Source organism: Staurois parvus, unplaced genomic scaffold (genome assembly GCF_062004578.1).
Source record: "Staurois parvus isolate SC_StPar_1 unplaced genomic scaffold, SC_StPar_1.0 ptg000669l, whole genome shotgun sequence".
In the NCBI taxonomy this organism is placed as follows: Eukaryota; Metazoa; Chordata; class Amphibia; order Anura; family Ranidae; genus Staurois; species Staurois parvus.
The window spans coordinates 451,931-575,214 of record NW_028318465.1 but is presented as its reverse complement, the minus strand read 5'-3'; the positions used below and the strand labels follow the sequence as shown (position 1 = coordinate 575,214).

Genomic DNA, 123,284 nt, shown 5'->3' with positions numbered 1-123,284 from the left:
AGATAATAGGAAAGGACTACAAACTGAACCTACAGTTGATAAGAGAATAGGAAAGGACTACAAACTGAACCTACAGGTAATAAGCTAATAGGAAGGGACTACAAACTGAACCTACAGGTAATAAGATAATAGGAAGGGACTACCAACTGAACCTACAGTTAATAAGAGAATAGGAAGGGACTACAAACTGAACCTACAGTTGATAAGAGAACAGGAAAGGACTACAAACTGAACCTACAGGTAATAAGAGAATAGTAAGGGACTACAAACTGAACCTACAGTTGATAAGAGAATAGGAAGGGACTACAAACTGAACCCACAGGTAATAAGATAATAGGAAGGGACTGTAAATTGAACCCACGGGTAATAATAGGAAGGGACTATAAATTGAACCTACAGGTAATAAGATAATAGGAAGGGAATACAAATTGAACCTACAGGTAAAAGGATAATAGGAAAGGACTACAAATTGAACCTACAGGTAATAAGATAATAGGAAGGGACTACAAATTGAACCTACAGTTAATAGGAGAATAGGAAGGGACTACAAACTGAACCCACAGGTAATAAGATAATAGGAAGGGACTACAAACTGAACCCACAGGTAATAAGAGAATAGGAAGGGACTACAAATGGAACCTACAGTTAATAAGATAATAGGAAGGGACTACAAATGGAACCTATAGGTAATAAGATAAACTGGATAGAAAGTTTATTGTTATTCTACTTTTAGGCTAGGTTCACACCTATGAGGGTTGCAGCTGATGCATTTTCCTGGTGCTTTTTGCGGTGTAGTTTGTTTTTCACACGCACTTTTGATGCTCTTTTAATACGTTTTTGGGATGTGTTAATGTTACTAAGGGGAGGTGTCTGTTGTCATGCACGATAACTCACCAAAAACGCATGTACATTCAGGTTTTCATGCATTTCCATTGAAATCTATGGAACCAAAAACACACTGCAAAATGCATAGGTGAGAACGTAGCTTAATACAAACCCAACAGCAGGCTTCAGTATATCTGAAGCCAAAGCATCCCCCATCAGGATCTTATTGCTGTCTGTGTCCCTGTTAGGGAGATCCACTTTGTTCTGGCGACTGCTGTCGCTGGGACTGACAGGAAGAAACCACAATTCTGAGTTCCCAACAAATGCGGAATAGGGGGAAATATATCAATAGAGATACTTGTTCCCCATTGATATATTTCCTCTCTAAGAAGACATTTCCCTCACTCTGGAGAGACTCTCTCTCACTTCTTTTTGTGTCTACATAATAGTAAGAGATCAATTCATCCAGCGAATAGACCCCTTACTGCAGAGTGAGTCGTCCAAACTGCATATACATGCGCAAATAAACCAACTGCTGTGAGAATGTGACAAAATCAAATTCTTCTTAGGGTATTTTCTCTTCTGGTCAAATGATCTTAGGCTATTATTTCAGGCTATTTTCTTTTGTGCCAAAATGTATTTAACCCTTGCCACCCAGCATTCGTACATAAACGTCCAGAAGGGCAAGTGATATCAGGATCATGGCTACAACTGCTGATGATGAAGTGATCCAGGCGGCTCTACAGCATACGTAAATGGTGAATGCACCACATGTGAGGTATTGCCATGATGGCCAGAGCGTCAGAAATAATTATTTTGCAATAGCTCATGCTTAACTCTAAACTGATCACCTATAAAGCCTTTTAAACGTCTCCTATGGACAATTTTAGGTACCATAGTTTGTCACCATTTCTTAGACATGCGCAACTTTAAATCTTGACATGTTTCATATCTTTTTACTTGACACATCATGTTTTATATTTTACAGAAAAAAATGGGTATTATATTGTGTTTGTGTGCTGGAAAATCCAAGATAGAGTAGTTTTTTGCATTCGATAAATGACTGAGCAATTATTGTGCAACAAACAAAATTGCAAAAGACACCATTTTATTTTCCGGGGCCTCTGTTCTCAGAAAATATAAAATGTTTAGGGATTCCAAGTAATTTTCCAACAAAAAATGCTGGTTTTATTATACTGTGTGTATATACTGTAAAACAAAAAAACAAAAACATTATATGAAAAATTAAAAATTTGCTCTAGATAGCAAGCCAGTTAAACTATTATTTTAGGCTAGCTTTGGTTGATTATACTTATGTTATTCTTTTACACCATTTTCTTTTTTGGTCGACTGTATTTAAACTATTGTTTTTGGCAGTTTCACACTCAATTTCACACTCAGTGTGAAATGTCCTTAGGTGCAATCAAAGATGGTCAATGCAAAGGTGAACAAACACCATGATGGTCAAATATATCTGGTAAGCCTCCCTTGAGCACTAAGTGGGGTGACACGTGTTGCACCTGAATGTGTTTGATCACATTTGCATTGACCATTTTTGATTGCACCTAAGGACATTTCACACTGAGTGGGGTGATAAAGGCTACACCTGGATATCCAAAATTATCCCAGCGATCTAAGATCCTTATCACATTCAAAGACTTTTCACTATGTTCTCTTGCACTGGGACTCAATCATTTATATCATAGTGTTTTCTTTGCTCTTTTCTTTTTTTGACTCATATTTATATAATCATTACTCACATTATGAGAGCTGCACTTTTTTATATCTATTTGCTTTGTATTCTTTGTATCCAAATATAGTGCTGCAGCTTTAGTTCATTTGAACCAGCACAGATTCTGATGCTATTTCATAGGTGTGAACCCAGCCTAACCCTTTGGCTTCAATATTTGAGTCACTGACTCAGAACAAATATGCAAATCAGATTTCCCTATCTCTATATATTACTGGGTCAGTGACTCAAAGTAAGATCTTTTTTTAACCTTTCACATGCAGCAAAATCCACTCTGATCACCAGGGGATCTGCGCACAGATCCCCTGCTGATCAGATCCAAACAAAATAGATGTCACATCTGTGCCTGTTTCTGCCTGGTGCACACAGGTGGAACCCTGTCAGCTCCAAGGGCAACCAGGTGTAGACTGATTCTGCTGCTTGTTTAAATCAGGCTACCTCTGTCCTGGTCCATAAAAACAGAAAAGGATGCAGTCCTTTTTAGTTTTTATTCCCCAGACCTGGATGGACCCAAAGGAAGGCGGGAGTAAATGCACACAAGTCCATTTACATCAGCCTGTCCATAAGGCTCCATGGACCTTCTGATCAGATCTGTGTGAAAAACAGACAGGTAGACCTGATTGGAATGCCTGTGTGAAATAGATCCTGGGGTACTAAACTATATTACTGCTGGAAGACAGAACCAGGCACTTTACAGTGGAAGCTGTCCCATGTGCCTGCCAAGCCAGGCGAGTGTCTTGATATCTATGGTTCTATGTATCTATGATGTTTCTATTTTCTGAGTGGGTAACAGTTTATGCTGTGTTACTTTGCTTGAGTGGGCACTGTTTTTGCTATTGCACACTATACATATGCCACAATTCTATTCCTAAAATAATACTGTAGGTTACCCTTATTTCCCAAGCATTGTTTAGAACTCTATAGAAAACTGTTAGGACCATTTCTGGTGCAATGTACTATGTACTTAGGCCTGGTATGCACCTATGTGTTTGTTAGTGCTTTTTGTGTTTTGCAGACATGATTTCCTATAGGGCATGTTCACATTTATGCGTTTTTCACCAGGAGCATTTTTGGAAAGGGTCAGGGACTTTTTTTCTTTTTAACAGTTGTGTTTATTGAAGATGTACAGTGGTACAGACAAACAGAGGTACATAAAATCTAATCAATCAAGTGGTCAGTATACGACAAAGTATACAGCAAACACACATAACCTAAAGCCGAAGAGTCCTACAATTAGCATCCTGGTCAGATTCTGTGTTCTACCCAAGACATGACCCGTGCAATTTGCTTTGAAAAATTTTATAAAGATACCCCTTAGAATCCGTAAAATAAAACAGTACTTTAAACTGCAACAAAAGTGTTGTCTTTATTATCTTTCAAATAAGAAAAACACTCTGTGCTATGATGAACTCACCAGAGCCAACAGGCTAGATATACTGGTCAAAAAGCGCTTTCATATGACATCACATTGTTTCATCTTCCTGACTGTCCACACCATTCACACTTACAATGGGAAAACAAATCTCCACACTGTGGAATACTGATAAAATGCTTTCATTTTTAAACACCAAAGCAACAAGTGGAAAACATTGCACTCAATCTTTCTGGTGGTATCACTCACACTAGTTTATGAAGTATGTACAGTCAGGTCCATAAATATTGGGACATCGACACAATTCTAACATTTTTGGCTCTATACACCACCACAATGGATTTGAAATGAAACGAACAAGATGTGCTTTAACTGCAGACTGTCAGCTTTAATTTGAGGGTATTTACATCCAAATCAGGTGAACGGTGTAGGAATTACAACAGTTTGCATATGTGCCTCCCACTTATTAAGGGACCAAAAGTAATGGGACAATTGGCTTCTCAGCTGTTCCATGGCCTGGTGTGTGTTATTTCCTCATTATCCCAATTACAATAAGCAGATAAAAGGTCCAGAGTTCATTTCAAGTGTGCTATTTGCATTTGGAATCTGTTGCTGTCAACTCTCAAGATGAGATCCAAAGAGCTGTCACTATCAAGCCATCATTAGGCTGAAAAAACAAAACAAACCCATCAGAGAGATAGCAAAAACATTAGGCGTGGCCAAAACAACTGTTTGGAACATTCTTAAAAAGAAGGAATGCACCGGTGAGCTCAGCAACACCAAAAGACCCGGAAGACCACGGAAAACAACTGTGGTGGATGAGCGAAGAATTCTTTCCCTGGTGAAGAAAACACCCTTCACAACAGTTGGCCAGATCAAGAACACTCTCCAGGAGGTAGGTGTATGTGTGTCAAAGTCAATAATCAAGAGAAGACTTCACCAGAGTGAATACAGAAGGTTCACTACAAGATGTAAACCATTGGTGAGCCTCAAAAACAGGAAGGCCAGATTAGAGTTTGCCAAACGACATCTAAAAAAGCCTTCACAGTTCTGGAACAACATCCTATGGACAGTTGAGACCAAGATCAACTTGTACCAGAGTGATGGGAAGAGAAGAGTATGGAGAAGGAAAGGAACTGCTCATGATCCTAAGCATACCACCTCATCAGTGAAGCATGGTGGTGGTAGTGTCATGGCGTGGGCATGTATGGCTGCCAATGGAACTGGTTCTCTTGTATTTATTGATGATGTGACTGCTGACAAAAGCAGCAGGATGAATTCTGAAGTGTTTCGGGCAATATTATCTGCTCATATTCAGCCAAATGCTTCAGAACTCATTGGACGCCGCTTCACAGTGCAGATGGACAATGACCCAAAGCATACTGCAAAAGCAACCAAAGAGTTTTTTAAGGGAAAGAAGTGGAATGTTATGCAATGGCCAAGTCAATCACCTGACCTGAATCCGATTGAGCATGCATTTCACTTGAGCATGCATTTCACTTGCTGAAGACAAAACTGAAGGGAAAATGCCCCAAGAACAAGCAGGAACTGAAGACAGTTGCAGTAGAGGCCTGGCAGAGCATCACCAGGGATGAAACCCAGCGTCTGGTGATGTCTATGCGTTCCAGACTTCAGGCTGTAATTGACTGCAAAGGATTTGCAACCAAGTATTAAAAAGTGAAAGTTTGATTTATGATTATTATTCTGTCCCATTACTTTTGGTTCCTTAATAAGTGGGAGGCACATATGCAAACTGTTGTAATTCCTACACTGTTCACCTGATTTGGATGTAAATACCCTCAAATTAAAGCTGACCCTCTGCAGTTAAAGCACATCTTGTTTGTTTCATTTCAAATCCATCGTGATGGTGTATAGAGCCAAAAATGTTAGAATTGTGTCGATGTCCCAATATTTATGGACCTGACTGTATATGTTAGAAATTCTCCTGCATCCCTCACTCACCAGCTGTGATGTTATTCAGTCACAGCACTTCTTCCCAGCATTTGATGATTTCCTTTGGTATGTACTCAGGTTTCTGTTCCCAATATGTTTCATCATTCTCGATTTCTTGAAAAAGTCTGGAGTGACGAAACGTGTTGGGAAGAAGAGCCTGAGCATAAACTATGTGCTATGGAGAAGCTCTGTGACCAGGGATACAACATGATGGGAGAGAAAATTTCCCTAAGAGAGAGAATCGACAGCTGTACTCTGAACAGGTGTCCTCATTGGAAGATTTCCCATTAATTTTGGGTCTGGGGACTACTCTAAAATTTTGGATTTCCCCTTTTTTTCTTCTCGAGGAAAATGGTCACAGTACAAGTAGAGGGTCAGTCAATCTCCCAATGGGGACACAGAGAGCAATAAAAAGAGTCTAAAATTTCTACACTCTACCCAAAATGTAAAAAAATAATGTACCCAAAAATACACTTTAAATGCTAATCTCTAGGCAAATATAATAGACACAAATGATTGAATTAACTAATACATCCTTAATCTTTTTTTTTTTTAATATGACCAGTGTAATTACCTCAATATAACTTATAACTGTAATGCTCTATACAGCAGCCCTTTGAAATGGAAGAAGTGAGAATGCTTAGGAGCTAAACAGATGTGCTGCATGCAAATGTGTTGACAAACGACATGCTGACAGGAGCAGAGGAAACTGAGCAGAGAGATGACCTTTTCAATCTGTAGCTGATCTTTCAGCTTCCAGTTAGAAGGCTGGGGGTGGAGAGAGAACACCATTATATTTCTGTTCAAAAAATATGGACAGTGCCACAAAAATTAAGCTAAACACTACTGTGAAAAATAAGCTGCCAACCTAACCTTGAAAAGTGTATATATCAGTAAAAAAAACAGGTTTGCGCTCATATTAACAACCCAATTATAAATATATCCACAATATATAATCATATTAATAGCAAAAAATAATGAATAGTGTCCAAATAAATTGTGAAAAAAATATATATGTGCAAAAAAAAAAGGCCAAACACCAATAAAGACGATCTTTTTCTTTGTGTCATAACCGATTTTCACCAGATAAATTAGATGAACTCACCAGAGCAATATGCTGATCAAGTTATAAATCAGCATAAGCACTTTGTGCTCTGGGAGCAATACCCTGCAGGAGAATAATCAGCAATATGGAGTAATTCCATATGGCCACCGCCTCTTCATAGGCTCAGAATGGTACTCAGAAATTAAGAGAGGAAAAGCTCATAGTGCAGTATTGTTAAAAACAAATATTTTATTTAAAATAAATCATTGCACTCACAATAATCGGTGTTTAAGCTGACACCAGCACAAAACAACGCTCTCAGTATAAAACAAACCCAGCCTTCTCCGGCATCCACGGACACTGTCAGCTATAACGATACTGCATTATGAGCTTTTCCTCTCTTAATTTCTGAGTACCATTTTGAGCCTATGAAGAGGCGGGGGCCATACGGAATTACTCCATATTGCTGATTATTCTCCTGCAGAGTATTGCTCCCAGAGCACAAAGCACTTCTGCTGATTTATAACTTGATCAGCATATTGCTCTGGTGAGTTCATCTAATTTATCTGGTGGTGGATTATTTGCACGGTGAATTTGGTTTGACACAGAGAAAATTATTTTGAGATTGAAAATCGGTTATGACACAAAGAAAAAGATCGTTTTTCTTGCTGTTTGGACTTTTTGCACAAATATATTTTTTTCACAATTTATTTGGACACTATTAATTATTTTTTGCTATTAATATGATTATATATTGTGGATATATTTATAATTAGGTTGTTAATATGAGCGCAAACCTGTTTTTTTAACATTATATTCCTTAGCTGCAAATGGAGTTTTCTACCTGTTTATGCTGGAACTAGACTCAGAACGGATTGGACTGGAACACAAAGCCTTTGGCAGATTAAACAGTTCCGTAAATATATATTTCGTCTGAGTATTAAGTGTTTGTTTGCCAGTGGATACTTCTGATATTCTTGCTTCTGCTTAATTGGTTCCCCCAAAATAAACATATCTGCTGTTGTTTACATTTTGTAAATACATTAAAGTTAGACATAAAGAATGACATAGTAGCATATTTGCATTGCTGTAACATATGAAGATAGAAGTCGCAATATCACAGTTCACCTTTAGGTGGTGGTGATGCACTGAGAAACCAAAGCAAAACCAAGGCGTACCTCTGGACCAATGTAACTATGTAAATAAATGCCAGATTATTATTATTATTATTATACAGGATTTATATAGAGACAACAGTTTGCGCAGCACTTTACAAAATAAAGGCAGACATTACAGTTACAATACAATTTGGTACAAGAGGAATCAGAGGGCCCTGCTCATTAAAGCTTACAATCTAAGACCATATCTGGAATTCTTTAAAGGATAAGTTCACCTTTTAGCAAAAACAAATAAATGCACATTTTTTTGCAGGTTAAAAAAATGTGCATTTATTATTTTTTGTTTCCAAAGCTTCTAAAGCATTGCACCAGTGATCAGTAGACCGCTAGTGCCATGCAGGTCTCCTCCAGACCTGTCACTGAATCTGTGTGCTTGTACATCCAGGAAGACTCAATGAATGACCAAGGCACTCCACAGCACCATGGTAGTTCACTGAGAAATACAAGCTGACAGCAGCAAAGGATGTCAGGACTTGTAGTTAATTCATTCACAGAACAGTGTAAATGAGTGACGCGGCCAGGCGGGTATTTTTAAAAAATTGTGACAACTAGCGGGAGGAGATGATACCTTGCTAGCTGTCACAATGGGGATCGGGAGGAAAGCGGGGGCTGGTCTGTTCGTAACGCGCTACAAGTTACACCCCTATTTAGGGGTTCACCCCTCTTCAGTGACATTTTACAAAAGGTGAACTTATCCTGTGGGGCTATATAGTACAAGTGCCTGCTCTGCATTCAGTGTGTGCAGCTTGAGCATAATTTAAGAATTACATTGGTGCCTTTGGAGAATGAAAATAACGAAAGCATCTATATCTGGTGAAGGGGCATATTACAATGCAATTGATTTTTGTAGAGGATAAAATTATGTTGGTAGCCAACAATATAATGCTGCTGCTTTATGCAGCATACACAGCAGCCTTTCTATAGCTGGCAGCTAAAACATAATAATAATAATTATTATTATTATACAGGATTTATATAGCGCCAACAGTTTGCTCAGCGCTTTACAATATAACGGAGACAATACAGCAACGATACAGTTCAATACAAGAGGTTTGGGAGGATTGGCCATAATAACATAATAAATATTTATTATGGCCAATCAAATGAATTAATGCCGAAGTGCTTGATGTGCCTAGCATCTACACATGTCAAGGGCTTTTCCTGTCAATACACTGCTGCTCCTGGATGCACCGGCAGTGGTTTTTATTACATGTATCAATCAGGAGGTTGTTCTACTATAATGTTGCCGATAGCAAAAACAGCACTTAGGAGAGATGGGCATACACCCTGTGTGCATGAGGTCTTATGTGCAATCAGGATTCAGATCTGTTTCAAATGTTGTGGTACAACAACAAAAAAAAAAAAAGAAAGAAAAAGATACACACTGTGCTCTCTGCATTTTAAAGCAGTGTATGTTTATAAAAATAAGAGTACGGGATGGCTTTTTTTTTTTTTTTCCAAAATCATACTTACCTAGGTCAGTGGTGGGCAACCTTTTTTTTCAACTGAGCCAAATCTCGCCAAAACCATGATTGAAATTTATTTTGAGAGCCACATTTTTAAAACTGAAAATACATCCCCCATAGTAATTCATCCCCCATATAGTAATTCACCCCCCATAGTGTAATTCATCCCCCATAGTAATTCATCCCCCATATAGTAATTCATCCCCCATCGTAATTCATCCCCCATATAGTAATTCATCCTCCATATAGTAATTCATCCCCCATAGTAATTCATCCCCCATATAGTAATTCATCTCCCATAGTAATTCATCCCCCATATAGTAATTCATCCCCCATAGCAATTCATCCCCCGTATAGTATTTCATCCCTCATATAGTATTTCATCCCTCATATAGTATTTCATCCCCCATATAGTAATTCATCCCTCATATAGTATTTCATCCCTCATATAGTATTTCATCCCTCATATAGTATTTCATCCCCCCATATAGTATTTCATCCCCCCATATAGTATTTCATCCCTCATATAGTAATTCATCCCTCATATAGTATTTCATCCCTCATATAGTATTTCATCCCCCTATATAGTATTTCATCCCTCATATAGTATTTCATCCCTCATATAGTAATTCATCCCTCATATAGTATTTCATCCCTCATATAGTAATTCATCCCTCATATAGTATTTCATCCCTCATATAGTATTTCATCCCTCATATAGTAATTCATCCCTCATATAGTATTTCATCCCTCATATAGTATTTCATCCCCCCATATAGTAATTCATTCCTCATATAGTAATTCATCCCCCATATAGTAATTCATCCCTCATATAGTAATTCATCCCTCATATAGTATTTCATCCCCCCATATAGTATTTCATCCCCCCATATAGTATTTCATCCCCCCATATAGTATTTCATCCCCCATATAGTAATTCATCCCTCATAAAGTAATTCATCCCTCATAAAGTAATTCATCCCTCATATAGTATTTCATCCCCCCATATAGTATTTCATCCCTCATATAGTAATTCATCCCTCATATAGTATTTCATCCCTCATATAGTATTTCATCCCCCCATATAGTAATTCATCCCTCATAAAGTAATTCATCCCTCATATAGTATTTCATCCCCCACAGTACTATCCCCCCCCCCTTCTAGTAAGCCAAGTCCCCCGTGTCAATTCACTTACCTTTTGCGTTCCTCTCGCTGTCTTCCCGCGCCGTTCGGGTCTTCAGGGCGGACTGTGAGAGGAGCCTAGCTCCCCTCCCCTCACGTTCGGCACGCTGCCCCGCCTACACACATCCTGACAGCCACATCCGCGGGCCGGATTAAAAGGTCCGCGCGGACTTTTGGGGCTGCCAACCGAGAGGAGGCAGGGGAGCGGCCGACCGAGAGGAGGGAGGGGAGCAGGCGCCCGGCACACAGAAGAGCCGCATTAGAGTGGGTAAAGAGCCGCATGTGGCTCGCGAGCCGCGGCTTGCCGACCACTGACCTAGGTGAATGAAGCATCGGTCCGACGCTGCATCTGTCACCCTCCAACTCTAAGTGTGACAACTCCGTGATCACATGACCACTGATCACTGTGTTCTCACTGCTGCTGCCTGCTCTGTCCTCCAAACCCCCACGCTAACTGTTTTGGCTAGGGAACAGGAAGCGAAGACAAACCTCCCCAATGGGACAGAGATTGCAACTGATAGGGGTTATAACCCTCCCTTATTCTATCCAAATTGGAAAAGAAAATGTTTTGCCTATAGTTCTACTTTAACCACCTTCCGCCCGCCCTATAGTACAATGATGGGCGCAAGGTGGTTCTCTTGTTCTGATAGGATGTCATATGACGCCTACCATTCTCACTGCGCATGCGCGGCTCAGGGAGCACGCAGCGCGGCGCTGTGTCCCTCGGACAGCGGATCAAGGAAAGAGCCAAAGATGTCGGTTTGGTCATGTGATCAGCTGTGTCCAATTACAGCTGATCACATGTAAACACGGAAATGTCGGTTATCGGCATTTCTCTCCTCTCGAGCTGTCACGCTGACAGCTTGAGAGGAGAAGAGAGCCGGTAAATGGCTTTCCACGGAGGGGACATGTACCCTGATCATCAGGGCACTGATGATCAGTGTGGCCCCAGAAGTGCCACCTGTCAGTGCCCATCAGTGCCACGTGCCAGTGCATACCAGTGCACATCAATGCCACATAGTGCCCATCTGAGCTGCCTTTCAATGTCACCCATCAGTGCCAGTCAGTGCCACCTATCAATGCCAATCAGTGCCACCTATCAGTGCTGCCAATCAGTGCCGGTCAGTGTCGCCTATCAGTGCGCATCAGTGCCAGTCAGTGCCACCTATCAGTGCCATATATCAGCGTCATGTATCAATGTTGCCTTTCAGTGTCCATCAGTGATGCCTGTCAATGCCCATCAGTGCAACCTACAAGTGCCTCCTCATCAGTGTCCATCAGTGCCACCCTTTCAGTGTCCATCAGTGCAGCCTATCAGTGCCCATCAGTGCAGCCTCATTAGTGCACATCAGTGAAGGAGAAAAATAACTTATTTACAAAATTGTATAACAAAAACTAAGAAAAAACTTTTTTTTTCAAAATTTTCTGTGGTTTTTGGTTTAAGAAAAAATAAAAATCCCAGAGGTGATTAAATACCACCAAAAGAAAGCTCTATCTGTCTCAAAAAAATGATAAAAAGTTCATATGGGTACAGTGTTGCATGACCGCGCAATTGGCATTCAAAATGTGACAGCGCTGAAAGCTGGAAATTGGCCTGGGCAGGAAGGGGGTATAAGTGCCCTGTAGGCTAGTGGTTAATACCCCGGTCACATCAGGTGCAACTTGGCATGAGATTTGCATGCTATGCGACTAGAAAATCGCATGCCAAGTCGCACCCTATGGTCCTCAATTAGAGCGGTCATATCAGTGCGGTTCCGATCTCTAAAGTAGCACATGCACTACTTTTGGTGCGATTTGCATAGACATCTGTGTCAGATGTCTTGGAAATCACACCTAAAATTGGCATCTCACCCCACTTTGAAATCATGCGACTTCACTGTAAGTCGCACAATTTCAAAGTTGGGCTTGATGTGACTGTGGTGTAAGGGCCAGTTAACACTATAGAAATGCAGTCCAGATGTGTTCTGGATGCATGTTTTTGGCACGTTCTGGTGCATTTTGGATGCATTCCAGTTAATTTTTTCCCATCTTTTTGTTCAATTTTAATAGGGACATGTGCATTCAGGTGCGTTTTTGATGTGTTTTAGTACAGATATGTGCAGGAAAAATGCAGCATGTTCTACTTTTTTTTTTCTGCATCTGGAACGCACTGGAACTGCAAGCACTGATGTGAACTATGACATTGACAACTGTATAACCTACGTTCTGTGCATTTTGGATGCAGAAAGAAAACACACTGAAACGCATGTAGTGTGAACGGGCCCTAAGACAAGACGGATTTTCTTTAAAGTGGTAGTAAAGTGCGTTCTTTGACTTTTACCTGCAGGTAAGCTTACCTGTATGTAAAATGAATATCTCCTAAACGTGCACCTTTTTAGTAAATATTCCAGAGAGGAGCAGCCGCAGACATCACTGGCGCATGCGCTCTGAAGGAACGGCATACCCATGCCATTCCTTCAGAGCTGTGTGCTGTGCCCAGGGCTCCCGCGTGATTGCACAGGAGTGACGTCATTGCGGCTCAGCCAGTCAGATGGCCGGAGCCCTTGAACCCGGAAGGAAGACCGGGTGAAGATGGAAGCGGTGACAGCGAGCCGCTGGAGGGATTTGTTTTAAGGTAGGTACTTCATATTGTGCTGCGATGTTTTTTTATAGACTTTACTATCTCTTTAATACATATGCAAAGCCAAAATGTTTTGTTTCATATAAAGCAGGAGAGGGTTAGAAAACCAGTCAGATTTTATTGCGGTCTGTGTCCCCTTAGTGGAAATGTGCTCTCTCTATTAGAGGAATTTACTACAACTGGAGCTGACAGAATCTGGAGCAGCTGTGCATACCAGTCAGCTTCTATTTTTGGTTTGTCCAGTAAAACTTTAACCGCTTCCCGACCACCCTACAGCAGAAGTACTGCTACAGGGCGGCAGGGCTGCTCAAAATCATATATTTATATGTGATTTTGTATTTCCGGGTAGGGGGCGCATGCACCTCCCTACCAGTACTGCCATTGGCGGCCTCAGCTGTCGATCACCGGGTCTTGGCCAGAGATTGCCCGGCAGCACCTGGAGATCGCTGAGGAACAGTGACAGAGGAGAGGTCTGTGTGTAAACAATAGAGATCTCTCCCCTGTCAGTGCCAGCACGCTGCTTTGTATTGCTCTGCATAGCAGAGCAATACAAAGCAGCCTGCTTACACAGTAAAGCACACACAGACAAAATAGTAAAACAGCACACAGTTAACCCTTTGATTACCCCAGATGTTAATCCCTTCCTGCTCAGTGTCATTAATACAGTGTCAGTGCTTTTTATTAGCACTGATCACTGTATTATTGTCAGTAGGATGTCAGTGGCAGTTAGTCAGTTCAACCCCCAGTGTCAGAATGCCCTCCGCAGTCCCGCTACAAAGTCGCTGATCGCCGCCATTACTAGTATATATGTATAATAAAAAAATAAAAAAAATTCCAGTATCTATAGTGCCATTTGTAGACACTATAACTTTCACATAAACTAATTAAATTTACATGGATTAGGATTTTTTTTTTTTTAGCAAAGACATGTAGCAGAATACATTTTGCCTTGAATTTATGATTATTTTTTAAATTTTTATATTGGATATAATTTATAGCAAAAAGTAAAAAATATTGTTTTGGTTTTTTTTCAAAATTGTCAGTCTCTTCTTGTTTATAGCACAAAAAATAAAAACCGCAGAAGTGATCAAATACCACTTAAAGAAAGCTCCATTTATGGGGAAAAAGGACATAAATTTCATTTGGGTGCAGTGTTACAAGACTGCCTAATTGTCAATTTAAGTAACGCAGCGCCATATTGCAAAAAATTGCCTGGTCAGGAAGGGGGGGGGGGGGGTGTAAATCCTCTGGAGGGCAAGTGATTAAAAATGAAGAATAGAAGCTGAATAGAAGCCATACACAGTTGCTCCAGGTTCTGGCTGTTCCAGTCTTAGTACAATCTTTCCGGTGTCTCTCTCGACCTGTCCTAGTGACTTCTATCACCGAGACAAAATTTTGAATTGTCAGAACAGGAAGAGTGAAATTTTCCATTGGGGACCCTTGTTCTTGTGACAACTGTCTAAGACTTTTCCCTTACTTTAGGGATATTTCCAATCACTTCCTGTGGGGTGTGCAGTACAGGAAGTCAGGGGCAATCTCTCTAAGGGAAGTGTACAATCCAAAGGCACACGTTCCTGCGTTAAACATGGCTGTGTGTATAAGTGGGTGCTGTAGCGACTGTCGGCTGGAACCAAACAAAATCAGCAAGGGAGAATGTCACCAGCACACTGAGGATCACCAATATGGGTCCAAAGGTTTCAATGAACGATCACATAGTTACAGCAAAGCAACGTTTTGGAGTCTCGCAGGACCCCTTCATCAGGCATGTGATAACTATGTGATCGTTCATTAAAACCTTTGGACCCATATTGGTGATCCTTGGTGTGCTGGTGACATTTTTTATTGCTAACCTCTCTAAGGGGACACAGACAAAGTTTCTGCCTGTAGATATACTTGAATTCAGGTAATTACAAACATGAATTCATCACCATACAATTTCTATAGAATTAAGATAAATTGAATCAAAATACATATATTCAATAAATACTATTTGCCTTTTTACTCTTTACATCTATCAGCGAAATAAAACAATTTTTTTTTTATTATGCAAGATGCGCTTTTGATTTTGTGAACATAAAGTTCCAAAAAAGTTTTCATCTTGAAATGTTTACAAAGGCAGGGAGAGAGGAAATTAAAGTGGTGGTTAGTAAATGAGAGCACTACATCTACATTGAGGACATGCAGCCACAAGACGATAAACCTTCACCTTCCAGGTCTAGTCCTGTAGACATGACTCCTTTTGTCTGAGATGCACAGCCAGCTTCTGCAAACTTTCTCCCTCAGCAGCAGCACACCGCATGAGATCGTGCTCGGGGAACCTCAGGCGCCCCCTGCCGGCAACAAAGAAAATAGCTTCGTAGGTGGCCATCTTAACTAAGGGCATCTTTAATTCATGCGATCGACGGAGAAACACATAAAACATCAAAAGAGAACGGCAGCAAAATAGGTTCAGGAAAAAATATATTTCTGACAGAATATGCTGTGTTTCGTGCGCTGGATTAAAATTTCCTATTTTCTTTGACCGTGTCAAAAATGCCTGCAAAGGGTTCTGGGGCCAAATCACGTGATCAGCTCCAGCTCTCTCCGAGGGCACTCATCCGCGGAGACAAAGAACACTCCCAGCGGAGGCATTTCCCTTTTTTTCAACTGCAACTTTATTAACAAACAGGCGAACAAACGCACAAAGGAAATTTCCGAGACTTCCTTATCGGAGCGGTTTACTCAAAAGAGCAGCCCTCCCGTGTCTCCTGTGCTGCTGGTTTGTGGCGGCTTCCTCAGCTGGACAGGCCTTGTCGGCGGTTCTCGCTTATTATTTTCCCTCGCGGACTCCCTCACTCACGGCTGTCGTAAAGGCCGTCTTCAGGGTAGCCAGCGGGCGGCAAGCGATAGAGGTGAGTCTGCGCGCCAACAAGCCGGCGTGCTGAGAAGGGAGAAGGGGATAATAATGGAATGGAGGAGAGAGGGGATGGGGAGTTGTAGTGTGGAGAGACCCCAGTACTCTGCCTCCTCCTCAGTGTCACAGGACCTGTCCCTGCCGCCTTCACACTTTGCTACTGCTGGCAACTCTTCATGTCATGGCCGGACACGGTCCTAGACAAGTTCAGTGTGTTTAGAGGGTTAGTTCACCTTCACCAAAAGCTGCCTATGTAGATAAGGGACGCCTAGAAATAGAAACAGGGCAGCTCGGACTAAAGTTGAGTAATGCACTTGCTATAGGTGTAGGCCATTTATGTACCTCCTGAAGCCTGACTGGAAGACTTAGAGGGTGTTGCTAAGACAAACCTAGCTGTTCCTGTCCCCATCACAGAGGGAGCTCTTTCACTGTTTCAGTGCCAGTTCACATATGTGTGGTTTGAATGGCATCCGATCTGCATGACATGAGAAATGACATTGCTTCCTATGGTGCCTGTCCACATATGTCTGGTGTGCTGGCAGTGCGGATCGAAAAAGAGTCCTGTCCAATTTCTGAGCTGTCCGGTTCAGGTGTGGATTACAGGCTATTGACTTATATGGGAACTGTCTCTAAACCGCACATGTCATCAGTTGTGAACGCATTAAAATCCTGAACCTGAGCTAATCCTGTCCTGAACCACTGAACAAACTACTGTGTCAGATGTGAAACCTGAGCTTCAATCCGCATCGCACATGTATTAGTCCGCACTCAAACTTCACTTACTCTCTCTCCCCTGTGCAGTAGCTCTGAACTCAGGCTGCATTCACACTTGAGCATTTTGTAGCTTGAAGCTCCAAAACTGCTCAGACAGAAAAAAAAAAAAATCGTTCCCTATGGTGCCTGTTGGCGTGATCAGGTGTGAACAGTCAGCATAGAGAATAATTGACTTTTTTTAAGTTTGCGCTTTTTTCGAGCTTCAAGCTACAAAGCACTCAAGTGTGAATGCAGCCTCAGTGTTTGAGGGCTCACTCTTGTGAAGGTGAGATGTAACAGCTAGCTTCTCTTAGCAACATCCTCAGAGTTTCCAGTCAGGCTTCAGGAGGTACATATATAGCCTACACCTACGGGAAGGGCTTTAGTCACAGTGGCACAATATGTTTTTATCTACAGACACCCCTTATCTGCATTTTTGGGTGTAGGTGAAGTAACTCTTTAAGTACATTACACTTTTTGAGGCACTGTCTCATGGCTTCTCACATGGAAGAAAAATATTTCAAATATATTTTTTAAAAATATTCTTCTCAAATATACTGACATATATTTGAAATGCTACAATTTTGGCCATATTCAATATACATATATAGAATGTTGAAATGTTTATTACAAAATGTATGAAAAAATATTTTTAAACATACATTTCAAATATACTGTATTTTCTTTAAAAATGTTTTAAAAAATATATATTTTTAAGTATGTTCAGATTTTTTTTAACCTATAAAAGTCATTTTTACATATATTTGTAAATACATTCCAAAAATGTGTATTTTTAAAGACATACAGTATATTTGTGTGTGTGTGTATATGTGTATGTGTATATATGTGTGTGTGTGTATATATATATATATATATATATATATATATATATATATATTACGCCTACCAAAATTGTAGCATTTCAAATATGTCAATCTATTTGGGAAGAATATTTTTAAAAATATATTTTTCTTCCATATGGGTTAGCAAGGGAGCTGAGTAGGGTAGTTTTCCCAGCTATTACATGCAGACTGTGAGGTTGGCTGGGACAGGTCCTGTCACATTGTGGAGGAGGCCAAAAACTGTCTATGCAGGAAAGGGGTGTCTAGATAAAAACATATTGACCAAAGTTGAAAAATACCCTTTCTTTAGGTGTAGACTATATATGTACTGAAGCCTGACTGGAAAATTCCTAGGATGTTGCTAAGAGCAGCCTAGCTGTTACTGTTGACCTTCACCATCACATGAGTGAGAAACACTGAAACACTGAGTTCAGAGCTACTGAGAGGAGAGAGAGCACATGTGAGGAGGTTTGAACCAGAGAAATGACTCGCTCTTGTCATGGTGACAGTAACAGCTTGTCTTAGCAACCGCCCTGGGAGTTTTCTAGTCAGGCTTCAGGAAGTACTTAAGTGGTCTACACCTATGCAAGGGAAATATTCAACCTTTTATAGTAAAGGTGATCTGTGCCTGTAATGCTGGTCCAGTGTGCTGCAAAACCTCTGATTTTCTGTAGGTAGAGTACGCACATACCATATCTGGCAGTGCTCGCTGTTTTTATTGGGAGAATGTGGAGTGGTGCACATGTAGCCAAAACATGTTTAGTTTTGGTGTAACTACATGTCTATAAACAAGCCCTTTTAGTTAGTGGTAGTAAACCGCGTTTAAAAAAAACAAAATGGTTCCCCCACAGGATAATTTCTTAATGTGCTAGTATGCAGTGTATAACAGACTTATCTGTGAAACCCTTCTTCAGTAGCATGCTGTCACCGCTGACAAGGATTCCATCTTCACCCAGTCTTCCTTCTGGGTTTGTGGGTTTGGGCCGCTTGAATGGCTGAGCCGTGATGAAGTCACTCCTGCGCATGCTCGTGGAGTCACGGCTGTGGCACAGCTCTCCTATCCATCCATTGAGAGCACAGTGTGCATGTATCGGTGATGTCACTGTCGGCTTCACATGTAATTATCTCCTAAACGGTGCACATTTAGGAGATATTTACTGTACCTTCAGGTAAGCCTTCTTATAGGCTTACCTGTAGGTACAAAACAACAAATTGAGTTTGCTCCCACTTTAAAGGGCTAGTTCTCTTTTACCAAAAAACTGCCCACGCAGATAAAGGGTGTCTGTAGATAAAAACACTAGTTTTGATCAAAGTTGGATAATACCCTTGTTAAAGGTGTAGGCCGTTTATGTGCCTTTCAAAGACCAACAGAAAAACTCCCAGAGCTGGCATCATCCTGTCTGGGCTTGTTGCTAGGACACTGCTAAGTCCCTCCCAGCTATCACTGCTTATCCTCGCCATCACAGGAGTGAGCTCTCAAATTCTCACACGTGTGATCCACTGTCTCTTCTGGTGCAGCGCAAAGCTACTGCGACAGGGAAATGGAGCACATGCAAGGCACTTTGAATTGGCTGGGAGTGTCTTAGTAATGTCCTAGCAACAAGGTAGGACATGGAGACGCCATCTCTGAGAGATTTTCAGCCAGGCTTTGGGAGGTACATAAATGGCCCACAGCCATTGTAAGAGCATTACTTAAAGCTATATTAAAGGGTAATTATCTACTTTTGTATTCATAAAAAAAAGTTACTTCACTTTCTCTTGCACAGTGCAGTCAATTACCTCCTCTTCTGGAGTTCTTTTTTTCTTACAAGGGCCCCCTCAACAAGCCCAAGGCTGGGGGGGGGGCACCCATGAGGCCAAGCTTCCAAGCCAGGCTGTGTGTGTCCATAGACATACAGAGCACAGTTTGGCCATGCCCACCACTCCCTGACAGGTTTTGATTGACAACTTTGAGAGGGATTAGGGCAGCTGCTGTATGCCTAGCTGCGCATGTACATACATACATGCATGCATGGGGATCACTGTGAGCTGACAGGTAAGTGTATTTTATTGCAGAAGAGACATTGTATGTCTCTTCTGCGGTAAAAAGCCTGCCTGTTGCCAGTATGTAACAGCAGAACTTTAGTTTCACTTAAAGGTAAAAGAAATGGTGTGTTTTTTTTTTTTTTTTTTTGTTTTGTTTTTTTTCTGCTTTAGAACCACTTTAACTTTAGTCAAAGCTGCACAGTTTTTTTTTTTATCTACATGTACCCCACACCTACACAGGCATTGTTTTGCTATGGGTGAACTATGTCTTTACTGATGAATTCCGGGTATGAATCTTACAGTATAGTTACAATGGTCCAAGCTTGGAGCAATATAAGTATGTGCCATTCCTGGCCCATCCCAATGGAAGGTGACATCACTGTAGTATTTTCCCCTACTACTGTGATCTCTACTACTTTTGTTTTCTGTATGTGGCGGCATACTAACCATTCATAGAATGCCTTGGTTTTTTTTTTTTAATCAATGCCAGGGATTTTCTGGATGAGGTTGAGATTGTGACATCAGCTCCCTGCCTCTCCACCGCATCCAGTCAGATAATGTCTTGCATTCACTGAGACAAAAGAAAAGTGTTATTTGAATTGCACCCATAGCAGTTGGGCAACCCTCTGCTGTTACAGTGCATTGGCTCAACCACTCAGCATGAGTCCAAAAGACTGTGCAATGTAGCAGTAGTGGCTTCTACAGTAACTCTTACTTTCAACGGGGATCAGCCAGGTATGGCACATACATACTTGCTTTGGTCCAAGCTGGAGAAATATAACTGCTATAAAATTCATACTTAAACATCAGCTGTATTTAAAGGTTTTTTTTTTGTTGTTGTTTGCCTTAATGACACACACACACACTTTAATTAGGTGTTCTTGCATGGCAAGACCACTTACTGTTATCTCACATATATATTCTTATTATTATAGCCAAATTTACCACCCTAACTCCTCCCACAGTTTTTACACTACATAGACAGTAATATACAGAAACGTGCGGATTGTTCCTGATTGGTGTGCTATTACTTTGTGGAATGAATGGCGGAATGTTCAAAACTAGAGTGGGAGCTGACCAAAGCTAGAGTGTGAGCTGAAAAATCAGGACATGATTTCTAAACTGCCATCACTCCCTCATTTTCAAGCCCACCTACACAAATCTTATATCAAAACGTTCAGCTATCCCTACTGCCACTAAAAATGTCCACGGCTAAGCCATAGAGTTGAAATGCATTTCTCACTCTATCAAGCTTGCCATATGCACTTTTTAAATTTTGATCAATTAGTTCATTAGTGTAATGTTTACTATCGTTACTCCAAACACTCCACACGGTTACTCTGCCCACTCCATAAAGTTACTCTGCCCAGTCCAACCTTTTCACAGTTACTCCAGCCACTCCAACCACACAACAGGTACTCAAGCCACTCCACCCAGTTACTCCACCCACTCCAGTTGTAGACTACTGGTGGAGGCAAGAACACTTCACACAATTTCCCCAGAAATTGTAGCTTTTCTAGTTTACATTGTCCCTTCTATTTCTGTATGTGGATGATGATTAAAAAAAAAGCCAGTCTTTGGAATAATTAGTATAAATAAAATCAAACTGTTTTAAATTGGCATACAAATATATATTTGATATCAAATCTTTGTTTTGTGGAAATAACATGGTGTGGGTGGATTTCTGCTTTCACAGACTGTCACGCCCCGCTGGCCTAAGAATATGAGGGAACCGATTCCTCCATTAATCTAAATGTAATATCTCACCCCTATTTTGTTTAGCTGGTTAGTGGGCATGGAGGAGGAGGATGGGAATGGCTGTCATTTACCACTGTGTATACAGGCACATGTGTGACTCTATAGTCACATGGGCTGCTCAGATAGGGAGGAAATGCTCAGCATAGAAACTCACTGGAAACTGAGCATGTACAGAGTTGCCTTTACTACAGCAAAATCCCCAGCTGAATTGGGGACATGAACAGAAGGTGGAGATACACAGTAGCAGGATCAACCAGATTTTTTGCGGAATACAGAAAATGAATGTCATAGTGACTGAGTATGAACAGCATGTAATACAACTTTTATTGATAGTTTTCTGGTGTGTGTGTGTAGAGAAACTTTAAAGCATTAAGGTAAACCACCCTGCATGCAGCTCCCCCTAAATACGTACCTGAAACTGTTCTCGATACAGCGATGTGCAGAGGCTCTCTCTCCCTCCTCCCCTCATTGGCTCAGAGACAGCAGTGGGTGCCATTGTTCTTTCTGTTAAACGGTCCTGCTGGAAAACCAACTTTTGATCAGTGAATGCAGCCAGTGGCCTGAAGTTCTAATCTGTGTATTCTGACAACAGGGGTGTACTGCTGTCAGAATACAAAGACAAAGCAGGAAGGATTTTCCCATCCATGTCTATGTGTGAATGGGGAAATTGGTAGTTTTTTTTTTTGTTCGGCTGGCTGAATGAAAAAAAAACTCAACTATGTATGACCAGCTTAACACAAATTGCTTTAATAATTGTTTGTTTATTTTTTGGAAATATTGTGTGAGATAAGACAGTTCATCAAAGTAAAATATGGAATGTGAGGTAAATACTGCAAAATAAAAAAGCATTAAATAGATAATTAACCACTTTCCCTTCACCCTTTTAGCAGTCTTAAATCAGGCAGTGAGAAAGCAAACACAGGGAAGAAGAACACAGCTATGCCTAACAGGAGAAAGTGATCCATTGTGTGTCCTTGCAGATTTGAGAAGAGGATCCATCACTTCCTCTTGTACCATCACCATCTAGTGTACACCAATCACATATCTAGGCACACAGTTAACCCTTTGATCACCTTAGATGGTAACCTCTTCCCAACCAGTGTCATTAGTACAGTGATCAGTGTATATTTTTAGCACTGATCACTGTTAGTGTCACTGGTTCCCACAAAGTGTCGGTTAGTGTAAAAATGTCCGTTGCAATATCGCAGTCTCGCCATAAGTTGCTGATTGCTGCAATCACTAGTAAAAAATTCCATTATATGTCCAATAGTTTATAGACACTATAACTTTTGCGCAAACTAATCAATATACGCTTGTTGGGATTTTTTTTTTTTTACCAAAAATATGTAGCAGAATACATTTTGGACTAAATTTATGAAGACATTTGATTTTTAATTTATGTATGTGTGTTTTTTATAGTAGAAAAAAAAAACCTGTTTTTTTTTTTTAAATTGACAGTCCTTTTTTTTTTTTTTTTTTTTTTTTTTTCTAACACAGAAAGTAGAAACTGCAGAGGTGATCAAATACCAAAAGAGAGCGCTATTTATGAGGGGAAAAAAGGATACAAATTACATTTTGGTACAGTGTTGCATGACCGCACAATTGTCAAAGTAATGCAGAAACTTTTCGCATAAAAAAATGTCCTGGTCAGGAAGTGGGTTAAATCTTCCGGAGGGCAAGTGTTAGTCAATTTATGAAAAAAAAATCCTTGGTTCTTTTCACACAGGGTGGACTCTGATTTCATTAGCGGGGAATCTGTCTGCGGAGCGGACTGATTTCACATCCGTGTCTGCTCAGTCTTTGCAGAATGTACACAGACAGAGCCTGCTCTGTTCTATAGGCAGCCAGGAGTAAACAGACTCCACTGTATGTTTACATCAGACTGCCTGCAATCCACTGAGCTGGAGAAAAGCAGCCTTACATTTATTTATTCCGTGGTACTGGCAGTTAACAATTTAGGAGTGTATAAAATAACAATGAGGGGAACTTTGCACTGGCCACTAAATTTCAGTGTGGAAATGTTCTACCTTGCGCTCAGGAATGTAAATATGTCCCAGTTCACACCAAATGCAACATTGAAATCATGCTTCTTCACTTGCAGTAGTGCGATTTTTATATGTGGCTTGCCTGACTTGTGTGTGAAGTCAAAAATAGTACAGGAACCGATTTGAATGCTTCCATTGCCGACAATAGGGTTCATGTGATTTAGGAACGGTCCAATTGCATGACCAGTCGCACCGGTGTGAACCGGGGCGAAATTGTAAGGGAGATTCTGTGAATAAAGTCACAATAGGATTTTTTTTTTTTATAATTTTGGTACATTTCGGTGTGCGTTCATTTATAGCATTATCATACTCTTGTGCTGCGTTGGCCTGTATTAAAAAAAAAAAAAAAATACAGCAAAATTTAAGTGCTAAATATTGGAACACATACATATTTAATGGATTTGCTAAATAACGCATGTTTTTGTATGAATAGGTTACTTTTGAGATAAATACCACATGGATTGTTTTAATGCAAACTTTCATGCGCTGTTTATCTGTTCGTGAATTAAGCCCACAGCCCCATACACATTTAGTTATGGATAATGTTGTGTATCCCATTATCTGCCGGCAGCTGCTTCTGCTACAGATCTTATGTGCCTCCTCACAGCCTCATCAGCTATCTTCCAGTGCTGTAAAATGTATCTGTGGCCTCGTCTTCATAGAAAAGTAGCACCACTTGTCCACCCCCTTCTGCTCTCTGCCATTCATAGAATTCATCTTTTCTACACTCCCACAATGCATCAAAGTTTGTGAGTAGGAGGTGGAGATCCTGTCATTCAACTGCTCCTCCCTTCACAGAAGGTGATGCATTATGGGAGAATAATAAAAAGTTCTGTAAATGGAGGTGAGAGTGGAAAGAAACAGGCTGTGTAACCTTTCTGTGTCTGCAGTTTTATTTCACAGAGCTGGTAGATGGCAAATGAGGACAATATCCGGCAGCTGTGAAGAGGCACAGAGTGGGGCAACATTTTGTAGCAGAAGCAGACACCTGTAGGTAACGGGATACACATCATTAAATCTAATATGTATGGTGCTCTATCCCCAAAAAAGATTCATACTAAAATTGTTTTTACACTGTGTGCACAATTAGGCAATTGAGTGTTTTGACCAAACCATAACTTTTAGGGTGTGGCCTAAGGAATTCAACACCCTGCATATATATTAGGCAGCTTCTTTTCCTCAGTAATGAGCCAAAAAAAGACATTTAACTGACTCTGAAAAGTCAAAAATTGTAAAGTCTTTCAGAGGGATGTAGCACTCTTGAAATTGCTAAGATATTGGGGCATGATCACAGAACCATCAAACATTTTGTTGTAAATAGCAGGGTCGCAAGAAATCTGTTGAGAAAGAAAAACAACCGCAAATTAACGGCCAAATATTTGAGAAGAATCAACCCTGGAGTTACCAGAAACCCATTATCCTCCAGTGCTGTCATATTCCAGAACTGCAACCTACGTGGAGTGCACAGAAGTACGAGGTGTTCAGTGCTCAGAGACATGGCCAAGGCAAAGAGCACTGAAACCTGACTACCACTGACTGGGCCAAGAAATATCTGAAGACAGATTTTGCAAAGGTTTTATATACTGATGAGAGGAGAGTGACGCTTGACAGACCAGATGGATGGATGGACTGTGGCTGGATGAGTAACGGGCACAGAGCTGCACTTTGGCTCAGACATCAGCTAAGTGGAGATTGGGTCTTGGTATGGGCTGGTATTATTAAAGATGAGCCAGTTGGACCTTTCTGGGGTGAAAATGAACTCAGAATCCACTCCCAAACCTCTTGCCAGTTTTTAGAAGACGCTTTCTTCAAGCAGTGGTATAAGAAAGTCTGCATCTTACAAGTAGACTATGATATATATGCAGGACCATACTCCATCATATTCATCGAAGTACTCCACTGCGTGGCTAGGCAGTACAGGCCCTAAAGATGAAAGAAAGATATGGCCCCCTTCCTCACCTGACCTAAACCCTATTGAGAACATGTGGACCCGTCTTATTGAGAACATGTGGACCCGTCTTAAATAAGAGATTTTTGGTAAAGGAAAACAGTACACCTCTCTGAACAGTGCCTGGGAGGCTGTGATTGCTGCTGCACGAAAAGTTGATCTTCAACAGATGAAGAAACTTAGGGCTCATGTACACAGGGCGTTTGGAAAACTCTTCTGAATGATGGAAACTGCTAGAAAACGTAGGTCAAAAAATGTCAGTTTAACTACCTTTGCATAGCGCGTTTAGCCACGTTTATGCACGTTTGCGTTTTAGAAGCGTTTTTAAAAGATAATCTCAGGAGACCTTCCCAAATGCCCAGAATGCACTGAAAAATTAGTAAATTCAGTAAAAAAAGGCTACTAAAATGCCGCATGAGTTATTATATCAAGTCATGCTGTATTTTTGTAGTGAAAAGCATGCATTAATGTTTCAGTTGTCAGCAGGATTCCCACTGACAGCTGAATGTAAAAGAGAGAATTGCCGGCAATTAAAAAATAATAAACCGGCGTGGGGTCCCCCCTCCCATCCATACCAAGCCTTTCGAGTCTGGTATGCATCTTAAGGGGAAGCCCCACGCCAAAATTAAAAAAAAAAAAAAAAAAATGGCATGGGGTCACCCCCAAAGTCCATACGCCCCCCCCCCGGAACTATACCAGGCCACATGCCCTCAACATGGGGGGGTGCCAAAAGCAATTTGTCCCCTGTTGATGGGGACATGGGCCTCTTCTGGTTGTGGGGTCTACAGGCGGGGGGCTTATCGGAATCTGAAAGCCCCCAGATCCCCCCCCCCCTCCACGTGAATGAGTATGGGGTACATGGTAACGCTACCCATTCATGAAAAAGACAGGAGTCATTCTTTGACACCCGTGTGACATGGAGTCAAGGTGCTTTGGGGGCGTTGAGGGCATGTGGCCTGGTATGGTTCAAGGGTTTTCCTGACCTGCTGGGTTGCATACTCGGATAAGGCTCTGGTATGGTTTTTGGGGTGGTTTTTTTTTTTTTTTGCGTGGAGCTTTCCCTCAAAATCCATACCAGACCCAAAGGGCTTGGTATGGGAGGGAGGGGGGACCCTATGCGGGTTTTTTTTTTAAATTATTTTTTAATTGCCGGCAGTTCTTTCTTTTCATTCAGCTGTCAGTGGGAATCCCGCTGACGGCTGAAACATGATGCATGCTTTTCGCTACTAAAATTCTACATGAATTAATAATCAAAAAACGCTTCTAAATGCAAACTCTTATAAACGCAGTTAGGCAAGTTTACAAGCGTTTGCCGTTTTGAAACGCTGATAAAATTTACTCCTGAACGCAAGTTTGGTGTGTTCCGAAAAACAACTGTAAACTCAACTGCCTGTAAATGACATAGTGTACATGGGCACATAGGAAAACATTAGAGTTCAGGGGCTGCTGAAAAATTGCAGAAAAGCTCCTGAACGTCAGTTTATCAGCTGCAGTGTACATATAGCCTTAGACTCCATGAATGGAAGGTTTATGACTGTTGAAAAGATTGTGGCTATATTGATAAAATTACATATATATATGTGTACCTCGGTTAATGTAATTTTCGGTTTACGAATGAAAATCCATTGAAAATAATGCCTCGTTTAACAATTTATTTCGCAATATGAAGTGTATTCCGATGCAGTTTTTTTTTTTTTCTTCACTATAGCTCACATAATTAGCTGTCGCTTTCCCTGGAGTTAAAGGAAACTTTTTTTTTTTTTTTTTTTAAGAAACAAAGGAAATATTGTTTCTTTTAACTTGGGGAAATAAACTAACCGGAAACTTTCTTTCTTTTAGCTGGGGGGAAAGTGACAGCTGAATCTCTGAGCTATAGTGAAGAAATACTATACTATACGATACTGTCCTGTTCTAGTTTTCATCTATGTCTAAGCATAGACATTCCCACTTTCTGTCTATTTGATATATATGGCATTGAAATAATGTCTAGCTGTACATGCTGGGGGGAGGGGCAGCGTGGCACCATTTTACACCTTAATAGGTATGGGTGTAACCTGGTAAGATGAGTGGAGTTGGCCCAGAAGTTCCATACTTGTTTTTTTTTTTTTTTTTTTAAAGAATCTTTATTGGGTTTTCAATTCTACAAAACCTGAGCAGGTTAAATATTCCAAGGATGTATCTTAACAACATAGCATCTTTAGTAGTTGTACTGACATAATAACCAACACAGGCAATAGTAATAGATTTGTATAGATAATCTAAACAAAGAAATTCACCAAGTATGTGATATCTCTGAAGAGTTTTCAGAATAGGAAGAAGTCAGTTGTTTGCAGCAGTATCATCAGGAAAATCTGAGCAGAGATTCTGAAAAAAAAAAAAAAACTGTTTAGAAAAAGAGAAAAAGGAGAGGGGTGTTGTGAGTTAGAGATGTAGAAGGATGCGTAAAGGTATGCGACAATGTACCCTGAGGTATATAGGTGATAGCAGGTTGTGGCGTAATGGCTATGTGCCGAAGAACTGAGACTATGATGAGTGTCATGTATACGGGTCGAAAGGTACTGTAGGGAGAAGAAAAAAAACGTATGTGAAAGAAGATTGAAAAAGAGAGAGAAGACAAGTTAAAGGGAGCAATAGAGAGAAAAAGTGTGGGAGAGAGCTTAGACTGAAGAATGACAAAAGAAAAGAGAAGGGGAGATGAAGTAGGAGCGGGCTGGAGGGGTCCTTCCCAGAAGACATTGTATATGTTTAGTAGTAAGATGAAGGGTGAATTAAGGAGCTAGGGGGATGGCAGAAGAAGGCAATATGGGGTGGAGGGTACTGCAGGTGTTGTAAGGCCTCACTTGGTTGGGGATGTGAAAGGACGAAGTGTTGAGGTTAGAAGGGGATTGAAGTATATAGGAAACGGTGGAGAGAATAGTTGGATAGAAGTTTAGCTTGGCTGACTAGGAGTGGTAAGAGAGTAGTAACAACATAATGAGCCTAGTATGCCTATGATACATAATCATAACAAGACAGGATGGAGCAATATAGAATATCCAGACTACTGGATCGTGTTTCCAGGTTGAGTCACAAAGAAGTAGATGCTGCTCTGGAGTCGGAAAGGATTGTTGAATATAAAGTCTCCATTTTCGAATATATTTCTCCCCTCCTATGCTGCTGAAGTTCCATGCTTTAATTTACTGATCTCCTGAGAACAACCCATACTTTCACAAATGTTTGTAGACACAGTCTACATGCCTAGGTGCTTGGTTTTATACACCTGTGGCCATGAAAGTGATTGCAACACCTGAATCCAATGATTTGGAGAGGTGTCCCAATACTTTTGGCAATATAGTGTGTGTGTGTGTGTGTGTGTATGTAATGTTTTGTTTTTTCTTCAAAGGAGCATGCAGAGCATTGGTAGAATCTACAGGCGCCTGCAGACTCTCAGCATGTTGTTTACCTGTACCTTGTATGGGCAGGCAGTTACCAGAGAGCAGGAAGAATCAATGAAGTACCAGAGTGCTCACCAGTGCCCTTGCAGTTCAATGAGAACTACAAGCCATCAGCCACAGCGGCTGACTGTACTTGTAGGCATTCATTCACAGGAAACTGTGAAATGGTTTTTCAGATAGTGACAGTGCAGGGAGAGGATGGGGAGGCTGTCACAGGGAGGAGGGAGAAGCTACATATGCTGGAAGGTGCACTTTTCCTTTATCCACTTGCCTACAGGGCTTTTATACCCCCTTCCTGCCCAGGTCAATTTTCAGCTTTCAGTGCTGTCGCACTTTGAATGAAAATTGTGCGGTCATGCAACATTGTACTCATATGAAATTTTAATCATTTTTTGGAGACCGGTTTCTTTTGGTGGTATTTAATCACCTCCTGGGTTTTTTTTTTTTTGCTAGACAAACCAAAAACTGAAAATTTTGAAGAAAAAAAAAAAGTTTTACTTTTAACCTTCTGTTATAAAATTTTGTAAATAAGTGATTTTTCTCTGTCACTGATGTGCGCTACATCAGTGATGGGCACTGATAGGCGGCACTGATGACCATTGACAGGCATCACTGATGGATACTGAAAGGCAGCACTCATATATGGCACTAATAGGCAGCACTGGCGGGCACTGATAGGTGGCACTGAAAGGCAGCTCAGATGGGCACTGGTATGTGGCATTGATGGGCACTGACAGGTGGCACTGATGGGGCTAACCTGATCATCAGTGCCTTGATGATCAGTGTACATGTCTCCTCTCCTCACAAGCTGTCAGCGTGATAACTCGTGAGGAGAGGAATGCCGATAACTGGCATTTCCTTATTTACATGCGATCAGCTGTGATTGGAAGGACGTCATATGACGTCCTCCCGGAATGAGAGAATCTCCTTGCGCCCGTCATTTCCTTATATGGTGGGCGGCGGTTAAAGGAGAAGTACAGCCAAAGTTCTTTTGGCTGCTGTTCTCCTGTGGATCACAGGAGAAAAGTGTATGCACTCCTGTGACCCATATTCAGTTGACAGTAGGCTGAAGTCACTTAGCCGGTCCAGACTGAGGAAAGATCCAGCCACTTCCTCCCCCTCCAGAGCCCAGCTTTCTAGTGAGCGTGGGGAAGGGGGGTGGCCCTAGGAGAGAGTGGTGACTGGCAGTCACTGAGAGAACTCGGCTGTCATTTAATTGCCGCGTTATCACACTTGCAGCTGGCGGACAGATCCAGCATCACACCGATGCTGCAGCCACCCAGGAAAGTATAACTGGCTAAAAAAAACAAACCACTACTTCTCTTTTAAAGTGACCCTAAACTATGGTTTAAAAAAGTAAATATTTGTAACCAGGGTGGATTTGATTTAAATCAAACTGATTTAAATCACGATTTAAATCACTAGTCAGTAAGGCTTGATTTAAATGATAGTTTTCTACATAAAGTCGAATTCTTGCTGGTATAACTTTAATATGCAAGTAGATGAAGATTTTTTAGAATAACATCTTTTCATATTAGTTTTTTTATCCCCAGTTTCATAGGTTAATCATTCATATTTGGACAACTTTTCTGTTGTACTTAGGAAGGAGAAAAATAATCATTACCTTAATAATAACAATTTAAATAGATTTATTCAACTGAAACAATAACATTCCAGCATATGTGATTTGCTTAAACATCCATGTTTGGTAACTAATTTGGCTAAACAAAATATATATTTTAAGAAACTTAGACTGTCAGCCCCTCCTTCCTCCTCGCACTTTGTTTCACTTTCTTCTTGTGCAGATCTATTCCACTCCAAACAATCAGAAAAATATTGTTTCTATTCTATTCACTGAACTTCTTGAAATTTAGCACTGAAGGGGTTGATTCTGTTTTTTCATAGGTTTGTAGAAGTTAGGATTAAGGTCTTTCTTAACTCTGTTCATGTTATAACATTTTTGCTGTGAAGAAGAGGCATGTGATCTCTGCTGAGTCAAATTCAGTTTTGAGAACTGCAAAAGTAAACCAAGCATCTGTGATAATATTTTGTAGGCAGAGAAACTGCCCAATAATCTTACATAAACCTCTGGAAGAGCATGACATTGTGAATGGATTAATGGAATTTATTTACCAAAAAAATTAAACATATACAGCCTTATTCTACATAATTAAAAAACTAATCTTTATTTCATGATGGAATAACCTTTGGATGGTAATATATTTTCCTCAAAAAGCATTTTATTTAAAAAAAAAAATCTGATTTAAATAAAAAAAATCCGATTTTAAATCAAAAAAATCTGATTTTTTTTTTTTTTTTTTTTTTTATCATTGATTTTTATCCACCCTGTTTGTAACTCAGAAAAGTTCCTTCTATTGTTGTTCTTTGCCTCCTCCAAATTTCCAAATTCATTTTTTTTTTTTTTTTTTACTTGCTCTGATCTAACTTTCTGTTACGAGGCTAGTTTTGTTTTTGGTGGTCCCGTTGTATAAAGGAACATAGCCACCCTCTCTTGTACTCTCCTGAGAGGGACTATAGACAAGGTGCATAGAGCAGTGCACATGACCACAGCTAATGTAGACTGCTTGTTCCAAACAAATGAAAGTTAGGGGGGAAAATGATAGGTTCTGGTGCTCAGGGGGGACATTAACAAGGAGGCAGTAAAACAAAGAGAATTTCATGAAAAGTTGATTAAAGGTCCATTAACCTCCCTGGCGGTATTCCCGAGTGTAACTCGGGGTAAAGTTTCAGTACCAAAAGCGGTAACCCCGAGTTACGCTCGGGCTTACCATGCGGCGTTGCTCAGAGATTCCCTGCCCTTCGCTCCCACGATGCGTCCCCTGCAGCGTCCCCGGCCATCTCCTCCAGCCGATGCCGGCTTCCGTGTTCCGGTCCCTGCGAGCGTCAGGACGTACGGGATGTACGGGGGACAGAACCGGCGGGAAATTAAAAAATTTTTAGAAACTGTCATTTTCTAATAAAGAAATTTGACATAGTAAAACATTACTGTATCAAACCATTTCACATACATTTTGTCCTGTGCCCTGCCTGCATTTATACTGTTCTTTCTGCCTGGAAACTGAGAAAAGTCCATGGCGCCCAAAAAGTGTCCCTTTAGGTCAAAAGCGGTTTTAGACCAGCTAGAGAATAGCGATAGTAAATCAGAAACACTTGCAGAATTGAGTGATAATGATTTGTGGGGAAATTCGTCATCAGACACTGAAAACTATTTTGCGACTTTGCTCAGCGATGTGCGAACTTGGCGCTATATTTCAAATTTCAGTGTTTTTGGTTTGATTATATTGAATTAAATTTATTATAATTTTATGATTATTTATTAAATTATAATTTATGATTTTCTGTTTCAAGTTTTATCCTACCCAGGATGTTTACTAGACTCTTGTTCAGACAGATTTCAGTGAGTTATTCCTAAAAAATTACAGGCCTACAATAAAAAAAATACATATTTCCATGCAAAAAAATGTACTGCTTTCAGCACAGAAATATGGACATAATCAGACCGCTAGGGAGGTTTAGTAGATACGCATGACTTATTTTTAAAGTGTAAGGGTATTGTTCAGTGTCACGTTAATGATTTTTTTGGAAACAACTATTTGTATTGTCTTTATTTTCCCGTTTTTTGATTGTGTGGTGTTTTTTTTTTTTTCCTTCATTTGCAGACAATAGAAATTTACATTGAGATCCCAGGGATGACCTAGAACTTAAAATGGGTAAGTGATAGTTAATACTTTACACTCATGTAAATACTGTTTTTAAAGCAATGCGTGTTAATGCTCGACAGCACACATTAATGCAACACCAGAGAATAGACCAGTCTAAATGGGCACAGTAGTCTGTTACTGTGTTGCAGGTGTGGTTCCATTAAAAATTAGGACAACACAAAATATGAAGATATGAATATTTTATGTGTGTTGAGGTAACACAATTCGATACCACATAGCACTGCAACTGGAAAGTGTAGCTTTGTCCTAAAGGGGTGCTCAACCCATGGCCTTCAGAGCCCTCTGATGTGGCCTGCGACCTCAAACCAGGGAAGCAAATGCCCAGGCTTGGCAACTCATTGATCACGATCTGGGCTTTGTAGCACCAACTTCTGTCGCGGGCGGAGTGATACCAAGTGCACTTTGCCTGGGACCTTTTTTGCTGCCAGCTGAGTGATGCCACCAGAAGCTGGAAGAGGAAACAAAAGTCAGTGTATTAAACACATACACTGTGCTTTTGCAGTGGGCATATTAGCACCTATAAAAGGGTTAACAACTGTTAGGCTGCGTTCACACTGATCTGCTGGTGCAGTGCATGTGTGGCTTTCCTGTGGGTTGGCTGCACTGAGCTATAGTCTTCTATTATATCCTGTGGGTTCCTCCTGATTGCAGATTTGGTGCGCTTTCAGAAAGTTCACCACACCTGCAAGATTTAATAGAATTCTCTGGCGAAGCACAGCTAACCCGCAGGTGCACTGCACCCACAGTGAGGGTAAACCTCATCGCAGCAGTGTGAAAACAGCCTTCTAGGTGTCTCAGGACGGTAAGGGCTCATTTACCTTTAAAAACCCCATAGTTGATGTGTTTTTACCACACACCCCCAATAATGGTGTAGCATCCGGGGTTGCAGTGGTGACCCCACCACATGCTCCAGGGGCCTGTGTGGCCCTGCTATCATATGTTTTATGCTTGGAGAGGAGGGGCGGCGGGGACAGCATATACAAGAACCGATCCTCTCCAATTTCCTCTTGCAACTACTGAAAGCTGGCTTCTCCTCTCCCTCCCGCTGGCATTCAGTGTCTGCAGGAGGAAAATGTTCATTATGCCATTCAAAATGAAATTCTGAATCATTTCATTTCATTGTGGCCCATGAACAGTTACCAATCACTTAACAGGCCCTTGTTCTTCAAAAGGTTGCGTACCCTTCCCTAAATGTCACACTGCCAGCTTATCTGAAGCTCTGTCCTATCTGGTCACTGCTCTGAGGTAAAGCAACATGAGTGAATGTGGAGTGTCAATGTGAACACCACTTCTGAACATATTTGCCTGGTTTTTATCCATTTTCAATATCTTCCTTTTTAGCACTGAAGTTTTGATGTGTGTGTACGCTGATCAGGAGCTTTTGACTTCACTCTTGACTTGTTCCAGGCCAGTTATATTAGTACATAAGTAATAAAACCAAAAACAAGCAACTTGTATTTCTAGAAAGTCAGCTATGCCATGTCGTTTTTTGGCTATTGGAATCTCCTAACCGCTTGACCTCCTCCCTATAGCAGATTTACTGCTACAGGGTGGATGTGATTTTGAATGTCCGCCGTAGGGGGCGGCTGCCGGAGTGCTGCTTCTGCTGTGATTGGACACAGCAGAAGCCAATCAACAGGTGCTGGCCAATGGATGAGTGCTGGCACCCGTTGATCGCCAAGGACACTTACAAAACACATCTGCCTATGTAAACAAGGCAGAGCTGTGTTCTGTCAGCAGATATCTGCTAGATTTTCTGTTCCTGCAGGGAATAAAATCTAGCAGATTTCCATAGTAAAAAGACCTAACACAGTACACAAAAACACTGGTAAGCACACAGTTAACACTTTGATTGTCCTTGATGTTTAAATCTGTCTCCCGCCAGCTCTAAGTGTGAGAACGCAGTGATCACATGATTGTTGTGTTCTCACAGCTGCTCTGAGCATAGAGCGGTGACTGCCAGTCACTGCCATCTGCTCTGATTTCCACACCCCCCCCCCCTCTTTCTGCTGGAGCGCTGGTCTGTGGAGAGGGAGGGAGCAGCTGGCTTGGGCTCTCAGCGGCTTGCTCAGAGGTTGAGCCAGGTGCTGCTGCAGACTCGAGTGATCCCTGACTCTAAAGGCGGGAACTTTCCCCAGCCTGGACCGGTTGAGTGACGTCAGCTATCCGCTGAAAACCGGTCGCAGGAGTGCAGAATGAACTGCACTCCTGTGATCCACAGAAGTACAGCCAAAAGAGCTTTGACTGTATGTATCCTTTTAACTCCTCCCCAGCCAGTGTCAATACAGTGACAGTGTGTATATTTTTAGCACTGTTTACTGTATTCATGTAACTGGTTCCCACAAAGTGTCAGTGTCAGACTGTCTGCTGCAATATTGCAGTCCCACTATAAGCTGCTGCCTGCTGCCATTACTAGTATAAAAGAAAAAAAATTCCAGTATATATACCATAGTTTGTAGACTATAAATTTTGCGCAAACCAATCAGCATAAGCTTATTGGGATTTTTTTTTTTTTTTTACAAAATAGCAGAATATAATTGGACATTTTATGAAGACATTTAGATTGTTAACATTTTTATTGAATGTATTTTATAGCAAAAAATATTGTTTTTCTTATTGACAAAATGTCAGTCTTTTTCCATTTGCAGTGCAAAAAAATAAAAAAAAACCAATGGCAATCAAATACCACTAAAATAAAGCTCTGTGGGAAATACTGTTCCAAAATTTGGGATTTTCTTTTACCTTCACTTTTGATGATAATGGACAATTGGAGAGGGTGAATCTCCCTAATGGGAGCACAAATGGCAATAAAACTTGACAGGTGTTCTAATCCCTCTCCACTCTTTGCAAAACTGGAAAAAAGTCTTTAGTGTCACGGTTTCCATTAAGCTAGAAAGTCTGTTCTCATCTATATATCTGTTTTCAAATGTTTCGGGGTCTGGGAGGATGCTGGCCAGCTCATTCAAACTCCATTAACCATAAGCTGTCAAACAGCTGGTGGCCCGCTATTAACCAAGTTATTGGGTTGTACTTTATTTTGTAGCTTGGGCTCCATTCACACTTGGGCGTTTTTGAATTGCGAATCGTTTTGAGTGACAAGCTTTGCATGAAGCGCACTGCTGTGATTTCAGCACGATTTTGAAGAACTGCACTGCGTTTTAGGTGCCATTTAAAATGAATGAATCTGAAATTTGGGTAGTGCGATTTGTCATTTTAGCAGAGCATTTTGAAATCTTGAAAAGAATTGCCCAAGCCTCTGTTCACACCAATGCGATTTTGACGGTTCAAAATCTCATAAGTCACACCCTGTTTGAGCCTATGGAAATGTTCAAATCTGTGCTACTTCAACTTGCACCAATTTTGAAAACTATTTTTGCCCATTTTATGTGCGACTTGCATTGACATCTGTGCATGAAGTTGCAGAGGCATCGGCTAGCCGCACATGAAATTGAACTGACCAGCGGATTTGAAATTGTGATTTCAAAGCCGCATTTGGTGTGAAACAGGACTTAGTTGTTCTGTTAGTTGGATTAGGTAGTGCACAGTGATGATGATATCAATTCCTTTTAGTGGTGTAAGGGAGCAGAACTTCTGTCAGGTTTTTTTTCTGCATCCCTACTAGGGGGATTTTACTTTTTTTGTTCTGGTGACAGGTAGGCTTTTTATGACAGAAGGGACTCTATGGGGTGATTTATAGCTTACGCGTGATTGTGTGCTGGAACAAGTAACTTTCATGTGCATTTGTGGGATTTATGTCATCCCAGCCAATCAAAATCATTGATGACTCCGAACTTAGAAGAAGACTAGACCGAGATGGAAGTGCCGCCAACAGATCAACAAGGGGGTAGTGCACATAGTTGTATACATAGATAATTTAGTATTCAATGAAGTACATATCATCCAAGGCACATGCAATTACTCCAAGATTAGCTGTATCTAAATGTGCATTATGGCAAAAGCTCCTGGAGGGCTGAAGAATTTTAAGCAGGTTAATTCCATAATATCTCTTCCCTACTCCAAAATGGAGAAAACAAACAATATGGGCACTTGATCTGCTTTAAGTATCAATAAAATGAGTTTTGTTCAAAGGTATGCCATCTTTATAGTTTTGGGTTGTTTTAAAAATAAATAAATAAATGTTTTTCTGATTTCGTTGTAGATGAAGAAATGAAAGAAATGATCTGGGAGAGTGAACATAACTCGGAGTGTAAAGCACATTTTAAAGACTCCACACATGATTCTTTCTCTTCATACAACTATGAGGTTTGAACACTTCAGTTTCTTTCCAATATGTATATGAGACCAACCTATTGCATAGTACTTGACAGAATACTTAAATGTATTCCCCCAAATACCTGTCCCCCTGAGGTTCTCACATTCTAGTGTCATTACCACAGGTGAGATTTAAACCCAGGGATTATAGTTGCAAGCTAGAAGCGCTTCCATTTTGGCAACTAAGGTCAGATTTACACATATGGATTTCCTTTGAGATCGATAGAAGTATAAGACAATAGGTCAATGAAAATAGTTTTTAAAGCATAGTATTATGTACCTTGACCTACAGTGCAAAATGGCTTGCATTGGATTATGTTTAACACGCGCTTCCATTAAGAAGGCATGTGTCTGAAAATGGTCAAGTGTGAGGGCAATTTAAATACCTGTGTTTTACTAGTCAGTTTTTATCTTCCTTTCCCAAGTATAATAACATGTTATTAACTCCTGTAATATTGGTAAATCTTATTTTAAAATATCTCCTTTTAAAGTGTTATTAAACCCAGGACCCTGCATTCACTATATCTGGTCTCCCACAATACACAGAACATGGAAATGCAATTATGTTAGTAAATATAAATTGCTAAATACCTTTTTTTTCTCATCAGCAGTATATAGCAGTCCTGTGTTCTATCGGTGTTCGGCCGAGCACTCAATAAAGCTTGTAGGAGTGGTTTTCATTCTCAGGCCTATGAGGCTGCATGACCACTGACCCGCTGTCTGGACAGTGCTGATTGGCCCTGTGCTGATAACATACATCCTCCCAAAAAAAACCTCTGCACATGCTCATTTTGGTGTGTATTGCTAGAGTGCCTCCTAGGGCTCTGTACTATCAGTAGATGGATTGGGGACAGTAGAAGGGGAGGAACAGAGAAGACAGAATCAAACGGCTTTTTTACACAATGCAGAGCATTAACCCCTTAGGTTCCACAGTGAGTATAACAAGCATGCTTTACTGCATATACAGACTGATTTTAATGTTGTGGGTTTAGTAACACTTTAAAGTGTTACTAAACCCAGGACCCTGCATTCACTATATCTGATCTTCCACAGTACACACAACATGGATATGCAATGATTTTAGTAAATATAAACTGCTACCGTATTTTTCGCCATATAAGACGCACCTGCCCATAAGACGCACCTAGGTTTTAGAGGCAGAAAACAGGAAAAAAAAATTCTGAACTAATGGACTGCAGACATAGTACAGTGGATGACCAGAGACTGCGGACAGCACAGGGATGACCAGAGACTGCGGACAGCACAGGGATGACCAGAGACTGCGGACAGTACAGATGACTGCTGACCTTTGGGGAGGTGGGGAGCTGGTACCTGAATTTGACAGGTACCCGATCTTACCTGTTCCTCGATCCAGCCGCACGCTGTCTTCCCGGCTTCTGTAATGGCGCTCGACATGACAGCCGGGTGCCCAGTGCGCATGAGCGAGAAGCACTTGCGCCTTGTGATTGTTCCGGCGGCTTCTGGGATCTGTCATGTGTCCCAGGTACCGCCTTACCATTCACAAAGCGCACCGCTTCTCGCGCATGCGCACTGGGCACCCGGCTGTCATGCCCAGTGCCCACACTACAGAAGCCGGGAAGACAGCACGCCGCTGGATAGAGGAACAGGTAAGGTCCCGCTGCAGAGCTGAGCGACCGGCCCGGTATTCTGACACGGCCGCGGTGGAAATACCGGACCGGCCGCTCCATATTCGCCTTATAAGACGCACTGACATTTCCCCCCCAGTTTTGGGGAAGAAAAAGTGCGTCTTATACGGCGAAAAATACGGTAAATACCTTTTTTTTTTCATCAGCTGTTAGAGAAGTCTTGTGACTTCAGCAGAGCACTGGTTGAAGCTTGTAGGAGTGGTTTACTTTCTCCTCTAGGAGGATGCAAAACCGCTGTCATCTGTCTGGACTGTGCTGATTGGCCCTGTGCTGATCACATGCACTTTCCCAAGGAAGAAAAAAAAAAAACTTCTCTAGCAATACACACCAAACTGAGCATGTGCATGCGACTACGGGTTCGGTCTGTCTTATCAGGTGGACATTTGAACAAGAGGTGGGCAGAGAAGACAGGTCCAAACAGCCTTTTTACACAATGCAGAGGATTAACCCCTTAGGTTCCTCAGTGAGTATAACAAGCATGCTTTATTGCATATACAGACTGATTTTACTGTTGTGGGTTTAGTTACACTTTAATATAATTAACCATTTTGCGTGCTCCATAGCAATTAACAGTTTCGTTACCAAGATGCCCTCACGATTGTATCCCTGTTTTAATATCAAACCTAAGTGTATAATCAGAAATGTCTTTTTTTTTCCCCAGACTATTCTTGTTAATAAGACCAACATAATAGCATAGATATCTCGAATTGAAAACATAATGGCATACGCACAATACAAGATATTTGTGTTAAAAACAACATAACAGTTTTTTAATTCCTTATGAAAGCATTTAACCTCCTCCCTTCTGAAAAAGCAACCTATACACACATCAGTCGTTGCCTATCGCAACATCCAGTAAAAAGAATATATATACCCAAAGTATCTTTACAGTTCTATAGCTCCGCTACTCCTAAATCAGGTGGTATAACCCTATTCTATAACCGTCTACAATGTAAATCAGAATTTAATGAGACTACTCCCTTTAATCAAGTGGGGAACAAAAACTTAGAGACTGAAATCTCTAATGAGCAGTGGGAATGTTTTTTCAGCTACTAGATATGTTAACCTTTGGGAGCTAATGCACAAAATTTCCACAAGCTGGTATCTAACTCCTTACCAAATGGCCAAATTCTCAGAACAACATAGTCCTCAATGCTGGAGAAACTGCGGTCAGATTGGTACTCTATTACATATATTATGGACATGTAAAAATAGAAGCTGTTGGTGTAAAGTTTTCCACATAATATTGGAAATGACTGGGCTATTAAAACAACCAGATCCTACCCTAGCCATTTTGAATATAAATATAGATACATATCCAATCCATTATTGACTCTTAGTGACACATATTCTTCTTCTAGCATTAAGACTTACCATTACTAGACACTGGAAAAAAGACTTGGTCCCTTCTGTAAAAAGTCATTGGGCTAGTCTAGACCCCTTCATCTATGAAAAATCTTTCTTACCTAAACCATAGAATTACTAAATTTGACAAAGCTCGGAAACCCTGGTCCGACTGGTTCAGAACTGTAACCTAAGATATTATGTTTAACCTTTTTTTGCATACTCTAAAATGATTATTTCATGGAACTAGCAGAACTGTTAGGAATTATTTAATATTCCTTTTTTCTCTTAAACATTACCGCAACACCTATACTGTGATATTGTATAACTGTTCACTGTCCTATTTTTGTTTTTTGTGTTGCTGTAACTATATTTGTAAAACCAAATAAAAATATATTATGGGAGGGAAAAAAAAGGCCAACATGAAAACATGTTTAGTTTATTTTAAAGACTTCTTTTCTTTTTCAGTACACTCCTATGCATCCTAGGCGATTTGAAAGACCTATTTTTAAGTCTCTTCATAAACACATCTTCCACTCTGGTAAAATACTTTCTTTTTATTTCATGGTGTTGACATGCTATGCTAGTACTGTATTTGAGGTCTTCTTTAACAAAGCTGTCTTTCATATATTTCTAAAAATCTGACCGCGTTACATTATATTAATCGTGACCTTGAGGCAAGTCGGGACTTTGTACAGCCTGTATTTAGCAAAGTATTGTTACCTTCTTCTTTTTTTTTTTTTTTTTTTTTAGATATCTTTTATGTCAGGCTCACTTTAAAGGATAAGTTCACCTTTTGGACAAAAATAATTGCACATTTTTTTGCAGGTAAAAAAGCTTGTAAAGTATTACACCAGCGATCAGTAGATTGCTGATGCCATGCAGTTCTCCTGCACACCTGTCAGGATATTTGCTTGCTGTACGGGATGTACAAGCAAGTACATATACTGACTGGAAGCTTCAGTGAACTACCATGGCGCTCCAGAGTGCTGTGTAAGATAATTCAAAACTACAAGTTGACAGCCGCTAAGACTTGTAGGCATTCATAGAACACTGTGAATGAGTGACACGGCCATGTGGTCGCACTGTTTTCAAATCTGACCAATCGTACAAGGTGTAGTTTCCATGTACTATCTGTCAGAGGTGGGGGGGGGGGGGCAGCCACAGCTGCAGCTATGGGAACATATATAATGAATACAATTCTATTTGGTCTTTGGAGGTTGTTGGTACCTTTTTGGTGTACAGTGGCTCAATTTTAGCGCTCACTTTTATGCTTGTTTATTATTGGCTATGGGAACATGTTACTTGTTCCATAGGTGAACTTAAAGGATAAGTTCACATGTGCCTGTCCATTGTAATGAACTATCCTTTAATAGGAAACCCAGTGATTAAAGTCACATGTAGAATTTTAACTAACGTAATCTAACACCTATTTGTTTTATGCACCCTTAGAAACATTAAAAGCAGAGAAGAAGGCGATGTCTATTAACAATACAACATCGGCTCCATCTGTTGATTTCCTTAGAGCCAAACAAAATGGCAATGGACATTCTTCTATTTTTCCAACACCGTTTGTGTTCTCTCAGAAGCAAAGACCAGCAAAGACTGCCCATGAAGAAACACGAACATTAAGGTATGGGTTATCCCACACTTTATTTGCAATTCAGAAATACCTGGAGAATAATTCTTGGGATTTTATAGCCGATGAGGTTTATTCTATACATGTCTAGGTACTATATATATATATATATATATATATATATATATATATATATATATATATATATATATATATATATAAATAAATTATGTATGTGATGTACCTTATCTTAAATGAAAACTGTCATGAGAGGAATACAGGGACCTTCACTGATTTTGTTCTGATGTTGCTATTATATTTGTTACTCTTCTTCTTAGTCTCTGGGGTCTATTTATAAAAATGTCACAAATACTGACCATGCTGTGTCTAATATGTTTATTATTGCCTAATTGTCTTTTAAAATGCTTATGTTTATGATCATCAGCTTCTTCTAGTGGCCATATTGCAGTAGTTTAGAATACGTAAAATATCGCATTCTGACCACTAGATGGCGCTTACGATCAGACAATAAGCATAGTACATTGTGCAATTGTTTGAGATGGCATTGCAAAGGCTTCAGGCATTTGCACAGCAATTTTGAATACCGTATTTGCCGGCGTATAAGACGACTTTTCAACCCCTGAAAATCTTCTGAAAAGTCGGGGGTCGTCTCGTACGCCGGTATACGGCGAGCCGGTGTATCAGGGCGGCACTTTTTCCAGGGGCGGTGTCCTCCAACGGACACTAAGTACAGGGGTGGGCAGAGGGGCTGCTGTACCTTACCTGGCTCCGGTCCCGGTCCCACGATGATCCGGTCCAGGAAGCGCGGCTGCTCCTTCTTTCAGTTCGGTCGCTCGGCTCCGCCTCCTTACCGGTGATTGGGCGCCAGCGCACACAGGCGACCAATCACCGGCGCGGAGGCAGAGCCGAACGGCCCCGTGAAAATCAAGCTGCCGAACTGAAAGAAGGAGCAGCCGCTCCTCTCCCCCACTGACACTAACGATGGGGCACTATTCCTCCTCCACACTGACACCAACGATGGGGCACTATTCCTCCTCCACACTGACACCAACGATGGGGCACTATTCCTCCCCCACTGACGCCAACGATGGGGCACTATTCCTCCCCCACTGACGCCAACGATGGGGCACTATTCCTCCCCCACTGACGCCAACGATGGGGCACTATTCCTCCCCCACTGACGCCAACGATGGGGCACTATTCCTCCCCCACTGACGCCAACGATGGGGCACTATTCCTCCCCCACTGACGCCAATGATGGGGCACTATTCCTCCCCCACTGACGCCAATGATGGGGCACTATTCCTCCCCCACTGACGCCAATGATGGGGCGCTATTCCTCCCCCACTGACGCCAATGATGGGGCGCTATTCCTCCCCCACTGACGCCAATGATGGGGCGCTATTCCTCCCCCACTGACGCCAATGATGGGGCGCTATTCCTCCCCCACTGACGCCAATGATGGGGCGCTATTCCTCCCCCACTGACGCCAATGATGGGGCGCTATTCCTCCCCCACTGACGCCAATGATGGGGCGCTATTCCTCCCCCACTGACGCCAATGATGGGGCGCTATTCCTCCCCCACTGACGCCAATGATGGGGCGCTATTCCTCCCCCACTGACGCCAATGATGGGGCGCTATTCCTCCCCCACTGACGCCAATGATGGGGCGCTATTCCTCCCCCACTGACGCCAATGATGGGGCGCTATTCCTCCCCCACTGACGCCAATGATGGGGCGCTATTCCTCCCCCACTGACGCCAATGATGGGGCGCTATTCCTCCCCCACTGACGCCAATGATGGGGCGCTATTCCTCCCCCACTGACGCCAATGATGGGGCGCTATTCCTCCCCCACTGACGCCAATGATGGGGCGCTATTCCTCCCCCACTGACGCCAATGATGGGGCGCTATTCCTCCCCCACTGACGCCAATGATGGGGCGCTATTCCTCCCCCACTGACGCCAATGATGGGGCGCTATTCCTCCCCCACTGACGCCAATGATGGGGCGCTATTCCTCCCCCACTGACGCCAATGATGGGGCGCTATTCCTCCCCCACTGACGCCAATGATGGGGCGCTATTCCTCCCCCACTGACGCCAATGATGGGGCGCTATTCCTCCCCCACTGACGCCAATGATGGGGCGCTATTCCTCCCCCACTGACGCCAATGATGGGGCGCTATTCCTCCCCCACTGACGCCAATGATGGGGCGCTATTCCTCCCCCACTGACGCCAATGATGGGGCGCTATTCCTCCCCCACTGACGCCAATGATGGGGCGCTATTCCTCCCCCACTGACGCCAATGATGGGGCGCTATTCCTCCCCCACTGACGCCAATGATGGGGCGCTATTCCTCCCCCACTGACGCCAATGATGGGGCGCTATTCCTCCCCCACTGACGCCAATGATGGGGCGCTATTCCTCCCCCACTGACGCCAATGATGGGGCGCTATTCCTCCCCCACTGACGCCAATGATGGGGCGCTATTCCTCCCCCACTGACGCCAATGATGGGGCGCTATTCCTCCCCCACTGACGCCAATGATGGGGCGCTATTCCTCCCCCACTGACGCCAATGATGGGGCGCTATTCCTCCCCCACTGACGCCAATGATGGGGCGCTATTCCTCCCCCACTGACGCCAATGATGGGGCGCTATTCCTCCCCCACTGACGCCAATGATGGGGCGCTATTCCTCCCCCACTGACGCCAATGATGGGGCGCTATTCCTCCCCCACTGACGCCAATGATGGGGCGCTATTCCTCCCCCACTGACGCCAATGATGGGGCGCTATTCCTCCCCCACTGACGCCAATGATGGGGCGCTATTCCTCCCCCACTGACACTAATGATGGGGCACTATTCCTCACACACTGACACTACTGATGGGGCACCATTAGTGTCAGTGGGAGGAGTAGTGCCCCATCATTGGAATACCATACTGAAATACCATACCATATTGAAATCAAATCTGATGTTTTTTTCATTTTTATTTGGTGTGCGTTGGAAGGGGGGTAGTCTTATACGGCGAGTATAGCTCAAACCCTATATTTTAACAGGAAAAGTAGGGGGTCGTCTTATACGCCCAGTCGTCTTATACGCCGGCAAATACGGTATTTAAATTGTTTCACATCATTTCAGTCAGTTTTAGCCCCTTCCTGCCTAAGAGTAAAACAAATGTTAATGGCTAAGCACAATTTTGCGACTGTGATTTGTGTTAGTAAAACCGTACTTATCACAACTACTTTTTGTGAATCTAGGTTTTTTTTCAGGACAAATTGGCCTTTGGTTTGGTCGTAAATGGTAATGGATAACTCCTGATTATTTATTTTTTGCATATTCAAACGAAACCCCGTGGCCCAAAATAGTAAAAAAAATGTGTTTTATATATTTTTATATATATATATATATATATAATATATTTTGAATGTTTGCCCACTCACAAAGAAATGATCAGCCTAAAAATCGAATGGTATGTGTATTGCAACACTGAGAGACAGGATAGCAACAAAAAATTCAAAAGAAATGCATGTCTAACAAATTTATGCACTGATTTGCATGTTCATGAGGGATTTTACGAACACATGTCAAAGTTGTAATTGTTTACTATCATATTCACTGCTTTAGAAATATGTGCCTATGCATTAATTTATCTGCTGCCACCCAGGGTGTAAGTATACAATTTGTAAACCGATTTTATTTATTTTTTGTTGTGCAGTGGAGCCACAAATTCAGTTGCTGGAAACACAAATCACCCTTTTGGCTCAGCTTTTGAGAAGTCCTTTCCTATTAAGAATGCTACATGTTCAAACCCGTGGAATGCAGCTAGTCGTCGGAGCCCAAAGAAGATGCAAAGACGACAACTTAGTACAGTAGAAGAAGTAAGTTTCTAGTTTCTAGTAAGTTTCTAGTCTTGTGTGCATAGCAACCTCTGTTTTGTGTAATCCTGTATTATGACCATGGGTTGTTTATCATGTATTTAGACGATAGGATTATGCTGCCACCTTCAGGCGGTTGGACACTGGCAAAAAAAAGACAGGAAACTCTTAGACATAATGCCTTCTAGCTAGGCTAGAAGTTTTTTTGTTGCCCATTTAAATGGTGGTCATGTCTGTGCAGTCTTCTGTATGTCAAAATAGCTAGTTTCTCAATGGTTCCAACTGGGATTAGCAGATTTTCTGGATTCACTGCCATACAGGTCCAGGGCAATGATCCATAACCAAGAAGTCGAATCTGTGAACCTCCTAGGGGTTCTTTGGCAGACTGGTAAGAGCCCTAGAGTAGGCCCTGCTGGTACTCTTCTCTGGTGATTCAGTGGGCCTACAGGTTGCATTACTAGTAGTGCCTTATGGGACTAAAGGTGACAGCAAGCATGATTGCTGGTGGGACTGCAGGGTGCAGCAGTGCCCACCTTGTGGGACTGCAGGGTGTAGCATATATTAAAGGACCACACAATCTTTTCCTGTGGTGAATGGGGGCAGTCAATATAATCCACATTTGGTCTGACTCCTTTAACCTATCTGGTATCTCTGCTACTTTTGGGGTACCTTCCTACTTTTCATATGTGATGAGAGAGAAATTCTCTGCTTTCTGTAAAACTTGCCAGCTTGGACCACCTTGGTCACAAGTAGATTGTCCCCCATCGCCCCTACTCATTATTAATGGAGGAGGAACCAGTTGCCGTTTCCAGTCCTCTTCTCCAAAAGTTACAGGATTTGGATTGTGGCGCAGCGCCGTATCGCAAAAAATAGCCTGGTCAGGAAGGGCAAGTGGTCAACTCATGCCTGATGTCCCTCCTTGGGTGTCACGGTGTGTGTAATGAATGGTATTTTAGGCTTGCGGTGGCTGTGTTTTGAGTTTATTGTACAAAGAATATTTAATCTTTTGAGTATCATGTAGTAACAATTATAGCCTATTAGTATTGGTATCACTTTTCACGAATCAAGCTGTATGGCCAGCACAAACTTTTTTTTTTTGGTCTCTCTCGCCCTCGCTCTTTTTCTCACCCTCGCTCGCTTTTTTTCGCTCGCGCTTTCTCGCCCTCTTTTTTCGCTCGCGCTTTCTCGCCCTCTTTTTTCGCTCGCGTGCTTTCTCGCCCTCTTTTTTCGTTCGCAGGCTTTCTCGCTCCCGCTCGCTCTCAGAGGTTCCTGGAACTCCATTATAGAAATTTATCCTCACTTTTTGTTCTACTGATGTTTAACCAGACAGGAAGTGAGCAGGGTTTCAGCTAGTGTAGGGTTTCAGATTTTTCTGTTTTCTATCCATGAAACCGATTTTAACTTCCTGTCTGATGAAACTATTGTGACCTGATCCTTCCACACTGTCAAAAATTTTAAAGTTTTTGACTTGATATCCACTTAAAAATTTTATTTAAGAGTTATGCAAGTTTTAAAATGCAATGTTACTCAGGGCTCCTTCCTCAAGGCAATATAAAGTGGGCATGCTGCAATGTTGTATTCCTCTGCTGCCTTTTGGATTTAATTACTCTTTCTCTTTAACTTATTCAGACCGTACGGGAAGATGAGAGAGAACTCTATAGACAGTTACTGCAAGCAGTAACAGGAAGAAGTTTTTTCCCTACAAAGCCTGTGTCTTTTCGTCCTTTCCAAGTGTAAGTAACTGTGTGTGAGTATTAGCTTTGCTTGTATTTCTCAGTTGAAGAGACCATGCCTCTATGGAAATGGCACTGAAGAGTATGTTTGTTTTGTGTTTACAGATCCCGATGCTTAAGTTCTAGCAGTGTTTCTGCTGCACCTATCACTTCTAGTCTGAGCTCTTTAGAGCCTTCTGCTTTGGACGTGGAAACTTTACGCCAGCCTTCCTTTGGTATAACTTCATCAGATCAGAAATGCACACCCCTGTTAAATGATGCTACGCATTTCAAACCTACCTGTGAAAAGAGAGACTTGAGTAGGCATCAGCTACATAGTCAACAGAGTCATCCCAGCCAGGAGCAGTGTAAAGGTCAGAAAAATACTTTTACTGCTTTTTTTTTTTTTTTTGGCAAACTGGTGATGAAGAACTTCTCCTTTTAACAATATAATTACAGCAGAGTTACCTGTAGAAAAGGCAGTCTGCAAACAAATACATTCCAGGCTGTACTTATAAAGCGAGACAAGTAGTTCTGCATTCATGAGTGTGAGAAAGTTCAATAGGGGAAAAATAAAGTCAAACATTTTTAACTGTTATGTGCCAATATTACTTTTCTCTTCTTTTCTCTTTTTAGGCCCAAATACAGACTCTGTCATTGTAATTGATTCAATTTCCAAACATGATGATCATCCCAGGTAACACATTCTGAATGAAATCTGAAAGCATAAAAAGCTAAATTAGGAGCATACTTCAGTTACAATAGCACTTGATATTGTGTCAAACTCACAGATGTTCTCCTTAAGACTGCATTCACACCTGAGAGTAGTATTGTCGCAAATTTTTATGTGTTTTTTGAGCGGTTTTGCTTGTGTTTCTAGAGCATCTTTGAGCTTTGATGTTTAAGGAGGCGGCACCCTCTGGCTTCCTATCCAGAGTCTTTGGTTGTTAGGACAGTGGCACACGCCGGCTCCTTAACAACGAGTTATCCCTGCTGTAGGGATTCCCTACTGACAGCAGAATGTAAACGAGCCAGCTTTTTAAAAAAAAAAAAAAAAAGTGTTGCCCCTCCCCGATTCTGAAGGGGACCCCGTGCCAAAAAAAATGCGGGACCCCCAACCCATGCGTTCCTGGCCTACTGGGTTGCAAGTTCAGATAAGGGTCTAGTATAGATTTTAAGGGGGACCCCACGCCAGTTTTTTGGTATGGGGTTCTCCTTAGAAACCTATAACAGACTGAAGGGCTTAATATAATATTTTGGGGGGGGGGGCACTGTTGTTTGATATCTGATGACTTATCCCTGCTGCTAACAGGGATGGGTCATTGGTTGTTGGGGTACTGGCTCTTAACCAGCACAAAAAGCTTAAAAAATGTACGCTTCAATGCATTCTGTTCAAATAAAATCTACAAAAGCATACCAATCTGTCCAATTTGAGGTACAAAAAAAGCTCCAGAACTTCTTTTTTTTTTTGAGCTGTAGGTGACCTTGGAGTGAAGATGCAACCCATCACCATAGAGAATAATTGAATTTTTTTTTTCCAGCATTTTGGAGCTACAAAGTGCTCAGGGGCGATTGGAAAGCAGTGGAATAAAAATGTAATTTTCTAGTTTTTGAGTGAGCTTTTTGATTCTTCTGTTGGCAGTTCTGGGATTTTGCCATATACTACCTTTTGTCAGTTGTTAATGGAATGGGTGTCCTATGTATTCCTGTTCTGTTGAAATCTCCAAATGTTTAAGCTATTCATTTTTTTTTTTTTTCTTGAAGTAGAGAGTATTTGCCAGATGAGAGAGCATATTTCCCAAACAGGGACAAAGACCACGAAAGGCAACATAGGCTCTAACCCTTCACCAATCTACCCATAAAAATATAAATTGCTTGGACTTCAAAGACCTCATCAGTTTTTAAAAGCTGTGCTTCCTTGCAGAAGTTGGTGTGCGCTCACCTCTGTTACAACCAATTTTTGTGCTTACTGAAATCTTATTGCAGATCAGTACCATGGAAAGCACTAAAGGCAGAGGGTCAAAATAATTGCCAGGCAACTAGCATTTTCAAGTGGCCAGCAGTGGCAGCCTTTTTTTTTTTTTTTTGGGGGGGGGGGGGGGTGTCAGGAAAATGAAAAAAACCTGTACTAGGTGAAATATACAGTGCATTCAGAAAATATTCAGACCCCCTTCACTTTTGTAATTTTATGTTGCAGCCTGATACTACAATTGTTTAGTTTTTTTTTTTTTTGTCATTAATCTACACTCAGTACCCCATAATGACAAAGTAAAACCAGAATTTTAGAAATGTCTGTCAATTTTATTAAAAAATAAAAAACTGAGATATGACATAGGCATATTCAGACCCTTTGCAACAACACTTGAAATTTAGCTCCGGTGCCTCCAATTTCTCTTCATTGTTGCTGACATGTTACTACGCCTTGATTGGAGTCCACCTGTGGTAAATTAAAATGATTGGATGAGATTTGGAAAGGTACTTTCCTCTCTATAAAAGGCCTCACATTTGACAATGCCACTGCCATAAAGCCCAAATTGGTGGAGGGCTTCAGTGATGGTTGTCCTACCAAAACATTGTTCCATCTCCACAAAGGGTCTCTGGAGCTCAGTCAGTGACCATCAGGTTCTTGGTCTCCTCCTGTACCAAGGCTCTTCTCCCCTCAATTTGCATGATTATTTCAGGTTAGCTACTCAATGCGTTGAAGCTAGGCATTTTTTTTTTTTTTTTTTTTTGGAGAGAGGTTAGCAATAACAGTATGCATGTTTCCCTTTTCTCTCTTTAAATAGTTTGGCATTAGACCAAGTTCATGGGTGACACTTTAACCATTTACCCCCCCCCCCCCCTTCCTTACCAGGCCATTTTTTGAGTTGCGGCGTTGGTTTACTTAACTGACAATTGCGCGGTCATACAACGCTGCACCCAAATTAAATTTACGTCTTTTTTTTTTTTTTTTCGGTGGTATTTGATTGCCTGTTTTTTTGCGCTATAAGAAAAGTGACAATTTTGAGAGAAAAAAAAAATTTGTCCTTTTTGCTATTAAATATGTCCAGTAAAAATATTTAAAAAATCAAATTTCATCATAATTTATCCCAAAATGTATTCTGCGACATGTCTTTTCCAAAAAAAAAAAAAAAAATCCCAATAAGTGTAAATTAATTGGTTTACATGAAAGTTGTAGCGTTTTCAAATGGCAGTATAGATACTGGGATTTTTGTTTTTCTACTAGTAATGGCGGCAATCAGCGACTTTTAGTGGGACTGCAGCAGACATTCTGAAACTGGGGGGGAACTGACTTGGTGTCAATGATATCACCAGTGACACCAATACAGTGATCAGTGCACTGACACTGTACTAATAGCATTGGCAGGAAGGGGTTACTATGAGGGGCGGTCAAAGGGTTAACTATGTGTAGGGAGTGTTTTACAAGGGGGGGGGGGTGTAAGCACACTGCTCTGTGTTGTGCACAGCCATCCAGAGCAGTGTGCCCGAGCTGACAGCGAGAAAGACTGTAAACAAAACACTCTTCCTCCCTGTAGGTGATGCTCGGTAATTGCCAGGACTCGGTGATTGACGGCCGCGGCCCCTACCCGGAAAAATAAAATCACGTGTGTATATATACGTGATTTAAAACACCACTGCCGCATTGTAGCAGTATATCTGCTATAGGGTGGCGGGGAAGCAGTTAATTCGCAATTATGTTATTATTTTCATTATTGGGTTAAGCAAAACACCAAAATAAGATCACAATGCGACTATCTTTATGAACAAATGTGTTTTTTGGGGGGTTTTTTGGTCTAACAAACTTTTTATATTTTTTTTTTTATTAGCACACCATTCTTCAAGGCAGAACTCTGGATTAAAGAACTGTAAGTATCTTTACCACACCCACTTTTTTTTATTTTTATTATTATTCGTCCTCTCCGGCAGATAATGCTCCACTTCACCCAGAAAATTGTTGCAATTACAAATGTTTATTTCTTTTGCTTCTATTGGTATGACACTAAAAATGGAGAAACAAAAAGCCAAATCTGACACATTCCACACCCAACCCCAAAAATGGACTGCTCAAAATGATTGGCACCCTCAATGTAATATTTGGTAGTACACCCCTTGGAAAAAATAACTGAAGTCAATCGCTTTCTGTAATCGTCAATGCGTTTCTTACACCTTTCTGCTGGAATATTGGGCCATTCTTCTTTTGCTAACTTCTCCAGTCTCTCAGATTGGAAGGGTTCCTTTACTCAACTGCTGTTTTGAGATCTCTTCACAGGTGCTCTATGGGATTGAGATCTGGACTCATTGCTGACCAGTTCAGTACTCTCCAGTGCTTTTGTTTTAAACCATTTCTGGGTGTTTTTTGATGTGTGCTTTGGGTCATTGTCCTGCTTTAAGACCCATGACCTCTGATGAAGACCCAACTTTCTGACACTGGGACCTACATTGCACCCCAGAATTCTTTGGTAGTCTTCAGATTTCATAATGCTGTGCACACAATCAAGACATCCATTGCCTGAAGCAGCAACCCAAAACATCAGTGAACCTGTTTGACTGTGGGGATTGTATTCACTTCTAAAGGCCTAATTTCCTGTTCTGAAAACAGCAGAATGATGGGCTTTACCAAAAAGCTGTAATATTGTTTCATCTGTTCACAGCATACTCTCCCAAAAGTATTTTGGCTTCCTCAGGTAAGTTTTTTTTTTTTTTTTTTTTTTTTTTTTTTTTTTTAATATTAAACTCCAATCTGGCTTTTTAAAGTTTGTGTCAGCAGTGGGGTCCTCCCTGGGCCTCCTACCATAGCGTCTCTTTTCATTCACATTGCGATGTATAATGAGAGCTGACACCATTGTACACTGTGTCTGAAGGTCAGCTTGAATTTGTCTGGAAGTTGATCGAGGTTCCTTATCCACCATTCGAACAATCCTTCGTTGAAATCAATGTTCAAGTTTTCTCTTTTTGGCCATGTCCAGGGAGATTAGCTACAGTACCATGCGCTGTAAACTTCTTGACAATGTTGCGCACAGTGGATACAGAAACATTAAGATTGTTAATTGATACAGGTGAGTTTAATTACAAATTACAGGAGCATCACAAACTTGGAATGCAATTGTTTCTTAAAATTTTGAGAAGGTGACAATTTTTTTTTTGCCCAGTTCATTTTTGGGGTTTTGTGTGGAATGTGTCAGATTCTGATTTTTTTTTTTTTTTTTGTTTTTTTTTTTTTTGTTTTTTTTCTCCACTTTTTTTGTGATACCAATACCAGCAAAAGAAATAAGAGAATTCCTAAACTACTTTCTCTGTGAAGTGGTATGTTATCTGACAAATGCAGAGGTGCCAATGACGTGTGTGTGTGTGTGTGTGTGTGTGTGTGTGTGTGTGTGTGTGTGTGTGTATATATATATATATATATATATATATATATATATATATATATATACACACACACTTGCCTTTTTGAGTTTAGAATGCATGTAATATTCTATACAGTGTGTGTACCTATCTGATGTTGCTTGCTTTATTTGCAGCACCAGCCTATATGATTCAAGAGCAAGAGAAAGAAGGCGACGAATAGAAGAGCAAAAAGCAATTGCATTAAAACTTCAAAACCAGGTGAAATTACCATTAAGAATTCTGGCAAAATCCATTATGTATTAATATGAAATATTTAGGTTGAAGCTGATCTCCATCTGAAAACAAAGCAGCTTTTGTTGCATTACTCATTTCCCCTGACCCCTGGAGAAAGTCCGTTAAGCTGCCTTAAGTCAAATTTTAAAGTGGAATTCCACTGCATCTTAGCATCACAAACCAAAAACACATTTTCATTAATTTTTGATATTCAAAGCAAACTTTCTCATCCATGCATGTCTCCACGCTCTATTTTGCTGAAAAATCACTTTGAAAAACACCCCACTAGCATATCTGGCTTTGGCCATCTTGAGTAAGGGCAGAAGATTCATGTAGCATTTACTCTCAGGAAACCATCTGCCTTTAGTTCAGGCATGAGGATGTGCTTAGCTTTGAAAACACCTCCTTAAGACTCCTGATATCTGACATTTGCCTAGGCATGGAAACAAGGAAGTAACTGAACAAACGTTAAAAAAAAAAAAAAAAAAAAGTTTCAAACAAGTAAACATGATGTCCTTTCCTATATATTTACTAATGCTAGCAGCATAAGGATTCAAAATGGTCAATGTTGACTGAGCGGGTATAGTTCTTCTTTAATGATGCCCACCTTCACTCAATCTGAATTTCACTGCTTAAGTGGTCATGCCTGTCAGCATATCAGCCAAGATTGCCAGTTCTGATGTTGCCTACCTGTCACTACTTTGCATTGACCACAGGACAGAACCATGAAGAGGTTAATTTATGTGAGATTTAGGGGAAAGTAAAGGGGATTTACATAAAATATCTGTGCTGTGAGTGAAGGGGAAGATATTGAGTTGGTTTTAAATCTAAGCACAGTTAGGGCTTATATACCTGGATGATTTATGGCACAAATATGCCCTAGTGTAAAAATTGTTTTTTTTTTTTTTTTTTTTCTACACCCGTGGAGCGTACAGCCAGCCGTAGTTGTGAATGGCTGGCTGTTCACAGCCATACTTGGGCACATGCAAGTTTACACACCTTTGATGTATTCCTCTAATGCACAACTTTCGCGTTCAGGGAAAGTGTTGTGTGCATGCCTGTGTAAATTCTGATGCTAAAAAGTACCACAATTACCTGAATATGGGTGTATACAGCCATTCGCTTCGTTGGTCTGCTCCCCGGGTGTGGAAATCTACCAGGATTATAATGTTAAAGCATATTTGCACCGCTAACCATCTGTGTTAATTAGCCTTTGTACTGCCATCATTTCAGGTATGTTTTGAGGCATGTTAGATATATGCCATATGAGGAAGCTGTGTACTTTTTGTTTTTGGGCACTAACCAGATGTGGATATGTAGAACACGATTATATGATATGTATTTCTATTTCTGCAGCCAGATTGGGTCAACGCCTACTTTTTTAAAGGCTAAATTCACCTTTGGAATATGTTACACCTGAATTTAGCATGTAATGTTCCATCTTGTGGTCTACTCACCCCTATGTACTGTGCTGGCCGAACTTATAGGTTGTAAAGTAAATGTTAACACTACAGAAGTAATGTTTAGTGTGGCGCTGCTAGTTAGATCTCAGTCACAACCTCCAATAATCTATAAGCAGATAAATAGCACATAACCTAGTGAAAAATAACTCCATAAATAGGTGCACAAAGCATGTGTTCACTTAAAAACATGAACAATAATCAGCAAACACCCGGCTGACCATCCAGCCCATATACAAATAATATCCCCAAGAATAGATGTGTAGAAAATGAAATGTAAGTGAATATATAGATTAAAATATTATCCCTAATAGGATGATCCAAAATAAACAAATATCTAGTAACACTCAGCTGACCATCAAACCAAAAATTAATCACAAATATAAATTTCAGTCCATACTGTGACTTTCAAATACAGCATGCACATATCAATTCAGTTAAGTCAAGTGACTTTTCATAGAAATGTTTTCACCACGGTGCTCATCCACCACTAGGTATGCCATTCCCGATCACCACCTCCTTTTGACCTATATGCTATACAGGTCAAACATTGCTACATGAATATCCAAAACCACTCCAACCAATTCTGTAGAATCCAGTGACAATGACAGGTAAGTTTTTTTTTTTTTTTTTTTTTTCCTCCAAAAGATTCACTCAACGATATATGCCAGGATCGCTCATAGGATGAAAACCACAGCTTCCCATAGTGCAAGAGTTTTTAATAGTAATAAAAGAAATACATAAAATAAACCTTACAAGAAAAGGGGGCTGTAATGCCCATACACGGCTTGTAACAGATGTCTCAAAATGGCGACTTTCGGCAGCGCACCGTAAGTGACGTCACCATGCACGCTTTCTTCACTGATTTATTGGGTTATTTTTCACTAGTTTATTTGCCATTTACAGTGGGTAAAATAAGTTTAATTTTTCTCGGTAAATATATTTTTAAAGCTGCTATTGACATGAAATTTTCACCACATATCAGTAACAACCCATGCAATCTATACATACAAAGAAACCAAAACAAATAAGTTCACAAATTAAGTTGTGTAATAAAATGGAATGTCACAGGGAAAAAGTATTGAAAACGCTAACTGAAATTTATTTAATACTTTGTACAAAATCCTTGGTTGGCAATGACAGCTTCAAGATGCCTCCTGTATGGAGAAACTAGTTGCACGCATTGCTCAGGAGTGATTTTGCCACATTGTTCCACACAGTCTTCAAATCGTGAAGGTTCTGTGGGCCTGTTCTATGAACTCTGATCTTCAGTTCTTTCCATAGATTTTTCTATTGGATTCAAGTCAGGTGATTGGATGGGCCATTCTAGCAGCTTTATTTTCTTTCTTTAAGACCAATTGAGTTTCCTTGGCTTTGTGTTTGGGATCATATGCTGAAAAACCACCCCACACCATGATGTACCTGCTTCCAAACTTCCCTTAGGGGTGATGTGCAGTGCCATTTGACCTCCAAACATGGTGTGTGTTATGGCATCCAAAGAGTTCAGTTTTGGTCTCTTCTCGCCAGAATATATTCTCCCAGTATTTCACAGGCTTGTCTAAATGTTGTGCAGCAAACTTGAAACGAGCTTCAACATGCTTTTTTTTTTTTTTTCTGTAATGGAGTCTAGCGTGGTGAGCATGCATACAGGCCATGGCATCTGAGTGCGTTACTTATTGTTTTCTTTGAAACAATTGTACTTGCTAATTCCGGGTAATTCTGAAGCTCTCCACAAGAGGTCCTTGACTCTTGCACAACTCTTCTGATCATTCTTTTCACTTCTGTCAGAAATCTTGCGAGGAGCACCTGGTCGTGGCCTGTTTATGGTGAAATGATGTTCTTTCCACTTCCGGATTATGGCTCCAACAGTGCTCACTGGAACTTTCAGAAGTTTATAAATCCTTCTGTAACCAAATGCCATCAGTATGTTTTGCAACAATAAGGTTGGGAAGGTCTTGAGAGAGCTCTTTGCTTTTACCCATCATGAGATGTTTCTTGTGTGATCAGTTGAGACTGAACCAGCTAATATTAATTTACACTGAAAAGGGGCATGATTGCTTGCTAATTAATGATAGATTTCAGCTGGTGTCTTGGCTTTCCATGCCTTTTTTGCACCTTCCTTTCTTCCATGTGTTCAATACGTTTTTCCCTGTGCCATTCCATTTTATTACACATAATTTAATTTCTGAACTTATTTGTTTTGGTTTCTTTGTATGGATTGCATGGGTTGTTAACAACATGTTGTGTAAATTTCATGTCAATAGCACCTTTAGAAATATATTTACCTAACAATATGGTGACGGGTTCAATACTTATTTTACCTGCTGGATATGCTATTAGATTATTGGAGGCTGTGATTGAGATCTAACTAGCCGTGCCGCACTACACATTTCTTTTTTGATAATTATATGTGAACACATTTAGGTGTGGGCAGCAGCTTTTTGTTTGTATTTTTATTTCTGGCAGTGCAAGAGTTTCACTTCCTGATTTTGCATAAATTTGAACAGTCTGTCCTAACAAAGGGTTGAAGAACTCAAGCTTAGGGTGATGCATTGTATGTTAAACTTTCCCTCAGTTTGTCCCTGTAGTTTAAAATTTGTTCAGAATAGCTTGCAAACTTCCTTTACAGTCCTATGTATAAACCGGATTCAAAGAAAAAAGTAGAAAGTTTAAGATATATTTTTATTTAATTATTTTTAGGTATGCTGTGTGAATAGGAACACACAACAAACCTATTGGGGGTTATTCAAATTTGACTGCAAACATGGAAATACATTTTGAGGCAGTGACACCACAGGGGATTAGGGTGCGTTTTTGCAGGGACCTAATATTGGTGAATGATTGTCTAGCCAGTTTATCAGTTCATTGAGTGACTTCAGTTAACTGGAAGTGTCTTGCTGCTTTGTCACATGCCCTAGGTTAGATTCAGCGTGAGTTGTGACTTGCGAACATTGATTTATTCTTTTCTAATTGCTTTGTCCTTTCTCTGCTCAAGCTTACAAAGGTATTCTATCACTTCTAACAAACCCACAGTACCATGGAGGCAATCCTTATAAGTGTAATTCCATGTTTAATGTCTATTTTTAAATAGTTTGGGCCAAAATGGAAAAACTAGTTGGAAGATTTGTCTTTCTGTTCTAGTAGTAACCCAAAATTTGCTCTTTTATTTTATTTTCACTCTACTTGCATGTCTAAATACAGTCAGGTCCATAAATGTTGGGACATCGACACAATTCTAACATTTTTGGCTCTATACACCACCACAATGGATTTGAAATGAAACAAACAAGATGTGCTTTAACTGCAGACTGTCAGCTTTAATTTGAGGGTATTTACATCCAAATCAGGTGAACGGTGTAGGAATTACAACAGTTTGCATATGTGCCTCCCACTTGTTAAGGGACCAAAAGTAATGGGACAATTGGCTTTTCAGCTGTTCCATGGCCAGGTGTGTTATTCCCTCATCCCAATTACAATGAGCAGATAAAAGGTCCAGAGTTCATTTCAAGTGCGTGCATTTGGAATCTGTTGCTGTCAACTCTCAAGATGTGATCCAAAGAGCTGTCACGATCAGTGAAGCAAGCCATCATTAGCCTGAAAAAACAAAACCAACCCAACCCATCGGAGAGATAGCAAAAACATTAGGCGTGGCCAAAACAACTGTTTGGAACATTCTTAAAAAGAAGGAACGCATCGGTGAGCTCAGCAACACCAAAAGACCCGGAAGACAACGGAAAACAACTGTGGCAGATGACCGAAGAATTCTTTCCCTGGTGAAGAAAACACCCTTCACAACAGTTGGCCAGATCAAGAACACTCTCCAGGAGGTAGGTGCATGTGTGTCAAAGTCAACAATCAAGAGAAGACTTCACCAGAGTGAATACAGAGGGTTCACCACAAGATGTAAACCATTGGTGAGCCTCAAAAACAGGAAAGCCAGATTAGAGTTTGCCAAACGACATCTAAAAAAGCCTTCGCAGTTCTGGAACAACATCCTATGGACAGATGAGACCAAGATCAACTTGTACCAGAGTGATGGGAAGAGAAGAGTATGGAGAAGGAAAGGAACTGCTCATGATCCTAAGCATACCACCTCATCAGTGAAGCATGGTGGTGGTAGTGTCATGGCGTGGGCATGTATGGTTGCCAATGGAACTGGTTCTCTTGTATTTATTGATGTGACTGCTGACAAAAGCAGCAGGATGAATTGTGAAGTGTTTCGGGCAATACTATCTGCTCATATTCAGCCAAATGCTTCAGAACTCATTGGACGCCGCTTCACAGTGCAGATGGACAATGACCCAAAGCATACTTCAAAAGCAACCAAAGAGTTTTTTAAGGGAAAGAAGTGGAATGTTATGCAATGGCCAAGTCAATCACCTGACCTGAATCCCATTGAGCATGCATTTCACTTGCTGAAGACAAAACTGAAGGGAAAATGCCCCAAGAACAAGCAGGAACTGAAGACAGTTGCAGTAGAGACCTGGCAGAGTATCACCAGGGATGAAACCCAGCGTCTGGTGATGTCTATGCATTCCAGACTTCAGGCTGTAATTGACTGCAAAGGATTTGCAACCAAGTATTAAAAAGTGAAAGTTTGATTTACGATTATTATTCTGTCCCATTTCTTTTGGTCCTTTAACAAGTGGGAGGCACTTATGCAAACTGTTGTAATTCCTACACTGTTCACCTGATTTGGATGTAAATACCCTCAAATTAAAGCTGACACTCTGCAGTTAAAGCACATCTTGTTTGTTTCATTTCAAATCCATTGTGGTGGTGTATAGAGCCAAAAATTTTAGAATTGTGTCGATGTCCCAATATTTATGGACCGGACTGTATATCCTACAGAGTTCTTGTCTGCCAGATTCCACCTCTAATAACTTCTCAGTGAATTTATTTCTGGAGTCATTCTGTTTTGTTATATCTTTTTGTGTTTTAATGTTTGTCATGTAATTAAATGTATTTAATTTTAAACGTGTTTAGAGGCTGCAGGAATGTGGTGTAAAAGACGATATCAATTTGAAACTGCGTGTACCGCTTGAAAAAGAAATCCCTGTTACATTACTTCCAAAACCAGTAGAAGAATCTGTCCAGGAAGAGCCAGAATTTCCAGAGCTTATGCAGGTAACTTACGATTTCAGATTTATGTGCATTATAAACCCATATTGACCACAGTTTAGCTTTTAACAGCATAGTTCACTTAGGCCAGTGAAAGATGATTTCCATAACACCTTGTACCAGCTTGCCAACATATTTATGCAGTCAGCTAACAACATAATAATGGATTTAAATGGATATTTACATACTGCACATTGTTTGATTCAAAACTTTGGACTTGGAAGTCAGAAGGTATGTACCCTTTGGTGACTGCATAGCAGTGCTTTACATTTGTTTAACTGAATGGATTTTTGCAGCGTCCTGGGACCCATTTCAAATCTGGAGCATGCTGTACTGATGGCAGCTAATGTATCATTCTAGATACATTTTCTTATCGCATGCATAGTATGTCTTGCTGCATGTAGCAATAAAACACCATCACAAGTTAATGCCATACCACTTTTTGGAGGAAAAAAAATATATACATATTTATATAGCAGTCTTTCTATGCAGAAATGTACCTGTGAAGGTGATCCAGATTCTTTTGTCCTTGATTATCTATTCCTATCTATCTATTCCATTTTATTGAATAATCTTTGTAAAGCCCTTTTTACCCCCATCTTTTTTGTTTTGAAGGAAATGGAAAAAGAAATAAAGAGTGCTCTATTTGGTGGAAATAATGATCAAGTCCTTAGTGAAGGTTTCCGCTTGACTATAACTCGTAAAGATATAATGACGCTTCATAACTTAAACTGGCTAAATGACGAGGTAGGTTCTTCAGTGTCCTTCTGAAATCGAAGCTTAACTGCTTGTTTTCAGGGCTATTTTGTTAACTTTTCACACAAATGTTAAAATCTGCATTTTCTTTTTTTTTTAAAAGAAATTCCTTTTCCAAAACCATTATATATTTTCTGAAAGTAGAGACCCTGAAGAAAAAATGGTGGCATTTGCAATTTTCTATGTTGCATGATATTTATGGACCTATTTATCAAATGCATTTTTTCAGGAAAAAATACACTAAAATTAACTTTAGTGCAACCAAAATGCAAACTTTTTGGTAAAATATAAAAAATGAAGTTGAGTCATTAAATTGCACTGTGTGCACAACTGGGCAAGTTGTATTTTTAAGGATTAACTTCATTTATGAACAACTGCAATGTTCTCGGTCAATCCAACATGTTAAACTTTAAACATGAATATTTAAGAAACTAAAAGTGAGATTTTGGCTTTCTTAGGAGAGTATCTGTGTGCACAATTATGGGGCAACTATTAGTGTGAAAAATTATTATGCAACTTAATGAAAAACAAAAATGTTCACATCTCACTAATTTTCATCTGTTAACCGCTTTTCCGCCGCCCTATAGCAGAAATACTACTCCAGGGCAGCAGGGGTGCACAAAATCACATGTGTAATATATATGTGATTTTCCATCTCCGGGTAGGGGGCGCGTGTCTTACCCACGTTGCTATCGGCGCCGAGTATTACCGACGGGGTGAGAGAACTGTATGTAAACAATACAGTTCTCTCCCCTGTCAGTTCCAGCACACTGCTTTGTATGGCTCTGCATATCCAGAGTCATACAAAGCAGTGTGCTTACAGTTGAAAGCATAGATATGGCTTACTGTGAAACAGAACACAGTTAACCCTTTGATCACCCCACATGTTAACCCCTTCCTGCCCAGTGCCATTAGTACAGTGTCAGTGCTTTTAACCACTAGCCTACAGGGCACTTATACCCCCTTCCTGCCCACGCCAATTTCCAGCTTTCAGTGCTGTCGCACTTTGACAATTGCGCGGTCATGCAACACTGTACCCATATGAAATTTTTTATCATTTTTGTTGTGACAGCTTTATTTTGGTGGTATTTAATCACTTCTGTGTTTTTTTTTCTTAATCCAAAAACCACTGAAAATTTTGAAAGTGATTTTTCTCCTTCACTGATGTGCGCTAATGAGGTGGCACTGATGAGGAGGCACTGGTAGGTGGCACACATGGGCATTGCCAGGCATCACTGATGGGCACTGAAAGGCAGCACTCATATATGGCACTGAAAGGTGGCACTGACAGGCACTGATAGGTGGGACTTATGCACACTGATAGGCGGCACTGACTGGCACTCATGGGTGACACTGAAAGGCAGCTCAGATGGGCACTGATATGTGGCATTGATGTGGCACTGATGGGCACTGGCAGGTGGCATGGATGAGCACTGACAGCTGGCACTGATGGATACTAACAGGTTGCACTGCTGGGGCTACACAGATCATCAGGGCACACTGATCATCAGTGCCCTGATGATCTGTGTACATGTTCCCTCCGAGGAATGCAGACTACCGGCTCTCCTCTCCTCATGAGCTGTCAGCGTGACAGCTCGTGGGGAGATAAATGCCGATAACCGGCATTTCCCTGTTTACATGTGATCAGCTGTGATTGGACACAGCTGATCACATGACCGAGCCGACATCTTCGGCTCTTTCCGTGGATCGGTGATCCGTTGTGTCCAAGGGATACAGCGCACCGCTGATCGCCGCGCATGTGCGTTTAGAATGGGAGAACGTCATATGATTTTGCACACTGTTGACGCCCTGTAGCTGTATTTCTGCTATAGGGCGGTCAGGAAGCAGTTAATATAGATTTTGTAAATGTAACCGTGAACTTTTATTTGCTCTTGTCTGTAAATATACCATTGAGAGTTTGTTTTTTTGTTGTAAAATAGTCTTTTTCTGCTCTATAATTTTGTTTAGCATTTTCAATATTACAATCTGTACACTAATTTGTAAAAAAAAAAAAAAAAAAACAATCTTCATCTTACAGTACAAGATACAGGCCACTTTCTCATACACCATGGGTTATACGCTTGTACCTTCAGGTGATTGGACACTGGTAATCTTTCAAGGACTGGCCCCCCTGGGATGCCTCTCCTATGACCCTACCCTACTCCATGAGTCCTCAGTTTTTTGCTAGTACATATAAACAAAAAATATCTGCATTAGGTCAAATAATATCCTAACCAAGACGCCACTGAACAGCTATGATACCAGCTAAAACCTCAACAAAACAGAAACGGCAGCACTACAAACACTTCTTGAAAAACTATTAAATTCATATACATACAAAATAAAAAAAGAATAAAAAAAAATTAAACAGAAAATAGATCCAGATAAATCTCACATGAATAAATAAGTGAATAACATAATCTAAAAAGTGTGTCTATTCATTCTTAAATAGTGCCAAGTGAATAATCCATATAATACCAAAGATATGGGATCAATTAGAAATCAAATAATTTCATAAATCAAGCAAAAAATTTCCAAAGTAATCAGTCCTTCCATGAGGGTGACCAGTCAGATATGATGCAATGTCTTCCACCACCAAGTGTACAGATGCCTCTTACCAGATTTGATGGACCATTAAATTTTAAATGGTCAAGATGCACCCATAATTAGTCTCCAATAACGATTCCACCAGGAGTAGACACTTGCACCGGCATCCACATGGAAACACCATAAAGTCACTAAGACAACACTTCCATAGTGAAGTTTGTAATAATAATAAAAAAAAAAAAAAAAGCAAAAGCCATTTATGTACCACTGCCTCACAATATTAAAACGTTTCCAGACAATCGTAGAAAAAGTTATCAGGCTGATCTTTCCAAACAGAAAAATGTCGACCACAACGGGTGTTGCATCCGTGATATGACCATGTCATCGTGCATACAACGCCTGTTGCATTCAACGTTTTTCTCTTTGGAGCAATCAGCCTACTAACCTTTTCTACAATTGTTTGGAAAAGTTTTAATATTGTGAGGAGCCGGTGCAAGTGTCTCTACTCTTGATGGAATAGTTATGGATGTATTCTACGTAATGGAGAAACCAGCTTCACTAGTTCTTATTTTTCTTTTATTATTTTATCTTCCGATCCTTCAATTAACCCTCACTGTCTTCTGTCTACCCAGAAACAATATATACAGATTAGTGCAGCCTTGGTAGAACTTTGTGAGTTGGACACCACACTGTGGGGACAGTCTGGGCACTGGATCTTGTGTGGGACGCTCACCTTGGTACTTGATGTAACGCGTTGTTAGCCGCAGGGTGCTATACATGTCCAGGGCTGTAGTCCATCACTATTAAACCCGGACCCTGAAGACCCCCTTGGGGTATGCCCACTGTGATGGATGAAGCCTTGACTTTCTATACAGTCCAGCATTGTGGACAGTTAAGAGTGTAATGTTTAAAGAGGGCTTCTGTTTGAAATGTGTTTTTTTTTTTTTTTTTTCTTCACTATTTTAAACTTAGCGCTAAAAATCAACTATTCAGAGTTCTCTTATAAACCTTAATAATATTACCAGCCTGGAGCTCTGGTGAGTTCATCTAACTTATCCGGTGATGGAAAAATACAATATTTTTTTGGTGCTGCATGATAAGAAGACACAAGAATTTTGATATTTATGGTGTGTGTATATATATATATATATATATATATATATATATATATATATATATATATATATATATATATATATATATATATAATGTGTGTATTGGAACACGCAATATAATTATTACAGTGAATTTTATTTTAATTTGCGATGTGAATTGTATTAGAGTATTTATTGCGAAGTAGCACTTTAACATTTTGCATATCTTACACGATTAACATTTTTCACATTTACTTGTAGTAGTGGTTATATAAGAGGGGTTTAAGTTCTGTATTTTGAGTTATATTAGAAGTAATTTATTGCATGATTACGTGTGTGTGTGTGTGTGTATATATATATATATGTGTATGTGTGTGTATATATATATGTGTATGTGTGTGTATATATATATGTGTATGTGTGTGTATATATGTGTGTGTGTGTGTGTGTGTGTGTGTGTATATATCTCTATCTCTATCATCTCCATCTCTATCATCTCCATCTCTATCATCTCCATCTCTATCATCTCCATCTCTATCATCTCCATCTCTATCATCTCCATCTCTATCATCTCCATCTCTATCATCTCCATCTCTATCATCTCCATCTCTATCATCTCCATCTCTATCATCTCCATCTCTATCATCTCCATCTCTATCTCCTTTGTGTGTGTGGTGCGATTTTTATTTCATAGCATTGATTGTGTTTTGGGGGTAGGTTAGCGCTGTTTTTTATATTTCATGCTCATTGTTCGGGACACTACCAAAATATACTGCTTTCCTATTATAGCTAAAGACCCCTGATAACTGTGACGCAGTCTGGTATTCCTTTTTTCTTTTTTTTTTTTTCCTCTGTTACCTGTGTAACGTTGCCACCTGGTCTTCTGTTTGTACCTTTTCAAAGTTTTTAACTGAATATTAAATCCTGTGCAATTAAAAGATATCTACTAGCAGCTACATAAAATCAAAATTATTTGATCTGAAACAAGGTAGATCTAAAAAAAAAAAAATCCCTAAGTATCCTAAACCAGTGTGATAGAATATAACAATCACGTGTGTGTGTGTGTGTGTGTGTGTGTGTGTGTGTGTGTATACAGATTCCTTTATATTAAGTTCGTTGTTTATATGGACTTTTTACACTGTGCAAACCATCCAATTGAAGTGCATTAATTACATATATATGCAAGAAGAAAAAAAAAAATCTCAAGTTTAAAGTGCATCAATCTGTGCCTTTTAACCACTAGCCTACAGGGCACTTATACCCCCTTCCTGCCCAGGCCAATTTCCAGCTTTCAGTGCTGTCGCACTTTGAATTACAATTGCACGGTCATGCAACACTGTACCCATATGAATTTTTTTGCATTTTTTTTGTGACAGAGCTTTTTTTTTTTTTGGTGGTATTTAATAACCTCCTGGGTTTTTTATTTTTTCTTAAACCAAAAACCACTGAAATTTTGGAAAAGTTTTTTCTTAGTTGGTTATAAAATTTTGTAAATAAGTGATTTTTCTCCTTCACTGATGTGCGCTAATGAGGCTGCAGTGATGGGCACTGATAGGCTGCACTGATGAGGAGACACTGGTAGGTGGCACTGATGGGCATTGAAAGGCAGCACTCATATATGGCACTGATAGGCAGCACTGACTGGCATTGATAGGTGGCATTGATAGGTGGCATTGATGGGTGACACTGAAAGGCAGCTCAGATGGGCACATATGTGGCACTGAAATGTGGCACTGATGGGCACTGGCAGGTGGCATGGATGAGCACTGATAGCTGGCACTGATGGACACTGACAGGTGGCGCTGCTGGGGCTACACAGATCATCAGGGCACACTGATCATCCGTGCCCTGATGATCTGTGTACATGTTCCCTCCGAGGAATGCAGATTACCGGCTCTCCTCACGAGCTGTCAGCGTGACCGCTTGTGGGGAGAGAAATGCCGATAACCGGCATTTCCCTGTTTACATGTGATCAGCTGTGATTGGACACAGCTGATCACATGACCAAGCCGACATCTTTGCCTCTTTCCGTGGATCGGTAAGCCGCTGTGTCCAAGGGGCACAGCGCATCGCTGTGCTCCAGGAGCCGCGCATGCGCGGTGAGAATGGGAGGAAGTCATATGACGTCCTCCCAGAACAAGAGAACCACCTTGCGTCTGTCATATTACTATATGGCGGGCAGGAGGCGGTTAAACAATGCAAACCACGTGCTCCAAAATTTGTCCAGTGTCCTTTTTTTTTATATAATCATTCACTTGTATTTTCTATGTGCTCCTTCTTTAATCACCATGTGATCCCTGCCACCTGCGCTTAAAGCGGAGCTCCACCCAAAAGGGGAAGTTCTGCTTTAGGGACTGCGGAAGGTGTCTTCCCTCCCTCTAGTCTTTTGGGACACGTGACAGGTCCCAGAAGACTACAGGACCATTCGTGAAGCGCAGCACTACTCACGCATGAGCAGTGGGTACCCGGCTGTGAAGCCGCAAGTTATCACAGCTGGGTGCACACACTGAAGATGCCGGCATCCTGGAATACAGGACAGCCGGTGAAACTGGCTGTGGGGGACACACTGAGGGACACGTAAGTGGCTGTTTTTTAAAAGTCAGCAGCTACAGTTTTTGTAGCTGCTGACTTTTATTTTTTTGACGGTGAGTGGAACTCCGCTTTAATGTAAAGGAATTTGTATATACATGAGATTGTTGTATTGCACTGGTTTAGGATACTTAAGGTTTTTTTTTTTTTTTTTTAGTGCTGCATTGAGATATATCATATCAAAGTTTTACCAGGTGGATGTCCAATCTTCTTTGAATGCAGATTTTGGCCACAAGGTTCTTGCAGCAGTACTCTGAACTTGGGTTTTTGAGCCTTTTTTGTTTTTTGGGCTTGTTGGCACCGTTTCCTTTGCCTAGTTGTTAACCACCCTTATCCATTGCATAGGGATGTCCCATGGGGTATGAATAAGTTACCTTTGTCCTGTACTGTAGGATTTAGGTCCGCTTTTGATTTGCCTGTAAATTCCATATTTTACTATACAGTACAGAATACAGGTCAACCTCCCTAAACTCCCCTTGTTACTCTGCATTGTTGCTATAAAACTGAGGACTTGTGGAGTGGGTTAGCGTTTTGGGTGAGGCGTGTTCATGAGAGCTTGCTAGTCTCCAGTCTCTTGAAGGTACAGGCCTATAACCCATGGTGTATGAATAAATTTCCTGTGTCCTGTACTGTACTCAAAGATATGGAATTCACAGGTAAGTTAAAGTTCTTCTGTTTTTTAATGAAAACATGTAGATAAAATTCTCATAACTTGTGTTTTTTTTTTTTTTTTTTTTTTTTTTGTAATACAGATAATAAATTTCTATATGAACCTGTTGATGGAAAGAAGTAAACGAAAAGGTTTGCCCAAAGTCCATGCTTTCAATACATTCTTTTTTCCAAAACTAAAATCGGCTGGATTTCAAGCTGTGAAGCGGTGGACAAAAAAGGTGGATGTGTTCTCTGCAGATATTTTATTGGTTCCAGTTCATCTTGGAGTTCATTGGTGCTTAGCTGTAAGCAAGAATTTTTCTTACCACTGAGCTATCTTTTCATATGTCATCACCCCTATAGTAAAAGTTTAGAAATCTAATATGGTTCATCTAGAAATGTATGTGCATATGGCTTGTACCTTCAGGTGATTGGACACCAGCAAAGCTTTTGAGTTAACTCTGTCTAGGCGCCTCCCCTATAAATCTACCCCAATCATCGAGTCCTCATTTTTTTGGGGGGGGTTTTTGCGAGTGTTTTAAGATGACAAACCTCTTCTCCTTCACAGTAAAAATCTCTCTTCACTAAATCCATTTTTATTATTTCCTCCTAACTGTTTTCTAATTCCACAAATCGAAGCAGTACATATAGATCTGTGCAGACTTTCTAAACTATGGGGGCTGCACCTGGACCCCAAAGACTGACCAGACTGTGGGTTCGGAATGTAATGTTGCTTTGGGCCCTGGATTCCGCATGGGTTATCTTGCTATCCCTATGGAACCTAGTTCCTCAATACCCCTTTAGGGGTATGCCCACATTTTATATACAGTCCAACATCATGGAGAGGTAAGACAGGTTCACTCTGTATGCTTCTGACCTACATTGCTAATCATCAGGGCGATATTTGAATAGTTTTCTTAATGGTGTGTAAACTTTTTTCAGATTCAAAATTCAGCTGTTCAGACTCTGGATGACCAGGTGTGACATTAGACCACAGGTGCACTTTTTACTGCTATTTCCACCTACAGGTCTTGTAAGGTCCTCAAGCAATCCTCCCTCCCTTTTTGCTATGAGGATTCAATACAAGATGGTCTACATCGGGGTTGTAGCATTCCTGTTCTGGAATGCAACAAGTGGCCTAACTGACAGAAGCAGAATTTTCTGCATCTGTGTCACAATTCCTTGAGCAATGAATAGTTTTAACACAACCATCTCTGTCCAGGGCTACAACATGCCAAACTCCTTCTCCAGCTTCTCTGTGTGTGGGTCAGATACTAATGTTTTCCCTTGCCGAGGCAGTCGCTGAAGGGAATGAGGAGAGTAAAGAGGCAGAAAAAAAAATTCTCCCCCACTTTTATACCTGAAGCAGAGAGCTTCATGCAGCATGTCAGTATGTCATATTGCAACTAACTGGATTAGGGCAATGAACAACCAATTTGACCCCATTTTCTGGATTGTTTTAATTACTGCAGGTACTCTAGAGAATGTGGATGTACATATCATGATACCCGTTTCCAGAATGACCCTAAATTCCATTCACCTACGCATAATTTTTGTGATTTTAAAATACTGGAAAGCTGAAGCTGCCTGTAAAAAGTACCTCATATATTCCTTTTCATGGAAGATGTTTATTTAGAGAGGCACTTTAATGATTCATCAAAGCTGTCCCAGGAAGGGAAGGAGCCTCCTACTTCCTGAAAGGCAAAGCACCTAACCGCTCTATCCAAGCTTCAACTTGCAAACGTCTTACACCAAAAAGACCTTTCCCAAATCTCAGTTCCCAATGAAGGGGCACTCTTGCAGTTACAGGGGTCCAAAATCGAGTTCAAAATTCTACTTCCTCATTGCTTGCTTCTCTCAAATCAGCCAAAGTCTGCCCGAGGACAGTCACATTAGTAGAATGTTGTGAATTCTCTCCCAGGAAGTAGTTGCCCCAGTACCTCTACAAGACAGATTTAGTGGATTCTACGCAAGCCTGTTTGATACCAAAGCCCAGCAGGGGGGGTGTTTCACCAATACTCAATTTTTAAAATACCTCAACAAATACCTAAAAATTTCACAAGCAATCTGCCAGGTCGGTAGTTGCCTTTCTAACACAAGGGGCAAACATGGCATCCATAGACCTCCAGGATGCCTGTCTTCATGTTCCCATTATCCACCTAATTGCTTTCTGCACTTTACAGTGGCAGACAAGTTTGCATCTTTTCATTGCAACAAAACGCAGTACTCGTATAGAGTTGGGGTAGAGTTATGAGGAAGCTTTGCTACTTTCCCGTCACCTGAAGGTATGAAGTCTTTGTCCAGAGTCTTTGAATGCTTTGCCTGTGTCCAGTACTATACTCCAAGATATGGAATTTAACCCTTTCACAGTGCTACGAAATAAAATCCCTATCTGTCACTAACAAGAGATGTATAACTTAAAAGTTGTAAGATGGATGCAAAATGCTTTGGCTCATAACCGTGAAAAGGGATTGGGGAAGGGGGGGTGGGTTAGGATGTGGGACTGAAAAGGTTAAATTCCAGATGCATATTAGAATGGACTTTTTTTTTTTTTTTTTTTCTTCTGGATCTTACTGCTCAGCTTTGAAGGGTTACTGAAATTGATCTTCCTCCTGACTTTACTTAAAATGTCTTAACTTTCTTTTGAACAGATTCAATTGCATTTTGAATCGGTCATTTAAAAATGACTCCTTTTTTTGTAATGGTGCTGAAAGTGCAATAGGGGAAATTAGTCCAGCATTACCATACAGTAATATAATAAAGTAACTATTAGTGCAGCCTATGTATTAACATAAGAGTTCTGTCCTTGCCCAGACCTCACAGTGGGATTTACAGGTAGAGCACAGGACCTCCTGTGTGTCTTTGGGAAGGGGTGTCAATGAATTCCAGGTTGTAAAAGGACAGAGGATCCTCTGCCCGTACTGCAAATGGCCACCAAGCTCAGAACAGTGAAGAAACAATCACCACGCAGACTTTCTCTCCAACCGTCCAAATTAATATAAAGGCATTTACAGTATGTGTGAATTAAACATTTTATAGTAACAATAAATCTTTATTCCAAAATAGATTTCAAATAGATTTATGTAGTCTTGCTCCAGTTTAATATCTTAATTTTGTATGTTTCACAGGTGATAGATTTTAGGAAAAAAACCATAATGTACTATGACTCAATGGGAGGCCAGAACAATGAAGCATGCAAGTTATTACTGTAAGTACCTCAACTATGTGTAACTTACATTGAGTTCACAGTTAAAGGACAGCTGTAATCCCACCTCCCAAGTGCAGCCTGCTTGGAAAAATTTAAATTTTCTATTCATTCCAGCGATCTTCACTGTGTGGTCCTGCCTAAGGCTGCACAGTATTTGCAGCTAAAATGTTCCTGCCTGGTGTATCTTTTACAACGAATGTGAGCCGTAACCACATTCATCTGCGTAGGTGAGCTGTACTCATGGCAGTCTCTAGGGAATGCAAATCAAACCAAGGGCAGAAAGTCTTCCATCTTCTTTTCTCTTATCCACAGTGAAGTTCTTGGAACTTTGGCTGATTGGAGCACACATTGCCACCCGATTACTTCTGCATTACAGTACGGAGACAGCTGAACTATTTCAAAGCAAGTTTGCTTTATTTATTTGATAGCCGTGCTAAGTCAAATTAAAGCCGAACTAAACTGTATCTGAGCAACACAAACTGAAAATATTTTTCATTTTTGATATTCAAAGCAAACTCCCCCTATCCATCCATGTGTCCATGCTTTTTGTTGAGAAATCATTTTGAAAAAATGCCACCCTAGCATTTGTAGCTGTGGCCATCTTGAGTAAGGGCAGATGATTCATATAATATGTACTTCCTGGAATCAATCTGCTTTTAGCTCAGGCATGCAGGCAGAAGGGTGTGCTTAGCTGAGAAAGTCCCTCCTCCCCTCCTCCAGATGAAAGGAAAAAATGCCCATGAATACTTCTGGAATGTATGATATCAAATTTTGGTCTAGACTAGAAAGCAATTGAAGACATGTATAAAAAGAAAATACAAGTAAATATAATATACTTTCCTATCATTTTACTAATAATAGTAACATGAGCATTAAATAGTTACTGCTGATTGAGAGAGTTTAGTTTATGCTTTAAATTCACATGTGAACACTTCTATGAGATTTTATTGATTGGGTACAATGCAACACAAGCAATCTTGCTGAATAAATACTAGGATATTGCTTCTTTGTATTAGGCTCCATGCACACTGGGTGTTTTGATAACGCTGGTAATGTTAGCTGTGTGTTAAAAACGTGAGTTAAGCATTTTTGCTTTAGCGTTTAGTGGCGGTTTTCTGCGTTTTTAGCGGGTTTTGATCAAACTCCCAAATTGCCGGTTTGCTGTGTTTTATTGCGTTTTTCAGCGTTAGAGTGTTTTTACAGCTAAAAAAACTCTCCTAGAAACCCACTAGTGCTGTGTTTTTTTTTTTTTCTCAGCCAAAAAACGTCCCTGCCAAAAAATGTTGATTAGTCTTTGTACGTGGACATATATGATAACATGCCGGGGGTTTACTAGCTGTAGAAAAAAACGGCAAAAGCCAAAAACAGTAGCTATAAAAACGCCCAGTGTTTATGAGGACTTAAGCTACCCTGGGAAATTGTGTTTTAACGTGTTTCGTATGGCCATCCCCCACATTTCAAAGCAGCTTATTTCTTTTTTTTTTTTTGCAGGCAATATCTAAAGCTAGAGAGTCAAGACAAGAAAGGGTTCAGTTTTGACTGTAATGGATGGTCTCTGAGCAGTAAGAGATGTGGGGTATGTTTTTGATACCTAAATATCAATGAAAAAGCATACAGAATGTTTTTTATAGTAAACTAGAATTTGCCCACTTACTAATATTGGTGTCGTTCTGCAACCAAGAAAGCATTCACAAAAAAATCACTTCTAAAAAGACATCATGAAGGAAAGTGGTTACTCTTTCTGGACAGCAGGTAGCTTAACTCACAGGCAGTCTCTACATATAATCCTAACCAATCTACAAACCAATTAATATATGCTTATTGGGATTTTTTTTTGTTACCATAAATATGTAGCAGAATACATATTGGTCTAAATTTTATGAAGACATGTTTTTTATTTCTCATTTTTTTATTGTATATGTTTTATAGTAGAAGCCAAAAAATTATTGTGGGGGTTTTTTTTTTTTTTTTTTTTCTTTTCAAATTTGACGGTCTTTTTTGTTTATAGCAGAAAAAAAAACCGCAGTAGTGATAAAATATCACCAAAAGCTCTATTTGTGGGGAAAAAAGTGAAATAAATTTCATTTATGTACCGCGTTGCATGACGTCAATTACAGTAATGCAGTGCCGTATTACAAACAATGGCCTGGTCAGGAAGGGGGGGTAAATCTTCCAGAGGCTAAGTGGTTAACAAATCAAAAACCCATATACAAACTGAATGCTTTACTTTGAACATCTGAGCAGAATTAGTTATTTCCTTACTGAATGCTGTTTTAGGCACCATTGCTGCTATTGCTATAAATTTTCTGTAATAGGATAATATGTTTTTGCATGTATGCCAGGTTTTTACAGACCTTCGTTGGCTAGAGGAAGCAGGTTCTGTATTTTTTTTGTTTGTTTGTTGTTTTTTTTTTTTTTTTTTTTTTTTTTTACTGGCACCGTGTTGGCCTTCCTCGTTTCTGTCCAACTTATGTTTCTGTAGACTACAGAGTTCTTATATGGGATTTTGATTTGTAAATGATCTTTAGATTTTGATACCTGATGTGTTTGAAAGCATTGGCATTTAGCTGACAGTAGTTTTTTTGAAGGTTCTTGTATGATTGAATGTCACACCTGTATTGTTCTTTAGGAAATTCCCCAGCAAATGAATGGAAGTGACTGTGGAATGTTTGCCTGCAAATATGCAGATTACATTACCAAAGATAAGCCCATCTCCTTCACACAGGTAACCGTTTCCTCTTTGCACATAGTGGTACATGCACATTGTGAGTAGCGAAATCCATGGTTCGAACAGAATATAGCAACAGACACGATGGGTTTTTTGTTTACTTTTTCTCCCTGATATACGTTAAACAGTTGCTGTTGGGTTTGGTACCAAAAAAAATGTCAGAAAACAACATGTGCCATGACTACAAAGCTGATCCCAGCACTCACCCGACTCTCCCTATTCCCTTTACCTCTTACCGCCTAAAATATAAACCCTAAGCTGAATGAAATCCCTCTTATTAACCCCTTTAAAATACTACGCTTACCTTATTAAAGCTAAATACTGGTCCTGCTCCAAACACAGTGATACCAAAGCCAGCTTTCCTGTCTGTGTCATTCTAACATGGTTTTTAGCGTGTGTGTGTTTGTTTTCTGACTTACAGCATCCATATAACTTCTTTTGCTGATGGAGGTTAAAATGCTAACTCAATCTTACAACATGTTACACTGGTTTTCAGGGTGTAACAGTGCCAAGTGAACCCCCTCCACCCAGTAGCAGCTGTTATAATGGGCTACAAAAATAAACGAACAAAAGTCAAACCTGGGTGGCTGGAACAGTAAGGTTAAAAGTATTATCAATGGAAAAAAGCTGTCCTTTAATAAATATTCTAAAACTACAAAGAATACAATAAGAAATGAAAGAGTGGAATCGGGGCCGTTAAAATAGAATACATTGCAGAAACATTGAAGAGGAGGGTAATAAACATTTTTGAATTCTTTTCATAGTAAAAAGGTGAGGCCAAAACATATTGGGCCCCATTAAAGATGATCAAGGTAAGTTGGTCACAAGTGGCAAGGACAAGGCAACTGTATTAAATACATTTTGTTATACAAAGATAGTACTGTTAATAACAGTATTTTGAATGTACCCTTGTGACTGACAGAGACTAGTGTTCAAAAAGGCGAGAAAAATGTAATATGAATAAATCACTAGGGCTGGATGGCTTAAACCTGATGGTTTTCAAATAACTCCGTAAGCTTTCCTTAAAAAAGGCTATAATATGACTGACTGGAATGGTACCAACTGCTTGGCGTAAAGCAAGCATGGTACCAATATTCAAAAAGGGGCCAAGATGTAGTCCTAGAAAATGCAGAATAGTCAGCCTAACACATCAGTATGTAAACTATTAGAGAGAATGGTAAGGAACCACATGCAAGAATAGGCTGATGAAAATATCACTAGTAATCAACATTGATTTCGGAAGGACTGTTCTTGCCAGACCAACCTTTTTAATTCCAGGAGGAGGTAAGCTGTAAATTGGATAGGAGTGGGCCTATGAACATGGTGCATCTGGATTTTACGAACGCTTTTTTTTTTTTTATTTTATAATCCAAACAACTTTTATTGTCAAGTTAATAGAGAAAATGGAACTGTACTTGCAGAATCCACAATGACATAACTGCAACAGCAGGATTACACATAAATAGAACAACGTGGATACGCAGATCCCATAATAAACAGAATAACAGAAATGGTAATCAAACAAAATCGAGACCGCAAGCATCCAAAACTTCTTGACAATACCTTGCTTTTTCCTTTTTTTACGTTTTATTCCTTCCTGTCCAGATGTAAACAAAATAGGGGGGAAAGGAACAAAGCCCAAAACATGCCTTCAAACAATAAAAAAAAAAAACAAAAAAAACCACAACAACCACCTCTGGTTCACCCGCGACGTCTCATCAAAAAGAATGGAAGATGCACATGAGCTCCCCAGGGGGAGGAGTGGAGCCAAACACCTGATATAAAATATCACACCTGCAAAAGTCGGTCCACTATCAATTGAGGGGCGAGCCCAGGTGTATCCAGCCAACCCTGGCATACCTGCTGGAACTTACGATAAGCATTGCGATGTTGGTATGTGAGGGGGAGAAAGAGAGAAAATCCCAGACATCTCCAGCAAACTCTCCAATATCCTGGGACCACTGCACCCTGCTCGGGAGATTAGCTTGATCCTGTACTGTGGACAATAGCTGGGAGTATACCTGAGAAATCATGCCCTTCTTATGGGTTGCCTGAGTAACATCCTTAAGAAAAACTAAGTCTGTCAATGTGAGGGTAGAGAGCGAATACTGAGCATGTACCGCATGGCGTAGCTGAAGATAACAATAAAAATGCTGATGTGTAAATTTAAATTCCATTTGCAGTTGAGGAAAGGACTTTAGGATTCCCCCCAAATACAGCTGAGATACAAATTTCAGGCCTTGACCCCCTCCAGTCATGAAAAACCTCCAGTTTAGCCAGTTCTACATATTGCAGATTGTTCCACAAGGGTATACAGGAAAGAGCCAGTAATATGAAAGGACGCTTTTACCTTACTCCAGACGCGCCTCAAGAGGTCTGCGGTTGGAGCCATGGATGGAAGGACCGGTAGAGCTATCTCAAGGTAAGAGAGCCAAAATGCTGGGATCGGGAAGGGTAATCCAACTAATAATGGGATCAGTATTATCAGACGAATCCCAGCCAACCAGTTGCTGTCATTGGGCCGCCAGAAAATATAGTCTGGGCTCAGGAACCGCCAACCCCCCACAACTCCTGTCCATATTGCAATGTGAACAATTGTTTTTTTGCAAATAAGACTCTTAAACTGGGTCTCTATGCGATTAAATAATTTTAGGAATCCATATGGGAGAATTATGAAAAATATAAAGTTGCGGGGCCCAAATCATTTTAATTAAATTGACCCTACCCACCACCGACCGAGGGAGTTGCACCAACTGTTGCACTTCAATTTCTGCTGATAGAGTAGAGGTAAAAAATTAAGAGAAATATACTGCTTAGGATCAGGAGAGACTACCACCCCTAAATACTTAAATGTAGACACTACTTGGATGTGTTGTACACAGGCTGGGAGGGGGAGTTCTACAGGATCCACGGGCATAAACACTGATTTATGCCAATTAATTTTAAAGCTGGGAAATCCACCAAAGCGTTCAATAAGGGACAGAACAGCATCTAAGGATGTGCAAGTATCGCCCAAATATAACAGTGTATCATCCGCAAAAGGGATGTCTTCCAAAAGAACACCCCTTGTAAAACCGACGATGTCGGAGATTGTCTCACCAAAATTGCTAAAGGTTCTAAGGCCAAAGCGAACAAAAGGTGAGAGAGGATAGCCCTGCCTCGTTCCCTTCTGCAGCCTGAAGGAATCTGACAAATCCCCGTTAACCTGGACTCGAGCACTAGGGGCCGCATAGAGAAGGCGCACCCAGCTCATGAACTTGGGACCAAAGCCGAATCTAGACAATACTTCCCATAGATAAGGCCATTCCACACTATCAAATGCCTTGGCCGCATCCAAAGACAAAATTGCCCTCCCCCCAGTATTGGTCACCGGCATTGGCTAATAATATTCGTAGACTCTCTTTGAATTTGCAATCGCTCTAGAAGGAATAAACCTCAACTGATCTTTATGTACGATATTACCAATAATCCGTGCCAGTCTAGGAGCTAGAACCCGGGCCAACAATTTAGCATCCGTATTCAGAATAGAAATAGGTCGGTAGGAGTCAGGTTTTAATTGATCTTTTCCAGGCTTCAGTAATGCTATAATAACAGCTTCATTCATGGACATGGGCAAATCATTTCCATCCATGGCAGCATTCAGGGCATGGAGTAATGCCGGGAGGAGTTGCACACCGTATCTATTATAGTTTTTGAATGGCAATCCGTCAGAACCCAAAGACTTATTACTGGGGGTGCCTGCCAAAGCTTCAGAGAACTGCTCAACAGTAATTGGCATCTCCAGTTCTCTCTGGTCAGTCTCCGATAAAACAGGAAAAAAGCGTGTGTCTAGAAACTGCAAAAGCTCAGAATGGCTGGCTGTAGTTTTAGAAGCATACAGATCGTTGTAAAAGTGATGAAAAACTCTAAGGATTTCCACATGACTTGTGCAGATCATGCCATCAGCATCCTCAATCTGGTCTACAGTGGACACCCTTTATTGTGACCTCTCCACAGGAGCAAGAAGGTGCCCTGTACTTTCCTGCTCCTCAAAATATTTTTGTTGCAAAAAATATCTCTTATCTGCCACTTGAGTAAGCACAGATTCATAAAGGGCTTGGGCCTCTTTCCAGGAGGTGCAATTACAGGGGCTTGGATCATCTGAATCTTGCTCTGTTGAACATCTAACGTACCTTTTCCTCCCATTCCCTGGATCTCCACTTAACTGCTGAAATCTCCCAGATAATCAAGCTCCGTAGGAAGGCCTTCATCGCATCCCAAACCATTCCCAGTGGGAACAAGCCTTCATTCCGCTGCAGGAAGTCTGACAACTCTCTCAGAATCAACTCTGACTCTGGAAACCGTGTCAACCAAAATGGGTTCACCTTCCACAGTGGAGAAGAGCGGGTATAACACACCTGTAGCTTGACCCAGAAAGGGGCATGGTCAGACAGAGCCCTGGGTTCATATGCAGCAACAAACACATATGGCAGGATAGTCGTGTTCCCAAGGCCCATATCTATGCGTGAAAGTCAACCATAAGTAGCAGAAAAACATGAATAACATTTTGCTGTCGGATACTTCATCCACCACACATCCTGGAGGCCCAGTTCCACCAATAAATTAGCAAATGGGGTAGTCTGAGAGGATAATTGTCTGCCCCTACCGCCCAAGGTCATTTTATTCAAGCTAGGGAATAAGCAATTGTTATAATCACCCAGTGCCAATAGGGGCACATCAGGATGATTGGCCATAAGTTGAGCTAGGCTTTTAATGACCTCTGCTGTATATATCCCTCCGCCCTACTCTTCAGCCACTATGCAGCGAAACCCATTCAAAGTATACAGTAGGAAAATATACCTGCCCTCCACATCAATACACTCCTGCACATGAACAAATTGAATAGTTAGAAATGAGGATACACACACCTCTTGAAAACGTGGAGTGGAAGGAATGATATTGTATGGGGAAATAAACGAGAGTGGAGGGTACCGATCGTGTCAGATTTTAAATGGGTTTCCTGCAAACATACTACAGACGGTTTTAAATGTTTAAGTACATGGAAGACAGCACCCCCTTTTAGTTTGATCTCCCAGGCCCCTTACATTCCAGGATAAAAACGTCAATTCTTTATGGGAGACAGACATTATACATATGGATAAAATGAGAAGTATAACTCAATCGTGGACAGATATAGCACCCCCCAAAGGGTGCAGTGAGCTGGTAGGCAGTAGGAGGGACCTAGATCACATGGGTCAGGGAAACCAGGAGGACAACCGCAGGAAGCAGGGAAGATGAACTCAACAACATGCACTCCACTAAACACAGACATCCCAGGTGAACCATAAACAAAACAAGGGAGAATACTGAAACTATTACCGACATGTAGGCCAACAGAGCCATAATAATAACTGAAGAAACTGTCAGGAGGCCAAAAGTTCCCCTCGAGACCAAAAACAGGTTGAGGTTTGCACAATGTCTCGTGGACAAGCACACCGCAGCTAATTGTAAGGAAAGCCCAAGAGGGTAGGAGCCCCAACTTAAGTGGGAAAAAAAAAAATCATATACAAAACGGGAAGGAAATGAGAGCAATAGCTCGCTGTTCTGGTAAGCTGAGTTTAAGGCACTAAGGATCAACCAGGGTGCCTAGGTCAGGTTCCAGGGGAGTTTGCTAGGTGATGTTCAACTCCATCCAACCACTGTAAGGCTGCATTAGGATGATCAAAAAAGTGAGAAGCATCTTCCGCAAGTACGCAAAGTTTAGCCGGATATAGCATGGCATATTGAAGGCTCAATGCCCGAAGATGTTTCTTGACATTGCGCATTGCTATTGAACTTCCACAGAAAAATCAGGATACTTGAACATTGTCAACTGACAAGTTACCCTGGCTTCTGGCCCTGGAGAGAATGGTATCTCTATCCCGGTAATTGAGGAGTCTGAACAAAAAGGGTCGAGGGGGAGTGCTGACCGGAGGAGCACGTGCTGGGACTCTGCACGTTCTACTACAAACATGGGGGAGAATGCATCACTGCCAAAGGTAGAGGTCAGTCAAGCTTCAATAAAGACTACAGGATTTTTGCCCGCAGTGTGCTTCGGGATACCCACTGTGTCTCTAAGGGTGGGTTCAGGATGATCTGCAATGGAAACAGCAGGCTGTGTCCCATGAGACTGGGATAGAGGGATACTCCCTGCGGGGACTGCAAGATGGGATCTCTCGGTCTGCCAGTGCAAGAGAGATCTGTGTACAGCCTGTACAGTCTAAGTCGGATCAGTAGCGGAGTCCAGAAGTTGTTTCTGGGAAGTTTCCCTGGTGAGCGGCCTGGTAAAGAACTTTTGAGCAGCTTTCCTCTGCTTCTCCTTGGATGCATGGATCGGAGTACCGCCATCTTGCCCACCCTACTCTGGCAAGGCCTGAATTTCTTTCCCCATTTTAGTTATCTCGGATCAGGATAATCGGGGCACCAAGTGACAGCATGGTTGTCGGAGCACACCCTGGGGACCCGAGATGCCGTTATAGCCGGAGAACGAGGTGCCAATCAAGATAACGAACAGGATGCAGAGCTCACAGAGCACACGTCCTACTGCATGCAAAGCTGTACTACAGCCCAGAAACAATAGTACACGTTTTTGTTTTTTGTTTTTTTTACCTAAAACACACTGATACCAATTAAAAAAATAAAATCCTGACCTTGACCCAAACATTTACCCTGGCACTGATCTAGATCAAACCTTGATCTAGGTATTTTTTCTTTTTTTTCTTTTGTTTTAAATAAAGAAAAATTAAACTTTGCTGTGATAGCCTCTGATTACCTATCACAGTGATCCATCACTTTGATCATATGACCCGAAATCAGCAGTTCTGGGTCCCGATAGAACGTGACCTGGGGCTCTCAGTGACACCCTGGTCTTTTGTGCTGGGAGCGAGCAAATATGTGGCCCCACAGGACAAAGCCCAGTTCTGTGAGGCTGCATATTTGTGTAACGTCAGCATCAAGGGGTTAAACAACTGTAGTATCAGGTTGCAACATAACAAAATTGAAAAAAAGTGAAGGGGGTTTGAAGACTTTATGAACGCACTGAAGTTGGACTGGTATCTTTACTCAACCTTATCAATTATGTTAAGTTTAGTTATCACTGGCCTGCCTCGCCGCTGGCTATCCCCGCTTCAGTCGATCCTGAATACGGCTGCCAGACTCATTCACCTTTCCAACCGCTCCGTTTCCGCCACCCCCCTCTGCCAATCCCTCCACTTCCGATTGCGCAACGGATCGAATTCAAAATCCTAACACTGACGTACAAAGCTGTCCACCATACTGCCCCGAACTACATCACTGACCTAATATCCAATTACCGCCCAGCACGCACACTCCGCTCCTCACAAGACCTCCTTCTCTCTAGTTCCCTGGTCTCCTCCTCCCATGCCCGCCTCCAGGACTTCTCCATGGTGTCACCTATCCTCTGGAACTCCCTGCCCCAACCCATCAGATTATCGCCTACTCTCCTCTCCTTTAGGCGCACCCTAAAAATACATCTCTTCAGGGAAGCCTACCCCACCCCCTGCTAACTTGCCGATCTCCTCCACTCTTCCTACCATTCCATCCCCCACAGCTATCTCCTCCTGTACCACTATCCCCTCCGTCCTAGATTGTAAGCTCGAAAGAGCAGGGCCCTCGATCCCCTCATGTTTTGCATTGTATTGGTATTGATCTGTCACATGTTCTGTCCCCTTTGTAATGTACAGCGCTGAGTGAACTATTGGCACTTTATAAATACTGTATAATAATAATAATTGCTGCTTCTTCTTTAATGGTCTTGCACACTGCTACTGGTCTATCTTGCCTGTGTTCCTCTTCCCACACCACCATTTTTTAAAATGGACATCATCTGCGGTTGACTACTTCCACTTGGCTCCCTTCATCGGCACATCATGGCATAGAGGTTTAGTTCTACTTAAATGATCTTTAAAATTGTTGACCAAATCTATGGAATATGAAATATCATATTTCTCTGATATGATTTGATTAACCTTAATGAGAGTTCTTTGACCAAGAGTGAAAGGTTTAACACAACAACCAAAATTTATTGGTGAATAGTAGGGAGGTCTAAACTAACATACCACAATCTATCTATTTAACAATAAGAAAAAGAGAAATAAAATGTATATGATTCACCCAATCCTAAACCCACAAACAGCAAGACAGACAACACATACGACAATCATGTATACATATAAGTGCCAGAGAAATGTCCTGATGTTTACCAATGGTGTAGCATGGGGGCCCCCAGGATCGGTGGATCTTCTCTCTTGTCTTCTTCCAAAACCTACCCTGATATACACTTATCTCCCATAGACTTGCATGGGGCCATCTTGATTGGTAGAACTATCCAATCCATCTTCCATATCTGACGCATCTCATCCAGGTTTGGACATTTTCCCCATCCCATATCGCTTACATAACTCAGCCCCATCCCAGAGCCTCCCCTTTTAGTGATAAAATTACATATGCCAGGTCATGGCACCGAGGCGGCTGGATTCAGGCTTTCTCATCAAAATTCCCTCCATTATTGAGCGTTTGGAGGGAACCTTAGGTCATAGCCTGGTAAAACTACATTCCCCAGATAGCCATCACCATTTCATATCTAAAGAGAGGGTACTTTGAAGTGGCCCTCATACAAACAAAGAGATTTAAATGGCCTGGTCTAGATCGTTATGTGGGCCCCATAAAGTCTGAGATAAGGTAGTTAATTTAGTGGTTGCCCCCTCTCACATAATAGAACATTTCTTGTGGCATGCACATGTTTACACACCAAACATTCCTCCAATACAATACAAAGCTATCTCTAAAACTTGATCACTTGTTTCAATGTCTATGTACAACAAACACACCGCTATCAAACCAAGCTCTGATATTTCCAGCTTTGTAACTTTTCTAACATATAGTTAGAAAAGTTACAATTTACAGTTGCTGATGAAGATTATACATAAACCCCTCATAAGTCAACAAAAATAATAAAATTACCAAGGAAAATTTGTCTCCTGGCTCTGCTACCAAAAACATTTTGAGCATGTTTTAACACGTGTGCTGTCCTTTTATTTTGTGCTTGTGTACTAAACCTTTTTACAGGAATTTAATTTTGTTCTTTTTATGTTTTTGTTCCAGCATCACATGCCATATTTTAGGAAACGAATGGTTTGGGAAATTCTTCACCAGAAACTTCTTTGACAGCTCCTGTAACATTGTTTTGCCAGTTACTTTGTTGAGGATTTCTCCTCTTCCTGAAGCTAAACATGGACCAACAAATATAAATATATTTTTTCACGTTTACAGAAAAATATAGCACTGTTATTTATGACAGCTGTCTCTTAAATGAATTGCCAATTGATGTGGTTTTTTAAATATCTAAAGATTATTCTACAGCTATATCTATTGAAATGGAAATTGGTTTAAAACTTTATATTCTGTGGTTGAAAATATCTGAAAGTAGACAAAAACTTTTCAGATGAATGCCTGTACAGGGTTTTCATTATCTGCACAGGCATTATTTGCCATTTAGATTCTGTATACTAGTACTGAGGATAGTATTTTCCGCACGATGTGTTCATTCACTCAGAATTTACTTTTGTACGTTGAAACAAAACACATTTTCTATAATCAAAGTTGTTCGCTATTGTTTTTATACCGATATATACTTAAATACAACATTGCAAATGGTATCTTGGTTTCTAATTTTTGAATATCTGAAGAACAGTGGGATTTACTGAGACATAACGGAATGTGTGTCCTGTTTGTACTTTACTATGTTAAAGTCCTATTTGTACATTTTGTATTGGTGTATTTCATTTTCCAGCCTACCTCAGTTGTTTGTTGGCTCATCCAAGCTGGACATGGGCTAGAACTGCTATTCTGCAGAGTAAAATGACCAGCAGAACAGACATAGACTAATATTTTGGCAAAACTGCTATAAATATATATATATATATATTTTCCCCTAATTTTGAAGGGTTATTGCTTTTGATTGACTCGCTGGCTGCAAAACGTTTTTCTATACAAATGTTAAAACTGTCATCTGATTTTGTATTGGCCATCAGCTATTTACTTGACTTTTTATTTAAATAAACCTTATGGCTTTTTTTTTTGTAAATTGCTTTTAATTCATTAGAAGCATCTTGTAGCCAACATTGGTTTACTTCCAGCATTCTGCTGCCAGGATGTAGAAACTGTGTGTGTGTGTGTGTGTGTGTGTGTGTGTGTGTGTGTGTATATATAGATAGAATAGTTAGTGTTTTTAAACCTTCTGTTTTTAGGTGCCTTCAGCAGCTAATTTAATCACTTATGGAGTATGCAGTTTCTTTATATTTTAAAGTGGTTTTAAAGGCATTCAGGCACTGACTCTTGTTGCGCCTATGGATGCAGACAGCACTGCTCCAGATTGAGCTTGGACGAATGCACTCATATCAAGCCACTTGCCATAGAGGAGGAGCCAGGATCACCATTGGGGGACCCCAGAAGAGGAGGTACAGAGCAGGTAAGTATGACCATGTTTTGTGTTTTTTTTTTTTCAAATAAACATAACATCCCAGGTTTCCAGTTTCAGGATCTCCTTTCTCTTGCAGTATTCGCTGGAGCCACGTTTGCATGCAAGGACTAAAGTTGTGTCTCCCTAGACTGTGTGTATTACAAGAAACACATAACCCCATAGCCTAGGATGGCAAGGTACTCTCCTGTTTCTGCCTCCCATCCCCAAGCTACAAACTGGTTCAAGATTACACTATCCACTGCTAATGGTTTCCTGTGAAGGCTGGAAGTTCAGGGAAGCAGCACTGAGAGAGCAGGAGCCAGCAGCACTGAGAATTTAATACTAACTCAAACACTTTTAGTTTAGAAAGCTAACCGTGCATTCATAGCGTATTCAAATCCCCCCTCTACTTTCTTTTCATTTTTTTTTTTTTTTTAAAGTTTATTTTGCATTTATAAAACACGAACAAGAACAGGAAAAAAGAGAGTCAAATGATAAATAATAACAGCAACCTAAAACTTAAGAGCAAGGGTACACAGAAAGGGATCAGACACAACCAACAAATTATTGCTAGGCCATGAGCTCTTTACAGAGAACAGTAACAATTACAAAACAAAAAACAGCAGCATAACAGATTAACAATCAAAAACAGTCAAACACCCAGTCAGCACGCCATCAATTCCCCATACGCACCAGAAGAGATTACGAACACTTAAATTCCACCACTCAAACCATAGAACCCTGCGACAGTGGTTGTGATAAGATAGTATCCACCCAGAAAGAGTCTGCCACATTCAGCCAAGGCTGACAGATTTTTGTGAAGTTTTTAGGGAGGTCTGTCCATTATAGATCAGCTTATATTGAGGCAGCACTAGATGGTCCATGCCATAAAAACGATGTATAGAAGGTGGAGTATCACCTTTCCAGTTTAACAAAATAAGTAAAATAGGAGCAGACGTAGCAATATCCTAGACTGAGCGTGCGGGACAAAATCATTCATGTACCCTAGAGGTTAGCCTGCTGGGTATTCTGACACTGGCAAATGCAACAGTTCATCAAAGAAAGCAAAACGATCCTACCAGAATGAGACAAGGGCTGGACAGGCCCAAACATGTGCATCAATTCTGCACCCCCCAAGACCACAACGGGGACACAAGGACACCGAGCCGGAGTATAATGAAGATAATTTATGAATTTGAATTTAATAAATGTATCAGCAGTACTAATAAGTTCTTGAAAACAGACCTCCACCGCCTCCTCCCCAGGCAATCCAGGGAGAACTGCCTCCCACTTACGAAGAGCAACCTGAAAAGGTTTCATCTCGGCCGCCTGAAGATGGGCATAAAAAGTAGTAACCAGCTTCACCACATCAGGGCCCAGCATTAGCCCCTCAAAGGGCAAAGTGGAAAGTTCAAGCCAAACTGGGCAGATAGAAAAACGGTGGAGGAAGTAGCCGAGGAACCACGGAACCAATCATACACATAAGCCAGCTGGGAAGCAATAAAGTAATTACAAAGGTTAGGACAAGCCAAACCCCCATCCACCTCAGATGCCTGAAGTGAGGCCCTGGCCACTCGTGGTTGAAACCCACCCCAAAGAAAAGAGAACAAAACAATCAAGTTTTTGAAATAGCTTGGCGAGGCCCTAAACACAAAAATTTGGGTAAATATATCATTTTGAAAATATTAGTCCTTCCAATCAAATTAAGGGGTAGTGTAACCCAAGTACGAAGTCTAGTCTCCAGGTGCGTAACAAGGGGCATCACATTTAGCGATTCCAAAATAGGTTAGAGTGAATTTGAATACCTAAATAGCGAATTTGAGTCAAAATTTGCAAGGTAGAGGTAGACCATAAGTCATAAGGAACCGTGGGGCCAATAGGAAACTCCAACGATTTGTCCCAACCAACCCGAAGACCTGATGCCGCTCCAAAGTCCTCCACCACGCACATCAGACCAGAGAACAACTCGGCAGAGCCATCCAAATATAGCAAGGCATCATCAGAAACTTTCTTCACTGTTAATCTGCTGCCTGATACTACAGTTGTTTTAACCATTTCAATACCGTGCAATTTTACACCTTCCTGCCCAGGCCATTTTTCAGGTTTCAGCGCTCTCACACTTTGAATGACAATTGCGCGGTCATACAACATTGTACCCAAACTAAAATTTTATCATTTTCTTCACACAACTAGAGCTTTCTTTTGGTGGTATTTAATCACCGCTGGTGTTTTTATTTTTTGCTAAATTAACAAAAAAAGACCAAAAATTTTGAAAAAAAAACATTTTTCTTTGTTTCTGTTAAAGTTTACAAATAAATAATTGTTCTTCATAAATTTAGGCCAAGATGTATTCTACTACATGTCTTTGGTGAAAATAACCCAAATTAGGATGTATTATTTAGTTTGTAGAAAAGTTATAGAGTTCACAAACTATGGTATAGATCTGATTATTGATCAATCCTGAAGTACTGACGGCCAATCTAATTTCTTGAGGTCCAAGAATGTCAGAACAGTACAGATATCCCCCAAATGACCCCTTTTTGCAGAGTAGACAGTCCGACGTACTTCATAAGAGGCATGGCGAGTTTTTTGAAGTTGTATTTTTTTGTCATAATTTTTCCAAAAATGAAAAAAATTATTTTCACTATTTTTTTTTTTTTTACATACTGTCACCAGTGCAGTACAGCGTCATCATATAACTGGCATGGCGGTGAACAGGGACACTGACTGGTGACAGTATGAAAAAAAATATATATTTTTTTTAAATTTTTTTTTATTTTTTTATTATATTTAATTTTTTATTACATTTTTTTTATTTTTTTAAGATTTTTTTTCATATTTTACTATGACCAAAATAGTACAATGTTACCATAGTAACATTGTACTACTTTGGGGAAGTGATCAGTATTTTTTTTACACAATTTGCTTATAGCAAAGAATTACTTTGCTATAAGCAAGCATTTACCTGAATGAAATCGATTCATTCAGCTTTTTTTTTTTTTTTTTGTGCTTAGCTGTGATTTGGTCACAGCTAATCACATGACATGTGCATGTGATTAGCTGTGACCATTCACAGCTAGGCACTAGTATACAATGGATGGCATCATGAATGAAGCCATCCATGTATACAACTGTCATGTGACCTGCTGTAATTGGTCACAGCAGGTCACATGGTACCAGCAACGGGAGCCGGTACTCGGATCTGTCATCGGCTGTGTCCGAGGTGCACGGCCGACGTCAGATCGCACTGCTGCGCCGCTCTGCACTAGCGCAAACAGCGCATGTGTGGGAGCACGCCAAATGGCGTGCACCCCGGAATGGAGGAGCACATCTGAAGCCGCCAAACGGCCATTGGCCGGGCGGCTAATGGTTAAATGAATTTTGTTTTCTCATTAGTTTACACTCAGTACCCCATAATGACAAAGTGAAAACAGAATTTTAGAAATGGCTGAATTTATTAAAAAGAAAATACTGAAATATCACATGTACTTAAGTATTTAAACCCTTTATTCAGTACTGTGTTGAAGCACCTTTGGCAGCAATTGCAGCCTCAAGTCTTTTGGGTATAACACAGCAAGCTTTGCACACTTGGATTGGGGGATTTTCTGCCATTCTTCTTTGCAAATTCTCTCAAGCTCAATCAGGTTGGATGGGAATAGTTGGTAGACCAGTGTTAATTTTGACATCAAATTTCGATTTTAGTTTTAGTCCTAGTCTTGACTAATGCCATCTTAGTTGTATATTAGTCATCTGAATTGTTTTAGTTTACTGTATTTTAGTTAACTAAAATCTCCAGTACATATATACATAATCTCCAGTATAATTTATATAAAAAAAAAGCTGTGAACTCTATTGGCTGTAATGCCATTGCACATATTACCTGAATATAAAAACGTTAACAGTTCTCTGTTGATAATGAAAACAAGTATCAAGTAACATCTTTACAAATAAAACCGTTTCGTAAAAAAACAAGAATATTGCTTTTTGACCGCTGGTTGTCATCAGATTTTGATTTAGTTTTAATTCGCCATGTCTCTTATTAAGTACCTTGCATTGTCTACTTTTCAAAAAGGGGTAATTTGGGGGATACTTGTACTGTCCTGGCATTTTTGGGCCTCAATAAATGAGATAGGCCGTCAATACATCAGGATTGATTTTTCAGATACAGTGAGTAAAATAAGTATTGAACACGTCACCATTTTTCTCAGTAAATATATTTCTGAAAGTGCTTTTGACATGAAATTTTCACCACATGTTGATAACAACTAGAGATGAGCGAATTATTCAAAAATTCGATTCGGCTGATTCGCCGAATTCGCGGAATAAATTCGATTCGAGGCGAATATATTCGCTGCGAATTTAACGTGTAAAAAGGGTGTTTCTAGGCTTCAGAGAGCCTTTATATTAGTGCAGAACACTGTACCTTTAATTTAAATGCCCTTGGAGTCTGCTGGGGAAGAGAAATAATACTGTCAGTCAGTATGACATGCAGATGAGTGCCGTCGATCTTAGAATCACCGCACACTTCACTCATTTGGGCAGTCACGGGGCCAAAACCAGAGTGTGGAGCCACAGTGTGGCGGTGGAGGCAGCAGCAATGGGAGGCCATACAGCACCCTATGACAAAATGGAACCCACCAGCAGTGTGAGGAGACCTGAAAGTGGCACATGGCAGAGTGTGGCGATGGAGACAGCAGCAATGGGAGGCCGTACAGGGACCCATGACACACTCTGGACCTGGCAGCAGCATGAGGAGGCGGTACAAGGGCCCATGGCAGATTACGGGCCTGGCAGCAGCAATGGGAGGCCGTACAGGGACCCATGACACACTCTGGACCTGGCAGCAGCATGAGGAGGCGGTACAGGGGCCCATGACAGATTACGGGCCTGGCAGCAGCATGAGGAGTCGGTACGGGGGCCCATGGCAGATTACGGGCCTGGCAGCAGCAATGGGAGGCCCGTAATCTGCCAGCACCCTATGACAAAATGGAACCCACCAGCAGTGTGAGGAGACCTGAAAGTGGCACATGGCAGAGTGTGGCGATGGAGACAGCAGCAATGGGAGGCCGTACAGGGACCCATGACACACTCTGGACCTGGCAGCAGCATGAGGAGGCGGTACAGGGGCCCATGACAGATTACGGGCCTGGCAGCAGCATGAGGAGTCGGTACGGGGGCCCATGGCAGATTACGGGCCTGGCAGCAGCAATGGGAGGCCATACAGCACCCTATGACAAAATGGAACCCACCAGCAGTGTGAGGAGACCTGAAAGTGGCACATGGCAGAGTGTGGCGATGGAGACAGCAGCAATGGGAGGCCGTACAGGGACCCATGACACACTCTGGACCTGGCAGCAGCATGAGGAGGCGGTACAAGGGCCCATGGCAGATTACGGGCCTGGCAGCAGCAATGGGAGGCCGTACAGGGACCCATGACACACTCTGGACCTGGCAGCAGCATGAGGAGGCGGTACAGGGGCCCATGACAGATTACGGGCCTGGCAGCAGCATGAGGAGTCGGTACGGGGGCCCATGGCAGATTACGGGCCTGGCAGCAGCAATGGGAGGCCCGTAATCTGCCAGCACCCTATGACAAAATGGAACCCACCAGCAGTGTGAGGAGACCTGAAAGTGGCACATGGCAGAGTGTGGCGATGGAGACAGCAGCAATGGGAGGCCGTACAGGGACCCATGACACACTCTGGACCTGGCAGCAGCATGAGGAGGCGGTACAGGGGCCCATGACAGATTACGGGCCTGGCAGCAGCATGAGGAGTCGGTACGGGGGCCCATGGCAGATTACGGGCCTGGCAGCAGCAATGGGAGGCCATACAGCACCCTATGACAAAATGGAACCCACCAGCAGTGTGAGGAGACCTGAAAGTGGCACATGGCAGAGTGTGGCGATGGAGACAGCAGCAATGGGAGGCCGTACAGGGACCCATGACACACTCTGGACCTGGCAGCAGCATGAGGAGGCGGTACAGGGGCCCATGACAGATTACGGGCCTGGCAGCAGCATGAGGAGTCGGTACGGGGGCCCATTGCAGATTACGGGCCTGGCAGCAGCAATGGGAGGCCGTACAGGGACCCATGACACACTCTGGACCTGGCAGCAGCATGAGGAGGCGGTACAGGGGCCCATGACAGATTACGGGCCTGGCAGCAGCATGAGAAGTCGGTACGGGGGCCCATGGCAGATTACGGGCCTGGCAGCAGCAATGGGAGGCCCGTAATCTGCCAGCACCCTATGACAAAATGGAACCCACCAGCAGTGTGAGGAGACCTGAAAGTGGCACATGGCAGAGTGTGGCGATGGAGACAGCAGCAATGGGAGGCCGTACAGGGACCCATGACACACTCTGGACCTGGCAGCAGCATGAGGAGACGGTAGAGGGGCCCATGACAGATTACGGGCCTGGCAGCAGCATGAGGAGTCGGTACGGGGGCCCATGGCAGATTACGGGCCTGGCAGCAGCAATGGGAGGCCCGTAATCTGCCAGCACCCTATGACAAAATGGAACCCACCAGCAGTGTGAGGAGACCTGAAAGTGGCACATGGCAGAGTGTGGCGATGGAGACAGCAGCAATGGGAGGCCGTACAGGGACCCATGACACACTCTGGACCTGGCAGCAGCATGAGGAGGCGGTACAGGGGCCCATGACAGATTACGGGCTTGGCAGCAGCATGAGGAGTCGGTACGGGGGCCCATGGCAGATTACGGGCCTGGCAGCAGCAATGGGAGGCCGTACAGGGACCCATGACACACTCTGGACCTGGCAGCAGCATGAGGAGGCGGTACAGGGGCCCATGACAGATTACGGGCCTGGCAGCAGCATGAGGAGTCGGTACGGGGGCCCATTGCAGATTACGGGCCTGGCAGCAGCAATGGGAGGCCGTACAGGGACCCATGACACACTCTGGACCTGGCAGCAGCATGAAGAGGCGGTACAGGGGCCCATGACAGATTACGGGCCTGGCAGCAGCATGAGGAGTCGGTACGGGGGCCCATGGCAGATTACGGGCCCGGCAGCAGCAATGGGAGGCCCGTAATCTGCCAGCACCCTATGACAAAATGGAACCCACCAGCAGTGTGAGGAGACCTGAAAGTGGCACATGGCAGAGTGTGGCGATGGAGACAGCAGCAATGGGAGGCCGTACAGGGACCCATGACACACTCTGCACCTGGCAGCAGCAAGAGGAGGCGGTACAGGGGCCCATGGCAGAGTGGCGAAGCGTAAGCAGCTTACATTGAAGGCCATACAGAGGCCTATGTTAAAAATAATAACATGTTTGGGGCATGATTCATGGCGGATTTATTCAGTTGTGTCAGGAACTGGTGGTTTGAAATCCAGACTAATCCACGCCTGATTCATTTTCACAAACGTGAGTCTCTCCACACTTTGGGTGGACAGTCGTGTCCTCCGCGGAGTTACAATACCTCCTGCCGCACTAAACACGCGCTCCGATGCCACGCTACTGGCCGGGCATGACAGCCTTTCAAGGGCAAATTCAGCTAGTTGGGGCCAAAGGTCAAGTTTCGTTGCCCAGTAGTCAAGGGGATTGTCTACCTCGGTTGGCAGGGTGCTGTCCAAGTAGGCCCAAGCCTGTTGTTTGAGGTCCTGCTCCAGGTCCACCTGATGCTGCTGCGGCTGGTTAGTAGTTTCCTCACTGCGCTGGTGAAGAAAGCTACTCATCATCGACTGCAGACTGAGGCAGCCGCTGCTGGTGGAGCTGCCACTGCTCCTACCACCCCACCCCTCCCCTGCTGCCATGGCAGCGGAACGCGAGCGCACAGGGCCCACAGTGTCTGAGGATGGACGTTGGCGCAGAAAGGCAGAGACCAACTGACTACATAGGTGGTTTTTATAGTACGTTATTTTGGCCTCCCTCTCAGCAGGTGTGAAAAAGGCCACCATTTTTGAACGGTAGCGAGGGTCCAACAAGGTGGACAGCCAAAAGTCATCCCTCTGTCTGATGGTTATTATTCGGCTGTCGCTACGCAAGCAACCGAGCATGCTATGGGCCATTTGTGCCAAGGAATGCGAGGGACTCCCTGCCTCCATCTCCACAGCATACTGCCACGGTGCGTCTGGGTCCTCTGTCTCCTCCTCCTCCTCTACCAGATGCTCCTGCTCCTCCACTCCTGTCCGCTGAGTGGAAAAACCACCCATTTCACTCAATAATTCCTGAGCACCAATGTCCTCCTCTACCTCCTCCTCTTCTTCCTGTCCTGCCCCCACAGGGGTCATGTGGCGTTGAGATCTGTGCGCCACGTCTACCGCACCCTGACCAGCCATTGTTAACAGCATTTGTTCCAGGACGTGCAACAGAGGAATGACGTCGTTCATCCCATAGTCCTGCCGACTCACGAATAGCGTGGCCTCCTCAAAGGGCCTGAGCAAACGGCAGGTGTCACGCATGAGCTGCCAATGGCTGACATCTAAGTTACACAGGGGAGTACCTTTATCCGCTTGTAACATCAGGAAATCTGTGATGGCCTTTCGCTGTTCGTAAAGGCGGTCTAACATATGTAGGGTTGAATTCCACCTTGTTGCAACGTCGCAGATCAGGCGATGCTGTGGAATTCCGTTCTGCTCAAGGAGGGTGTGCTTTGCGGTGTAGGAATGGCTGAAATGCATGCAAAGTTTACGTGACATTTTAAGGATGTCTTGCAGTGGGATGGTGGATTTTAGGAACCGCTTGACAACCAGATTGAACACGTAACTGCAGCACCAGCAACTTGGACAGGAGGACGTTCAGCTTTTGCACCGTCGGGTGCGTGCTCGCAAACTGTTGTCTCTTGGAAACGGATTCCAAGAAAGACTGCTGACGGAATCCGTGAAGAGGAGTAGCAGGAGAAGGAGCATCTGAACGAGCGGAAGATGCCAACGAGCGACAACTCCCCTCAGCAGAGGTGTTGGAGCCTTGACTGGCTGATAGAGGGCGATTGACGTCGGGTGACGGAGCAAGTAACGGAGCGGGTGATGGAGCGGGGGCTGGGGCAGGCAGAACCGCCGTATCTTTATCACGGTTTTCCCAGGCCACCGAATGGCGACGCTGCATATGCTGACGCAACGCTGTAGTCCCAACATGGGCCCCCTGGCCACGTTTGACTTTCTGGCCACATAGTCGACATACGGCTACGTTTACTTCCTCGGGCGGCTTGACGAAAAATTGCCACACCGCCGAGTAGGAAACTTTGCCCCCGCTACTCCTCACTGGCTGACTGCTACTTCCTCCGTGCACACCGGCACCACTACTGGCCGTGGTGGTAGGCTGCAGTGGAGCTGGTGCTCTACTCCGTGGCCATTTGCCTCCACTGACACTGCTGCGACCCTGCTGCCTCCTGGGCAACCCACCGACTGTTTTGCTCGCTGCCAAGCTGGCACCCTCTTTTCCTGATGATGCGGAAGCAATAGCCTGATGACGACGAGGCTGCCAAGTGCGATCAGCCTCATCATCATCAATTAGGGTCTCCGCCTCACTACTAGCCCCCTCGGCTGCGTGTGGGTCAGGAGACAGACCTGTCTCTAGACCGGCTACCGAGCCACTCTCCTCGCCAGTACTTCTTCGCCTGGCTGCTGAAGAGGCGGATGTCTCCCCCCGTTCCTGATCGCCCTCTGTTAGCTCTTCCTCACTGTACAGTGGGGCTGAGCACACAGCATGCGATACTTTGCTTGGTGAGGGAACACCAAAGGACAGGGGCAGGTAGAGGACACGTGATTTCAGTCGGCTTGCTCCCGGGCCATGCCAACTAACGGTTGTGTCTGACGTACCCACCGACCGTTGGCTGTAGGTGTCAAAGGTGACCTGGGAAGAGGAAGACGACCGAGCCAACCAATCGATGACGGCAGGGTTGTCGGTGGAGACACGACCACTGGATGACACCGGGAGCACTGGCCTCTGGCTGCGACTAGTGCTGCCTGGACCCCTTCCTCTGCTGCCACGTCTGCTCGCTCCTGAAACATTGCCTCCTCTGCCACTCCTCTGCGTGTTGTCTGACATACTCTTTAATTCAACGATTCTGTGTCCCTGAGTAACGATTCTGTGTCCCTGAGTAACAATTCTGTGTCCCTGAGTAAAAATTCTGTGTCCCTGAGTAACGATTCTGTGTCCCTGAGTAACGATTATGTGTCCCTCAGTAACAATTCTGTGTCCCTCAGTAACGATTCTGTGTCCCTGAGTAACGATTCTGTGTCCCTGAGTAACGATTCTGTGTCCCTGAGTAACGATTCTGTGTCCCTCAGTAACGATTCTGTGTCCCTGAGTAACGATTCTGTGTCCCTGAGTAACGATTCTGTGTCTGTCCCTGAGTAACAATTCTGTGTCCCTGAGTAACAATTCTGTGTCCCTGAGTAACGATTCTGTGTCCCTGAGTAACGATTCTGTGTCCCTGAGTAACGATTCTGTGTCCCTGAGTAACAATTCTGTGTCCCTGAGTAACAATTATGTGTCCCTGAGTAACAATTCTGTGTCCCTCAGTAACGATTCTGTGTCCCTGAGTAACAGTTCTGTGTGCCTGAGCAACAATTCTGTGTCCCTGAGTAACGATCTGTGTCCCTCAGTAACGATTCTGTGTCCCTCAGTAACGATTCTGTGTCCCTGAGTAACAATTCTGTGTGCCTGAGCAACAATTCTGAACCTTGTAGCTCTCCCCATTGTGTCTTTTCCCCTATGCTAGCATTGTGTCCACAGTAGCACTTGCGTAGGCAGGGCAGAGTAGGACTGGCCATAGAGGGATTACTTTGACGCAGTTGGCCAGCTTAAACATGTATTGCAATATGTGTGAACCAAATATCCCTATTTGTTGCATAGTTTGCTTGAAAGGGTATATACCAGTGTGCAGAGGGTCCTTCAGAATTTCTAGAGTTAATGTGGTTACACCCCTTTAGCACCTGATGGATAAATGCATGCACTAGCTGTATGGATTTGAGCACAGGGATCTCTTGTTTGTTGTATTGTTGGGTCAGTAGCCAGACCTGAACCTTGTAGCTCTCCCCATTGTGTCTTTTCCCCTATGCTAGCATTGTGTCCACAGTAGCACTTGCGTAGGCAGGGCAGAGTAGGACTGGCCATAGAGGGATTACTTTGACGCAGTTGGCCAGCTTAAACATGTATTGCAATATGTGTGAACCAAATATCCCTATTTGTTGCATAGTTTGCTTGAAAGGGTATATACCAGTGTGCAGAGGGTCCTTCAGAATTTCTTGAGCAACAATTCTGTGTCCCTGAGTAACGATCTGTGTCCCTGAGTAACGATTCTGTGTCCCTGAGTAACGATTCTGTGTCCCTGAGTAACGATTCTGTGTCCCTGAGTAACGATTCTGTGGCCCTAAAGTCTCTTTGGCCCTAACTCTGTCCCTAATACACAGAGGTCTGTCTCTCTTGAATGACCGGAGGCTAATGGAGAATTCTAAGATGGCCGCGATTTATAGCTCCACCATTACACAGTGCTGGCTGGCTGGCTGCTGATTGGCTAATGCAATCACATGTCATGAATGAATGCATTATGGGTCAGCGCGCCTTGTCTGCGCGCCTTCCCAGAGATCCCCGCTCCGTCGTCACACATGTCGCCGCCATTTTTGGGAAAATTCGATTCGTGCATCCGAAGTTTGCTAATTTTCGGATTCGGCGCGAATCGAATATTTCCTAATCTTCGAAACGAATTCCACTTCGTCATGTTCGATTCGCTCATCTCTAATTATAAGTAGAAATCATATTGGCATGTGTCAATGCAGGCAGCTTCTACAGTATACATATATGATGCATAAGTGACTTGTATAACAGTCCTATTAGACATCTCTGTAGTATTGTTGTCTTATAAACAGTAAGATACTCAGCGTTAGCATGCAGATTGTGTACAGGCTTGTATGACAATGGCTGAGCTGTCCAAAACTGCAGTATATCTGGGGTCCATATAACATTTCACAGTGTATTTCAGAGCTATAGAAGATTTTTTGATGGGAACTATAAATTATATTTTGACCATTCTGTCTCCCTAAATCTAAGCAAATGACCAAGATCCAAGATCTAGATCCAAATGACATCTTGCACATTGTAGAAAGTTTTAATTGAAATCTTCTTGACAGGTGAACATCAGAAGGGTCGAAAAATCATAATGTATCTAGTACAATACATGTGGTCTGATAAAAACTGGAGGCACACTGAAAAGAGGGTGGGGTCTACTGAACAGAACATCTCCTAGCTATGGAGTGAGGAAGGAACAAAATTATTTAAAGGCAAACAAATAATGCATGTGTAATATGATAATGATGGCTACCCAGAGCAAACATGCTTCACTTTGAGCATTGGCTGTTCTCAGCATGCCAACTTAGAGTTGACCTTAATTACTTAGTGAATTGTTTATTTGCCAACTGCCAGTAATTGTTTTTTGAACAGCCGTAGCAACAAATTCTTAAAGGGGTGCAATAAGGAACTATCTTCATCTTCCTTGAATTTGATGCAGGATCGTTTAAAGGGACCATACAGCCAGAAAAGTGCTGCAAATGCTTTACTGTATTGCTTCTTATATATATTTATTATAATATGTAGCTTCACTTCCACTGTGACCTTGGCTTATCACTTCCAAATCTCTTGGTTTTCACTCCACACACCTGCAAAGAATGGCAATTCTTTCTTTATCAGCAGGAAAGAATACCCATCTTTACCATATGTTTATCCACTGCTGAAGGTGAACTGAGATACTTGTGGTCACTTGGTATAATAGATCAAAGAGCAATGGCCCCTTAGATATAATGACTGACAGCTACTGCTAAGTGATTTCTGCCTACATAAAACACAGAACAACCTAACACATAAAATAGTTACTGTACAGCATACTGTAAGTATAAAAGCTTTTGTCCTCAGAAGTAGAGGTAATATATATATAAATATACAGTCATGGCCGAAATTGTTGGCACCCTTGATATTTCTCCAGGAAATCATGTATTTCTCACGAAACGTATTGCATTAACACATGTTTTGCTATACACATGTTTATTCCCTTTGTGTGTATTGGGACAAAACAAAAAAAGGGAGGAAAGAAAGCAAATTCGACATAATGTCACACAAACCTCCAAAAATGGGCTGGACAAAAGTATTGGCACCCTTTCACAACTGCGGATAAATAAGAATGTTACAAGCATGTGATGCTCCTGTAAACTCACCTGGGGCAAGTAACAGGTGTGGGCAATATAGAAATCACACCTGAAAGCAGATAAAAAGGAGAGACGTTCACTTAACCTTTGCATTGTGTGTCTGTCTGTGCCACACTAAGCATGGACAACAGAAAGAGGAGACGAGAACTGTCTGAGGACCTGAGAACCAAAATTGTGGCAAAATATCAACAATCTCAAGGTTACAAGTCCATCTCCAGAGAACTAGATTTGCCTTTGTCCACAGTGCGCAACATTATCAAGAAGTTTGCAACCCATGGCACTGTAGCTAATCTCCCTGGTCGTGGACGGATGAGGAAAATTGATGAAAGATTGCAACGCAGAATAGTCCGGATGGTGGATAAGCAGCCCCAAACATGTTCCAAAGACATTCAAGCTGTCCTGCAGGCTCAGGGAGCATCAGTGTCAGCGCGAACTATCCGTCGACATTTAAATGAAATGAAACGCTATGGCAGGAGACCCAGGAGGACCCCACTGCTGACACAGAGACATAAAAAAGCAAGACTACAGTTTGCCAAAATGTACTTGAGTAAGCCAAAAGCCTTCTGGGAAAACGTCTTGTGGACAGATGAGACCAAGATAGAGCTTTTCGGTAAAGCACATCATTCTACTGTTTACCGAAAACGGAATGAGGCCTACAAAGAACAAAACACAGTACCTACGGTAAAATATGGTGGAGGTTCAATGATGTTTTGGGGTTGTTTTGCTGCCTCTGGCACTGGGTGCCTTGACTGTGTGCAAGGCATCATGAAATCTGAGGATTACCAAAGGATTTTGGGTCGCACTGTAGGGCCCAGTGTCAGAAAGCTGGGTTTGCGTCCAAGATCCTGGGTCTTCCAGCAGGACAATGACCCCAAACATACGTCAAAAAGCACTCAGAAATGGATGGCAAAGAAGCGCTGGAGAGTTCTGAAGTGGCCAGCAATGAGCCCAGATCTAAATCCCATTGAACACCTGTGGAGAGATCTTAAAATTGCTGTTGGGAAAAGGTGTCCTTCCAATAAGAGAGACCTGGAGCTGTTTGCAAAGGAAGAGTGGTCCAAAATTCCGGGTGAGAGGTGTCAGAAGCTTATTGATGGTTATAGGAAGCGACTGATTTCAGTTATGTTTTCCAAAGGGTGTGCAACCAAATATTAAGTTAAGGGTGCCAATACTTTTGTCCAGCCCATTTTTGGGGTTTTGTGTGACATTATGTCATATTTGCTTTTCTGCCTCTGTTTTATATTTGTTCCAATACATACAAAGGGAATAAACATGTGTATAGCAAAACATGTGTTAATGCAATACCTTTTTTGTGTGAAATACTTGATTTTCAGGAAAAATATCAAGGGTGCCAACAATTTCGGCCATGACTGTATATATATACACACACACACACTATATTGCCAAAATTATTGGGACACCCCTCCAGATCATTGGATTCTGGTATTCCAATCACCTCCATGGGCACAGGTGTATAAAATCAAGCACCTAGGCATGCAGACTGCTTCTACAAACATTTGTGAAAGAATTGGTCGCTCTCAGGTTGCCATCTGTGCAATAAGTCCATCCATGAAATAATCCAGTCCAATAATCAAAGGCTTGTTTAGTAGGTTGCCTTTTCAGTTGTTCGTGTGAGTGCGGTTGAGGGAGAGCGTAATATATGCCTGACAAAGAGATTCGCTAGCCTGTTGGTAAAGTAGTTGGGATCGTTTTTTAAACTGCGTGGTATACGAGATTATGTGCCCTCTGAGGAACGCCTTTCCAGTTTTCCAGAATAGGTTAGGTTTGGTTAAGTGTGCCCCATTCGTGTCTGCAAATTCCTGCCATGCTGCATAGAGATGAGACTTGAAGTCTTCATTATTGGCTAGGTAAGTAGGAAAGCGCCAAGGGCTAGAGGATTTCGGAGCTTTCAACCCTGACAGCTGCAGCAGAATAGGGCAATGATCAGAAATGACCATATCAAATATAGTTGTTTTGCGCAGTAGGGGAAAGAGAGACTGCGAGCAGAAAAAGTAGTTGAGAAAAGGAGTCATGTGGGGGCGAATAGAATGTATACTCCTGATCCATTTTGTGTTGGAGGCACTATCCATCGTGAAGGTTAAGCATATGAATGGATTGTGCTAAAGCATTGGTGGGGGAAGGCTGGGGCTGTTGTTTGGGAAGTCATGTGAAATAGTCCCTGTTTTTGTCAATAGTACAGTGCATAACTGAGTTAAAGTTCCCACCCAGTATATGGCAAGATTCTGGAATTCATAAGGCCCACGGAATCAGATCCTGGTAAAAATTGTGCCCTAGAGAATAAGGGGCATATAAATTGGAGATAGCAATGTCATGAGAGGCGATAGTAATATGGACAGTAAGTTTGCGACCCTCAGAATCAGAGTTAACAGAGCGGACAGTGTAACGTAAATTTTTATGAAATAGTATAGCCATCCCTGCTTTGCGGCCTACGGCAGGAGAACCATATACCTGGCCCACCCAAAGTCTCGAAATGCATGAAAGATCATTTCCGGAGAGGTGCGTCTCCTGTAAAAGAGCCACATCTGCCCCCAAACATTTCAAACTCTTAACATTCCATGAGATTACCTTCAGGTGATCCCTGTCATTGGGTGGGGCTATGGCTGTATGGAAATAAAATAAAGCCCATGATAAGGCAGAACCACGCCAGGCATCACCCCAGTGAGTCCAGGTTCATCATGACAATAGACAGTACCTAGGGAAATGCAACAGTAAAGACAATGAAGCAGAACAATAATAGCTGAACTTTTTTAACAAATAGGGAGAGTCTCCCCAGGTAAAACAGGAACCTCACTTTTTTCTGCATAGAGCAACCTAGCAATGTTCCTGCACTAGAAACTCCACTACTGTAGTAGAAAGCAACTTATACGGGGGAAGGGGGGGAGATAGGGGAGGGGATAAGGCAGGGAGGACGAGGGGCAAAAAGGGAAGAAAACCTGAGAGCCCTCTTCGCCTACCCAGGGGGTAGGTGTGCAAGGCGATTTGCCACAGGAGAGGTAGGTAGCAAAAAACAAACAAGGACCATTCAGTAGCCTAGCCACTATAGGGCAAAATACAATAGTCCCTGAGAGAACATATAAAAACAAGGAAAACCATTACATAGATCCTGGAGAGGCAAGTCAGCGAGTAACATAGCGGTCTTCAGCCCAACCAAATCACACCCATTTATGAGGTGGTTTTTGAGGACTTGGCTGGTTCTGGAAGGGCACGGGGTTTCCCCTTGGGGGGGGGATGGTGCAGAAGAAGGACTTTGATTTATGGCTGCTTCATGGATGTTATTGAGATAATGCTCCGCTGCAGAGGGCGAGGTGAATGATTGCCTTTCCCCGTCCGCTGGTTGGATGTGGAGGACAACAGGATATGCCAGAGTGAATTTAATCTGCTTGTGATAAAGAGTGGAGCAAATCGCATAAAAGGCCTTACGTTTGTGCATAACCTCTATCGAGTAGCCCGCGAACAAAAGCAGTTGGTGCCCGTCTACGGATAAAGCATGCGTGCATCAAAATTTTGAAGGATGACCTGTTTGTCAGCATAGTCAGGTAGCGGACAATCAATGATCTGGGCTTAGGGTGAGAATTTGCAACTTGGTGGGCCCTTTCAACCGCACAGGTTGCTCCAAAATGGATGTAACACACACCTTAATTAGCATGGAGGGAGTATACACCATGGGCAGGCCTATAATGTGCAGATTGTTCCACCGTGAGTGGTTTTCATGATCGTCTACCTTATCTTGAAGATCTCTTTGAACTGTAGTTAGTCTGGCAACTACGGCAGCAACAGCCAATGAGTAATCTTCAATAGAGGAAATCCTATCTTCCATCTGAGTAATGTGCTGGGCCTGGACATGGAGATCTTTGTGAAGCTGTTCTAGCCCTTTAAGAACAACATTGTTGACCGCTGCCGTGAGAGTAGGTGTGAGGAGCGGCATGACTGTGTGAGCAATGCCCACTGGTGAGGCAGAGTCTGGAGGATGGGAAGTTGAGGGCTATGGCTGCAGAGTGTTGGTCTGATCCCCTGTGTCAGCCTTTATGCTGGGAGCTGCCTCCGTCTTGGCTGCAGCGGCCGCTGTGTTCCCCTTTGACAGTTGAGGGACAGAAGAGGAGCGGGCATGGGACCGCTCTACAAAGCGGTCCATATGATACCCCTGAGCTGTGGGTAGGAAGGGGGGGTCAGCCCCCGAGCTGTAGCTGGCTTTGGATGAAGCAGCAGAGGAGGTCAGCGGGAGCAGGGACAGCACATCTCCTCTCCATGTGGTGCTGGAACCGAAAGTCTACTTTTGTAATTTTATTTGTACATCATTCATGAAACACATTTTTATTTAAAAGCAATGGCTAATACATAGTTGTATACAATCACCAAATTTCTATTTGATATCCACAATCCCTCAATCTATCTCCAACTGCATGGCATTGTAAGAGAATCCTAACACGTCTCAAAAAGCTCTTGATCAGGGGCTGGAGTTAGACCTTGTTATTACATGGTAAGATCAATACTTATAAGACAATTTTCAAATAACATTCCCAATTCTGGACCCAGAAGTGCCCAAATGGTTGCCAGGGAAGCAAGGTACAAACAAGGACCAGAGGAGAACCCAAAAAGGTAAGCATAGAAAGTGACTCCTATCACTCCAATGTGGCCTGCTATCCCTTCCATTCCCATTTCTGATTCATCAGGTGACATTGGATGGCTGAGCAATCAATGCTACACAATTGGAGATATATTGTGGGATTATGATGATTGAATAGAAACTTGGTGATTGTATAAAACGATGTGTCAGCCATTGCCTTTATGTTAAAACGTGAAGTGCAAGTATTTACACTATGTAAGTATAAAAGTACATTTCAATAACCATCAATTATATCCCAGTGGCCATATTAACATCTTGCCATGCACAAATATTAACAAACATAAACAAGACAAAATGTATCACAGCATTATATACTTACAAAATTACAGGTCAGCTAGCATTTACTTCTGTGAGCTAGTCCAGCCACTGAGATGCAGATCAAATGTTTTGGGATATGCATGCATTGGTTGGAGGGAAATTTATATCACACTATAAACACCAATTATGTCATTTAGAAAGAGCAGATCACATCACAACAGTGAACTAAAGCACTAATTAGTATCAGTCAATGGAATATTAAATTGGTCAATCGCAGTATGAGCACTTAACATCCCCCAGCTGCATTTTAGCCCATTTCATGGACAAGTGATAACAAATGGTGAAAAAACTGCGCTAAATGTGTGAAAAGTGATGAATACCACTAATAAACAAATAATGACTGTGTATAAACACATAAACAAAATGCTGCCACTTTGAAAATAAATGAATAAAACAAATAAAAGAACACTCAACAAGTGATCAAGTAGCACAAAAACTCTTATACGTGTGGAAGATAACGTAAATATATAAACAAAATAATATGTGAATAAACAAAATTAATGAAAAACATTAAAGTGTGTTGTCCCCCAAAAAAGTCCAAATAATATTAATTTATCCACCAAATAGTTCTTCAAAACCTCTTAAAAGTTGACTAATACATGAAAAAATTGAAGAGAAGTTTAATGTTCCCCCTCTCAGGTGTACACTTACCAGCAAGTGTTGCCTCCCACTCTCATGGTTGGCAAAATTGGCTTAAGAGACATTCTTCAATGGAGAAAAGAGATTATCCATACCATTATATTTTACTCTCCTTCCCTTTCAAAATGACTAAGAACATGTATGAAGTACTCATGAGTTCCAATAATTAGAAGTAGTGATCGGAGAATCCTCTTTCCTCCTAATAATCCACACTCAAATAATGGCCTATTTAGGCCTGTTTGTGCTCTTTTCAAATTGTGGTTCCACTGGCTATTTTCTATCCAACCATTCCTGATGTCAGTAGCTCAAAGAGGAGGAAGGCCACACTTGCTGGTGAGTGTACACCTGAGAGGGGGAACATTACACTTCTCTTCAATTTTTTCATGTGGTGGTCATCTTTTAAGAAGTTTTCAAGAACTATTTGGTGGATAAATTAATATTATTTGGACTTTTTTTGGCGACTATATACTTTAATATTTTTAATTAATTTTTTTATTCATCCATTTTTTTGTTTATATATTTTCGTTATTTTTCCACACGTATAAGAGTTTTTGCGCTACTTGAACACTTGTTGAGTGTTCTTTTATGTGTTTCATTTCATGGACAGCCCTTTTCCTCACCCATTTTACCCAGTTCAACAGATTCTACCCATTTTAATAGTAGTGTGTTCAGTTCCAGCACCATTTTTCTTCTCAGAGGTAGAGTTTTGTGGCCCAAAAAACAGGGCTGGCAACAGTTCTTGCGTTTTCAGTGCACCATAGGCACTGTGTTGTCAGCTCAAATTAAAAATTAGGAGCATTCTGGATTTCTGATCAGTAATAAGTTATTTTTCTGTACTTTCTGTATTTTAAAGGGATAAATGTACACGTATTGCAGAGATGTATTGAATATTTCTCTTTCAATTTTTGCCCTGCCAATCACTTTAGGAAAATATAGAAATGTTTTCTTTAGATCATAGCTATTCTTTAAAGATATTTGGCATGTTTTTTCTAAGTGTTTTTTGTTTGTTTTTTCCGAATCTGTAAAACCCTAAAGGCTTGTGCGCTGTGGTTAATTGGTAGGAGAATTGCAGCACAAGCATCTGTTTTGATTAAATGTATGCAAATATACACCAGAGAGATGATTATGTATGGTTGAAGATATATATGTATATATACATATATATGTATAAAGAGAGAGAGGAGAGACAACTTATAGGAGCATGGTGCAGAGGGTAGATAAAACAGGAAACCTAATAGTCATTGAACTTACCTGTAAGGTATTTTTCTAATAATCTTTAAAGATTTCCTGTATTAGTCAACTGCACATAAAAGGGGCAAGCGGCTGGAATTATAGAGCGATGGTGACACTTAATTACATTAGGACATTTCAAGGAAAAATCCTACACCCACTTACTTGTTTCTATATGTTGGATAAATGAAAACATCCATTGTTGTTCCACATTAGAAACAAAGCAGTGTTGTGAATAGTGGGGCTTGTGAGCTGTCCGTGGTTTGGGGTGATGATTTTTGCTTTTTAAAAGACTGTCCACTGTTAAAATGTAGGATGTGTTTACTGGTGGGCTTGGATATAAATTTGATGCTAAATGTGCCTACAGGTAGAATTCTGGTAGATGGTGCAATTCTCAACATCATTCTGCAAAATGCCCCATACAAACTTGCATGTTTGTATATATGGAGAGAAAAGGATTTATGCACACCATAAAAGGTATAATTTACAAAGATCAACCATCAGACCCTATGAACAGGCACAGCAAGGACGCACCTTGGAGAGCTTGCAGACAAATTAACATTTTGCTTATCTGACCACTAACAGACAGGGCAAATGCAGTCATATAGTAGATACCTTTAAAGGAATCTGTCATCAAGCTATATGCCTTTATGATAGAAACATTGTATATTAATTCCAAAGCAATGAACTGCAAAGCATCACAGTTAGTGATGTAACTTTATTCGAACTACAATGTAGCTAGTGTAAGACAATGGCATGTAAGGAAAGAGAGAGAAAGAGGAGGGAGAGAGAGAGGGAGAGAGAAAGAGGGGGGAGAGAGATGGAGAGAGAGAGAAGAAGAGGAGGGACAGAGAGAGAAGAAGAGGAGCCAGATAGAGATAGGGAGACAGAGGGGGGGGGGAGGGAAAGAGAGGGATTGAGATAGGGGGCAGAGGAGAGAGAGGGGGTGTCAGGGATCCCCTCGGTCTCCGCCGCGATGGTCCCGGCGCAGGCGCAGTGTGCCGCCCTGTGCTGGGACTCGAGCATTAGGTCCGGGCCGGCCGCGGCGTTCGAGTTCGCGCATGCGCAGTAGAAGCCGCGGCCGCCCGCTGGGCACCAATGGCAGCGCAGGGCGGGATATTTAAATGGCCCTGAGCTGTCATTCAGTGCCTTCTGGTCTTACCTGTATCCTGTATCTGCGAACCTGTGAATAGTAAGTTGCTGACCCGGATTGTGCTTGACCTTGCTGTATTTCTCCTGCCCTGACCCTTGCTTTGCCTGACCTCTCTCTTGAATGCCCCCTATTGGATCTGACCTGCTGTTGCTGACCTGGCGTGTGACCCGACTATTCTCTGCCCGCTGCCTTGTACCATACCGTCCTCCCTGTTACCGACCCGGCTTGTCTGACCCCGCACCTGCTCAGCCATCCATCCATCCATCCGTCCATCCCTCCCAGTGGGGTCTCCTGATCTCCTCATATCAGGCTCTCCCCCGCAGGAGCCCTCGGCGAATACCACTACCACTAACGGGTTTGCCCAGTAGCCACGACCTGGTCTCGGGGGGCTCCAAGTCCATCCCCACCATCAGGGGCCCTGGTGAACAAGCCCCCTGGGACTTAGACTCCGTGCTCTGGAAACACCTATTTAGTGGAGTGCTAGTGGTACCGCCGGGCGGTCCCTTACAGTACCAGAAGGCCATGACGGAGCCTCGAGGAGGACCCTCCCCGCTGGAGGAAGTTTGTAGGCACCTGGCTTCCTTGACGCAAGCGGTAAACGTATTACAGGACAGGTGTTTGCAGATTGAAAATCGGTTCCAGGCCTGCACGATATCTGCCCCTGCACCACAGGCCCCGACCCCTGCACCTCCGCCCGTAGCGGCCCCTGGGCCTGCTTCAGGGGTTCCCGCATCACTTCCTATGACCGAACCCCGGGTACCCCTACCGGAGCGTTTTCACGGGGACCGCACACGCTTCAGGTCGTTCCGTGAATCCTGCCTTCTCTATTTTGAGTTGCAACCTCGTACTTTTTTGACGGAATCGGTAAAGGTGGGGTTTGTCATCTCCCTCCTGCAGGGTGAACCCCAAGACTGGGCCCACCGACTGAGAGGGAACAATGACCCCCACCTAGGCTCAGTTAACATTTTTTTTGACGCAATGGCCATCTTATATGATGACCCACAGCGGGCAGCTTCGGCCGAGGCTACCATTTACACACTCCGGCAGGGCCGACGGGCGGCGGAGGAGTACGCCTCTGACTTTAGGCGTTGGATGGGGGACACACGCTGGAACGAGTTTGCCCTTGTGCACCAGTTCCGCATGGGCCTGTCAGAGGCCCTGAAAGACGAGCTCGCCCGGGTAGAAATGCCTGAGGCGCTTGAAGACTTAATTGCACTAACCATCAAGATTGACCGAAGACTGCGGGAACGCAGGTTTGAGAGGTCCGGTCAGGGTCGAGGAGGTTCCTGGGGGTCTTTCCAGGGTCACAGCCAATCCACTAGGCCACAGTTCCTGAACCCACCACCGGAGGATGCTCCTGAACCCATGCAGCTAGGCCTGGCGCGACCTAAGCTATCTCCAGAGGAACGCCAGCGCAGACGCTCCCAGAACCTATGCCTCTACTGTGGTGAAGCTGGTCACATGGTACGATCCTGCCCGCAGAAACTGAGTAAGTGCACCTCTTCTTCCTTATCTGTTGGCGATGTTCATCCTTCCCAATACTTAGTTGTACCCCTCTCCTTTCAGCTGCCAGAAAGGACCGTGGAAGTGACAGCCATTATTGACCCGGGGGCATGCAGCTGTTTTGTAGATATTAATTTTGCTCACCAGCAGGGTATTCCCCTCCAACCAAAAGAAAAGGGGTTCAACATATTTCTGGCCGATGGGTCCCGGATAAGATCAGGGGTGGTTAACCAGGAGACCCCTTCCATTTCTACCACCATTGCCAGCCAACACCAGGAACTCCTCCGCTTGGATGCCATTGCATCACCCCTTTTTCCAGTCATTCTGGGGCTTCCGTGGTTACGGGCTCATAACCCCCAGATTGACTGGGAAACCAGGGTAGTCTCGTTCCCTTCCTCATACTGTCGGGAACACTGCCGCACTTCGGGCCCGGGGGTTCCCCGGGTCCTTGTGTGCTCAGAGGGGGATGCCGACTTAAGGCAGGTCATTCCGGCAGCCTACCATGAATTCCTTGATGTATTCAGTAAACGGGGAGCAGATACTCTACCCCCCCACCGCCCGTATGACTGTCCCATCGACCTGTTACCTGGCTCAGAGATCCCTTTCGGGCGGATCTTCCCCCTTTCGGAGCTCGAATTGGGGGCCCTTAGGGAATACATTGAGGACAGCCTGCAGAAGGGATTCATCCGCCCCTCTACCTCTCCAGCAGGGGCAGGGATTTTCTTTGTAGAAAAAAAGGACAAGACCTTGAGACCGTGTATTGATTACCGGGAATTGAATAGAGTTACAATCAAAAACCGTTACCCCCTGCCGTTGGTACCAGAATTATTCCAGAGTTTAAAGGCGGCAGTGGTGTTCACAAAACTGGACTTAAGGGGAGCGTACAACCTGGTTCGCATAAGGGAGGGGGACGAGTGGAAAACGGCATTCCGCACCCGCTTCGGCCACTTCGAGTATCTGGTCATGCCGTTCGGTCTGTGCAATGCACCCGCCACCTTCCAACACTTTGTGAACGACATTTTTAGGGATTTCCTGGATGTCTTTGTTATAGTCTACTTAGACGATATTTAGATTTTTTCACCTTCTCTGGGGGAGCACAGGGTTCACGTAGCAAAGGTATTAGGGCGGTTGCGGCAGCATGGCTTATACGCCAAAGCTGACAAATGTTGCTTTGAACAGTCTAGTATTACTTTTCTGGGTCTGATTATCTCCACCGCGGGGGTCGCGATGGACCCTCAGAAAGTCTCTGCAATACTGGATTGGCCTGAACCCACAGACAGGAAGGGCGTCCAACGGTTTGTCGGGTTCGCAAACTTTTACCGCAAGTTCATCAAGAACTTCTCGGGTCTGGTCTCCCCCATTACTCAGCTAACCAAGCTTGGAACTCGATTCAGGTGGACGCCAGAGGCGCAGGAAGCTTTTGAAGCTTTGAAGAAACTATTCACTTCGGCACCCATCCTGGGTCACCCCGATGCCGCCTTACCCTACATCTTGGAGGTAGATGCGTCAGAGAATGCGGTAGGTTCCATCCTGTCCCAGCGAAAGGGCACCAGGGAATTGCTCCACCCTGTGGCATTCTTCTCACGGAAACTCACCCCGGCGGAAAGGAACTACGATATCGGCGATCGTGAACTTCTGGCGATTAAGACAGCGTTAGAGGAATGGAGGTACCTGCTGGAAGGTGCCTCACACCCCATCTTAATATTTACGGATCATAAGAATCTGGAGTACCTGAGGACCGCCAAACGCTTACGCCCATGACAGGCGAGATGGGCACTGTTCTTCTCAAGATTCAATTTCCACATTACATACAGGCCGGGATCAAAGAATACGAAGCCAGATGCGTTGTCACGAATGTACGAGGACGCCAAGGAGGCCCCAGCGCCCGACACTATCCTGTCTTCAGGAAACTTCTTGGCGCTCCAGACGGACCTTCGTTCCAAGATAATGGAGGCGTCCACGGCCTTATCCATCCCGGCCGGGGTGCCCCTCCAGAACAAGGGGGGACTCCTGTGGAAGGAAGATCGGATTGTGGTGCCGGAGGGAATCCGAACTCTGGTCTTGGGCCATTGCCATGACCACCCGATGGCAGGGCACTTTGGGTCGGCCAAGACCTTAGAGCTCCTCCGACGCTCCTTCTGGTGGCCGGACATGGCAAAAGACTGCAAACACTACGTCAACTCCTGCATCACCTGCCAGAGGAACAAACCATCAAGGTGCAAGGCTTGGGGTCTTCTGCGGCCTTTACCAATTCCCGAACGGCCTTGGCAGAAAATTTCAATGGATTTCATAGTCGAGCTCCCACCTTCACGGGACCACACAGCAATTCTTGTGGCCGTGGACCGTTTATCTAAGATGGCCCACTTTATACCATTAAGGAAGACTCCGTCGGCAGCCGAAACTGCGCGAGTATTCATTCGAGAGATTGTAAGACTGCACGGGGTCCCTGAAGACATCGTCTCTGACCGAGGGGTTCAGTTTACCTCAAGATTTTGGAGGGCTCTGTGTAAAGCTCTGAACATCCAACTGTCCCTCTCTTCTGCATTTCACCCTCAGTCCAACGGACAGACCGAGAGAACCAACCAGACTCTGGAGCAGTACCTGCGCTGCTATACATCTTTTGCCCAGGATGACTGGATACCACTTCTACCCTTGGCGGAATTCGCGTACAACAACGCGTGCCATTCGGCAACGGGGCAGTCCCCGTTCTTCTCCAATTGTGGGTTTCACCCTACCTTCCTCCCGGACTTGGTCCCGGAATGCCCAATTCCGGCAACGCAGGATACATTGACGTTCTTCTCCTCAAACAACAAGAAGCTACAGGAAGCCCTAATTCGGGCCCAAGATGACTACAAGAGGGCATTCAACAAGAGACGAAGGGGAGATCTGGTGTTGTGACCCGGTGAGAAGGTTTGGTTGTCTACTTCTAACTTAAGGATGCTTTGCCCCTCAAAGAAATTAGGCCCTAAATTTATAGGACCCTTTTGCGTTAAGCGGATGGTCAACGAGGTGGCCTACGAACTTGTCCTCCCTGACACACTCAAGATCCACCCAGTCTTCCATGTGTCCCTGCTGAAGCCAGTAGTCCCGGATACCTTCCCTGAACGAGAATCTGGGCCTCCGCAGGCCATATCGGTAGAAGGGGAAGAGGAATTTGAGGTGGAATCAATCTTGAAGTGCCGAAGGAGGGGGGGCCAGACCCAATTCCTAATCAAATGGAAGGGCTATGGCCCTGAGGATAATTCTTGGGAACCTGCCCATAATGTCCGTGCACCTAGACTTGTCCGGAGGTTCTTTCGCGATCACCCGTGGTGGAGAGATCGGGTGGGCATCCGGAGGTTGCCCGTAGGGGGGGGGGGCAATGTCAGGGATCCCCTCGGTCTCCGCCGCGATGGTCCCGGCGCAGGCGCAGTGTGCCGCCCTGTGCTGGGACTCGAGCATTAGGTCCGGGCCGGCCGCGGCGTTCGAGTTCGCGCATGCGCAGTAGAAGCCGCGGCCGCCCGCTGGGCACCAATGGCAGCGCAGGGCGGGATATTTAAATGGCCCTGAGCTGTCATTCAGTGCCTTCTGGTCTTACCTGTATCCTGTATCTGCGAACCTGTGAATAGTAAGTTGCTGACCCGGATTGTGCTTGACCTTGCTGTATTTCTCCTGCCCTGACCCTTGCTTTGCCTGACCTCTCTCTTGAATGCCCCCTATTGGATCTGACCTGCTGTTGCTGACCTGGCGTGTGACCCGACTATTCTCTGCCCGCTGCCTTGTACCATACCGTCCTCCCTGTTACCGACCCGGCTTGTCTGACCCCGCACCTGCTCAGCCATCCATCCATCCATCCGTCCATCCCTCCCAGTGGGGTCTCCTGACCGCCTCATATCAGGCTCTCCCCCGCAGGAGCCCTCGGCGAATACCACTACCACTAACGGGTTTGCCCAGTAGCCACGACCTGGTCTCGGGGGGCTCCAAGTCCATCCCCACCATCAGGGGCCCTGGTGAACAAGCCCCCTGGGACTTAGACTCCGTGCTCTGGAAACACCTATTTAGTGGAGTGCTAGTGGTACCGCCGGGCGGTCCCTTACAGGGGGGGAGGAGAGAGAGGGAGAGAGTGAGAGGAAAGGGAGGGAGAGAGGAGGGGAGAGAGAGGGAGAGAGAGAGAAGAAGAAGAGGAGCCAGATAGAGATAGGGAGAAAGAGAGAGGGGGAGAGGGAAAGAAAGAGAGGGATTGAGAGAGGGGGGGAGGGTGGAGAGGAGGGAGGGGGGGAGGCGAGAGAGAGAGGGGGAAAGAGAGAGAGGAAAGGGAGGGAGAGAGAGAGGGGGAAAGAGAGAGAGGAAAGGGAGGGAGAGAGAGGAGGGGGGGAGAGAGTGAGGGGGAGAGATAGAGGGGGGGGGGGAGAGAGAGAGGAAGAGGAGGAAGAGAGAGGGGGAGAGGGAGAGAGGGAGAGTGTGAGAGAGAGCTAGAGGGAGAGGAAAACAGGGATAAAAGAAGGGGGAGAGAGAGGCGGAGAGAGAGAGGGGGCGGAGAGAAGAAGGGGAGGGAGAGAGGGGGGAGGAAAGGGAGGGAGAGAGAGGGGGAGGGAGAGGGAGGTAGAAAGAGAGAGAGGGGGGAGAGAGAGAGAGGGAGGGAGAGGAGATGGGGGAGAGAAAAACAGGACGAGAGGAATGGGGAGAGAGGGAGGGGGAGAGAGAGAGGGGGGAGAGAGAGAGAAAAGAGGAGAGAGAGGGGGGGAGGGGGAGAGATAGATATGGAGGGAGAGCGAGAAGGAGAGAGAGGAGAGGGAGAGAGAAAGAGGGGGGGGGGGCAGAAGGAGGGAGAAAGAGAGAGGAGAGTGAGAGAGGAAAAAACTGTTGCTTTAACTACTTGTATAAATGCAGTGTGAGCTGGAGTTGGGCATCAAATTGTCAGTGTACCTAGATCTGCTAGTTCATCTAACACTCTCTTCTCTGTGCTCCTTCTTCCAGAGTGGGGGTGCAATACAGGAGGTGTGTTACTGGCTAGATCACCAGGTGAAAACAGAGGGGAAAAAAGCCTAAAAAAAAGAAAATTAATGCACACAACAAATCTAAGGATTGCTCCAAATGTTTATTTATTTATTTTTTCTTCACAAGAAAAAGTTACTAACAGAAAATATCTATTAAGAATTTATCATTTAAAATTATCAGTAAATAGTAAAGTAAAAGTATCAGTAAGTCATTTTGCTTTTCGTTTGTCCAATATACAGTATATTAGCAGATAATCATGGTTATGTTTCATATAAAAATCATAAACCTAAGAAACAATCACACATTCTCTCATTATTTACTGTGTTTAGAAAAGTACTTAATTTCCAGGTACAATTTCTGTGTCCAAATATTCCATTGGCTCTAGTTTTGTTGCTCTTGTTACTGTTTATCACAAATGTTTGTTATTGAATGTCAAGTATCATGCATATGTGAAATCCCTGGTGTTCCTACCAGTCCCTCCTGCGTTCCTATTAAGAACTGACCACACTAGGCAGGAGACCACAGTGGGGTCAGTTCTCTAGCTGTGCTAAGAATTGAGTCTGTTCTCCTCCAATGATCAGACTTCTGCTAACACACCCTCCAGCACAGCTTTTCACTGGGATGTTCAGTGTCATGCTGTTTCTCCTCCCCTAGCTCTTATGCAGCTGAGAACAGAGGGAATGTGATCACTTATATATAAAAAAAAAGGGAAAACGTGGTTATAATGGTTTTTTTTTTATATCTAAACACAAATGTTTTTATTTTAAACTGTGTGGGTTGTTTTACAAGGTAAGGTTTTACAATCACTTTCATGAAACAATCTCTCTCCTCAATTTAACTACTATCTAAATATTTCTCAGACTATTTTACAGTGGGGATCGAAAGTTTGGGCACCCCAGCTAAAAATTTGTATTAATGTGCATAAAGAAGCCAAGGAAAAATGGAAAAATCTCCAAAAGGCATCAAATTACAGATTAGACATTCTTATAATATATCAACAAAAGTTAGATTTTATTTCCATCATTTACACTTTCAAAATAACAGAAAACAAAAAAATGGCGTCTGCAAAAGTTTGGGCACCCTGCAGAATTTATAGCATGCACTGCCCCCTTTGCAAAGCTGAGCCCTGCCAGTGTCATGGATTGTTCTCAATCATCGTCTGGGAAGACCAGGTGTCAAGCTCAAAGGTTTTAAATGCCCAGACTCATCTGACCTTGCCCCAACAATCAGCATCATGGGTTCTTCTAAGCAGTTGTCTAGAAAACTGAAACTGAAAATAGTTGACGCTCACAAAGCTGGAGAAGGCTATAAGAAGATAGCAAAGCGTTTTCAGATGTCAATATCCTCTGTTCGGAATGTAATTAAGAAATGGCAGTCATCAGGAACAGTGGAAGTTAAAGCAAGATCTGGAAGACCAAGAAAAATATCAGACAGAACAGCTCGCAGGATTGTGAGAAAAACAATTCAAAACCCACGTTTGACTGCACGATCCCTCCAGAAAGATCTGGCAGACACTGGAGTTGTGGTACACTATTCAACTATAAAGAGATAATTGTACAAATATGGTCTTCATGGAAGAGTCATCAGAAGAAAACCTCTTCTACGTCCTCACCGCAAAATCATCGTTTGAACTTTGCAAATGAACATATAGACAAGCCTGATGCATTTTGGAAACAAGTTCTGTGGACCGATGAGGTTAAAATTGAACTTTTTGGCCGGAATGAGCAAAGGTACGTTTGGAGAAGAAGGGGCACAGAATTTAATGAAAAGAACCTCTGTCCAACTGTTAAGCATGGGGTTGGATCAATCATGCTTCGGGGTTGTGTTGCAGCCAGTGGCACAGGGAACATCTCACGAGTAGAAGGAAACATGGATTCAATAAAATTTCAGCAAATTTTGGATGGTAACTTGATGCCATCTGTGAAAAAGCTGAAGTTAAAGAGAGGATGGCTTCTACAAATGGATAATGATCCTAAACACACCTCGAAATCCACGGGGGATTACATCAAGAGGCATAAACTGAAGGTTTTGCCATGGCCTTCACAATCTCCTGACCTCAACATAATTGAAAATCTATGGATAGACCTTAAAAGAGCAGTGCGTGACAGACAGCCCAGAAATCTCAAAGAACTGGAAGACTTTTGTAAGGAAGAATGGGCAAAGATACCTCAAACAAGAATTGAAAGACTCTTAGCTGGCTACAAAAAGCGCTTACAAGCTGTGATACTTGCCAAAGGGGGCAGTACAAGATATTAACTCTGCAGGGTGCCCAAACTTTTGCAGATGCCATTTTTTTGTTTTCTGTTATTTTGAAAGTGTAAATGATGGAAATAAAATCTAACTTTTGTTGACATATTATAAGAATGTCTAATCTGTAATTTGATGCCTTTTGGAGATTTTTCCATCTTTCCTTGGCTTCTTTATGCACATTAATACAAATTTTTAGCTGGGGTGCCCAAACTTTCGATCCCCACTGTATATGCATATACATTTTTATTGCAGTTTTAGTAATATTATGATGCATTCCTTTTATAATTTTTTTTTCCTTATTTTTATTTTACAGCTTTACACAATTTATTCTTGATATGGCTGTGGGAAATCTGTCCAGTGTAACTGAATTCATATTCACGGGTATCACCAGTGATCAAAAGTTGCCACATTTCCTTTTCATTCTGTTCTTGCTTATATATCTTATTACTGTTTTTGGAAACACTGCTATCATATTAACTATAATAATGATTAATGACTTGCACAACCCAATGTATTTCTTTCTTAGCAATTTGTCTTTCTCAGATCTTTGTTTCTGTTCTGCTGTGACTCCTAAAATGTTGTATGATTTGATTTCTGAAAGGAAGCTCATCACTTTTATTGGCTGTTTGCTTCAACTATTTTTCTTTGCTTTGTTTGCAACCACAGAGGGCTATTTATTATCTACCATGGCTTATGACCGCTTTGTTGCAATATGTCACCCTCTTCTCTATGTGGTTATCATGAATAGGAGAACGAGGATAGTCCTCCTGACTGTTGTGTATTTTGGTGGACTTGTCACGGCTGGGATTCACACAAGTAGCACATTTAGTTTGACTTTTTGTGGCTCGAATGTAATCAATCACTTCTACTGTGACATTAATCCCCTGATGGCACTCTCATGTTCTGATACGTACATGAATAAGACAATCATATTTGGTATAGTTGCTACTCTGGGTCTATTTTCAGCAGCAGTTACCTTATTCTCATACGTCTACATATTTTTCACCATAATGAACATCCGCTCATTGGAGGGAAGACACAAAGCATTCTCTACATGTAGCTCCCATCTGTTATGTGTTGCCTTGTTTTATGGAACAGTTTTTTTCATGTATCTACGTCCAGCTTCCAGCTATTCTGTTACCCAAGAAAAAGTGGTATCAATCTTTTACACTATGATTATACCAATGATGAATCCAATCATCTATAGCTTGCGAAACAGAGAAGTGAAAGATGCTGTGACACGCTATATTAAAAAAATATTATAAATAAATGGATTGCATTTTGTTCCTTTATTAGCATCCCGGAAGCACAGTGTACTAATCAATTGTTATTTAAAGGATAACTGTACTTATGGAATATGTACATTTCCTTTTTGCCTACCCCTTGACCTAAAGTAACCTACTTTCTCCACCCCAAATGCATACTTTCCGGAATCTGATGGCTACGGCCCTTAAAAATTTTAAGAGCCCATGGACAAAATATTTTCTTCTGCTGCATCTGCACAGTTAAACAGAATAGAATGCTATAGTGGATAGTAACCTGACACAGTTCAGTACAACATATATACATATTAATTAACCGCATCTCTCAATAAACAATCTGACAAGCATGTCAAAACCTGGACACCCTGGCTGATTTACAGAAACTCCTCTGGTGCTGAATAATCACAGTCCTTGGGGTTGCTGCTGGGGAGAGAGGGATCCAACCCCCTCCATCCGCCCCCCTCTCATCCGATCTCCTTCCTTCTCCTTTGTTCCCATCCCTGTACCCCCTGACCGCCAACCTATCATCCCCCAACACATGTTCCCTGGCCATATTCTACTTGCCCCTCATTCCAGGGGCCAATTATTATCGGGTATGTCTAAAATTATATACTGTGTATTTCCTTACATATATTTACACATATATTTAATAACTCAGTTTTTTCCTCTCTCACTACTGTAAATCCCCCCTCTACTTATTTCTTATTCTCTGTTTCCCATTCTCATATATTTACCCTTTGGGTTAGTTTTGTGTAACTATCTAGAAAATATGACCATAGGAGGGCCTTAATAAAGCCTATGTGGAGACCTACGGACAACATTTTTTCAGATGGCTTTACTACTAGTCTGTATTTCATATGTGGTAGACATTATAATTCCATTTTGTCTATGCCTTATATATTTGTGATCCGATGCATATTATAGTCTCTGAACATGACTTTTATCACCCTATACTGTGGCCAATGTAATTTATATTAAAAAAAATAAAAAATAAAAAAAGGGTATCAGAACAGCATCCCTCATTGTTATGCCTCAAGTAAAACCTGCATTACACTGTGTAGTTACCAGGAGCACCAAGACCCAGGATGGGTGCAGGATACCATACTTTCTGCCCCCTTACACTGTTTGAAAACCTTTTGTAATGTGTTTAGAATGTGAACAGTGAAAAAAATGCATATTCTCAAACACCCTTTCCTGTACAATACCTTAAAACAAACAGGATGGGGATGCCATGTGTTTTTTTCATGCATGCTACTGAAACCCACACTATACCAGTGACTGGAACTCAGGAGGAGCCTTTATGATCTGGATCCCATAAGGACATAGCATCCCTAAAATGGTGACCAGATACTGCATTTTGGACATCTACTGACATATACATTTCACTCCCAAATAGGAAATTGTTCATAATTGTGGACGTTCTCCACTATTTTGGTAGAGTATGGGATTTTCATACTAAATTTTATACAAACTACTCAGGTGACATATAAAAAAAAGATAAGGATGCCTTTCTGTCTGGGCTCAACTTGGGTCTCCTTCAGATAAATTCTGCCCTCTTAATGCTACATCTACCTTTAATAAGTAATGACAGCTATAAATTTGACCCTACCTTCCTTGTGTAATAAATTGTATAGCAACTACTGCTTCAATAAACTGAATAGGAATAATATGATCAAATCCCACCCACGGCACCACCTGCCTGGAGTTTGCATGTTCTCCCTGTGCCTGCGTGAGTTTCCTCCAGGTACTCCGGTTTCCTTCCACACTCCAAAGACATGCTGGTAGGTTAATTGGATCCTGTCTAAATTGGCCCTAGTATGTATATTTATGAATGTAAGTTAGGGACCTTAGATTGTACACCCCTTGAAGGTTAGGGACTGATGTGAATGTGCAATATATACAGTTAGGTCCATACATATTTGGACAAAATTTTAGTTTTTTTCAGGTATTTACCAAAACGTATTCAAGCTATAGTTTTATAATGGATATGGGCTGAAAGTGCACGTTTAATTTGACGGTATGTACATCCAAATTGGAGGAAGGGTTTAGGAATTACAGCTCTTAAGAGTAGCCATCTCCCCTTGTAAAGCACTGCGTAAATTGACAGCGCTATATAAGTACCTGAAATAAATAAATATGAATCAGATTACACTGATGCATGCAGGGACCCTCAGCAATGTCTCATAAGTGCAGTGAGCATATGTTACTCTGTTAATTTAATTGTTTACTGTCATGAACACCCAAATATTTGTATGAGTCTAGATAATGATCACTTCATGTAGATGTCTCAGATGTAAATGCAGAAGGAAACAGATGTTGCTTTTGACCAGGATATTGGATCAATGGTGTGATCAGGGCCTGGATCTGCACTGGCATTGGAGCCCAGCAGCCTATATTACCTAGAGCTCTGTAGAAAGAAGTTGCTGAGCGGTCTCCAAGTTTTTTTTGTTAACCTGCGACCTGATCTGCGGATTCTGCCTTTCCATGTATCATCCGACTTCCTTCCTGACCTGCCTCCATTTCCCTCTTCATTATGATCTTGGCCTGCTTTCTGGACTCTGCTTACTGCCGCCTTCTTCTTCTGACTTTTTATTCAGCTATTGCCATTAAAGTTACTTGTTTCTTTCATCCCACTAGGCAGATTTTTTTAAGGGATTCAGTACCTTCTTTTGATGGTACCCACTCACACTTCCTTGCCTAGGCCAGGATGAAGTTGCCTCGGTTATCCTCCCCAGCTTCCCATAGCTTCTGGGGAAAACATCACATATCGCAGGATACTACAGGACACATGGCAAACTGTGGCTTGTAAACAGAAAATTGATGTTGCGCTAATCACAATAATGCCACAGACATTCCAAGACAAATAATGAGATGAGAAGACAATAGATAATACACCATAACATAATCAGTAAATGGAAGGAATATAGGAGTGAAGGGAAAGGTGAAATAATAAAGGTCCAAATTGAGGACTAAAAGGTGTAACGGACAATAAACCGTGACCGTGGGCAAAACGCACGGAAATGATCAGGGAAAAACAAAATATTAACTAAATCACAGTAATAGTGGGACACATGAGTCCGTCATAACATAAATGAAATAACGTCAATATAACTAATGAGAAAGTGGAGTAAACTGTGAAAAATACAAAATTAAGTGCTTAAATATGGACAAACCACTTATCACAGAAGAATGACAGCGCACAGTGAGGCCAAAAAATGTGACCATGAGACTAAAGAGTCATAACACAATGTGCATCAAAAAGCCATGTGACATAAAACGACTAATAACACTGTTCAACAGGTAAAAAGTTTTGGGCATAAAATTAGCTAATCTTACATAATTTTGGGGTGCTGAAAACGAAAATGACCCTAAAAAATGTTGATTGGCTCTAGTTTCCATGATATATTCACCCATCTAATGACGTAAGCCATTCAAAATTATGATGCAACTTCAGCTGCATATTGCGCAATTGATACTGGTGACCAATAGAAAATTGCATGTATACTGAGATGATGCAATATTAGCCTTTAATTGCATCACTTCACTGCATAAAAGCTGCAGTATCTGTAGCTGATTGTAGTTCGACAGCGTCTTTACATTTAGTTTTATGCTTATATAGGCTACTCAGTAATGCCTCGAACTTGTGTGAATAAAGCAGATAATTTCTGCTATATCTGCGGTGAAATAACTTTTATCTCACAAAAAAGGAGGATAACAGGAATGATTAAGAAAGCCTACAACTTGTATTTTGGCTGCAAGATAGGAGACCAGGACAAGAGCTGGGCACCACATATATGCTGCAATTCTTGTGGGACGGCACTGGAGCAATGGTTGAATGGAAAAAAGGCATCTATGCCTTTCGCTGTGCCAATGATTTGGAGAGAGCCAACAGATCATGTTAGTAATTGTTACTTTTGTATGGTGCCTCCAATTGTAAAAGGGCTAAATAAGAAGAAAAAGTTATCTGTGCACTATCCAAATATTCCATCGGCAATACGTCCAGTTCCTCATGGAGAGGGGCTACCAATTCCTAAAGCACCAGAATCCTTCGTGGTTGAGTCAAGTGAGGAATAACCTGAAGCGTGTAGTCACGTGCAGTTGTAAGAGATAGCCCTTTCCTCGAATACAAGAGAAAAGCCAAGAGAAGCAAAACCGACACAAACTGAAGACAAAACTAGTGAGAATCCTAAGTATTAAAATGATTCAACTTAGCTTATGGCTATAATTTTTCTTGGTAATCCTATGCAATATATTATGCCATTTAGGCTTTGTTATGTAGTCAATATCACTTGCTTTATATTTGTGGAAAGACATCTATCTATATAATTATTGTGCATTATGTAGTCTTTACGCCTATAGTAGAAAAACTTTCCGTTTACAGAAAAACTAGAGCCAATTGACAAATTTCATTGTTATATTTGAACTCAGAATGTGAAATTCATTAAGAAATGGATCCTTTTGTTTCCAAAACTGGCAAAAAATAAAAAAGTGACCATATAAATACCATAAATAAATGTAGCAAATTGTTTATGTAGCCACATTGGAGGGTTTTCGAGCATTTAAGCTCATGCCACAGTATCTTAATCACAGTTCATTCATGACTTAACAAGAAAGGGGGGGATTACTTTCTTGGGTTATCTTTGTGTAATATTCAAATTTGTTTAATGGTCTCAATCATTAAAAGTTGACAAATATGCAAAAAAAAAATCATCAGGTGGTAACCTCAAGCTCAAGTGTACTTGAGTTGTGCAGCAGGACAATGATCCAACACACACCAGCAAGTACACCTCTGAATAGCTCAAAAAAAAAAATTAAGGCTTTGTAGTGACCTAGACAAAGTCCAGACTTAAATCCAGTTGAGATGCTGTGGCATGAGCTTAAATGCTCGAAAACCCTCCAATGTAGCTCAATAAAAACAATTTTGCAAAGAAGAGTGGGCAAAAATTCCTGCACAGTAATGTGAAAGATTTATTGCCAGTTATCGCAAATGCTTGATTGCAGTTGTTGCTGCCAAGGTTGGCACAACCAGTTATTAGGTTTAGGCAAATTACTTTTTCACATAGGGTCATACAGGTTTTGACAGCTTTTTTCCCTTAATAGATTATATCATTTAAAAAGTGCATTTTTTATTCACTCGGGTAATATTTCTGTAATATTATAATTTGTTTGATGATCCGAATCATTTACGTTTGACAAATATACATAAAAATAAAAAATCAGGAAGGGGGAAAAAACTTTTTCACAACACTGTAATTAATAGAAAATAAATTGTCATACAAATATGTATTTGAACTCAAATCTTTATTGATTTTGAGGAAAAACCTGGTGTAGGTTCGACTAATCACAACCTTTTTCATGCCCCTCCAGCCTTTGTCTATTGTTTATATGTGCTTAGAATTACAGGTAGGTGATGCCTCAATCAATATACTTGTAATATCCCACCTCCATAGTGTTTAGATGCTTAATGGGCATGGAGGAGGAAAAAGGGAGTGGACTGTCATTTACCAGTGAGTATACTCCCACATATGTGACTCTATAGTCACATGAGCTACACAGATGAGAAAAAAAGGAAATAAACAGTTCAGAAGGGAAATGAATCTGGAGCATGCTCAGTAGTTGTGGCAACAGCTGGTTTACACAATCTCAGGTTGCAGTGGGGACACAGACAAGGAGGAAGGAACAGTGAACAGCAGGATCAACCAGTTTTTTGCAGAATACGGAAATCAAATTTCATAGAGTGAGTCACAGCATGTGCAATTTAATACAGAATGCACTGATAGTTTTTAAGGATGTGGACTTAATGACCTTTTAAAGATTGAAGAGGTAACTGTTTACACTGACACTGTACCCCTGTGACATTTCCAATCAAGAAAAGCTGATGTCAAACAGACGGCAACAGACTTCACTAGTCACAGATCACCTTTGCAAGCTGAGTAGCAAGGAAAATGTGTTTATCAGTTAAAGTGTGCACATTTATTGCCCTTGGAGCCATCCAACCAGCTGAAATTAATTTTGTAGGGCCCAATATGTAAAAATCCAATAGTATCTCACAACTGCAAAAAAGATTCCACAGTTTAAAGGGTTTGCTCGCCGTTACCAAAAAACACAATATGCTGTCCCATATGGTTATAGCAGCATAGAGTCCTGAACCTACTGTTCAGTCAAGGCAACCTTTCATTCCACAAAAAGTTAGGCTAAAATTGCATTAACCCCTTCGCACCGGTGCCTCCCGGCCCTTTAAGGGTTTCAGAAGTCGGGAGGCAGGGCGGGGTTTAGGGTCATGTGACCGCCGTGACACGCCGTCACGGTGGTCACATGATCGGGAAAGGTCCCGATCGAACGAGGAGATCGGGACCTTTCCGTGAGTACCTGACATGTGTGCTGGGAGCGTGCAGGGCGCACACTCTCAGCACATATGTCTTTTTTTAATAGAACGCAAATGTGCGGCCGCTCAGCGTCTCGGCCCAGACGCTTGCGTTCGGCCGACATGAAGAGGTTAAGGCAAGGTTTACACCTATGCAGTTTGCATTTGATCCATTTCTGCAGTGCGTTTTGCGGTTTTAAATTTTTTACATTTTTTCTTGTTGCTAGGCAGATTAAAACATAAAACGCATCAAAGATGCAGCAAAAATGCACTACATGCTTGTCTGCAGCATCTCCATTGAAGTCTATAGAACCAAAAACGCAATGTTTTGCATTTAAAAAAGTTGCTGACCCTTTCCAAAAAACGCACCGGGTGAAAATGCGGAGATGTGAACCTGTCCCATAGGTAAACATGTTAACTGCACTGTAGTGCGTTTGTGCAAAACGCAGCAGAAAACGCATTGGTGTGAACCTAGACTAAAAGAATCCTTCTTAAAATTTTCTACAGTCTGTGAAAGCTCTGTATCCACGTCCATCATGAATAACAGCACCTGCTGAGTCACCAAAAGAAGAAAAAAACTACTGATCAATGGACACTACTTCACTGCCAATGAAGTCTCTTCTGTTCCCTGCTGCTAAAAGTAAACCAAGGATCTGGGTCTCCCAGGTGACTTAATTGACATGACTATATTTGGTCATTGAAAAAAAATGATCTTTTGTTTCACTAAATTTGTTGTAAAGCTGCTTACACACTCACAATGTAAAATATGTGAATAGTTGTGTCTGTATAAACAGCAGACCACCACCCCTACTCAACAGCTACCTTCTTATTGTGAAGAGCTTTAAACTTTAACTTTGGTAGATTTGTTTTTTATATCATTAAAGTGGTTATAAGGGCTGGGTTTTTTACCTTTATCCATTCTATGCGTGAAGGTAAAAAACCTTCTGTGTACAGCTCCCCTCACAGCCCCCCATAATACTCATCTGAGTCCCCTTTCAATCCAGCAATGTGCATGAGAGCGTTGGCTGTCCTGGGACCCTATTGGCTCCCACTGTTGTCAATCACAGCCAGTGAGCCAATGAGGAGAGAGTGGAGGGGGGTGGGTCCGAGTTGCGGCTCTGTGTGTCTTATGGATGCATAAAGTGGGGCTCAGGTGTGAGCATGCACTAGTGCCCCCATAACAAGCCTATGATATCACTTCAATACCACTTTAACTATTCTGATCAGTTTCACAATAACCAAACACATTAAAATTTATTCCACATGGTCTCAGAAGTATTGGTGCCTGACATTAATGTGCTTAGGTCTGGCATTGATCCTTTTATGAACAGGTAGCTTTTTCATTTTTTCCCAATGTAACGCCCTCTAGGTTAGTTAGATAGGCAGTTTGTTTTTTTCCTTTTTAGACAGAGGCTGAGTAGCAGCCTGGGATGAGTCAGCCTGTGAGTGAGCCAGGAGTTCAGCTCAGGACATTCTGGGAGGCTCTAACAGGTCAGGGATTCTGGAGCCCTCCCACCCTTCCAGAAACTTAGAGAACTTTCTGGAAGAGGGGTGGAGGCCCAGGTCTTCATGTTTGAGGGACCTTGGCCAATCCCCCGGCAGGAGGCTGGGCATTGTGACCAAGGCAACCCTTAAAAGTGTCAGAGCCTGTGCAGCAGGGTCAGTGAGTGTCGGGTGAAAGATGGAGTGAGGAGCTGGATTTTGGAGCCTGGGGGGGGGCCTCAAGGAGGGGGCCTACCTACGGGAAATTACTGGAGAAGAGGATCTCCACTGTGCCACCATCTCCTAGGTAGGACATCTTGACAAGTAGGGGCGTAGCAAGCCCAGCAAAAGGCCTGAAGGCTGCCACCAACCTACCAAGCTGACAAGAAAGGACAGTGTGAGTACTCTTGTAACCCTTGGGCCAGATAACAGGAGAGGGCTGTCAAGTTGAAAACCTGACTAGCTTCTCATCTGGGATTCTGGGCCCTCTTGCCCAGGGAATACCCTCCAACACCTAGGAGAATAGGAGGATTAATCTGGGATCTAATGAGGTACACCAAAGAGCTTTAGATGCTCTTAGAGGAGAGACTATTTTTTATTGTCCACAATTTTGTACGCAGTTGCTCTAAGTTGTCATCAATTTTGCAGTTTCCTTGGTCATCCCATATACCCCTAGACCCTATCCAAGTGTTAACCCCTTAATAAAACAGCAAAAC

The 123,284-nt window shown here is 42.2% G+C and overlaps 2 protein-coding genes across 3 annotated transcripts; both read left to right on the top strand.

Moving 5' to 3' along the window:
- The first annotated feature begins 15,972 nt into the window (after positions 1-15,972).
- On the top strand, positions 15,973-83,209 carry SENP1 (SUMO specific peptidase 1). 2 transcript variants are annotated; one of them, XM_089652032.1, is made up of 18 exons: positions 15,976-16,283; positions 32,771-32,821; positions 36,993-37,096; positions 40,585-40,657; positions 41,569-41,749; positions 45,439-45,601; positions 47,228-47,331; positions 47,437-47,684; positions 47,947-48,007; positions 51,138-51,176; positions 52,833-52,917; positions 59,379-59,519; positions 60,129-60,260; positions 67,252-67,455; positions 70,279-70,358; positions 71,850-71,934; positions 72,988-73,083; positions 82,228-83,209. In XM_089652032.1, the coding sequence occupies exons 2-18, from the start codon at positions 32,818-32,820 to the stop codon at positions 82,288-82,290; spliced, it is 1,863 nt and encodes a 620-aa protein (XP_089508158.1). In that variant the 5' UTR covers positions 15,976-16,283; positions 32,771-32,817; the 3' UTR covers positions 82,291-83,209. The 2 variants fall into 2 exon arrangements, with proteins under 2 accessions (XP_089508159.1, XP_089508158.1); XM_089652033.1 differs by lacking the exons at positions 71,850-71,934; positions 72,988-73,083; positions 82,228-83,209 and adding an exon at positions 70,473-70,740 and having other exon boundaries at positions 15,973-16,283.
- Positions 83,210-113,795: 30,586 nt separating this feature from the next.
- Positions 113,796-114,725, top strand: LOC149447800 (olfactory receptor 5AR1-like). Its single transcript, XM_089652026.1, has one exon. The coding sequence runs from the start codon at positions 113,796-113,798 to the stop codon at positions 114,723-114,725; it is 930 nt and encodes a 309-aa protein (XP_089508152.1).
- The last annotated feature ends 8,559 nt before the right edge of the window (positions 114,726-123,284 follow it).

Bases quoted from the DNA above. Each gene is read 5' to 3' on its own strand.
- SENP1 (XM_089652032.1), top strand. The intron at 51,177-52,832 runs GTAAGTATCTTT...CTTTATTTGCAG, and splicing joins GAACTCTGGATTAAAGAACT to CACCAGCCTATATGATTCAA. The intron at 70,359-71,849 runs GTAAGTACCTCA...TTTTTTTTGCAG, and splicing joins GAAGCATGCAAGTTATTACT to GCAATATCTAAAGCTAGAGA.
- LOC149447800 (XM_089652026.1), top strand. From the start codon at position 113,796: ATGGCTGTGGGAAATCTGTCCAGTGTAACTGAATTCATATTCACGGGT.